The following is a 144,179-nucleotide window of genomic DNA, read 5'->3' on the forward strand; positions in this document are numbered from 1 at the left end:
TGTACTGTTTTGATAAGGCTAGCACAGGGCTTTTGACAGGGTAGGTCATGATCAGACCAAAAATTAGCCAACCAGGACCCTTTCCAGGGAATCAGCGCTGTTCTGTATTGTACAAAAGCCTTTGAGCTGTGAACTGAACACAGCAGCAGCTCCATGATACCAAACGAGGTGACTGGACAACAGTTCCCACCTGCTGGGCTTGGATAGTGTTAAGCTTTTTTATGTCTTGATACTCCATTGGAAAGAATTGTTAGAGACACACTAGTCCACAACGTCTGCTGAATCATTTGGATGTGCCGCAGATCTGACAGCTGTGCATGGTACTCAGACCAGGCCACAATGTACGGGAACCATTTGGAGAAACTGAAGCAACTGTAACGAGAAAGGGTATCACAGAAGTAGGAGTGGGCATTAGTTCCCTACTTTAGTCATCCAACCTGACTGATGGTGCATGTGGAATAGGAGGATGGGCTGCTCAGCCTTATGCTTGCAGAAGGACAGGTTTCTGAGTAAAGCATAGGCGTAGGAACCAAGCCATCTGGGTTCTAGTCACAGCTCTGCTCCAGTTAAAGTGGTGTGGCCTATGCCAAATCACTTAACCTTCCTGTGCCTCTATGCCCCACCCCCCTCCTCCCATGAAATAGGAACACTGATACTTCTGCTCAACCGTGCTGTGAAACTGTGTTCATTATAGCTTGTAAAACATTTTGCACTGCCAGGCCTGGAAAGTTAGCTGAGGCTCTGGCCAGTGCAATGGTGATTTCATAGAATCATAGAATATCAGGGTTGGAAGGGACCCCAGAAGGTCATCTAGTCCAACCCCCTGCTCAAAGCAGGACCAATTCCCAGTTAAATCATCCCAGCCAGGGCTTTGTCAAGCCTGACCTTAAAAACCTCTAAGGAAGGAGATTCTACCACCTCCCTAGGTAACGCATTCCAGTGTTTCACCACCCTCTTAGTGAAAAAGTTTTTCCTAATATCCAATCTAAACCTCCCCCACTGCAACTTGAGACTATTACTCCTCGTTCTGTCATCTGCTACCATTGAGAACAGTCTAGAGCCATCCTCTTTGGAACCCCCTTTCAGGTAGTTGAAAGCAGCTATCAAATCCCCCCTCATTCTTCTCTTCTGCAGGCTAAACAATCCCAGCTCCCTCAGCCTCTCCTCATAACTCATGTGTTCCAGTCCCCTAATCATTTTTGTTGCCCTTTGCTGGACTCTCTCCAATTTATCCACATCCTTCTTGAAGTGTGGGGCCCAAAACTGGACACAGTACTCCAGATGAGGCCTCACCAATGTCGAATAGAGGGGAACGATCACGTCCCTCGATCTGCTCGCTATGCCCCTACTTATACATCCCAAAATGCCATTGGCCTTCTTGGCAACAAGGGCACACTGCTGACTCATATCCAGCTTCTCGTCCACTGTCACCCCTAGGTCCTTTTCCGCAGAACTGCTGCCTAGCCATTCGGTCCCTAGTCTGTAGCTGTGCATTGGGTTCTTCCGTCCTAAGTGCAGGACCCTGCACTTATCCTTATTGAACCTCATCAGATTTCTTTTGGCCCAATCCTCCAATTTGTCTAGGTCTTTCTGTATCCTATCCCTCCCCTCCAGCGTATCTACCACTCCTCCCAGTTTAGTATCATCTGCAAATTTGCTGAGAGTGCAATCCACACCATCCTCCAGATCATTTATGAAGATATTGAACAAAACCGGCCCCAGGACCGACCCTTGGGGTACTCCACTTGATACCGGCTGCCAACTAGATATGGAGCCATTGATCACTACCCATTGAGCCCGACAATCTAGCCAGCTTTCTACCCACCTTGTAGTGCATTCATCCAGCCCATACTTCCTTAACTTGCTGACAAGAATACTGTGGGAGACCGTGTCAAAAGCTTTGCTAAAGTCAAGAAACAATACATCCACTGCTTTCCCTTCATCCACAGAACCAGTAATCTCATCATAAAAGGCAATTAGATTAGTCAGGCATGACCTTCCCTTGGTGAATCCATGCTGGCTGTTCCTGATCACTTTCCTCTCATGCAAGTGCTTCAGGATTGATTCTTTGAGGACCTGATTTCTATTTCTGATTTCTATTCAGAGATGTCATTGATTACTCTTCACTTCACAGCACAATACCCTGGAAACCACAGCTCAGGTCCAGTAAGGGACGGTTTGGTTTCTAGAGTGCCTTTTATATTGCAGGTATCCCACGGGGCAGGGACAATAACTATACCTAAACCGACTAGCCTTAACCGGCTCAGCAAAAGCTCATCCATGGCTGTGGAGTGTCTCCACACATCCATCCCCAGCCACGCTTATTTAAAATGGAAGTTTGTGTTATGGGGAGAGTGCAATAGGATCTATATCAGCTCCCTGGCAAGCCATCAGGGCCTGCCGTTTAACATCGCAGCTGAAGAACAGTGCTGCATTGGTGCTGGGCTCTCTTACACGCAGCCGGGACTTGCTGTAAGGAAGGCTGTGCTGGGTACAGGGTGAGGCAACAGAAGAAGGTGAAGGCACGTATGCCAAATAGAGTATGGGTTGCAGCCTCGTGGTAGTTGCTTTTTTCATTTTACTTTCCTCTCTTTTGACCCCAGCCTCTAACATGGTGCGTGTTAAACCAACATTCAGGATGTTACAGGGTCTATGTAACTCACGCTCCCTCCCATTACATGTTAGTAAGTGAATGTAAATCTTAGTAAGTGACGGGCATGCTACAGTTTACATTTTCTTATATTCACCTTTGCATTTGGGTCACAGAGTGCAGTCTGAGCCATGCTCCCATCACATGCATGTATTCTCTATGGTGCCAGACAACATGGGAATGTAACTTTTTGTGTCAGGGCCAGATCTGCTGCTGCTGTAAATGGGCACAGATGCATTGACTTCAACAGTGCTAGCCCCAGCTAAGGATCTGACCCTGTATATGCCATGTAGCATTTTTACAATTAAAGTGTTTTATAGGTCAGCTTTACTGACCGACCAACTACTCCTCATTTACACACATGCTAGATACTAACTAATAGGCTAAATTCTCTGAGTCCAGTGACTTCAGGGGAATTACACCAGGGATAAATTCAGCCTAGTTAGAGAAATTATTTTTTTCCTCTAAACTAACTGGCAGTTTAAGTTTTTTTGCACAAAGTCCAATAACTGGAAAAAACAAGGAGGAGGACTTGTGGCACCTTAGAGACAAACAAATTTATTTGAGCATAAGCTTCTGATCAAATAAATTGGTTAGTCTCTCAGGTGCCACATGGTCTCCTCGTTCTTTTTGCTGATACAGACTAACACGACTACCACTCTGAATCCAATAACTATGTTATTTGTCTGCAAAGCCAGTTTAAGACCATGTAATTCCAAGGAATCGCCAAGTACAGCTTGTCACACCCAAGTAAATAGAGCACTTACACGAGAATGCTCCATCTCACCACGTTGCACAAATGGTCTCTTCCTGTCTTCTTTTCCAAAGTTAATGTGCCAATATATGGCTGCTGTGGCCTTGCCTAGTCCATCTCTCCTGAAAGACAATGGACCCTGATGTCTTCAGGGCTGAGGCTGCAGAGAGCTTGAGCAAGGGCTCCCAGAAGCTCCCGCAGAGTAGTGCTCTGGGAAGGATTCCATCCACTGTAGCACGTATGCGCATTGTGTGGTCATCGGCTCCAGAACGATGAATGTCCACTACCTGTTGGGGCAGGTGGCGAAGTCTTTTCTCTGCTGCACCCTGCGGCTGTGCCTTTTGAAACGTTCACTTGCCGTGTGGCTTTGTACAGGGAGAGATTTGAGCCCTAACCATAAGGGACTTTGTACAATAGTTTGCATTGCCTCTTGTAACGTTTTTGTTTTTAGTGGTGCCTGTACCTAGTTCAGCATGGCCACCTGACCATGTTAATGTTTTAGGGTACACGATGATGTCCCCTGTGTGGCACAGGTTTAGGAATGTAAATGAAGCCAGTATTCATTCCATAACACTCCCTCTCAGCAGACGCCTTTCTGTCTCCCTTTTAGAAGCATATGGTGTATGGACAGAGACCCTTTAGGGGCATGCAGCTTTCAGAAGACGCTTACTCTGTCTCTTGCCTATGTGGGCCACATAGTTCACAGCTAAAGGGGGAGAGAGTGAACAATCCCCATGATCGCAAAACAGTTTCAAGATGGCGCAAGAGCCAAGTCTTTGACAATGTATTACATTGACAAGGTGTTACACTAGATTTCTGTTGTGCGCTGAAGGCTGAACTTGCAACTGAACTGGATAAATGGCTGTTAAACCTTAATGCAATCAGTGGGTGAACAGGGACAAGACATTTCCTTTACTTTAGACCTGCTCATGGGAACTGGCTATGAGGAATCGTTTGTCACTCAGTTGCCAGACAGTGTGATTTGGGGGGGGGGGGGGGGGAGGGAGTGGGAGAGAGGGAAGCATCAACCTGTAGAAGAGCTACTTTTTGAAAAATGGGCCAGTTTTTCCACTTCTTGACAGCACAGCCATGAAACTGGAATGCAGAATATCAGAGGCAAGTTTCTCAGACATGCCAGCGTAGGTGTTTTATAGTACCTCTATAAACTAGCCTGTCCATGTCAGCGTCTGGAAACAAGCCTAGAACGCATATTGAAGTTCAGAACATACAGGAAAGGAGGAAAAAAATCCTCTCTATGGCTCCTCGGATCAACACCACACAGTGAGTAGGACATGAAGCTTCATGGCAAGAAGCTAGACCCCATGAGGTTCTCTAACTCTCCATCTATGGCATGTTCTTCATGGTCTCCCTTTGGAAGTCGTAGGAAAGCAACACAGAAGGCATGGTAGGTGAAGGATTGGGATAGTTTCTGCAAATTGGGGTAAGATGCTGATGAGAAAGAGCCCTAATGTAGCCATTTTTTAACCTGAAGGATTCTTCCCCTTCTTTTTGGAAGCTCTACAGGATTGTCTCTAATTTTGTAGCATATGCTTTCAGGACTTTGGCCAACACCTTCTTGGCTGAGAGGTACACGATTGTCAATTGTCCCAACTCTTGCAAGAGCTGTCTGGCAACCGCCTGGCCAGGTGCAACTTAAGACGCTTCCCTCCCCTCCCCTGGAGCTCAGCATGCTACCTCTGCAGCAGATGGATAACTTGAGTCTCCCCTGCTGGGTGTCAGCTGCCATTTTGAATTCACACTCCAGCCCGAGTCTTTTAAAATAGAGAAGATGACAGCACTGCGGGGGGAAAAAGAGTGTTTATAAATTTTTATTAATTTTTTTAAAAATAACATTTTATTTCTTGGTGTGTGTACTTGTTTCCTTAGGTTAAGTAGTAGGCAGAGATAGACAATGTGAAACAGCTTTCCCTGGCGGCCTTGTGAAGCAGGACAGGAGTGTAACAGCTGGGAAAAGGGAGGCCCTAAGAACTGAAATGTTTGGCACGCTAGTGCCCATCAAATGCACACATACATTCTAACACTTGGTTTGGATTAACATCTAAAATTACTGAGCGATACAATTTCAGCACTTAAATATACAAACTGAAATCCAAGCACTTGAACACGATTCTTAACTCTAAGTTCAAAGTTATTGCACATAAGACATTTTAATATGTTTCAGGCTACACGCTGTTGCTCCTCTCTGAACTTTGTTAGTTTCTTTCATTAAGCATATAATTAAAAACAAAATGAACATGTTTTGAACACCTTCAAAATACTTATCTATTAGTGGTTTTAATATACATAGCTCTCGATTACCAGTGAGCTAATTGCCAGTTTGGAGGAGAAGAGAGAAAGAGGTGGATAAAAGGTTTAAAGCCATGGCGCTAGATTTTGTAGAGTCAGGGTAGTTCCATAGTAAAAGAGAAGTGTATGGGAAAGAGCCACAGGAAGCTTGAATGCAAAAACACAGAGAATGATCAGCCACACTTGAAAAGCCTACAGCTGAGACAGTGCCCTCTACATGCCTTAGGATTCCATCTGCCCACTTTGCATCTTCCTGGATCCCACCTCTCATTCTGTTCACCTTGACCAGAAGGCTAAGACTCCTTTCCATGTCCAGCTGCCCCACTCCTACTTTTCCAGGGGCAGGGGGTGTGTGCTACTGTGCAATGCAAGGCGCTTCCTCTGCTGCTCTGAGTCTGAGTCTGGTGCTTCCAGTGCCCTCCTAGCTCCTGCCATCTCTGGGGCTGAGAACCAGGAATGGAAGCTAGGTCTTCTGCACAGCAGTGAAGATCACTAGCCACCGGGTCAGAAGGCCAGTCATAGATATTGCAATGGCTTAGTTCACTCTTAAGAAAAAAAAAACTTTAACAAAACAAGTGTAGCTAGACATTTCCTCTCCTAACTCCCCTCCTGCCAATGACACATTGTGCTAGCACAACTGCTTATGATGTGGGCAGGTACGATGGCCGAGCTGCTTGCTAAGAAGATGGTGGTGATATCGCAGCTGATTCCTATGGGAATGGTGGTGGTGTCAATTAAACAAACAAGAATCCCAGCACATAGGTGTCGTATTTACAACCAGGAAAAATTAGAGTAGGGAGGGTATTCCTGTTGTTAAACTACCTTGTGTGCGTGTTGGCAGGGAGGTAGAGCTCTGGAAAGCAAAAGGCTGCAGATGATTTGTGTGTTTGTTCCTTTGTTTATATTTTGGCTTCTGCAGCTAAAGGAGGAGCTGACCTCTGCAGCAATATAGGCCTTGTTAGCAGAGGCAAACACCTCCAGTGGAGTCTTTCACTGCTGAACTGAATCCTAGCACAACCAGTGCAGCCTTGAGCCTGGTTGAGACCGAAGGACTCCAATGCCTTAATAACTAGCCCTAAACTCAGCGGCAAGCCCCACTGTCTCAGGGGAAGAAGGGGGCTCCACATAGCTAGAGTGCTTCGGGATTAGAAAATTGCTCCTTTGATTCAAAAACATATTTACAGGTTATTAAATGTGCACAACTGGAAGCAACTCCAGTACCAGAGATAAGCAGGCATAAAGCAAACAAAAGAGACTGGAACTGCCCCAAAAGGCAATGACAACGGGTGGGATGTAATAATGAGCTTTTAGGAATGAAAGGTCAAGCATGTGTTATGGTTTGTGAGGTGATGCTCATGGTGGAAGAAATCCAATACTAAACACAAACTCTAAGAAAAACAGAACATTTCAAGTAGCGCACTGACTGAGAAGGTCATCCCCTTCGGGAGTGGCACATTCAACTACAGTGTCCCCTCATCAGTCATGGTCAATTAGTCTTTCCTCAGAAGATCAGGAGAAATAGCTGAATAAGGGGGATAAGCGGTCTGTATTTATTAGAGAGAGATTGGGCGGAAAGGAACGTAAAGCGTTCCACACAGCAAGGTGCGTTTATTATCACAGCTGGCTACATAACAGTGTTCTCTGATGTGGTATCATTGCAAGCATATTATTTGGGTTTACTCGGACTGTAGCACATTGAGCTTCCGGTTCAGCCTTTTAGACTTAATGTCACATAAGATCTGGAATGCCCAATGTAAGCCAAGCTGGCTATCACTATTTTACCACACAGCCACACTCTCTCTCTCTGTACTGGGACACATGTTTACACTGTGCACACATGCACAGGCTTTCAAGTCACACACCCATATGCCAACAGGGCCTCACTTACAATATTAGCATCTGATGGCTGGGGGCCATTCCATCAAACTGAAATTAACATAGCTTGGTCAAATCCAGCTTCCAGTTAAGTCAGTGGCAAATCTTACATTGACGTAATGGGAATAGGATTAAGCCCGTGTGCGTGCGCGAACCAACCTTCTTAAGCCAAGAGCAGACACCCAGTTTACGGTCATGGAGGCTGCACTGAAGATAGGGGGTTGGTGGCTGTTCCGCAAGTGGGGAGATGTCTTTTCTTTCTCTGAAGGAATGTCATTTTCACATCTGTCTTCATCTTCTGTTGCACTGTGTCCCCATGCTCCTCACCAAGTTGCTTCCTATGCCTCACTAACCTAGACTTCCTGCCTTTAAATACGAGTTCTTGGGGAGCTGGTTCTTCTGTAGTAAAACCCATAGCATTGACTTTTCCAGCTCATCAGAGCTTCTCAATCGTCCAGTGACTAACAGAACATTCAAAAGTGACCAAAAATACCTCAGCCCAACCCCGATGGACACACAAACTGAACAGAAGGAAACCGTAGGTGCTTTCCAGAGAGAGCAATGACAAAAAACACTGGTACATGCATTGTTCATATTCAATAAATGCCTTGTCTCCTAGAGGGGAAGGAAAGTGCTCTACATCTTACAAAAAAACTGACCTTTCAGACTTTGTTTCCCCTTTTCTGACAGGGTGAAGGTGGCAGAATACTCCCACGAACAGGGAAAGATGCGACCTGGAGCTATGTTGTCACTAGTCCCTCATCTCATCATCTGCTACATGGAGGCTTTCTGGGACTGATAATGGAAATTGTGGCTGGAATTACACAATGGTTTCAAGAAGCTAAATGGGCAGCCTTATAGCCAGTTCTACTGGTCTAAGCAGCTCCCAGCTTTGCAAAGAGTAGAACACTGTAAGGAGTATTCTGAAGCCCACAGGACATCTCGCTTACACACACACAAAATTCTAATCAATGGACAAAACAAAGCTGCAGTCTACGTGATCACCCATTGTCATTGAACCTTCCTCTTCCCCTCCCCCACAATCCCTAATAAATGGACTGACACCACCAATACATTTCACCTGGCCCCACTAATGGGTATCATATAGCGACAGCTTTTGGGCACTACCAATCTGAGTCAGGTTCCAGCCAAGCTTTTGGGTTTTCATAGGACAGCATGTGCCTATCTGATCCTGTTAGTTCATGGCTTGTCCCGCCTGTACCAGCTGCAAGGTACGCTTTCTCCAAGATCATCAGTGGCTCTTAGCCAAGATGGTCAGGGATACACCCCATGCTCTTGAGTATCCCTAAACCTCTGACTGCCAGAAGCTGGCACTGGACAACAGCGGATGGATGGGAAGAAAGTGGGTACAGAACAGGTTTTCTTGGGCTCTTATTGTAATGAGTCTGACAATGCAGTTTGTTTTTTCATAATGCAAGGTCAAAAAGGTTATTAAAATCATTGATCAAAACTTTGCCCCATGATGAAAATGGTCTGCAAGACTAAGTGCCTGATCCTCTTTTCTGTGCCACTAGAAGATGCAGAATTAATTCACAATCAATCTGGCAAAAAACTTCAATACCCCTTTTGGTTTTAAGGTAGCTGAGCCAGCCACAGGTGCCTAAACAGTCACTGACCTACCACGAGAGCATTGCTTTCAACAGCAAGATGCAATATCCTCATAGGTTAATTTCCCCCAAGAAACAGGAATCTCAAACAGGCCCAAGGACAATTGGATCTCACCCACACTGGGTACAGCCCTGCATTTGGACCATGGCCATACAATTCTTCACCTAAACTTTAGGCAAGTGAAGGACTGCACACTAACATAGCCTGTCATTCATGGCAGTGCATGTGCTACAATGCAGACTGGGAAACGCTCCTGTGATTTTCTGAGGTGTCTGCATGTGGTGCTAAAGTCAGTGGTGAGCTAGCTCAGCAGCCAGATTCATATACCAAGGTGTTAATTACTGGTGGGTTTTTTTACTCAGTGGTTAACATGGCTGTGAATATGCATGTGGGTATTGGTATGTGTGAGCATGTGCACACTGGGGGGGGAGGGGTGCCCATGAGCTGAAATATTTATCAATACAGACCTAAAAGTGGAACAAAAACCCCCAACTGAATCAATACTGCAGACTGCTTTTTACTTTTGCTTTGCTACAGTGGTGCTTTCAGCTATATTGGGAGAATGCAGGGTGTCCCTGGGGCATTGTAAATAGCACTCCAAGCATCCACACACACATATATGCGCACACACACTTTTTCTACTATAGCAAGTTACATTCAACTGTGTTTCCTGATCATCTCATTAAGCTGCTCATCTCCTTCGAGTTTGACTGCTGTCACGCCTTGCTGCCAGCATCCCGACCAAACTGTGCTCTTCTCTGCTTCTACCATATGTAGCCTCCGTCGTCTGCCTCTCCCTCCTCTTCTTCAGCCTCTTCTCCAGCTTCCTCAGTCTCTTTCTCTTCCTCATCTTCCCATCCAACGCCACTCCCAAAATCCCCTGAGAACCCAACTATGTCATCTACAACAAGACGACAGTGCGAGTTAGGGAAATCACTTCGCTGGGAGCCCAGCGTACCTCACAACACTGCTGTAGGCTGAGAGAAGGAGCCAACTAGATTAAAACTAGCTTGGGGATGTCTACTCAAGTTGCCTGCAATGACAGTGTAGACATACCCACAGAGGAGGGTGCACAAACTCAGCCCTGCCCAGTTCTAACAATGCAACCATTCTTCCCCAGCAGTGGCCCTTCTATCCCAGCCCCAGGCCTTGACACAGGTCTCCCAGTGTACCTTTGTCCTTACCACATCCTTGCTATCCCAATCTGAGGTACTCCTCAAGCACCATCCTCTAGTCAGGGCAAACTGTGCCAAAGTGGGTAATGGTTTTACAATGTAAATGAACATCCATTAGGGACTAGGACAGGGGTGGGCAAACTTTTTGGCCTGAGGGCCACATCGCGGTTCCAAAACTGTACAGAGGGCTGGCTAGGGAAGACTGTGCCTCCCAAAACAGCCTGGCCCCCACCCCGTCTACCCCCTCCCACTTCCTGCCCCCTGACTGCCCCCTCAGAATCCCCCGCCCTATCCAACCCCCCGGCTCCCTGTCCCGACTGCCCCGACCCCTATCCACACCCCCACCCCCTGACAGGGCCCCCGGGACTCCCACGCCTATCCAACCCCCCCTGTTCCCCGTCCAGCCCCCGCCTGAACCTCCGCCCCATCCAACCACTCCCCTGCTCCCTGCCCCTTATCCAACTCCCCCGCCCCCTTACCATGCCACTCAGAGCAGCAGGACTGGCAATCACGCTGCCCGGCTGGAGCCAGCTATGCCGCTGCGCTGCCCGGCAGGAGCTCACAGACCCACCGCCCAGAGCACTGGTGGCACGGCGAGCTGAGGCTGCGGGGGAGACGGGACAGCAAGGGAGGGGCCAGGGGCTCGCCTCCGTGGCCAGGAGCTCAAGGGCCGGGCAGGATGGTCCTGCGGGCCGGATGTGGCCCCAGGCCGTAGTTTACCCACCTCTGGGCTAGGATGAGGTTTGTTTTCACTTGCTATGACTTAATCTCACATCTATTGGACTCAATGCAGGAATCAATGGAGGAGGCCCTATGGCCTGTGTTATGCAGGCCAGGCTAGGTGATCACAATGGGCCTTTGTGGCCTTAAAGATCTATGAATCTGAATCCAAATTTCCTGAGTCCTTAACATGCAGGCACAGGCTTTGGTGACCCTTTGGGTGCAGGCTTTGCAGGCATGCTTGCTCTACATGCCTCCTGTGATAGTCACTTGCCTCTTCTTGAAGCAACAGCACAGCCAGAGCTGCTCCTCTGTGATGCAATGCTCATTCATTGCCAAGTCAGGAGGACATGAATACTTCCCTCTCCTCCCTCCAGTGTCCTTACCACAGTCCGGGTTTCCACGTATCCGTGTTCCTGTCAGCTCCAGGCCAAGCTGGTCAACACACCAGCACTCCCCACTGCTCTGGTCACACTGCATCTTCCTGTAGTACCCATCCTCATCACAGCTTGGAATGAAAACACCTGGGGGAAAATGACAGGCGTCTCCAAAATTGGGTCCAGTGTGAGAACAGGAAATGTACAGTATAAAAGCTACTGCTGCATTTGAAACACGGAGATGCAATCAGCTGTTCTAAAAAGAGTTACTGAACAAACATCTCAGAAATCCAGCAACCTGCAGTGGACGCTGCCTCACAAGAAGGTGAAATACCAGGAGCATGCACAAAGGGGAAGGTCACAGACTGCATTTATCAGAAGTTCAGGGGACGAACTCATGAAGTAAGAATGTCACAGCTGCATACATCTTGTAACAAGGTCTCAGATGAGTCCAGCACTAACTCAGAGTAACACCTCATGCATCACAGTGAGAAATATCATACTGGTATTCTGAGATGAGTCACAGCTCAACTATAGGGAGGTGAAAGGGCAGAGGCAGATATCAACTCCGCTCAGAAGGAATGTGAAGGGCGAGAGAACTTCACAACCATGATTAACCAAGATTGTTAGCAATGTCAAGCCCAGAGGCCAGAAGCTGTGCCAGGACTAGATCCTGCTACAAGGGGAGAGAAGTCCATCCCATCCATCGTTAATGGGAAGTTCACATGGCTCATGACTCACCAGGTTTCTTTTTTGCTGCTTCTTGGATCTGGATCCTCTCCAGCTCCACAAGACAGGGGGGCTCTGTAATACCCAAAGCAAACAACTCTTAGAGCTAAGTGGGCATCTCAGCATACATGCCTGTTTCTATTTAGGGAGAACTCCTCCTTAAGAGGTGGCCAGGGGATTGGTGGTGAACAGGGGGTGAGGATCGCCTTAAATTGGTCAGAAGAACCAGGTTTGCTCAATCTCTGTCCTCATCCAACCCCACTCCTCCCAGCTTCCTTTATATGCTGATCAGGGAGCCTTCCCCCCTGCCCCCGGCTAGTGGAATCGAGAGCCTTGGACACAGTCAGGTTCTTAGTTAACTTCCTCTTGGTCTCACTCCCTGTTAGAATGACACAGTCTGAAACAGTGGCTCTTCTGTCAAGATCTTCCCATTCATAGAATCATAGAATATCAGGGTTGGAAGGGACCTCAGGTCATCTAGTCCAACCCCCTGCTCAAAGCAGGACCAATCTCCAATTTTTACCCCAGATCTCTAAATGGCCCCCTCAAAGATTGAACTTACAACCCTGGGTTTAGCAGACCAATACTCAAACCACTGAGCTATCCATTCATCATCAGTGCCTCAACCAGTACATTGTATAATGCGGGGCTGTCCTCATATTGGACTTCAATGGAAATGTTAGGTGGGGTGACTGTTTTCTAAGTGCATTCTGCTCTTTACTGCCCTTTATATTTATTTATAGCAGTATATATATTACTGTAGCCCCTTGTCTGACATCTGGCTGCCTCCCTGCTTTTTGACCAGAAAGTGGTCAAAAGACAAATGCTAGAGCAATGGCTACCATCACTGCCTGGGAATCACTGCATGCTGCCATCCTGAAATTCAGTTAATAGCCTGTCTGAACAGATATATTTTACACTGGGCCCTGAATGTGACCACAGCCTGGCTCTGGTGAACTGTCAGAGGAAGTGAGGAAGACAGTAAGAAAGGTAGGAGCCTTTTCTGAAAATACGCTAGAGATTTTTGTCCTGGGACCTGACAGCAGAGGCACCCCAGGTGACCTTTTCTGCTGCAATGGGACACAGTAGGAGGGGGTTTCTGTAATCTGACTTTTTAAGAAAGCCAAACCTGCTGGGGCTTTACAGAAGCAGGCAGACATTTGGTGAGGTTACTGACTATTCGATAGCCATATAGAATTGCTGACTGAGAAGCCCATACAAAACAGCGCTCTCTCTAAAGGAAATCTGGTGACGACGCACTTTCTCTCCAGAAGCAGAAGCACCATTCGGCGGTGGAGACGTGGCCATCCTTATAGGTGTCACAGGAGTTGAAGAAGGGCCGGATGCAAATCTCATACTTGTCTAGGTTGATTGCTGCGAGCTCTGTCTGGTCCAGGAAAAGGTCATTGTTTGTGTCTAGCTTGGAAAACATCCAGCCAATGGAATCCTTGCAACTGGCCACCAGGCTCTTGTCTAGTACTGTGAGCAAACCGAGGGAGTGCAGGAGAAAGACAGGGAACAGCAGAGAGAGAGGAATGAGTCAAATCAAAAGTGCTTTTATCCCCTCACCCACACCACCACCATGCACACAGGTACTGTCAGATGGCAGTGTCTCCTGGAATGGTGGGTTGTTGGCAATGGTCAAACTCACCGGCTGAATTGTGTGCATAACCACGGGATTCAGGACAGAAAATAAAAGGGAGAAAAATGAAGACTGGGGACTGTCCTGGGATAGCGGCTTTCCTTGTCAGATAGTCTGCAAAATCATTTAGGCGTTATCAGCTGAAGTGCATCTACTGCTTCTCACCCAAGAACAGCACCCCTTGCTGTGTCCTTTGTGTGTCAGAGTGAATGGCGAGCTGGCATGAGGTGCCAGACTGGGGCAAACAGGCTGCTACACACCCTTTATTTTCAGAGGCCAGGCCAATTTTGTCATGAATGCTTCCTTTTGAGGGCTGGTGAAATGCCCTGACATTGTGACAGTGCCATGACATGAGGCCATAATGCTGATGTGGCCTAAGGAACCATGACATTGGGATGGAATGGATCTCTGCTGCAGGACAAATTTATACAGGGTGAAGGAGGTCAGGAAGAACTACAGGGAGGATCACAGGGCATAAAAGTTGAGCACTGCAGCAGTGGGGAGTCTGAGTGAGTGCTTCACCCGATGAGTCCTGCCCTGTTGTGAACTGTAATCCCTGCCAGCTACACACAGATCCGCACAGCACAGAGGATTGTTAGGCTGAGTCTCTGGGCAACACTCTTCAAACCCTGCTTCCCTTTCCCTATTCACAGAGGGTACAAAGCAGCTGCCAGTTTGGCTCTCGATGGACTTCCTAGCAGCTGGAGAAAACAAACATAGCCCATGGCTCTGATAATCAGAGCTGAGGGGGGAAAGCTCACAGGAGGGAGTGGCAGAGAAGAGTCTGCCTCAAACACAGCTCCTACTGCTGATTTCATCAAACAAATTCCCCCCAGGGAGCAATCAGCTCAGAGATTTTTGTTCACTGGCATTTAAACTAACCAGATTCCTCCTGACTGAGCTCACTTCACACTCCACATGTGCTTCGGGACCAACCAGACCCCACTATGGGGACAGGGTGGGACTCCGGTTTAATAGTCACACTGAAGTGTTTGCCTTACTTGTGCTCACAGCAGTTGACAGAGCTGACTGGCCATGCAAAGACCTCTCTCATTATTCTGCCTGACCAGTGCGTATCTACCACAATAACGGCTACAACCCCAACCAGCCAGGTTTCTGCACGACCAACCTTTATTCACTCCTAAAAGTTACACAGTGGACACTTTCAGCCACTCAGAAAAGCTCTGTATGCATTAAAAACTATCATCTTTTTACCTGCATAGCAGGCCCTAGGATTGGCCATAACATGCCACTGGGATAGTCTCAAAGCCAACCAGAATGCAGCAGGTTAATAATGGCACATGCAGTAAGATTTACTCCACTGCACCAAAATCCATCAGATAAAATGGTCTGATCACCACGCATCACTGGAATCATAAAGACATTTCAACAGAACATTGTCACAGGAGATTTATATCATCATTTCATTCACTGCCGAGATGCGGCTGCCTTCAGAGTGGAATATGGGAGCTGTTTAGCAAAGCACAGCAGTACTACCCAACAGTTCAGCCTAGGATTTCAAGGATTTCAGTTCCCACTGAAACTAAAGGGAGTTCAGATAGGCAGAATGAAATTATCCAGGCTGGAATCTGACTGGGACTCCTGCACTGACATGCCTATTCCTACAAAAAGGATCTTTAATAACCACATGTGGTCAGGAACCTGCTTTGAGATCTTAAAAACAGCCACACAAGGAACCCGCTGTCCAACTAGCCCCGGGCTAGAACACTGGTCCTGCATTGACTCAAAAGGAAGGATATCAGCCCCACTTTCTGTAGCACCTAGATGTTCTATGGAGTTTTCCCTGCCAAATTCTGTCCTGATCCAACCCCGCTTACAGCGGTAGGTCTCGTAAGGTCACAGCACAAGGTTGTCCAACAACAAGGTATGGGTCCTATCTGAAAATGCACCAGCTTCATCTTGGTATTTACATAACACATTGTCCTTATCCTGGGACAACATTCTCTCCCCCTGAGATTATAAGGCAGATTCTCTGCCACCAAGTTCACTACGTGGTGAAAAGCGAATGTAAAACAGTTGGAGATTCCCCCGGATGTGTGTAGGGGGACTCTCCACCAGAATAAAGCTAGAGCAGTAAGCTCCACCATGTCTCTTGCACTGGAAACCTCTGCCCCAGTGTAAGGGGAAGGAGAAGAGTGTCAGGTAGGGAAGGGGAGTAGAGGAGTTAGGATCCATTTTGTCCAGTTCTCCATAGGTGGAAGGCCCCTGAGGGATCCTACCCCCTGCAGCTTTAACTAATGCTGGTGCAAAGCAACTGAAAATTAGGGAGCTGCAATTGGCTCCCTGATAGACTCTCTCTCCACTGTACCTAAGCAGAGCATGGGCACAGTGGAGAATCAAGCCACACACACACCTCTATGCATCTTGCACTGGAACTCATTCACCCAACCCTCCCTGCTGGATACGTCTCAGCCCTGTGGGTTTCATCAGCAGCCTGCAATCTCCCATCTTAGCGTGGCACATCTGTAGCCTCTGGGCTATCAGCTACGAGGCTCATGTCAGGGAAAGCAGCCCTGTTACTGCACCTCACTGTGCCCTGTTTCCCCATCTGCCCCCAGGACACTGACATCTACCACAAGCCCTGCCTGCCACCTCTGTCACGCAGGCCCCTCACCAAAATGCACATGACATCAGTAGGTCTAATTTGAGCTCGGCTGATCTAGATTAAGAGCATAGGTTGTGAAAAAGGTACCCAGCATGTCAAATATGTCTCATGCTGAGGGACATACGTGGCATGTCAGACAGCTGCCCTGAATGGAACGATCCACTGGAAACTCAGAACACTGTTGTCAGTGAGTGCGTCTTGCAGCACAGGACTTCCACAGCCCACCCGAAAGCCTTTTAGACACGTCAGCCAGCACACATGGGCCAGGCCTGCCCCAGATCTCATCCCCTTCTCAGTGGCAGGCCACTGGTAATTTTGCTCTTCCAGTCCAATAATCTATGCTCCCTTTGGGGAGGAGACACCACATCATTTGCATTAGACCCAATTTAGGAATAGAGGAATGGAGATCCAATACACAAGCCTTGGCCCAGCTCCTCAGCTGATGTAAATTGGAATAGCTCTGTTGAAGCCAACGGTACTACACTGATTTACACCAGCTAGGAATCTGGCCCCATGTCACCACTGGCAGCATCGGGGAATTCACCCACTGTGACTGTAGCCCTGATGCAGCTCCACTGTTGTCAGCACTGGCATAGACAAGTTGCTGGCAGACACAGGCATCGAAGCACTGGGCCATGTAGATGTGTTAGAAGCAAGGTTAGACCATGGGATGCTTCAAACACTGGGGCCGCCTGGAGTCCCATTGTCACTAGTACTCCCGCTGTCACTGTAACCAGGAGAGCTGGACTGGTGGAAGCAATGGTGGGAGATTTGGGGCAAAAAAGCCTAGTGCATGCATGCCACAGAGTGACTGGTTTAAGCCCCGAAGCAGGATGGTTAATGTCCCTTATATATTTTTATCCTGGCTAATCATAGAATATCAGGGTTGGAAGGGACCTCAGGAGGTCATCTAGTCCAACCCCCTGCTCAAAGCAGGACCAATCCCCAACTAAATCATCCCAGACAGGGCTTTGTCAAGTCTGACCTTAAACACCTCTAAGGAAGGCGATTCCACCACCTCCCTAGGTAACCCATTCCAGTGCTTCACCACCCTCCTAGTGAAAAAGTTTTTCCTAATATCCAACCTAAACCTCCCCCACAGCAATTTGAGACCATTACTCCTTGTTCTGTCTGTAATGAAACCATGGAGGAAATTCTGATTACATAGCTCAATGTCTATTCCTTGTTTGAGACCTACTAAGTTCTTCTCTTCAAAATACATTGTGGCAGTGAGTTCCACAGATTAATTAGGTGTTGTGTAAAAAAGGATGTATTTTTATCAGTTTTAAATTTGCTGCCTCCTCATTTAATTGAAGGCCTCCTTGTTCTTGAATTATGAGAAAGGTCAAAAAGTGGAGGGGAATGGGTCTAGTCTGAGAGTGGGGTTTGTTAGGATATAGATATTCAGGCCTGTCTGTAAAGGCCTGTACTTTAAGAATTTAGGCGTATTTTTATCACTTGGCTAGTTAGAGGTATAAAAGAAAGAATCAAAATCACTGTCTGCCAATGTAAGGTCCTTCTCTTACTGTGACAGTCTGGGGCCCTGTTCTTAGGCTAAGGCCTTTGGCTAAGCGACAGAGGCAGCCATAAACTGGGAAGCGACCGGTCACATCCTCACATTCCAAAGTAGTCACATGGAAAGAAGGTGCTATTGGGCTGTTAGGAATACAATCCTGTCCTGATAGTGCCTATCAGCTCCAGAGAAAGGGAAGTGCCTAGAAAATGTAAAAGAAAACTTAGTTTGATAGCATCCTGTCTGGCAAGAACTCACTTATCAATACTGGGATGTGAAATCCTCACTTCTGTATTGTCTTGCCATTATAGTTCCCACTTTGCTATTGTTTGTCTGTATAATCTCTGTCTGATTCTGTGATTGTTCCTGTCTGCTGTATAATTAATTTTGCTGGGTGTAAACTAATTAAGGTGGTGGGATATAATTGGTTACATAATCATGTTACAATATGTTAGGATTGGTTAGTTAAATTTTAGTAGAACGATTGGTTAAGGTATAGCTAAGAATATTACTGTATAAATTAGGGGCAAACAGGAAGTAAGTTGGGATTCGGAAATAAGGAAAAGGAACTTGTATTTAAGCTTGCTGGAAGTTCACCCCAATAAACATCGAATTGTTTGCACCTTCGGACTTCGGGTATTGTTGCTCTCTGTTCATGTGAGAAGGACCAGGGAAGTGGGAGAGTGAAGGAATAAGCTCTCTAACATCTTGGTGCTGGGACTTGGATACATCACATTGGATAGGTGAGTGGCAGCCTGTAAGTCCCCCTCCCCAACAGTCCACGCAGCTGCTTGGAGGGGGTATGGCGAACTCTCATGATGGTAGTTGCGGGTTCTGGCAAGCTGGGGTAACGGATTTTTTGAACAAATGGATAAGGAAGAATCAGGGCCCATACCAGGTGCAGGGGCTCACCTGGGATGAGATTGAGAAGGAGATGGGAGAGGTTTTGGGAGACCCCAAGGGAAAGGAGTGTAGGAAAAAGGGAATGGTATTACAAGGTTTGTGTGCTGGGATGGCATACTGGGTAAAAAGGGAAGCTGATCTCCTCCAACACATTAAGGATTTGGAGGGGATTGTGGATCAGCAACGGATTTTAACAGAAAAATCTGTGTTAGCAGTAGAGGTAGCAGATTTGAAGGCACGGGCTGCTGCACGGACAGAGGAGTCTTGTGAGGCAATCCGGAGAGAGAGGGATGAACTGCTGGGGAGAGTAGGAGACTTAGAGGAGGAATTGTATCATTGTAAACATGGGGGCAATGGACTTAGGGACCCCAAACCATCCGCCCCACTAATGGAACTGAAGGAGACATCTCCACCACCCTACCCTGAAAAAACACTGTACCCACCACTGCCGTTGGATGTTGTAAGCCGGCGATCCACAGTTACAGCCCCTGCGAGAGAGGCTACCCGGGAGGAACTGCAGGAGGCAGGAATAGTGGCCCCAGTTGCGGGGTGGGGGGACCATGCCCCACAAGTAGTAGAACAGGCAGAAATCCGCCCCTTGTCCCTGAAGGACCGGGAGGCAGTACTGGGCCGCTTGGGAAAGGTACCCCGGAATGATTGGGATCAGTTTGTGCTCTGGCTAGTGGAGGTGGGCAGGGAGATGGAGGGTCTAACTCGTGAGGACCAGGTGATCTTATGGCGTAGTCTTTTGGGACGAGGTACCTTGGGAATCGATGTGGCAGGAGTGGCACACCCATTTCTAATCCCCGGACAGGTGGCAAAACACTTGTTTGGGGTGTACTCTCGTACTGCAGGGATGAATAAGATGAAGCGAATCCCTGGGGAAACAGGGCGGGATACACTTAATCGCATACAGGCCTGGGCACGGTGCTGGGTGGATCCCCTGGATGGTCCATGGGTGCTGCCACAGGCAGGGGCACCGGGACCTGGTGGGGGTATGGAGCAGGGTAGGGGTGTGGAATTGCTGGAGAAATGGTTGGAGCTGAGCAATCCGCAGTTCGTGGGGCATTTAAGGTTGCAGCACCCTGAACTTGCTCCCAATCAGCTACCCCAGTTTCTGGAACAGGCAGATGTGTGGAGGCAGATGCATCAGGGGGAAGAGCCAGTCCATGCTATTACTGCAGGGGATCAATACAAGGTGGAAAGGAGTGGGTCAGCCTGGAGAGGAGGAGGTAGAGGGAGAGTTCATGGCTTTGGGGGGCTAGTCAGGGACGAGCGGGCAGCTATAGAGCAACAGATCCAGAGACTGCAGGCTAAACTGACTACCCACAATCTTACCAGATCAGGGGGAAAGTGGTCCCGGAGGCCAAGGGACTGGGACTGCCTGAAATGCCAGACACACAATTTTGCATGGAGACAGGAATGCGTTCGGTGCCAGGACCCCCGGTCCCCTCATGAACCAGTGGGAGGGACAGAGGTGGGTGCTGCAACTTAGGGGTGCCCTGGGAGGTGTCCTGTCCATGTTCTCAATTTAGGACGGGATGCGTTTGGTCGCCCTACGCTCCAGGGGGCAATCGAAGGGAGTCCCATGAGGGATTTTTTGATAGACACTGGAGCAGCCATCAGTTTAACCACATGGCGGCAGGGGAGACCCTCAGAAGGCACAGTGACAATTGTAGGGGCAACGGGAGGGGAGACACAGTTAACCCTGAGGCGGGGACAAATCAAAGGAATCTGGGGGGAAGGGGAGATTATGTGGGGTTGTAATGATATGCTTAATCTGTTGGGGGCAGGAGATTTACACAAACTGGGACTCGTACTGGATTTAGCCAATTGGGTGTGTTTACTGGGGCAAATGCAGGACGGTCAGGGCTATACCATTCCCATGGGGATAGCCACTATGACCATTAAGGCGGCACATGCCCTCCCACCCCCCCCGGCTGGGTGGGAACACATCCCTGTGTGGGCGAAGGATAACCTGGATTGTGGTAGGGGCCGCATGGAGGTACTGATGGACGGAGGGGACCCTCCCCCACAGAAACAGTACCCTATTCCTCGGGAGGCATTGGCAGAGGTGGGGGCAACTACTGGGGAGTTGGAACAGAGGGGACTGATTCGGGCAGTTGCATCCCCTTGTAATGCTGCTGTGTGGCCCGTGAAGAAGCCAAACGGTACCTGGCGTCTTACTGTGGATTACAGGGCACTAAATGCTCTGGCCAATTCACCAGCCTCAGTGGTGGCAGCATACCCTGAAATGTTGGCCCGTATTGGACCCCAATTCCGAATTTTCACTGTTTTGGACATAGCTAATGGGTTTTAGTCTCTGCCACTAGCTACCTCATGTCAGTATAAAACTGCTTTCACATGGGAGGGCAGACAGTTCTGCTGGACAGTCCTACCCCAGGGATATAGGGACTCCCCTGCAATTTTTCACAGATACATGAGACAGGCTCTGGAGGGGGTGGATTCAGCAAGGTGCATACAATATGTAGACGACCTGTTGCTAATGTCAGGGACAGAGGAAGAAGACAGGGAACTAACCGAGCAGGTCCTGCAAGCTTTGGCAAGAGCAGGATTGAAGGTCAATGGGAAAAAGGCTCAGATGGGACAGACAAGAGTGACCTACTTAGGAGTGGAAGTGTCTCAGATGGGAAGGGAAATCGATAAGGGACGGGTGCAACTGATCCAGTCCCTGCCACTGCCTACGGATGTTAAAAGCTTGCAAAGTTTTCTGGGTCTAACTGGATTTTGCAGGGATTTTGTGGCCAATTATGCAGAAATAGCCTAGCCTCTATTTGACCTAACCCGAGCCTCAACTTGGGAGTGGTCAGAAGAGTGTACTGAGGCAGTGAGAGTGCTAAAGGAAAACCTGGCCAGTGCTGGCCTCCCCAGATGGGGAGAAATTCTTTTATCTGTATCCTTTGGTATCAGACACTACCATTGGTTGTGCATTAACACAGGAGTATGGAGCAAAGGACCGACCTGTGGCCTTTGCCTCTCGACTTTTGAGTGCTGTGGAATTGAAGTATGGGTGGTGTGAAAAGGTGCTGTTGTGCTCCTACTGGGGGGTAGGGAAATTTAAATACCTTATGGGAATGCAGAAAGTCATAGTCCGATCTCATCATGACCCCCTGTGGCTGTTAAACATGCACACTATCTTACAGGGACAAGTGAGTGGGCAGCGTATTGCTAAATGGTTGCTGGCTCTACAGGCAGAAAACATTAAAGCAGAGGTGTTAAAGGAACCCATAGTCTGGGTAGCTGGATTACATCTGGCTGGCACCCCACACCAATGTGAAGCCAGCCCAGGTAAAACCCAACATCAGGTGTTTCGGGTGGCTAACCCCAATCAGGTAAAGGAGGGGACACTGGTATGGTTTTTGGATGGAAGTTGTATGTATCAAGGGGGACGGAAAACTGCAGGCTTAGCTGTTGTGGGAATCAGAGGCAATGAGTCAGTCAGCACCATTGGTTTCTCACTAGAAGCGAAGTCAGCTCAGGAGGCAGAACTGGCAGCCTTGCTAACAGCTTTAAATGAAGTGGATCCCAAATTTGAGGCAGAATGTTGGGTGGTGGTAGATTCAGATTATGTATTTCGTGGTGCCACATTAATGCTGAGATGGTGGGCAGATAATCATTTCAGGGCAACAGATGGCTCCACAATCAAGCATGCTACCTGGTGGAAGCGAGTGGAGGAGCTGAGTCACTGTTTTACACGGATCAATGTGGTAAAGGTAAAGGCACACAAGAAAACAGGACCCCTAAGCAAAGGGAATAATCTGGCCGATGTAGAGGCCAAGCGGGCTGCAACAGAGGCACCCCCATGGCCCTGGGAGCCAGAAGAGAGAGTGCCTGTCACAGTGTTAACAAGAAGCGGGGTGGATACAGATTGGGGAGGCGAATTCGAGAGTTACAGGAATCTGACCCAGGACTGGAAGGCATCATGAAACTTGGGGACAGGCATGTGCCAAAGGTGGAACTAATGGAAGGGATTTGGTGTGTCTTAACAACTGAGGGACCGGTAATGTTGTGCCCTCAGGGAAGTCAGACGGCTTTCTTAAGCTGGGTGCATGGGAGCTTGGCAGGGGGACACCCCGGGTTTGAGGAGGCACTGGGAACTTTAAAAAGGTTGTGCTGGTGGCCAGGAATGGCAGCTGATTTAAAATCACATCTGGAACGTTGTTTGGACTGTGCCAGGCACAGCCCACCTCACAAGGTGCTAAGGGGAGAATTAATGAGACAAGCCCCAAGGGGACCATGGGAAAGAATACAAATTGATTACACAGGACCCCTACCACCAGATCACAGGAAAAACCGATTCATGTTGGTGGTAGTGGATGCTTTCAGCCGGTGGGTGGAAGCTTTCCCCACAAAGTATCAAACTGCCCGGGTAACTGCTGCAATACTGGTAAATGAGGTATTCACTCGCTGGGGGGTTCCAAAGGTGATTGACTCAGACCAAGGAGCTGCTTTTCAGTCAGATCTGTTAGGGGAGCTATCAGCCCTCACTGGAATCACACAGTTGTTCCATATTGCTGACCACCCCCAGGCTGCGGGGCAGGGGGAACGCATGAACCGCACCGTTAAAAGTGAGCTAAGAAAGGGAGTGGAAGTCGGAGGAAAAAACTGGTCACAGTTACTGCCCTTTGTCTTAATGAGAATAAGGGCCCGAGACTCAAAGGGCACAGGATTTTCTCCATATGAAGCTCTCATGGGAAGGCCTATGGAACGGTGGGAAAATCTACTTACCGCAGTACCTGGGGAAGTCACTACACATGGCTTAACACAAGAATGGATTTTAACTTTAATTGACCATGTAAAACAAGTACAGCAGGCGGTGGCCTGGCGAGACGAGCAAGGAGCAGCAAGAGTTAAAGCATGGTATGACCTGCCTGGGGAGCGTAATCTACCCATGGTGGGAGATCTAGTGATGTACAAGATTCCAGGTCAACACCATCCATTCCCAGCTCCTAAATGGAAGGGCCCCTATCTTGTCCTTGACCAATTAGGGCCCAGTCTGCTATTACTGGGTACAGAGAATGGAGGACGGGAGTGGGTCCACTGCACGCAAATAAAAAGGTACAAACGGGACTGGGAAAGGGGACGTGTAAATTTTGTTATGTGTGTATTACAGGTTAATTCAAAAAGGAGAAAAGGATGAAAATTCCCTGGCCCTGGATGGAACAATTACTAGTGCTAATCACAATTGTCACATTTACAAATTCTATTCAGATCCCACTATGTGAAGTGTCAAAAGGAGGAAACACATGGACGGCTACACATGCAACCTGTGGTAATAAAGCTAATGAAGACTATGAGAATCTCCCCCTAGAAAGATGTACCACTAATACTCCAACAGGAATTTGGCAGTGTTGGTTTATGGATTAGATGGGGGAATCCCAACCATGTGGAGAATATCAAATTTATCAGGAAATATCGCATGGTAATCCCTGGGTGCTGCCATGATTAACGATAGTGGAAAACACAGTTACCCAGCTATGTGGTTTGTTACAGAGGGTCCAAAGAATATAACCCTCTGGTCTCCTGGAGCAAATGAACCCTCTTGGGAAAATAGGGCCCCACATTTAGGGTGTGATGTTACCATATGTAACCACAATGGTACTTCCATGGAAGATAATCCCCGAAGGTGTGATTGTTATGTACATATTACATTAGGCGTAAAATCCCCTTTGGGACCCTAGGTGTATGATGAGTTAACCATTTTACAGAATGTAACCCTACAGGTGATATGGATGCCAAGTTGGAAGAATCCAAATTTAAAGTGGCCACAGCCTGGAGCCAAGAATATTCCCCGACGAGCAAATGTATGGGAGCCATTGTGGGAGCAGGTGCAGCCAGCACTTTTTAACGTGTCCTTTCACTCTATTCCAGGGGTGGGACGCCCCAAGGAATGGTGGGTGGACCAAATCCATCCTAATTGTAGTATGTACATAAAAGGATTGAAACAACAATTCAATGCATGGGTGAGGGGACACACCTGGAATTGTCGTCGGAAAAGGGGACTGTGGGCAGCGGGGAACACTATGCTGGGTACATGGAATCTGGGGGACGAGTGGGTAACCAAACAATTAGTAAGCCAAAATGTGAAATTTCAACAACAAATTAATGAATTAATGGCACAGCAACTATCAGCAGTTGCCACAGGGTGGAGGACAGTAGTAGAGGTAAACTTGCAGTTAACTCATTGGGCAGGGGACCTGTTGACATGGGTAGAGGATGGCTTCAGAAGACTAACATGGGGAGAAGTGTGCGTAGGTATTCAAAATGCTCAGTTAATAATGTTAATGGATATTATGAGAGATGCTTGGTCAGAACAATGGCCTTCAGTATTAAATCAGGAGGCTAGCCCATATCTATCCACAATTGCAAAAACATACTCATCTACCTGGAAAATAACATCCCCGACCTGTGGGGACAGTTCTTGTGTAATTGTTACTATGATACCATGGGAAGGAAATGCAAATAAGGTGGTTCCCTTGAACCCTATGGGAGTTAGTAGGGAAGGGGGAGCACGTTGGGAGCCACTAGGGAATAGGTGGGGGGGCTGGAATGGTGTAAATTGGACTGTCATCACATTAAGCAGTTGTATATCCAGAGGAGGAATATGGATGTGCCCCTCTCCTATGACTATGGAGGAGCAGGATCAATGGCCTATTGCAAAGGGGGGGCATTTAGGGGTAATGTATATGGGGTACGGTGTATTCTGTTGGGAATGTATGCAATCCTGCAACATAACACTAGGAGGCAAAATCCTTCCAGTATATGACCAAAATTATAAACTTCTATACACTGCCACCTGGACTATGGTGCACCAATGGATCAGTGGACTTCATCGTTGTAAACAATCAAAGCGGCACCTACTACCCCATGCCGTACCAAGTAGTTGAATTGGTTTGGACGATACCAAATTTCACTGTGGATATTCAATAGACACACAATATGGACAAAAGTACACAAAGATTACAAGAGCAACTTGCTGCAAGCACCAACAGTTGGACACACTTACAATACATACTACAGGATGGCGCTGACAAAATTTTAACCTTATCAAAGGAGGAGAAGCAGTGTTTTTGGTGGTGGCCAGGATGTTGGACCATACTGCAGTGGTCAGGACGCTCGGTGTTGCTGTGGATTATCATAGCAGCTAGTGTATTGTTAACTATATGTGTGTTACATTGCATATGGAAACGATCAAGGGGGGCACAACCCCCTAGAGAACAGCCACTAATTATAACCTATAAGTAATGTAGTAAGCCCCCCCCCCCCCCACCTATGTGTACTAGACAACCCGGACCCAACCTTCTCGGGCCCACTATACTGGGAAGTCTGGAACACTAATTGGAATAGGTGTAGTATGCCCGTACAAGAGAAGGTGCAGGGCATGGTACTACACAAGGGGCAGTGGGACAGATGGAGCAGACACCTTCCACCTTGATGCCTGGCCCTATCAGGAAATGTGTCACCATATGTCCTATGCTTTTCCAGGGATACCTGGGCAGGAGGATCCCAAAAGAAAAAGAAAAAAAGGGGTGGAGTGTTAGGATATAGATATTCAGGCCTGTCTGTAAAGGCCTGTACTTTAAGAATTTAGGCGTATTTTTATCACTTGGCTAGTTAGAGGTATAAAAGAAAGAATCAAAATCACTGTCTGCCAGTGTAAGGTCCTTCTCTTACTGTGACAGTCTGGGGCCCTGTTCTTAGGCTAAGGCCTTTGGCTAAGCGACAGAGGCAGCCATAAGCTGGGAAGCGACCGGTCACATCCTCACATTCCAAAGTAGTCACATGGAAAGAAGGTGCTATTGGGCTGTTAGGAATACAATCCTGTCCTGATAGTGCCTATCAGCACCAGAGAAAGGGAAGTGACTAGAAAATGTAAAAGAAAACTTAGTTTGATAGCATCCTGTCTGGCAAGAACTCACTTATCAATACTGACAGGTTTCAGAGTAACAGCCGTGTTAGTCTGTATTGTCTTGCCATTATAGTTCCCACTTTGCTATTGTTTGTCTGTATAATCACTGTCTGATTCTGTGATTGTTCCTGTCTGCTGTATAATTAATTTTGCTGGGTGTAAACTAATTAAGGTGGTGGGATATAATTGGTTACATAATCATGTTACAATGTTAGGATTGGTTAGTTAAATTTTAGTTGAATGATTGGTTAAGGTATAGCTAAGAATATTACTGTATAAATTAGGGGCAAACAGGAAGTAAGTTGGGATTCAGAAATAAGGAAAAGGAACTTGTATTTAAGCTTGCTGGAAGTTCACCCCAATAAACATCGAATTGTTTGCACCTTCGGACTTCGGGTATTGTTGCTCTCTGTTCATGTGAGAAGGACCAGGGAAGTGGGAGAGTGAAGGAATAAGCTCTCTAACAGGGTTCAACTCCCAGTTCTGCCACAGACTTCCTGTGTGACCATGGGCAAGTCATTAGGCTTTCTGTGCCTCAATCCCCATCTGTAAAACAGGGTTAATAGCACTCACCTATTTCATAAAGGTGTTGCGAGGAGAAATATATCACAGACTGAGGTGCTCAGATAGTGCATGAATGGGGGCCATATACGTAGCTGAACACATGAATAAATAGTAGCACCTGATTCACCTTCTTTATACCACATTTACTGTTTGTTATTATATACCTCTAACAACAGCCTCTTTATCTGCCTTCTCTAAAGGAAATCATCTCAATCTACATACTTCCCTCCCCTTTATGGGGAGAAAAGTAATTATTTATATGGCCTTTCGCTGGACCTTCCTTTTTCTGCTGCGTTCTTTTTGAGATAGGGTGATACTGTATTAAAGATATGCCTGTGTCACCATTAAACTAGTGACAAGAGGCAAGAGAAGCAGGTGTCTGGATGCTTAGCAGTTATATGGTAGGATAGTGGCTATCCATATTGGATAAGGGGCAAAGGTTCAACTGCAGTGCCCCAATATGAGAAATCCTACACCATATTAATCATGGTCTGCATTTCAGCCCACTCTGCCACAGAGGCACCAAGAATGGAACTAATGGACACTGAAGTTAGCAAACTGAAATGCATGCACCAGACCTGACTGCACTGAGCAGAGTCTCCATCACTCTGCCGACCTTTGTTCCTGTTTCATCACAACCAGCATGAGGGAGGGGGTTAGTGTGTCCATAAATGACAGATCTGCAGTTTCCGTACCATTCACTGGATTGGCCCCTGGGTTTCCAGAACTGTTCTGCTTGGAATTCTCATGTAGGAGCTGGAACCAGTCCCGCAGACGGTCCCCCAGGTCTGCTAAGTCCTGCCCGGTACAAGTCTCTGGAAATTAAATGGCAAACTATTAAACAAGCATCCCAACCGCCAGCAAGGGCTGGGAGGATGGAAATGGATGCCATTACTGGATAGCTAGGGTAGTTACCTAGCATGGGGCCCAAACATGGCTTTGGGAGCATGGAAACAGAGGTACCCACCATTTCTGGGGATGGTGATAAAGGAGGCCTGTTGTCATAGTCTCTAGGGTGAAGAGAAGTAAAAGGAGAAAGATGGGTAGGCAGTCCCAAAAGGTCTCCCCTAACGAATGCACTCCTCCAGCTAGTGACCCCCACAACAACCAACACTCTCCCAATCTTCGCTGGCTCCACCACCCTCACACCTTCCCCAGGTTTCTGGGCTGGGCACTTAGCCTGTCCTTGGATGACTTCTCTCTCTCTCTCGGCTCCTTTTCTCCACAGCTGTTCTATGCTTAGTTGCGCCTAGATCTTCTGTCATATAAGAGATCACTCTGACGCAGGGTTAATGAACAAACTCTAGCTCTACTGGAGCTGCTTACAACTTGGCTTCTTCGACCTCCTGGCTTCTCAGACAGATCCCCAGGAGGTATCTCTTCCCAACAGTTCGCTCCAGGAAACAGTATGCTGCCTGAATGTGTCTGCTGGCACTTCCATATTGTTACAACATCGTCCATCTCACTGGACTCCTGTCCGTACTGTCCCTCATGCACTCATCTTTTCTCCTCTCTCATTCTCTCTTGTAACTCCTTTGATTTCTATTCTTTTCTCCTTCTTCCTGCTTTGTGCCTTCACCTCTTGCTCTCCCTTCTGTGTCTGTTAGACTCCCTCTCACTACTACAGGCTCTGCCTTTAGAGCCAAGACAGCTCCCACTGTAGTCAAAGGAAGTTTTGCCATTCATTGGAGCTGACCCTCCATTTGCCTTCTCCTCTCTTATCACTATTGATTATTTATTTAGCGTCCAAGGTACTGACGTGCAGAAGTAATATGGTACACAAAGCCCAATGGCTGAGGAGTCTTAGTGGCTACTGAACTGCCTTCTGCTTTACAGAATTGTCCCTGGAAAACATTTCAAATTATGCACACTGACTCTAGCAGAAGCAGCTAGGCTCCACTTCTCCCGCAGCAGGAGATGGGCTCTCTCACGTATTTTGTTTGGGAGATGGAGGGTAAGGAACTATCTCACTGACCTAGTCCACGAGCCCAAGACCAGCTCTGCTGGCACACTATGTTTTGTGTCCTGTCCTCCCCATCACAGGACACGCACTTTGCTTATTTATTTTATGTCCATGGGGAATAAAACAAACTAGATAGCAGCCTCTCTCTTACCTTGTTTGACATCTGTGGTTGAGGTGGGGCCATGCTCGGTCGGGCAGGGGCACTGGCCCTCACACTTCACTGCCAGCTGCTTGCTGGTCAGGCAGGCTTGCTGCTCCAGTTTACACTGAGAGAAGGAGCAGGAAGAGTCAGTGTAATACGCATGATCCCGTTCTGAGTACTCTGCAGCTCACACCACCCAAACCATGTTTGATTCTTGGATGACAAAGGAAACGCCAATCAATCCCCTGGGTAACAAGCATGATCCCACCTGAGTGCAAAGCCCCACCAGGTTACAGGTGTGAGAGCAGGGAGCCGACCCACCACCTCCAGAATATGCATAACTAAGCAGGGGCCCTATAGAAATGTGGTCTTCTGAGTTTTATGTTTCCACACTCCCCAGGGCTTGTTCCAAAAAGCAAGGCTCCATTAATAGAGTCAGTCCATTCCACTAATCTTGCGTTGACTTTTGTGTAACCTTTTCAAGCAAGCCCAAGTCCAGGAGCAGAAGAGGTCTCTGCAGGGACCACCTTCTACCCAATCAGCAATATTGTCTATGCAGAACCATACAGGCCAGAGCATTCCAATCAACCTTGCTTTCTGTTATTTCATCCCCACTCTAACTAGCAGGCTCTTGGTACTGAGCTCCCTGAGTAAGGTGGGTTTCTTGCAGCCCTGCTAAATCAGGGTGTAGGCTATACCCACTTAGAAATCTGTGAGGAAGTGCATGCACTTTTCTGGCAGCTCTGAAAGCGGAGGATAAAGGCTTAACTGATAGAGACTCCCATCTCCTAGTTACCAGATCTACAGGCAACAAAATGAGGTCAGCACAGCTTTCCCAAACGAGCTGTGATTCACTACTGGGCCATGCTGCCCTGTAAAGCTTTGATGTACTGTACACAATGCACAGTATACCCACTGCTAATGTTACCACCACACCACCATGCAGAATCCAGCACTGAGTGATACCACGTCCCCAGCATGAGCTCACATCACCCCGCCTGGTACTCCCCTCATGGACAACTGAGCCAAACTCCTCAGTCGTTCCTGTGCCTCCGTACCAAAGCCAGGGAGTGTGGCTAGGGAACTGTCGCAGATATAGCTGTGAACACCAATGCAGACCTGAGCCGCACTACTATAGCTGGCTCTTCACTGGAAGCCATGAAGCACAGCCGCTCCCCACAGCCAACCCTTTGACACCCACGCTCCTTATCCGTATATGAGCCTTTTCCACCCCACTCACCACAGAGCTGTAAGTGTGTCCATCAGTGCCGCAGACAGATGCGAGCTGGGTCATGTAACATGGTTTGCAAAAGCTTTCTTTGTTTCCATGGTGTTTCAGGGCAGGCTGCTTGATTCTATCCAAAGGGGGGCAGGGAGAGAGAGAGACACACACAGAGAGATGGATAGGTGCTAGGTAGGTTCTCCCACACCTCCTCGCTTCCCAACAGAACTTGCTCAAGGCTTCTGCTCTTTGGTTCCCCAAAGAAATCCGTTATTCTTATTATTCTGTGGTCAATTGTTCTCACTTTGCAGGCCTGCAGGCAGCTGTTCACCCACCTGTCAAACTGGGGAGAGAGAGGGGAGGAAGCGTGGGGGAGAAGTGATCTTTGAAGCAACAGATTTAGAACCGAAGCCCAAGTGATACTGGAATTGATTGTCTTACCTGGGTCTCAAGACTGCTAGGGAAGGCAGGTGGTACAAGAGCAGAGAGAACAAGGCGATTCTTAAAGGCCACAGAAAAACAAATGGGGGAGACACCAACATTGTAGGGTGCAATGGCAATGGGCTCAGGCAGGGCCAGTCTGCCTGAGGGGCCTGGTGGTAATCAGTGTCCCGTTAATGTAGTTCTGACTGCTGGAACTGGAACAAACCACCACCCCAAAGTACATGTGAGGCAGGGCTTTCTCCATTGAGGGCCACTGAGATAACTAGGCCTACAACTTTACCTAATTGGAAGCTCAACTGTAAAAAGTGAGTGCAAGTTCATAAATTGTCACAGTGACCAGTTATATAAAATGTTTAAGAAAAGATGTAAGAAGGAGCTGGAAAGACTTCATTAATTTAAACAGGAAAGGATTTACTGATACCACTTAAGGGCTGTGTTAAGATTATCACTGGTAAATAAGGAGAAGACGACCAGAAATCAGTGAACTAAAATTGGTGTAAGAAATTAGGCCTATTGGTGGACAAAATAATGAGGATGGACTATCCTACCTACTACTCCCCGTTTGGGGTCCTCAGAGAGAGACATTGGGGGGGGAAGGCGGGGTGTCAAACTGGCTACCGTAATGCTGGATGGCTGAAAGAAGAGATGGGGAAGGAATGAGTTTCACCATCATGTCTGCCAGCCTAACTGTCTCCTGGGACCCCAGACCTTCATCCTAATCCTGAAAACTGTCCTGACCAGAGGAACCCAGATGACATCGCCACTTCCACTGGCTTCAGCTAAACTCCAACCACCACCTGGGATGTGAGACTTTGTCACTCTCTACCCATGTGTGTTCTTTTCCTTCCCCACCATATTTCTTGTCTTCCCTATTTCTCTCCTTTATTCTTCTGTCTATAAGAGTCTGACTTAGATGGCCAAGGGGGAACATGTTGCAACACTGCTGTCAGTCTGTGACCAGAAACAGGCAGCTAAATGTAATGCCCTGAACAGCCAGATGCTGGTACAAATTTGCTAAGTCTCAGACTGGCTGATAAGACCATGTACTGGGCCTGTGTTTCTGCAGCAGAGACGTTGCAAGCAAGAGTCAACACCAGTGACAGAAACTGCATTTTCTATCCTTACTATTCTTTCTCTCCCTTTTTGTGTGCGTTTGGTTTGGTTTGTCTTGTAGGAAACGGGATCAGACTGTAACAATAACAAACAACAGCTCCAGACCATCTTAACTAACTTCTCTTTTCCCCAAAAAGGACAGTTATTACCATCTTTCATACTATCTCAAAGACTGTCAAACAAGGTTTTTCCTTCTAAAAATCTCTTCAGCTACAGAGAAAGGGAACAAGGAAAGTTGTTAAAATGAAAGCCTTAATGTCTACATTCCAAAGGTTTTAACTGTTTCTCCTTTTTTGTGTTTTTAATAAAGGGCTAACAGAATTTTTAATGGTTTGTTTGCCATGGAACCAATCAGGCTGAGGTCTTTGTGTACCAACCCCCGAACCTTGTTTAAAACTGTTTAATGTTGGGCAGTGACTGGTTTATGTTAACACCTTTGGGCCATATATTCCAATTCAATTGATACAATAGGGCATGCGACTCTGGGAACTCTCTTGGACCCTGCTTGCCAGCCTATGCCTGAAGTGTTATTCCAGGCAAGGCCCAACAACTTTTCGTTTCCTCTTTAGTTTGGAGGAGTAGGTTTCTATTCCACTTCATTTGCTTTGCTGGCTATGGGGATCTTCCAGACATAGCACAAACATGCCAGGCTATGTCTACACTTACTGCAGAGTGCAGACGCTGCTTACCCCCTAGCACAGACATAGACAGCAGTGTAAACGGTAAGGCCCTGCTTAGTGAGTAAAAACACACAAAAACCATAAGGTATATATCCTACATGGCTCACAACACGCACAAGCGGTGCTCCCCTGTCTACACTGCTATGTTTAACAGCATAGTGTCTCAATGACAGAGCCTTTCCCCACCACCGTGAAAAGCTCCAGCCGTGGGGAAAGGCTCTGGTGGGGGGAGGCATCAGGGAAAGATTCCGGCAGATCCCTCCTGCCAGAGCCTTTCTCCTCTGCCTCCCTCCTGCCAGAGCCTTTCACTGAGGCATGTAGCTACATATCACAGTGCGATCACAGCCTGCTTTTCGCTGTGGCATGTAGCCCTACATCAGGGGTCTCAAACTCAATTTACCTTAGGGCCAGTGCCAGTCCACAAGTCCTCCCAGCGGGCCAATAATGTCACTGAAGATGGTGTTCAGAAAAGAAAACATTTATATTGTATTTTTTATTTCAAATTTCTTAGAAATAATAAAACGGTCATACAACTTTATACAATTCTTCGCCTGCCAGAGAGTTTTTAGTGTTGGCCAGCCACCTGGCAACGCTTCAGTTCTGTCAGTTTGTTGCTGTTTGGCCTCAGTGACTGAGCAGTTGAAACCTTCAGGACAGCAGCAAGGCGTGCCTCAGATGGCTGTGTTCGCTATTTTGACTCATTTATATTCATTGTGGAAAAAAGTGATGCTGCCTCCATGGCTGACTCTGCCCGGCGACTAATGATGCTGCCTCCATGACTGACTCTGCCCGGCGACTAGTGATGGTATCTCTGTCCCTCTCCCCCCCAGCCAATGGGAGCTGTGGGGAGCAGTGCCTGAAGCAGACATTGCCAGCAGCGTGTCTGCACGCGTCTCTCCTCCTCCAGCCGCAGCAGGGAGGTTCTCGAACCGCAGATGGCCCATGGGCCGGGACTTTGAGACCCCTGCCCTACATGCTGCTGCCAGCGTAGACAAGGCTTTTGAGTCCTGTTGGTAACTATTTCCGTTATGGCGCTCAGGGCCCTTCAGGCATGCATTCATTGTTCTTAAGATCAAATCCTGGGGGAAGGGGAGATCACCTCTGAAGACACTAAGCGCCAAGATCACCTTTAATTATAACCTCCAGTCTGTGGAGCTGCCCCAAGCCCATCCATGGCATTGAAGAAAACAAGAGGGGTTCAGAGCAAATTACCTCCAAGTTCCATCCTCCTAGAAAGGGGGAGGGCTGGTTCACCTATGTTCCCACACCCTAATAGCCTGCCTAGGTCCCTCCAACTGGCATTGTTGTTTTGTCCCTTCTACTCATGATCATAGAATATCAGGGTTGGAAGGGACCTCAGGAGGTCATCTAGTCCAACCCCCTGCTCAAAGCAGGACCAATCCCCAATTTTTGCTCCAGATCCCTAAATGGCCCCCCATGGTCACATCCCTAGAGAGGTTTCTGTCTTTACCACTCAGAGCCCAAACCTGCAACAAGAACAGCCATACCCAGCATACACTGCCAGTTGTAAAAGACTCAGCCAGGAACTTTACAGTATGGGATACAGGAAGGTTCAGAAAAAAAATGATCCTCAGTCTTTGCTGTCCAATAAAGCCCAGTGCTCTTTGAGCATTCCTGCTCTGTCCCTGGTACTGCTGCTTGAGGTAAGAATCTACCTGGCCACAAGTGGATAGAAAAATCCACGCCAAGTTTCACCTCTGTTGATTAAGAAAGTCTTTGCTCATGCCAGATTGTGCGGGCTCCCCGGGTCTGCCTGTCATACAGGAATAAAGATGAGAATGTGACGTGGATTTCTGTGTCCACTAGGAGCTGACCATGTGGATTACAACAGCATCCAACCACCTGTCCATCACTCCCATTTAAGGCCTGGCTTAGCAATAATGTGGCCTATTGGTGTTTAGCACTGTTAAAAACATTGTCGTGGTCAAGTGGGCCAAACCACTTTCTCTTTCCCTCTCAGTCAGTTTGCAAAATATCTCTGTTATAGAGTTAGGGTTATTTGTTTTTTTAAAAGCTTTGATCCTGTTTTCTTATAAAACAAAGAAAACAGATCAAAAAACATTCCCAGCCACTCTGCATTTACAGTCAACCCCAGAATAATAAAACAGTGTGCGTTGGTGCAGCAGAGTAAAAAAAACACTGGTAAGAATTAGGAAACAAGAAAAAGTTCTCCCATAGGAGTCAAGAAGATTATTATAAAGAGCAGCGAATTCAAGAACTGATTTTAAATTAATGGATTAATACCATTTACAACATCTGTCCAAGTCTGATCCTGCCAAAAATGACCACTAGAGTACATCTCTCTGCATGACCTATTAACTATGACCTTACCCCTTTATAGCATTGTTTGCCAAGTGAGATTGTTCATGTCACTATTTTTCCGGACCATAGGAATTGGCACAATATGCAAGCATATCACTTGTCCTAATGGACATTTCTGGAATCAGTGTATTAAAAGGAGAGATGGTGGGGGAGGTGGGGAGGAGAATGCCTCTGTATTCTCCAGTGCAATAAATCGTAACAGAGACAATCCCATTTCAGAAATCTTGTACAGACCCAAGACTCTCTCTTACCTATGCTCTAACTTTTTGCGGCTAATACACATAGCCCTCTGGTAGCCCTGGGCAATGCAAACTTTGTGCCGGCTACACTTCACTTTCTGGCAGGGGTCCTTGGTTGTGTCCAAACCTGAAGACAGAAAAAGAAGGTGAATAGCTAGCATACCAAACAGCGCTTATCTCTCTTACCAGCTCCGCTACAGTTACTATCCGCCCTGAATGAGGCAGGAGAGTCTCAGTGATGACTGCCTCAACATAGGTCTTGTGTCTTAATATTCATTTTAGGAGGGCACACAACACAGGAGATGAACATCTGTAATAGTCAGTTTAAAGCTGGTACTTGTCATGGATTAGAATATGGACATTATATGTTGCTGACTATTGGCAGTGGGAAAGGACTAGAGTACAGTGAGAAACACCATGAACATTTCTCAAAAAGTTCAGCCATTTTTTTCCAATCAGAATTTGGACTTTTTCCACCAGCTCTATACCTGGTCAAAAAGCAGAATGAAATTTTTGCAAAATAATGTGTCCAGTTTTATGCACTGAAATTGCAATGAAACATTTTGTTGCAAAATCAAAATTTGTAAAATTTCAACCCGGTCTATACAGGATTTTGTGTTAAACAGATTCTATGGGGTTCTGTAAAAAGCCTGTTTCCCCAGAACACAGAATGTTCTAGAGCATAGGGTTGTCCCACATTCCTTTTTCAAAAGGGTAGCTCCTGCAAAACTGTATTATCTGACAACATGATGTTCTGCGGTTTAAGAAAAGTGTAGTCAAGTGGTTTGAGCATAGGACTGGGAGCCATGAACATCCAAGTTTCAAATCTAGCTCTACTGCAGACTCTCCAAATGATCCTTGTTAAGTCATTTCACATTTACTTTAGTGTCCTCCTTCAAATCCATCTTTAAAATTCTCCTTTGTTATGATGACAAAACCCTTGACAATAGTTAGACAGCTGTTCTCAGACCTCTGCCTATCATGCTGACCAATACTGTCTCATTGTTTTCTTGCATTCCCCCACCTGTCTGTGTCTCTGTATCCATCTGTTCTTTCTTGTCTTGTACTTGGATTGTAAATACTTTGTAGCAGGGACCTTCTTTTTGTTCTGTGTTTGTACAGTGCCTAGGGTGAGTTAACATTTAGAAGGTGCTAAGTATAACTAACAACATAGAGAGATAGTGTCAACAAAATGGCATGTATTTATTTGCTCACATTCTGAATTGTGAAAAATATCAGTTCACTGGGGTCCTATCTATAGGATAGCAAGAAGTCAGCTTGTCAAGAACAGATATTAATCACTGATGAGCTGCTTTATTGCTGGGGCAGCACTCAGAGGGATTCAGCTTGAGTCACTGCAGCCCCATACTCAGGCAGATTAAAGACCAGGAGCCCGACCTTTTCAAATCAGGACGTGATGGATAACACAATAAAAGCTAACTAAGCACAAAACTACAAATTCGTTAATGTCTGTTACAGACCAAATAAATCGAGTAGGGAACAGGATGACCAGCTCCTTATGCACCTAACTATAATGTGTAGGAAAAGGAGCTGCATGATTTCAACTGAGTGACATATGCTGGAGATCTCTTGTTGACAGTACCAAAACATCCTTGGTATTTTTCAATATTACAGATGACAATTTCCTAACTCAAAAAGTGTTGCATCCAACACAGCGAAATTCTATATTAGATCTCATCTTCACAGATAAAGAGGACCTGATCACAGAACTAAAATTAATGGTAGCTTAGATACAAGTGATCATGACTTGATCACATTTATAACGTACAAATAGAATAATGTCCAGACCAGAATTATATATACTTAGTGCTTTAAAGGGGCCAATCTTACAAAGCTGAAAATGATTATGCACCTAATCAGCCAGGGGAAAGAATTTAATCAGACAATGTGAATGATCATTGGGAATTGTTTAAGGATACTTTACTAGATGCCTAAAAATCCACTATCAAAGAAGAAGGCCATATTGGTTCAAAAACCAACTTGGTTTAGAGGGGAAGAGAAGGCAGACATAACAAATGGAAAAAAGAGGAATTTTGTAGCAATAAATATAAATCAAAAGCTAGGAGTTGTAGAACACTGATAAGGAAAGCAAAAGGACACAAAAAGAAATCTATGGCCAGCAGAGTTAAGGAGAATAAGGAGTTTATTTAAGCATACTAGGAACAAAAAAATGTTTAACAGTGGTCAGTTACTAGATGGAAATGGTAGAATTATCCATAATAATGCAGAAAAGGCAGAAGTGTTCAATAAATATTACTCTTCTGTATTTGGGAAAAAACAGATGACGCAGTCATATCAGATGATGATAACTCTCTTTCTATTCCACTAGCATCTTAGGAGAATGTTAAATAGCAGCTACTAAATTTAGACATTTTTAAATCCGCAGGTCCAGATAACTTGCATTCAAGAGTTTTAAAAGAGCTGGCTGAGGAGATCCCTGGATTATTAATGATGATTTTCAATAAGGTTTGTAACACTGGGGAATTCCAGAAGACTGGAAGAAAGCTAAAGGTGTGTCAATATTTTAAAAAGGGTAAATGGGATAACCTGGGTAATTATAGGCCTGTCAGTCTAACATCAATCCTGCGTAAGATAATGGAGTGGCTGATAGAGGACACAATTAGTAAAGAATTGAGGAAATGTAATATAATTAATGCCCTTAACCTGGGTGTATGGAAAACAGATCCTGTCAAACTAACTAGATATCTTTTTGATTAGATTACAAGTTTTGTTGATAAAGGTAATAGTTTTGATATAATATACTTGGACTTCTGTAAGGCATTTGACTTGATACTGCACAACATTTTGATTTTAGTTTTTTTAATCATATAAAATTAACACACATTAAATAGATTAAAAGCTGGCTAACTGATAGGTATTAAAATGTAACTGTAAACAGAGAATCATCATCAAGGGGGGTTGTTTTTAGTGCAGTCCTCCCCTGCCATCCCCACCCCCCACAAGGATCTGTTCTTAGACCTATGCTACTTTACATTTTTATCCATGACCTAGGACATAAAATCATCACTGATAGTTTGCAGATGACACAAAAATTGGGGGAGTGGTAAACAATGAAGAAGGTAGTTAACTGACAGAGCGATTGGAATTTCTTGATAAGCTGGGTGCAAATGATGTGTGTTTTAATACAGCTAAATGTAAATGTATATATCTAGGAAAAAAGAATGTAGGCCATACTTACAGGAGGGGGACTCTAACTTGGGAAGCAGTGACTCTTAAAAAGATCGGGGGTTGTAGTGGATAATCAGCTCAACATGAGCTCTCAGTGTGACCCTGTGACAAAAGGTACTAATGTGATCCTTGGATGCATAAACATCCAAACTGAGTAGGAGCAGAGAGGTTATTTTACCTCTGTATTTGGCACTCGTGCTAGCGCTGCTGGAATATTATATCTAGTTCTGGTGCCCGCAATCCCAGAAGGATGTTAATAAACTGGAGAGGGTTCAGAGAAGAGCCATGAGAATGATTAAAGAATTAGAACACATGTCTTACAGTGACAGACTCTAGGAGCTTTATTTATTTTAACAAAGAGAAGGGTAAGGGATGACTTGATGACAGTCTATAAGTACCTACATGGAGAACAAATATTTGATCATGGGCTCTTCAATCTAGCAGAGAAAGGTGTAACACAATCCAATGGCTGGAAGTTGAAGCTAGACAAATTCAAACTAGAAATAAGGTGTACATTTTTAACAGTGATGGTAATTAACCATTGGAACAATTTACCAAGGGTCATGGTGGATTCTCCATCACTGGCAATTTTTAAATCAACATTGTATGTTTTTCTAAAAGCTCTAGGAGTTCTTTTGGGGAAGTTCTGTGGCCTATACAGGAAGTACGACTAGAGGACCACAGCAGTGGCCTTGGAATTTATGCATCTATAAATGAGGTAGAACTAATTTCTGCCATGCTTCTGTCCCTCCAGTTTGAAAAACTGCACTTTGGGGGCCAATTCAAGCACTGCAAAGAAACAAACATAAGATTTTTTTAATGCGTCACATGCTGGGTCTCAGATGTTGTCCAATCCTCTGTGAACACAATCTCCCACTGCCTAGAACTTCCTCATGGACAGATGAACAGCTGCGGCAGGCAGCACTGGCTGCTAGCTAGAGTGCCTATCAAACTGCTTCTGACACCAGCAGATGCCTTGTATTTCACAGCCTTTCACAAGTGAGTGTAGATGGTGTTGCATAATAGCACACAGCAGACTAAGCCCTGGCTGAAGGGAAATCCAGCATTAGGCATAGCAATGGGGCAACAGCACACCTCCAGCAGGATGGGACAGTATCCTGAGCCAATGCAGGGATCATGCCCAAATGAGAACAACGTTCAGGTACCTGTTAGGAGTGCAGTAAAACTGTGCAGAGGGGTGGGGGACAGAAGGATCAACACTCAAAGAATATCATCATTTATTTAAAGGGAGGTGGATGCCTCATAGCAAATCCTGAAATACAACCTATTCTGATTCAGTTTAGCCTACTTGTCATATTTCTGGAGTGGGTTTCTTCATTCATTTGTATGATTAGTGCTAGCTTCATAAAGATAGGATCATTGCTTCTTCAAGTACATTCCCCCTGAACCTGAAACAAGAATCATCCAAGACTTCACAACCCTAGCCTGTTTCCAGAGCAATTCATTGTGGAGTCAAAATAAGGATCCTGACTTCCGCTGGAGAATCAGCAACAGGAGCAGATGAAAACAAAACAACAACGCCTAGCATTTATCTAGTGTCTTTACAAAAGTTGCCAAGGGGGATCATTTAACTCTACACTGAAGTATAGTAAACACAGGCTGGATTACAGCTGCTGCAGCATCCCTACCCAAACCTTCAGCATCTAAGTAAAGAATACTGTATCATGCTGAATCTGCAGGGAAAATGCAGGCGGAATTTACTCAAGCTAGAATTTAGCCACAACAGGAACTCTTACTAAAGTGGAATGAGATCTTTAATGACCACAGTGGTCAAGACCTCAGTTTAAATCTCATCCAACAGAGGGCACCTCCATTGTCCATTCACTGGCTGGTGGGGCTCAGAGGGAAGAGTGACACCCACTGAATCGGCAGCCCCACTTGCTGGGTTTCCTCGGGGGTACAAAGGTTCTGTTTCCACATAAGAATCAAGTAATTGGTGCAGAACACGTCTCAGAAAGAGCTTCAGTTCAGAGCCACAGGACTTCCTATTAGGACCTTTCCTGGAAAAGTCAGCAGCTCTTTAAAAAGTGAGCACAACCAAGAAATAAAGTTACCTTCATCAACTGGCTGATTATCTTCCCAGCTCTTGATATAGTCATCCTAGTGAAGGAAGAGAGAACAGCTTAGTCAACAGCACATGCCAAATATCAAAATCCAAATGCTCAGAATTACGAGCCTGATCAATGTTTAAGGTAACACTGGCCTGGGGATGTAACAATAATGCCTTCCTCACGGCTGGGACTCTAGCAGAGGGCTACACATGTGGTTACAAAGACATTGCAAAAATTCATATTGTGTTTGTTTATTCTTTGTGTTCTGCATTGCTGGTGATGGGAATTTGGTCCTCTTGGAAACAGTAAGGCCTAGTTCTCTCTCTCTCTCTCTCTCTCACACACACACACACAGCTCTGCTAACATTCCTGACCTCTATCACACAAAACCTTGTTTGCCTCACACACACAGAGCTCTGCAGATCCACCGCTCAACAGTGAGATTTTCATACATTCCAGTAACCAGCCTGCTCACACAACTGCGCAGATGGACAATGCAGAGGGATTGCAGGATGTGCATGCTTGTGCCCTCACACCAAAGTCCAGCTGCTAAATCTAATTCCAGGATTGTACTTGCCTTGGTCCTTGGTGTGTTCATTTAATGTCAAACCTCACAAATAGGAAAACTGAAGAACATAAATTCTTGCCTCATTGCAGAAAGGTGCAAATCTTGCTTCGGCACATGGGAGGCAGAAGCAGTCTGATGCCCTAACCTCAAACTGGGGTTAACGGTCTCTAAGGCACCTGTGAAGACCTACAGAGTATCTGTATTTTCCCAATTCACCTGGTGCATTTACACAAACATATTCAACAGGGGGAATCTACAGTTTAGAACGTCAGGGACTTACTGCCCTAACCTCCTTTGTGCAGGGACCTCCGTACACTCATAGTAGTACATTGCTTGCTGCCCCAGCATCATTGCACTGTAAGGGGCCATCAGGTCATGGCTTGTAAGTGGCAGGAAAAGTTATCTGCATCTCAGATGAAGCACAGCTGTTAGAGTGTCAGCATGCTGCTTGGCTAGATTCTATCCCGTTTCTTAAGGTGCTGAACGAGGTACAATTCTTGGGAAGAAAAAACACACATCCTTTGTCTCTGATTCCCTCATCCTGAAAAGTGATTGATCATTTGTGATGGCTCAGCACTGAGGTCCCTCACTGCTTCTCCACGCTCCCCAGCCCATCCATGACAGCAGCCTCTGTCCACACCAAGCAAAAGGGCAGTAGAATCTTTCCACAGATTTCCAGGGAAAAGCAACACTACTATTAAGGCAAGGAAATGGAGAATAAAGGATAAAAGTCAGATGTGCAATAAAAATAAGAAAATTAAAGGAATAATACCAGACCCAATAGGTCTAAAGTTCATGTTTTGTGGGGGGTGAAGCTGAGGTGCAGAGATTAAGCCACTTGCCTAGTGTCACACAGCAAGTCAGAAGATCTGGGAATAGAACCCAGGAGTCCTGACCAGGGGCACTACCTGGGTCTCAAGAGGGAGGGTGGGGATGGGCCTTACTGGATTTGATCCTGAGCCTCAAAGTTAAATTGCTGGGCAGGATGGATGTTTTTCTGTGCCAACCCCCTAATCAGCACCAGTGCCCTCTGGTGGCCTGATTTGGCCCTTCACTCTGGCCGGACACCTGTGACTGAGCCAGCCTGGCCCTGCCTTGCACTACCTCAGGCATTACTAGGAAGTTCCAGCAGAGTTCAGGCTTCTAGTGGGGCCTGAACAGTAAAAAAGGCCTGGCAGTGGCAACACTGTTGCCCAGGCCACCACCACCTCTCCCGGGACCAGCACCCCTTGAGCCAGCTCCTTGGTATCCCCCTCCCACACAGACAGTGTGTGGGGAGCCCTGGAGAGGCAGTGCCATTCCTGACTGCTGGCAGCGGTACCAGCCCAAGCTCCTGCGCCCTGCTGTTCTCTGTGGGCAGGGGGGCAAAGACCTGCTGGCTCAATACTGCGCTGCCTCTGAGGCCCCAGCAGTACTACCAGCGGGGGGACAACATTTTACCTCATGTGTCGGGCAAAGCCTTCCCAGTCCTCTCTCTATCCCCACCTTCTGGTGCCCCTCGTCCTGACTTGCAGTACCCTGCTCTAGCCACACTTCCTCCCCATGCTGTACAATGGTTAAATGTCAATCCTTCCCTTGTGTCTTGACAGTCTCCAGATTTGGAAAGTTACCAACAGTTAACAGCCCCATCACAATCACTGGAGCTGTTCTCCTTTAACAGGGGTAGTCAACAGGTGGACCGTGGGCCAAATCCAGACCCCCAGATGCTTTTGAACAGACTGCAAACATCTTTTTATTTATTTATTATCATTATTGTTATTATTTTCTCTGGAGTCTGGACCTTGGCTATACCTTGACCAAGAAATGTGGACCTTGACAAAAAATAATTGATTACCCCGGCCTTTAATATGTTATATACACAGAATCAAATGCAGAGAATACAAAAACATGAGGGAAGGGAGGGGTTTAATCTTTAAATGAATCCAGGCCCTGGAAGAGAGTACTGATGTGCATCTCATTTGTAATGTCAGCACTAGAATGGGTTTCTCCTTGCAGGTCTCTTACCTTTGCCATCCATGAACAAACATTCTTGAAAGACTCTCTGAAGTGCCCTGATGGCCTGTGTTAATTTACAGTAGATCATACACTCCACACCCTTTGAACAACTGTGTTGTTGACTGTCCCTTCCAGCAAGGAAATTCAGTCTCCGGTACTAGGAGTTCACTACCCTGTAGAATGCTCTTCTTTGAGAGGTCCGTCTTGAACTGTCTGGGCTTATTTAGATTATTAACTCTTTGAGGCAGGAACAGGGTCTTCCTAGACTTTTATACACTGCTGAGCATTGTCGATGCTTAATATGTAACAACAATCCTCTCTGATAGACGCTGTTTCAATTCCATCAGTAGTGCCCTCCATCTTGTGGTGATGATTACATATACAGTTTCTCAGGATGAAATTCACCCCTGCGCAGAGGGCCAGCAGCAGGCTTGTGCATCATTTCATTCCCACTTAAGTGGTCCTCTGCATGGGGGTCAATACAAATATGTGCATATGTATAGGCACACCCTCACATATACACCCACGCAACCACATACATAGAGCCCTGTGCAGATACAAAATTTGGATCCACATCCATCCATGATCCACAAAAATGGTCCACAGATATCCGCAGATTTGCAGGGCTCTACACAGACACACACTCAACCTGGCCATACTTTGTGCAACATGCAACTGTTCAAATCAACTCAAAATATTCTCCTGATATACTAAAACTAGAGGGAGGGAGCTGGGGTGGAGAACACAGGGAACATAACACAGATGCCCTGTAAAGATTAAATGAAACCAGATTCAAAAATCAATACTAACCTCCACTTCCTGAGAATTCAGCCCACAGCAGAAGAGGAGGTGAAAAAACAAAAGGAGAGAGAGAAGAGAACACACATGAAATATACTGACACTGCCAGAGCTCAAACTGCAAGAAAGGGCTGGGTTTATGATCACACAGACAGTATTTCTTTGTTTAAATTCCCTGAAAAGTCATAATTCATTTCCTCTAAGTGATGTGTTTTTATAAAGACTCCCCCAATGCATCTTTTCTTGCTTTCCTACTTTGCATTTATTAAATCGTACTTCTGTCACAATGGCAACAATGGAATTTGATTGCAAGGAACAAAAGTTAAGGCAAAGGCTGATAATTCAGGGCTTTGCGTAAGCTGCGGCACTGCTCCCAACACTTCATGGTTAGCCCTGGGACAGAAACAGTGATGTTTCAGCAGATGGATGTAATGTTTCACACAGCAGATTTCACAGTACTATAAGTACCTTTCTATTGTTCTGCAGTCTCTCTGAAATAAAATAACGTCAAACAAAAAAATTATGACGTATTTGCAGGCAATGAAATCCTGACTGCTCTCCTGTTATGCCAACTCCCTTCTCATACACCCAGGAAGGGACATTTTAGAATATAGGGGAGGGGGACGGTATCATTAGGAGGCTTGGCAGTGACCAATATTCTATTGCAAGAGACTTCTTTACTGATTTAAGCCAAATTACTGCTGTCACAGGATGTTACTTGGCTTCTAGTAAAATGGATGTCCCTGCCCCTTTGGTCACAGCTGTTCTCTTTAGCGCACCATCCACAGCTCCAGTGTTAATCTTCCATTCTGACATGTCCAAGAGCCCTGGGGGCTGATATCAGCCATACCACATGTCATATCAGCAGCTGCAGCTCAGCTCAGGAGAAGAGCTGGCTCCTATGTAGGCTTCACATTTATCCCAAATGGGAAGAAAGCCAAGAGAAATCCTATATTTCTACAAAATGGACTTGGGGGATGCCACCCTCTCGTAGAGCCTCTAAGCAAGGGGCTGATGCTAGAGAAGCTCTTGCTAGTGCACTTGGACAGGGCTGAGCAAAACAAGGCTGTGATAAGACATGGCATCCTACGCAACTCCAGCCTTTGAAGGTCACAGATTGGTAACAACATATTCTCTAGATGCAACTATCTGTCAGCAATTTGTAAGGGAGAGATTAGGTATAGGCCTTTAGCTCAGCCCATCTCTGGGACATCTACATCCCTAGTGAACCATGAACCCACCATACAGGTACATCACAAAAGGACTTCCTGAGCTGCCTTCAGGAATGATGATGCAGGAACTGTATGATGCAGTTGGGTCCTATAAGAATACTGCAGCTGTCAGGAGCATGCCGTCACCTGGGGCTTCTCATTACTGCTTCAAAGCCCAGATGCAGGGGTTCTGCCAGGCAAACTGGCAAATTTCTATCCCTGCCAACCCACAGTCATCTACACAGTCTCCAAGTGTTTCACTGCCCCATACATAGTGCTCCCTTAAATGACTAGTTGTCTGGTAGAGTCAGCCCTGCTATTTCCTCTGCCTCTTACAGAGACAAATATATTACAATAGAATCGTAGAATATCAAGGTTGGAAGGGACCTCAGGAGGTCATCTAGTCCAACCCCCTGCTCAAAGCAGGACCAATCCTCAATTTTTGTCCCAGTCCCTAAATGGCCCCCTCAGGGATTGAACTCGCAACCCTGAGTTTAGCAGGCCAATGCTCAAACCACTGACCTACCCCTCCCCTCCCTTGTAGTCAGACCTGGCAGAACCCAGTATCAAATTCAGGAGCTACACGAGTCAACTCTGTGCAGTGCAAGGCCATCAAATACCTTTAAAACTGCTTAAAAAAATTCCTCATTCCCTCCAGCCATTCTGCTAGTAGAATATTTGCATCTTTACACTGGCTTCATTTTCTCTCTCAATAGTTTAAATGAGACTACTAGAGTGACTTCTGTGTCTCTAACACACACACACACGTACGTTGCTATAATTGAACATGCACACACAGAGATGCAGACACTATCTGTCCCAGTTTCCTTTTCCTTGTCTTGCTAAAAAGACTCAGTCTGTTTGTTCTGATAGCTCAGACAATGCACAGTTTCTCAGTACAGAACCCCAACCTTTCTGGATAACAGAACTTTACTTTCTGAAAGGTTCAAAAACGAGCAAACAAAAAAGGACCCCTTTAAGGGAGATCAGCATGGGCAGTGTGGTCCCAGGTTGGGTCCTAAATCCATAAGGTTTCAAATAGCACTATATCTGTCTAGTGAGAATAGCAGCAGGCATACAATTATAGGACACCTCCTAACAGGAAACCTAACAGGAAACCTGCCCCTTTGTTCAGTCTCTAAAGGAACCATCCATCTCTACAGTTTCCTGCTTGGGGGACTCTCTTCCAAGCCTGCAAGCACCTCTTTAATGACTCCTCTTCTTACTTTCCCAGTATTATTTATCTCCCTCGCCAAGCCTCAAACCACTTCCTCCTCCTGATGCTGGCAGGTTTCCACACAGCTGGAATCTTGGACTAAGAGAGCTGGATTGACGCAGCCATGCTGCGATAGGCTCAAAGGCATTGTGTGTCCCATCTGCCAACGGCGCTCTTTGTGGGGATGGCAATACAGAGCAGAGGCAGGACAAAACCATTGTCTTTTCTACTGAACACACTAAGGACTTCCAGCCCTTTCCACTCCCACTGCGAGCATGTTCAATGACCCCAATCCGCCGAGCACACAAAGCATAACAAACAGTGCCCCTCTCACCAAAGGAAACGGCACATCATCAGACGTGGCACACTGCCACCCTGCAGGAGCTCTGCCAAGCGAGCAAATGGACTTCTTTGAGAAGCCGGTGGCTTGCTGCATTGTGGAGCCAGCTGCTCTCTCAGGGTCACTCGCTGAAGTGGGACTGGAAATGGCTCTCGGAAAGGCTGAATCAGCAGGAGCCTTTTTGGAAAGACAGTGTGTCTCTGAGCCAGTATTGAGCAGTGCCCTGCACTGATACAGGAAGGCAAAAGGATGCAGTCAAGGGCAGGCTGAGTGCCATCTGCATCACAGCGATGGCTGCAGTGCTGCCAGGGTGATATGCTGCAGAGGCCAGCTTCGCGGCTGCTGTGACAGTGCAGCATGTTATCATGGGGGAGACATGGGATAAGCCCTCTCAAAGCACCCTCTGTATCACCACCAACCATGAGAAGACACCACCAATGTAAGCTGAGCAGGGCACAGGCCCAGAAAGAATCCAACTGCTGCATGCAGCCTGACACAAACACTTTCCTATATTGGGGGAGGGAGCTTCACCATCCTCTGAAGCGTCAGGCATTGGTTTCTGCCAGAGAAAGGGGATGGGCCAGTAGTCAAAGCAGGTCTGTGTGCGCATGTGTAATAAATTAATCAATGGTGGTTCATTAATACCCCAAGCACACCTTCTTGTAATTGTTCTGTACCAGGCTTATTAGTAAATTGTCAGAAAGAGAAAATGGACAACTTCTGATTTAATAGCAGAGAAGGGAAAAGAGCCCTCACCCAGGTAGATGGGGTGAGCAGGAGAAAGGGAAGGGAGCACTCACTGTCAGCTGGATGGGATGGGGAAGGAATGCTCACTCTCTAATGCCTGAACAGGGAGGGGAGGGAGAGCCCACACTTTCCTGAATTATCCCTGAGGCTGGCACTGTCAGGGGGACAAGAACTTTTCCCTGTGAACATTAAACAACGAACACACAAGTGTCCAGTGCATCACACAGCTCCCTGCATTTAAATCCATTTTTCACAGGTGTAATTTCACACATGGATTTCAGTGGAGTAGGTCCCAATTTATTCCAACACACAAGAGAAGAATCTGGGCCCTTGACCACTTTCCTCTCCTCTCCCTCCATCTGTATAGCCTCCACCTTCTCTTGTCCCTCCATACAATCCGGGACAGTACTGGTGCCAGTGTCATCTTCTCCTCTGCAGCTCCAGATGTTGGGAGTGGCCTCCTGCAATTCCACCTGTCCTTGACTCTCCTTCTTCATCTGGATGTGAAATCCTGCATCTAATGTCTCTCTCCCCTACCTCAGAATTTCTCTCTCTTTTTGCTATTGGCAATTACACCTCTCTGCAGCTTTGTTATTTAACTCTGCACACAGCTTTAGGAAGCAGTTTTCATGGAAGATGCTATACCCAATAAAGTAGTAACATACTATGTGCACGTTGGAAAGTCCCCAAAACCAAGTCTCTTTCAAATGCCATCACTAAGCTCATGCTGCAGGGGATTTAATCAGTCCCTGCCTAGTTCTTGTGGAGGTTTATTTTCAGACTGTACAAGATTATTTAAATAAAACCTGTGAGCCAGCACTTTTGTTTGTGTCACATTCTATGGTTGGGAGGGGGAAGGATTGTTGACAGTGTAGGTCACTTGAGACAGCAGCTCCCTCAGGAGCTGAAAACACAGAAAAGAGACTGTGCCTGATCTCGTGCTATGGAAGGGAAGTCTGGAACCAGAACAAAGGCCATGGAGAGGATGCTGGGAATGCTCACTGCCTCCTCCAATCCAGAAGCCTCACATTCAGGACCTCAGAAGAGTTAAAAAAAAAAATTTCTCCACATGGCAAAGTTAAAAAGAAAACCCCTTGATTTGTTAATACATAGCAAAACATCAAATGCTTCTAATGCTCCCCTACTGTAAACAAAAAGAGTTTGAGAAAACAATGTCCTATTTCAGAGAATGGGGAGCAAAATACTCTATCACAATAAGAGCTAGAGGAGAAGAGAGGAAATAAAAACAGGAAAGTAAAGAAGATAAATGGTGAATGGGAGATCAGAAGAGAGGAGAGAAATAAGCAGAATAAGATATTCCCTCACTGGGTGTGGGCTCTCTCTTGCCAATGGATCTATCACATCCTAAGTCATGCCCAGAGCAACGCAGATATTGTTCCAGATGTATCAGCAATGACATCACATCCAGCTGTGCACATTTGGCACACCGCAGCTGCCATTTATGTGTGCTACCTTCCAGAGGCAGACAGACTTGTAGGGGCACAGGCCAATTATCTACATGTGTTAGACACAGAAAGATGGAAAGGAGACAGAAATCCACTCATTACCCCTCACTGCCCCATTATTTATCCTCACTCCACGAGTCGCAGGTGGAGGGGTATCCCTTCAGTAGCTGTTTTGCTGGGCATTTTCTTTGTGATACTGGTCAGAGTAGAAACAATAGCCACCTATCCAACTTGGGATAACTGATAAACTACAAGAGCCTGCTGAGCCTTTGAGAACGTGGGGCAAGTAGCCATTAGCTTCCTCTACTTGAATTTCCCTTTACGGGAATGTCAGAGAGCGAGCTCAGACAAGAAGCTCTGACCTTGAGTTTCTTGAGAGTGGAAGGTAATGGCCACAGCACAGACACTGTTGGGGGACCCCTTTTCTTAGGAGTGCAGCAGGCTTTTTTTTGGACAATCCCTACACCCCCTCAGGACAGAATGGCTGACTAATGCCACTACACTGTCCAGCATCACTGAGGAGCTGTCCAGCTAGGCACCTCCTGAAGAAGCACAGCACTCAGACAGAATGGGAGGAGATTCTGGAAGGGGAGTTTGGAGTCACTTTTCCCAACTCAGAAAGGTGCAGGGTGGGCAGCAAAAAGAGGGAATGTTTTCCAGCAGATACCAATAGATGTTGTTAATTGCAACAGCCCATATACTCCCCAGGGGTGTACTGTAGCATGCAGACCAGGTGACAGAGTGAGCCAGTGCTGCACTATCACATTGAAGCAGCTATTTGCTTGCATCCATTCCATTTTGTATTACTGATCTGAGATCAGCTCTATCCCTGCTGCTACTCCCAGCAGCTGAGCTGTTTAGTGCCATTGGTAAAGTGCATTCAGTAGTTCTGATAAATGCACACACAGCTCTGACCACAAGCCATCTCGTGCGGTGATGGATTCTGAATAGCATGATTATACTTCCTAAGGAGATTCCTGCATTTCCTTTCAAATGGTCTTAAAAGTTCTGCCACTTCGGTGCCAGAACATGCATTTATTACGCACTGCGTCCTCTTAACATCCAAACATGGCGCCACCACAGGAGGGAGCCAAGATCGATAATGGCATACGGAGCCTTTCACCCCCTAGTCACTGGTTCAAATCCACTCCAATTCAGTAGTGACCAGCTGCCAGATGATGTGTCCTTTGTGAAAAGACCATGTCGTTCCAGTGCAGTTCCTGATTCACAGTCCTCCATGTCTTAAAGTGATAGCCTCAGCTCAGAGATGGAAACTGAACTATCCTCTCACCCTCAGCAGTGGTGCCTGCCGCTCAGGGTTGAGGCACATTAGCAAGGCAGCATGTGGAAGGTTGCTCTGCTGCTCTCCCTGTTCCATGGAGGAACAGAAAATTTCAGTCGCCTGTGGCTGTCCAGCCAGCACCTTTCACCAGCATGTCTGTTCAACAGAGCTATGCTGGTTACAACACAGGGAAGGGACAGGGACCTGGGGGTTACCACCACCCTCCAATTTCATGTTCTTCCCATGATGGAAATAAAGGGTGAAAATCAAACCTATCAAATGTTTAAAAGAAGAAGCTTGCTGGGCCATGAGTCCTTTTTCCTGTCAGCTGCTCCTGTCCTGGAACGAGGCTCAGGCAATACTCACTCACCTGTCTTCATTCAACACACTCCTACCCGCTGGGCCTGGTTGAGGGAAGGGCAGTTTTTGTTTAGACTTTGGACAAAGTAACAATCCAGCTTGACTTGTGGGGCCCACCTGAAATAGCTCTCCCCCACCCCATCCCAGGAGGACCCTTTTCTAACCCCTCCCTTCATGCCTACAGACAGTGACTCGGGGCTTCCTTCCAGTTTCTGGTCTGCTGGATATTCCTTGACTGGGTGCAACGGAAATCACAGTGGGTTCTGCCACACACGCCTTGCCAGATCAAATCGCAGTTTCCATTATTACCTTTTTAAATTAAGTAAATGCCATCTTCTTGGGATTCTTTGCATTTCATAAGACACTTAACAGCAGCTTCCAAGAACAGCGAAGACTGACAGTTAGAGAAGAGACACACAGAAAAGAGGCTCCTTAGTACCTCATTTTTAATGCTGAAAAGATTTTTTTAGCAATTACTCAGACAGTAATTTAGCAATTACTCAGACAGTGATATCTGTAGATGCAAAGGAGACTGGCTTGCTGGCCCATATTGATTGGTCTAGGTGTGGACAAGTATATTGTTTTCCCAGCCCTCTTCTGCTTTATCTACACCCTTTTCAGTGGCTCTGACTATCAGGGGGACTACTTGGGGCTTCAAGGGGCCAGGGGTGGAGTGGGCTGCATCTAACTAAACAGCAATTCTGCAGCCAACAAAGAAGGGGGGCAGGGGTGGGCCTTACTATGAAGTTGAATTGCTGGGTGGGGTTGGTGCTTTTCTGTGCCAACCCCCTGGTGGCCAGGCTGGGTCCATCACTTCAGCCAGATGCCTGGGACTGAGCCTGCCTTGCCCATGAATTACTAGGAAGTGGTGGTGGAGTTTGGGCACCTGAGTGGGGCCTGCACAGGCTGTGCCATTTAAAAGGCCTAAGAGTGGCAATGCCGTTGCCAGGCTACCACCACCTCTCCCCAGAACCAGCACCCCGAGAGCCACTTCCTTGGTATCCCCGACTCATACACAGCCAGCTCCTCAGCACCCTCCTCCCCCGCAGGCAGCATGTGGGGAGCCCAGGAGAGGCAGCACTACCCCTGCCAGCCAGCAGCAGTTGCAGCCCCAGCTCCTCTGCCGCTGCCATTCTCTATGGACACGGGGAGAAGACCCGCTGGCTTGGCACTAAGCTGTCTCTGAGGCTGCTGCAGCAGCACTACCAGACGAGGGACAATGTCTTGGGAGCTGGGGGGAGTGGGCAGGGGGCTTTGCCCCTCTCTGCTCCCATGTTGTGGCACTCCTGCTACTGTATTTCTGCTCTTCCTCTCACTAACATTGCAGCCCCTCATCCAGGACAATTACCCCTTGATGTAGCCTAATATAGACAGACAAGGACACCATGCAACATTATTCGCCTCCCTGGAGCATCAGTAGCCTCTGGTTACATAACATCCTCAGGGGAGTGGGGGAGGAAGGCAATCCCTGGACTGCCAGAACTCACACATAGTAGCTGCTGCTACAGGCTTCCTTGCTGCCAAAATTCCCAAGATTGGTATGATGCTGGCAGTTCAACCTTTTCCCCCATTGCAGCTTACAAGCCAAAGCTGTGCCAGTGTAGATCACACCAAAATACATGCACTGTCGGTACCAAGCTGTCACATACAACACCTGACATTTCTACAGCACCTTTCATCCCAAAGGACCTTGAAGTGCTTCACAGATTCCATACAAAGAGATCACTTTACCCACCACTTAAATGCAGCCTCCACTCAGGTGGAAATTTGTCAGGCAGACTGCATCAGCAGCAATGCACAAGTGTTTATGATTTTGGCTGCTTCTCTTCTTAGACCAGGAGATTGGAGGAGCAGTGTGAAAAGGAAATAACAAAACCCCATTCAGTCTAGGCACTCTGCCCTACTGAGGGAGGACCCTAAGAACAGATTAGTGGAACCTACATTATAAAACCACCATTATTCTTTTTAAAAGGAAGGTTGGGCTCCTTTTTTTAAAAAAAAAAATCCCTTGTTTATTTGCAGTTCTAAGGAGGTGAAAAGGAATTATGCAGAAGAGCAGGAACCTCAACCCCATCCTGTCGGGATAAACAGTCTAGATCTAGAATGCAACATTTATGTTTAAGATGAAATCAAAGGTTTATTTATTGTGGTGCTGACTAGGACTGCAGAGAAATCAGCTGCTGTATTGTGCTGGTGAAGCATATCTCTGTATTGATAGACTGCTGCTCAGTCACAAGGAGAGACATGCCTTTGATGTACTCATTTATCAGGTTATCAACTCAAAACAAACATTTCAACATTCAACTATTGCTGGCATCCAGGAGATTAAGGAAAGGAAAACACCGCAGGGGAGACAAAGAAGGGTAGCTACAAAGCAAAATGCCATGGAGTTTGCTCAACTCCCTTCCGTCTCACCTTTGCAAGGGGAAAACTGCCCAGTTGTTGCTCTCAATTGTCAGCTAATTGCTGGACACTCAGAAATGCAATAAGAAATGTTTCACAAATAATTATGTAACTTACACAGACGAAGAGCCTATAAAGTCCAACCTGGTCAGTCTACACTTGGTCTGACAGGATGGGAGTCTTGGGGTACCCAAAAAGTCTTCAGTGGTGCTTAGCACTACAATAAGTGATGGATTCTACCACCTGGCTGCAGCAGGATGAGCACACACACCCCATACATCTCCTTTGCAGGTGTGCTTCCAGATGGACAGGGGGAGGCTGGCAGAGGAGGTGACTGAAAGATCTAGGGTGCTGTGTTATATTGAACACTCACTGTCTCTACACTGGAACAGTTAGCTTGGAAATCAGCTCTGCTGCTGGTTAGTCAGAAGGAAAATAGAGTTTGGCAGCCAATTGCTATCAATTAGTTATTAATCCACAAGCCTCTCAGAAGCAACCTAAAATTGGGTGCACAGTCGTATACCATAGTGCTCGCACATGCGGAGATCATAAGACTCCTGCAAATCTTTTACTTTTCCCTCCTCCTCACTAAATATATTATTTTAAAATAATAGGTACAGAAGCTCCCCAGCAAAAAAAAAAATAATGGAGCAGTTTGTAGACTGGATGGTTCAAGGATCAGTAACGAGAAACAGAGCCTTTCTCCTCTAGCTCAGCTGAGTTTCCAGTCATGGCCAGATCAGTAATGACTGAAAGTCATTAACAATAGAGGTCTGTTAGTGGCCTATTTAAAACTAGCTGGTAGCTCTCTCCAATTTCTGATGGACAATCATAGTCATTAGATAGATGAGATCACAACTAGTATCCCTGGGGCAGCCTTAACACAGATGCTATGGACTCAGTGGGCCTGAAGGCTGAAATACTGTCTCACTTTACAGGCACTCTCTCTAAAACAGGTCTGAGGCACGCTAGGAAGAGAGTAGTGTAGGGGAAGCCTGCACTCGAACTGCCCCCTGCATTATCCACTCTATGGATGAACAGGCCAGGGCTCCTCAACATTTTCAGGCAACTGTCCCAATGTATAGCACAAGTTTTGGACTGGTATCAGGCAATAACTGCTGGTGCCTCTCACCACTTGTGCACACGATAACCCTTCTTGAATGTTTGGCTGCTCCAAACCACAGACTCATGATGACAAGATGGGGGTTTGTACCAGTCCATTATGGTACATGACTCAATGGGTAGGAGCCAACAGCAGTACACCAGGTCCCAGCAGAGAAGTTCATCACAGAAGTAGGGGGCATAGGGTACCATTCACAAAAGCCTGAATTACCAGCTCTGCTGGTACACACCTAACAGAGGATTCAGGCCACCAAGGATATCAATCCAGCACCTTCAAACTAGCGCCAGGGTCACTTTAACACCGCCTCCCCCCGCCCCCCCCCCCACAGGGAACAAGCTATTGATTCTGTTGGTTGGCTGATCATCTGCATATGCTTTAAAATGAGAAGCAGATAAGCGCAGGACAGAGGTGAAAGTAGAGACTTTCATTTATTTCATTACAGTAGCTCAAAAAGCCCTGCACTGCATTAGATAATGATGCTGACATATCATGCAGTCTCAGCAGGGCACTTATTAGTCCTATTTTTTAAAAAAAAATCAGGTTTGTTCGGTCTCACTCCAAGGTTCCACACTTCTCTAATCAGTACAACAGGGTATCTGCAACCTCTCTGAATGGAAAGAGTCAACACAGCAGTGTCTTGCTGGGGAAAAGCAGATCTTCTTTCTCTGTGCTCTCCTGCGCTCAATTACTGCACGGCTGAGAAAGTGCTTGCTCATTCTGACCCCCTGAAAGAACTATGGGTTAGGAGCCCTGGCAACACAAAGATGGAGCAAGATCTAAACCTCCGAAGAATCACGAAACAACATTAACGGTAACAAAAGAGGACAGCAATGGACATTAACACACAGAGTGGCATAGGAGGGGCTCCAAGCATCCAGAGGACAAACCATTTTAAGTATTATTCATGCTGGCTTTTCAGGGAAAGACCTTTTAGAAGTTCTGTCAAGCTCTGTGTAAGAGGAAAGCCAACAGTTTATTAATTCTGACACACAGAGTGCCCTGAAACAGCACACTGCACTTGACTGAAAGGAGTACTTGGAAAGAGTGCGGGAAGGGGGAAGAGAGAGAGATTAAAGGAAAATAGAGTAAATAAAGAAAAGGAAGAAAGGAAGAGGCATGAAAGAGAAAGAGAGAAAAAGAAATTAAGTGACAGAAAAAAAAAAGTAAGAAGAGTGATGAATAATGCAAAGGACATGCTGGACAGAGATAAGAGTAAAAAACAAAACACATAACCCCCAAATATCCTGGAAGCCAAGTGCAAAGAAAGAGCAAAACCCAGGGCAGCACTGACTCACTGCATTAGCTTTCTTTGGCCAGATGCAATTCAGTGAAAGGAATTAATGCTGCCTGGTATGTGCTCCCAGCTCATGCACTCTGCTTGAGTGAGGTCACTCTCTCTGCATATCCATTACAGCAGCACTCAAGCACATCAGAGGAAACATGAAGACAGTGACTTTGAGAAGCAAGGTGCACTGCACTTCTCAGTGAGCCCCAGACAGATACTGAAAACTTCCTCATCCCCCCATTCATATGAATGAGGGGAGGCAAAAGAAAGGGAAACAGAAAAGATGAGCAGAAGTCTCAACCCAGCCACAGTGGTTGATAATCGCTGTAACATACAACAAATGTCAGTGCACTGCTTGAAAATAGGAGCTGTCTTCCCAAATGGAGAAGAGACGACAGCAATGGCTTTTAAAATGAGATTCTCAGCAGCGTAGTGGGCTGCATTGACAAGTCACGTGACTCCCGTTCCCTCTGGTGAAATACATTCACATTGGCAACAGTGGGCCCAATTTTCAGAGGTGCCGAGCAGCTGCAACTCTCAGGAAGCAGCTGGTCCCTTGCATTTCTGGTCAGAAATAATTCTACAATACAAACCATGGCGACGGACGGATGGGATGGAGGGATGGCCAGATCTGTATTTCTCATCCCTTTCATGTTATTAACATGGACGTTTGCATGAAAACTGTCTGTTTCTAAGGCCACTGCAACCCTCACACAACACCCCCCCTTAAGTCACTCTGTGCCTCGGTTTACCCATCTTCCCTTACGTGCAGGAAGTTCTTAGGAGAGCTGTGCAGGAACTAGATTGTCTGTTGCATGAAAGTTTAGAGATTTTGAAAAAGGTTTTATTCTGAACCAGAACAAAAACGACTCTAGACATTTTTATGGGAGGGAAAGGAAAGAAAATTTCCATTTTGGGAGACTCAAAATGGAATTTCTCTGCTTGCAGGCTCGTAGTCTGGACAGCAGGCGACCTGGCTCCCCAGTTGGCCAGCTTCCCAGGTTCCTGCTAGGGAAGCAGCCAGACAGGCTGGATGTTGGCATCCTGACAGCTCACCAGGTGGACTGCCAGGGATCCAGGGAGTATCTAGCAGCTAGCTGGGGAGCCAGGGATCCTGAGAGCTGGCCAGCTGCAAAGCCTGGTAGCCTAGAGAGCCCAGTAGCTGGGCAGGCTCCCCACCCAGCCTGCCTGTCAGATATACCACAGAGCCAGGCCACTTGCCTAGTGGGCAGGCAGAGAACTGTGCAGCACAGGGAGCCTATCTGCCAGTTATTGGTTGGTGGGATGGCAGGAAACCATGCAGGCAGGGAGATTTCAGCAAAAGTTGACATAACCATCAAGTTCCCTCGAAACATTTTGATTCCGTGGAATCAGCATTTTCGAATGGAAAACTGTTCCGTCCGAAAATTCTCGACCAGTTCTAGTTATTAGTGGAGCCCTGCAACTCTGCGGATATCCACTTTATATCTGCGGATATCCACATGTGGATATCCGCAGACCATGTTTGCGGATTGTGGATCAGATGCGAATACAAATTTTGTACCCACACAGGGATCTAGTTATTAGGTTTTATCATCATCTGTGAAGTGCTTTGAGAGCCTTGGATGAAAGATGCCATAACAGTGCAGAATATTATTTCGACAGTTTTGGTTTAGTACTTGTATAAGTTACTGTACTTGGTTCCCCTGCCCAGGTATGCAAGGCAGTCTGTACTTAACTGTACATTGTAGTTCGGAGAAACAGAAGCACATGAGCTTCTATTGTTAAATATGGATCAGTTAGATCTATTACCTTTCCTATATTAACATACCACAAATTTAAGTTAAAAAACAAAAGAACCCCTAATGCCCTTGTGTCCATGTCTTAAAAATACAAAGGGACTGAGAATGGATTTACTTCATCTCTCTGTGTCTCAGCTTTCCATATGTAAAATAGGGGTAAGAATAATCCCTTTCTCCCACCTTTTGTCTATTTTGTCTTTTTAGATTGCAAACTCTTTGGAACAGGAATGACCTTGTATCTGTATGTACAGTGCCTGGCACAATGGGACTCCAAGCGTGGAAGGGATCTCTAGGTTCTACTGTAACACAAATAAATAACAAGAAGTAAGAACTATTTATATGCAGAATGTTTGTTAATTTGCCTGGGGGGGCACCTGCTTTGAACAGCCTCACATTGTGATGCTTTTTCACAGCCCTGGGCAACCTCATGGTACAATGTCCCAAAGTTGGGGATGTCCCATGAGCCGCACAAGACGACAGAAGAATGGAGCGAATTTGAGCCCAAAACAAGCAATATCTTGTGCTAAGGCAGATTCAGGACAGAAGTTACCAATTCTCTACTAGCCAGCAGGCTAAATGAGTTATCAATAATCCCTTCATTTTTTCTTAATTAAGAGGTATTTTTAAAGACAATTCACTGATGGTTTAGTCTTTGTGGCTTCAAACTGTTGCTATGGAAATGAGTTAAGATATCTCAAACAGAGAATTACGGCTTCTCTGTAGTTATTAACAAAAAGAGGGACTAGATGGAGGAACTAATGAGTCTGTTGTGAGCAAACCTTAATACCCCAGTAATTAGAAAAAAAACTAGCTGAAAAGCTAAGGAACTAATAAACGGTTATAATTTGTGGGCTTTATGTCTTAGTCCCCCATCTGTAAAACAGGACTAACATTCCTTTGTCTGCCCTGTCTAGTCTGTAAGTTTGTTAACGGAGGTGTGTCTGTACAGTGCCTAGCACAATGGAGCCCTGATCTTGGTTGAAACCTCTAGGTGTCATAATAAAAATTAATAAAATAATCACCACCACCAACAGAACTGATAGTGAGAGCCTGACTAGTCTCTAGAAGCCATCAATGGGCTCACTGCTGAATATATGGCTGGGCCCAGTGCTGTCTGAGTTACAGGTGTGCTGCTCCCATGGGAGACCAGTTCTACGTGTGCTGCGGACGTATCTAACTCAGTCTCTGGATGGAGGGAGCACCTCACATTGGCCAAGGCATCTTTGCACTAACTAGTTTAGTCAGTGATACTGAGAGACTCAAGTAGAGTCCTGGATAGTCCTTCCTGGTGAAAAATATGGCAGCTGTGACGCAAGATCTCCAGAGCCAGAGGGACATAAAGCAGGGGAAAATAGGAGGTCACAGAAGACACATTCCTTGTGGTGGGAGGGGTGTATATAAGGCAATAACCTCAAACAGAATTCCCCAAACCCGGGGCCATTCCCAGGGGAAAGGAGTACAGTGAACACCACTGGATACACCAGACAGCACTGGATAAACCAGCCATAGGTTCTTATTAGAAACTCAGTCACATTAGCAGTATTTCCAAGCCGTTCTGTGTTTCACTACACTGAGGACTTGTTGTAGCTACAATTTACTAGGAAAGCACTTAAACCTCAATGGAATGAATCCTGGTAAAAATATCTCCATGAACTCTGGATCGCAGTGAAGTCTGAGGCAGGAGGGGCTAGAATGAGAGGTGGCAATGCTATGTTTTAGTACGGCACCTTAGCAGCCAAACACTCCTTCTGCTCTGGTAGCTACCCCATTAGTAAAGCATCTGCTAATCCACCCTTTTCATATCCTCCACATTGCTAAATCTGCAGTGGCCCAGTCGATTTTGGCTTGGAAATGAGCATGGGTACATGCCTGAAGGCTGCAAACAAAGGTTAATGATGACAAATGGCAATATATCAAGCTGTGGGAGGAATAGAGGGATGCCACAGGGGTCAGAGTTAGGTCTAATGATCTGGGAGAGGGGAGTGACAGAATGTTCATTACATGTGTAGACCACATTAAACTGGGAGGGGTTGAGAACACGGAGGACAGAGAACAGATTATTGCAGCTTCTTGGCCAAGATCAAGTATAACATCACATATACACACTGTTCGGGGATGGACTCAATGATCTAATCAGTCTCAGGAGTCTTTGACAGCTATTACCTAATAGCTCATATCTCATGGATCTAAGCCCATGAACCATCCAGTCTCTAAAATGTATCCCCATTAACATAAAGCTCAAGAGGCTTTCTCACAGATAAATCCCAGCTCTGGGTCTACATGGGATCCCCTTGCCCTCTCCATCACACCTAATTTTATACTCTTCCAGAAGCCCCTGAGAATCTGAACAGTAGAGTCAATGACGTATGAAATCCCTAGAAAATACCCCATGGGCACACTCCCCCCAATGTCCCTCCCAGCACATATAAGCCGTACAGACCCCAACGTACAAACAAAACACCCCAACATGCAATGAACACACAAACACTGAAGCACATAATTCTTTAGGTGGATGCAGAAGGCGTAAGGAATTAACTCTGCATGCTACATCATGTAGTTGGGGAATCCTGCTCCACAATCCCAACAGGGATAGAGCTTGTGCATGGCAGTGACCTCCTTTTGTCCCCACAGAGTTGGGGCTGGAATTTACTGCATTCTCTTTCTCCCCAGCATACCCCATCCTCTCTAACCCAGAGTCTCTGCAATGTCTACCTGTTCCTCAATAACTTGTAAAAGAAGGGACCACGACAATATGACACCATCAAGAGAGGAAGCTTTAAATGGAGGATGGCAAACCCAGAGTTAAAGGGGTGAGCTCCTCCCTCTAAACTAGGTTTTCACTTTGGGAAGGTGAGGGGAAGTGCAGGAGAGTCCTCAATCAGTTAGTGCCAGTGAGATTCCCCCTGTGCAAACAGAATGGGGGAACAGAGGAAGACATAGCCCTGAGGCCAAAGGGCTTTAAAACAAGAGCTATAAAAAAACCCACACAACCAAGCAAAAGCCTGGTTATTGACCAGGTCAAACCTGTCTTAGATCTTGCTTTGCTCACAAGAGGTGATCAGTTGACATCGAAATATGATATGGGTACAGATCACTTTGGTCTCCTTGAACTTGACCATAGAATAGAACGTAACTTCTGCCTTTGCTGTTCTACTATCCAGATTTGGAAACGAAGGTCTTTCTCAGAGGGCAGTGTGTAGGGAGACTGGTGCCTCCCATCCAGTGCCTAATGGGGCCACCAACCGGACTGGCAGTGGTATCCTCAAGTAATGAAAAATAGTAGAATCTCTTTAAATATGTGATAGTTGATCAAATATGGTGTTTGGGATGGTCTCTGGATCTGCTACAGCATACACTAGTGTCACCTAACACACATAACTGGACATGTCTCTCCACAGCTCTGAGCTGAGGGACTCTGATCCTCCCTCTTTCTTGTTGCCCATTCTTAACACAAAGCTCTCCACATGACTGACATGGCTTTTGGGTTTGTTCCAGCAAATTATTAAATATTTAGTTACTTCTTAACTAGGGCATAGAATAGGACTGGGAAACAATGATGTTGCTCTAGAGCAGAGTAAGGACACCGGGAGGAAAATGAAGAGAAAGGAAAAAAGAAAAAAAAACCTTTTCACTTCCCCAGAAAAATTTCACATTTTAGGCAGGAATGTGCTGATGAGGTGACTGGCACCATCAGTGGGGTATTTGTTTGCTTTTGTAAATTACGTAAATGTTGCCTTATCAGTGTAATTGGCTTCAGCCCCAGCCCAAATGTCCACACTGCAATTTTATAGCCCCAAAGTCTGACCCCCAAGAGCCCAAATCAGCTGCTACAGGCCAGCCAAGGGGGTTTATTGCAGTGTAGGCATACCCTGCCAGTTCTGATGGTATTTATTTATTACACCTTTCCCTGGGAACTAGACATAGGCCACCAGTTCATTTCACACAGCCTCCTAAACAGCTATTAACTGGTAACTTTCAGTCACTACAGACCTGGTGTGGATATTGGCCAGTGACCTAGATGGGAAGGGTTCTATATTTCATTGATACCCTGGGTACATCTACACTGGGGTTGGGGAGAAATAATTTCCAGCTTGAGCAGACATACCCATGCTAGCTCTGAGCAAGCTAGCATGCTAAAAACAGTACTGTAACCGTGGTGGCATGGGTGATAGGACAGGCTAGCCACTCCAAGTATGATCCTGTCCAAGACCCTAGGTATGTACTCAAAACAGCTACCCCATTGCAGCTACACTGCTATTCCAGGTGAGATGTGTGGCTTAATATATTACTCTTTGTGTCATGAAACAAATACCATAAAACATACCAGATGCATAATGTAGCCAAGTCAAAGCTGCTGTAGAAATCTTCATCTGCTGCCGAGCTGACTTTCTACGATTTCTAGCTGTGCACCCTCTATGCAGCATTAATGTTATTATATTGTGTACATTATTAAGACTATCAGAATAATACATTGTATAATAAGTTATAAGAACTGCGCCATTTAGTCATTGAACATTTTGACGGGTTAAAAAATGGTCATGATAGATTGTGCCATAACCCTCCTACGAAAGTAAAAGTGTAAACACAAAGAGCCATAGTCTGTGCCTGAGGTCACCATTGACAACTGACAGCTTTCCCCGGGCTGGCTAACTTCACAATTTCACCAAAACTCCCTCAGGAAGAATCAGCTGTCTTTCCCATTGTCTCCCACTGGGGACATGGTTTTGTGGCCTGACTGGGGGCTCACTTGAGCTCCCTTTTATGTGCTGACATTTTTATACACACAAATTGTGAGTTGGCACAGCTCCTCCGGCTTCAACAGCACTGAGCAGGTTTACATGATATCAGCTGAGGATCTGGCCCAAAGACTTCCCTAGACAGTTTTCTTTATAAAAGTCCATCTCATATATACTATAATTATAATAAAAGCAACATAACTAATTTTAATAGGATACTGTGACTGCAATGTCAGAAAATCCCACAAATTAAGGTTTCTCCTGTAAAATTATCCCAGACCGTGGACGGGATGATGTTGCAAGAGAGACCTTAACTTTTAGAATTTTCTGACTCTTCGAGGCTTAATTTTGAAAGTGTTAGGATGTTTTGCATTTAGTATAACTTTCTTTTTAGTATTGGGGAGAGGCAAACCAGTGCTGTTTAGCTTATTTTACAAGTTTCACAGGCTGCAACAGTGGAGACTTCAAAGCACAGTTATCTGGCTTGAGCAATTTACAGTCTCTGCAGACCTCATGTTTTTAACAGAGATTCACTGCAATGGTTACAATATCCTGACATCCACTCATAGAATCACAGAATCATGGACTTCAAGGTGCAGAGAACCTCCAGCAAGTGACCTGTGCCCTACGCTGCAGAGGAAGGCGAATAACCCCCAGGGCCTCTGCCAATCTGCCCTGGAGGAAAATTCCTTCCTGACCCCAAATATGGTGATCAGCTAAACCCTGAGCATATGGGCAAGACTCACCAGCCAGACACCCAGGAAAGAATTCTGTAGTAATTCAGATCCCACCCCATCTAACATCCCATCACAGGCCACTGGGCATATCTACCGCTAATAGTTGAAGATCAATTAATTGCCAAAATTAGGCTATCCCATCATACCATCCCCTCCATAAACTTATCAAGCTTAGTCTTGAAGCCAGATATGTCTTTTGCCCCCACTGCTTCCCTTGGAAGGCTGTTCTAGACCTTCACTCCCCTGATGGTTAGAAACCTTCGTCTAATTTCAAGTCCAAACTTCCTGATGGCGAGTTTATATCCATTTGTTCTTGTGTCCACATTGGTACTGAGCTTAAATAATTCTTCTCCTTCTGTGGTATTTATCCCTCTGATATATTTACTCTATATACTTACACACCCAGGTTTAAAGGGGAAGGGACGTTAGACCATAGGCAGAGCTATACATCTATGCTGGCCTCTGTGCTTACACACAAGTCTCTGTCCCTGTGTGTGCAGGCAGGAGTGTGACTTTCCAAGCTTAACTAAGGCAGACATGACTGATATGACCAACAGAACATTAAAATCTTCATTTAACCTAATCTTAATGAAGGGGTGGAGTGTCTGTATGGACATTTAATTGCCAGGACTAGGGAGTCCACATTCCTTTACACTGACATCCTGTCACAAGAGATAATAGGCTGTGAGTCCCTGGTAGAACTTCTGGGGCTCAGCCCTGGCATCATTGCAAAACTGCACTCGAGGTCACAGTTCAGCAGCGATATGGGCATCACTTGGGTTTTAAATTCCAATCAGAACAAACACCATGAAATAGAGTTTTAGAATCAGACCACCATGGCACAGTGATTTTTTTCTTCTCTAGCTCATATTCCCATGCAGAGAAAACATGTGTCCTGGTGCAGTGAAAATCAACACTGGTGAAGCATTCTCCCTCCTTAAAATCCAGAAGTAGAAAGAAATGAACAATGGTAAAGCAGTGAGAATGCTGATCTTGGGCAGTGGAATGGAATTCATCTTGGTCTGACAAAGCAGTATTTTTATCTCAATCAATAGCTTTCATTCTCATGTCATGATTAGTAATACTGCAGCGTTTGGCAGCTCCATGCAGGTGTGGCTTTCTGATGATGCATAGCCTCCGAGAACCAGCCTAGATCAGCACAGCCGCCCCAGAGAGAGAGAGAGAGAGAGAGAGAGCATGCGAGAGAGAGAGACTGCACAATAACAAATACCGCAAAACAATTTCCCAAACAACTGCAAGAACAATTGAGTTGTTCTAGCCATGCTGCGGGGAAAACAAGAGGAAGGATTTTTCACTGCCAGATAATTGTGTTTCCTTTCATTCTATATCTCATCTCCACTTTAGTTTGCATCTTACACTAGAGGACAAGAGCACAGTATACCAGCTAACTTAGTTAGAATTTCTCTGCCATTTAAATAGCTAATTGTGACTCATTGGGTACAGTATTTTTCAACAGAAATAAATTCCAAAGGGCTTGCTTATTAATCCAGGCTACCTACCAGGATTATTGAAAATTTTATCAGAGCTTCATTTAGGCCTTGGGCATAGCACAGTGTGATTTCAACTGCTGCCTAAGCAACTTTAAAAAGCAAAAATAGACACGTATGCACAGACACACAAAAACGAACACCTGTCCTCCCAAGTATGCAGACACACATATTCAATACATAGGCATCTACTCCTGTGCAACCATGTTTGCCAGTGCATACAAATGTCACCAGTTTAGCTTGCTTTCCCTGTACACATAGAAGCACAAAAATATTATGCTGGTAACAGGGGACTGCAACCACTGCTCTCAAAATGCATCCTCCTCCTCCCCAACAACCCTGAATTGGCCCTACTGCCCAGACTCTTGTTGTACAAATTAATATATTTTGCAAAGAAAAGGATGCTAAGGATATGCTCAGACTTCATCTCAGTGCATCCAAGCCCTAATGCATCAAGGGCTGTGAAGCGACTCCAGACTGCCCTTCTGATTTCCCTGAGGACCCCAAAGATATAAAATTGAATTGGGCACCTCTTCCCACATGCTACTTTCTCTGACAATACATGATAGATTATACTTCTGTCAACCAGATCCTGTAAATATATAAAACCTTACACAAGTTAACGAGTTATTGCAAGTGGGATTTACCAGTCCTGTATTGGACTGTATTCATATCAGGTCTCCACTGGGAAGCATTTAACAGGGAAACACCCCTTTCCTTTTATCCTCTCCCTTTATCTATTAAACTAATTGGTTTATTTAACGGGGAGTTACAACTCACCCCCAGCAGCTCACTTAGAGCTCTGATTCATACATATTCATGATCACACACACAGCTGCAGCTTGAAAGGGATGCTCTATGCACTGCTCTGCTGGCTTTTCTCATGGGCACAGAGCAGTGCTTAATTTGTGCCAGGGCTTGCCAGGCTGAGCCCTGAAATCTCTAGGATTGTCAGTCCATAGCCCAGCACCTCTGGACTTGCCGTATCAGTTACGAAAGTTAAAAAATTGCTTGAGCCCCGGCACCTCTTTCATTACCAATTAAGGACTCACGCAGAGTCCTTTTTTTGGTAAGGAGCATTTCTGGATTAATTTGGGTGCTCATGTTTAAATGAAAGACTAACAGCACTTATAGCTCCAAACACAGCAAGGGCAAACACTGTTCAAGCTTCCATTGCACACCTCTGATCTGCAATAGCCCAGCTGTTGCAGTCCTGTATGTCTCCTGAATACAGCCTCACCACTGCAATGAGTTATAACATCCTATATTGTAGTTTTGTGATATAGACAAACATCCATAGGGTACTAGGATAATTCACCCCGCCTGCTTTTACTTGTAACCTCTCTGGGATTTGAATCAGATATCAAGAGGGGAAGGCTAGTCCATTAACTCATAAATTATTCCACAAACATCCACACAAGTTATAGTGCAATTTTCTTCTAAATCTCTGTTATTTAACAGCTAATTCAGCCATCAGGGATCTTTTGCTATCTTTTACCTTTGTTAAACCACATTGGAGACCTTGATTCAAATACAGATCAGGTCACAAGTAAAATGACTATGGTGGTCACTCTAGTCTTAAATGGACATTTCTTTGTCAAGCATTTCTGGCGACCTTGATTCAAATACAGAACAGGTCACAAGTAAAATGACTATGGTGGTCACTCTAGTCTTAAATGGACATTTCTTTGTCAAGCATTTCAGGATATCTGAGCCTCTCAGGGAAGCAAGTATTGCAGATCAGAACGGAGGTGCACTGGCTGCACCATGTGAGGGAAGCCTTCACATATCTGCAGTATGCCCAGCTTTAAGGTCTGGCCAGGGCTATTAGTTCCTCATTTTCTTAAGCATTAAATGCATCAAGAATAGCAGCCTGTCAACATAAACCCACTAAAATGGGAGACCCAGTAAATCTACAAGCCTTCAATAAGAGATACAGAGCAGTATTCATCAGCAGACAGAATCACATATAACTAGCTAGTTACTTCTTGTACCCACAAAATTTCTAATTTGGTGATTATGAAAGTGAGGGGCCGATACCTTTATCGGACATAGCATGTGAGATGTGTGAGAGAGCTTCACCCACATAACTCTGCCAATTCACTAGAATCCTAATTTGCCAGGCCCCTGGCTATTCCAGTCCCAGGTCTTCACATAGCTCTGTCAAAGCACCCCAATCCTGACTTGTAACACACTCCTCTGCTCTAGTCTTGAGCAGAAATGGACAAGTATCCCATACCATATATTGGTTTTAAACATGAACATCCACTGGCATTTAAAAGGAGATCCACAATGTTCATTTCAGTGATAATCTACACCCGATTTATTTCACTCTTACAGAGTACTATAAGCTGAATTCCTTAGGCGGTAAGTTATTCTCAAATCAGTAACTACTGCATGAGTATAATCATTAAAAGGCAGTAAAAACTCCAACTTATCTCGGACAGTAGCAAAATAAAATTGAAGTCTGGGATTAAATACAGCAGCTTATTATTATTATTATTGACTACATTTAATTATGAAGGTTACTAGGTTAGCAGTGTCCTGAACTGAATGTGTTAGCAAGATTCAATTACATTAGTTGCAATGCTAGCATCCTCACACAAGCCTGACAAAAACCTCAGCTGGGACCCGCGGGACCACCTGTTTTTCTCCTTCCACAGCCGGAGGTAAACTCTGATAAACTGGGTATGACAGCTCTTTGAAGTGTTCTTCTGCCTTGCAGAGATGACTTGAGACCACCAAATTCATTACACTCAACAGTACATTTTGCAGTATAGGGCTTGAAGAACCATCAGGAAAAGTATTCAGATATTGAGCCACCTGCCTTCACTAAAAAATAATTTTACTAAACACATTTGTGGCTATTTATTTCTGGATCAAGTCATTATCAAACCTCAATTAGCATTAGCCATGGGGTTAGCCAATTTCCCCTCTGTTTCTGTCCACAAGGTCATAGAAATTAGGGCTGGAAAAGACCTGTTCAGTCTTCTAGTCCACCCATAACCTTCCTGAGAAGACCATCAATGAAAGCAGGATTGTATCTAGTTGTTCAATTCTACTGATAGCAGATGTTATTTAATATGTTCAGCATATAAGAATTTATTTAATTAGAAGATTGTATTGTGTTATATTTTGGACAAACTGGACTTTCAGAGCCAATATTTTGTAATGATACATAATGGTACGTAATAGACAAATTCATAATGGAAACCTTAACATATAGACTTGGCTCAGTCTTTATGTCAAACATGTAATAGCCAATTTGACTGGTTACATTTATGAAACATATACTCTTATCATATATATGAAACACTATAAATCACCATTCTTATCAGTTAGCTGAGAGCATATGCATATAGGTACACATACCCCAAAACTTCTAATATGTGTTATTTATTCAAAGGTTAAACTGCAAATATGCATAATCCTTTGCAAATATGGTATGTCTGGGCTGAGTCAATAATTTGAAAGAAATGAGGAACTCCATCCTTTAGTGTCTCTGATACTAAATGTTTCAGAAGATGTGAAAAATGGCATTTGAGAGCAAAGAAAAAGCTAAACAGGTGCCAAGAGAGCAAAAATCAACCCTTTTCTAACTTGTATTACTTAATCAAATTGCTTTTCCTCCTGATGTAACAGCCACTAAGTGAAACTATAGCTTCTCCCACCCCCACAGCTAAAGATCTGCCATCCTTACAACCTCTGAGCTTTTTAAACACAGAAAAAGATGTCATGTCTCTGTTGAAAAATACTCATGCATTTCCCCTGGTGATCTACAGGTGCTCCTAAACAGAGTACTGCATAAACACAAGTGAAAGGAAGTCCCTGATTCTGCCTCCTCCTCCTAATAACTAAGCACTGGCAAAGGTATGCAGGGGGCTCCCTCTTTTGTGACCCCAAAAAGCACTTTTAGAACAATTAACATTTACACTGCAATCCAGCTCAGACCTCAGAGAAGAAGTTATGATCCTTTCTTCTTAGTTAACCTTGATCAACATTAGCAAAAAGTAAGATAAAATAAAATAGTTTATAAGGAAAGCAAAGAAAGACACCCTCCTCTGTGCTGACAAATATATTTAGGAGCAGCTAGTGGTTTAACAAGCCAGGTTTCATACATCACCCAGCGTAGAATAAAGAAAGCATCAGCTGTATATTTAAGCAAATCCCTAAAACAGCGAGTTATTGAAGTCTAATGCATTTCCCTTCCAAGCATTTCCCTATGCTGTCTCCTCTGGAAACTTGCTTCGAACACAGTTTTATGTCTGTGATCAGGTTTTCAGTTCCCTGCATCCTCCACCCTGCAGAGAAATCTACACCTGTCCTCCTAAAAATGAAAAATGCATGCGAGGTAGTCCAAGCTATTATTTCCCCTCCTACCTCAATCGATCGCTTAGCACGTTTTATACACCTTTTATTTGAAGAAAAACAGCAGGAGAGAAAAAGCAATTTCCCATGTTTGGTTTTGTTTTGACACCTGGGTTTTGCTTCTTTCTTTGCACGCATAATTATTTCCATTCGCCTCCCTCCTACTTCTCTCTCTCTCTCTGCTCTTGCTTTTTTAATTATTTTGTCTGTCATTTTGCTGTCGGATCCCGCCATCCGGAAACCATTACTGTGGATCCAATAATATAATGAGAAGGAAGCAGCAGAATGTGGAGCCGCTAGGATCAGACAGCTCGGGTGTAATTATGGAGAGGCAGTAATTGAGCAGGGGGACACATGTCAATAAAAACGCCACCGTTTGTCTGCAGTATTTTCCACCTCACACATTCACACTTGCTCAGCTCATCTTAACGCACAGGTCTAGGCACCGTGAAGGTGCTTATTAACAACAGCCAACAGGAGCCACGTATAACCTTGCCAAACGCACCGTTGCAAACTCATTAGAGCACTTGGGAACGGCTTTGTTTTCACCAAACGATGCAGCGAGCTGCCCTCGCTGCAAAGCTGCTCCGTGCAACAAATGCCTCCCCTTCCCTCTAATGAAAGGCCAACGTTTGCAAAGGGAGTTACCACGTTCATCCCAGCTCGCCCTACCCCCGTGCAATCTAATGCAATCAGGTGCTGCTACTGCCTAGCTTGTGCACGCACTGCTCCGGCTTCCATCTCCCCGATGCCTGCTGGTTTCTAGCTAATACAAAATTAAACAGGTTTGCAAATGAAATCATTTAAATTTTTCCACAGGCAAATTGCGCTTAGTACTTGCTCAGCTCCCTGGGTTTTCGAAGCCTGCCCTGTTGTATTTAGATCTCTTCCCCCTCTTTCCCCGCCCCCCCCCCCCCATAATAACAACTAGGGAAGCCCCATATATTTTACAGATCCATTGAGAGTAGAGATTGCAGTGCTCTCAGCAGCAGCTCTTTCGCACAGGTTTCCCTGCAGCACCCCCTTTTTTGGTTTTCAACGGCCTCGCCTCCCCTCCCCTCCTCTAGGGCGGAACCCCAGGCTGCACGGTTTTAGGCTAGTTTTAGGCTGTAGACTCACGTCTCGAAAGCGGTTCCAGTGTTTGATCTTGCCGCTGTACTGCGAAATGGAAGACAGCCATTGCTCGTCCTCCATAAAATTGCCTGGATGGTCTCCGTCTTTCCCCCCTTTGCTGTCCCCTTCCGCCAAGGCGACAGCCAACAGCAACAGCGGCACCAGACAGCAGCCTGGGGCTCTCATCTCTGATCTCGGTCTTTTTTTCCCCTCCACCTCTCGCAAAGCGATTATTTGTCTCCTGCCCCCTCTGGTCTCCCGGTCTAGGGAGAGCTGGACGGCGGCTCCTCGATGGAATGTGACCGGATTATGAGATGCCCTCCCCTGAAACCCCGAGCTGGAAGCACAGCTAGGATGACGGAGTCTGCGCCAAAAGAGGCCGGCTCAGTCCCTGTAGCATCAGCATCACACTTGACATCATACCTGTTAAACAGGAACCCACCCAGAAGCTACGGGATAGGCTTTCAACGCGAGTCTCGGGAGCGGAGAAAGGCAGGGCAGCGCGGTCACGAGCCCCGCGCACAGGGCTGGGGCTGGGGCTGGGGCTGGGGCTGGGCGTGGGGGAGGGCGGCGGCGGCGGCGGCGGCAGGGCAGCGCGAGCCCCGTGAGCGGGCCAGCGGCCGGGCGCGACACAGACCCTGGGGAGGCGCCTCCAGCTGCCGCTGCAGCCCGGAGCAGGGGGGCGCGGACGGGCTGCGGCTCCCGCTAGCCCAGCGAACCGGGCTCAGAGCCTGATCCGGGCGGGGCCCCTGGGAAGAGCTGCGGGGCCGGGTGCGCGGTGCTGACAGCCCGGCGGGGGCACACCCCGGGCACCAAACCAGCCTCTGGCCGCGTCCCTTCCCCGGGCCGCCGGAGCGGAGCCGGCCCGGCCGCAGCAAGCCGAGCTGTTGCACGGATTTCCATGGAGCGGGTTTTCAGCGGGGGCAGCGCTGCCCCTGTCTCCTGCCCCGGAGCCCCAGGCACGTCCCCCGCGGCGGTGCCTGGATCATGCTGTAGGCAAAGGGCCCGCGGCAGAGCCCGTCCTCTGAAGCTGCAAGAGGCGAGCCTGGCTCTCTGCCCCCGGGCCAGGAGAAGAACGAGGCTCGCCGCTTCCTATGTAGCGATCGGTCGGTCCTTGGAACGTGCAAAGTGGCTGCCGAACAGGAACGTGAACAGCGGGGCTGGGCGCCCTAGACGGGGTGGGGCTCTGCGGGGGATTTGTTTTAAAAGTAAACTTTGGAAAGGGGAGGAAGCTCTGGAGGGGAGGAGTTGGGTTGTGCTGTTTCTAAAGGACACGGTCAACGGGGTTTTAAAAGCTGATTATCCGTATCAGTGATTTTCAACCCTTTTCAGTTGCAGACCCCTAACCATTTTAAATGGAGGTGCTGTGCGCTTTGGAAAGCTGGAGAGTCCAGGGACCACCACTGATCTATATCAATTCCCATTTCTGGCAGAACGCCCCCTTAAATCGTTCAGCCTGCTTAGGCACTATTGGAGTCTAAGTAGGGCCCAGATCCTGCAATCAGCTCTATGCCAGCAGCCCCTCACCCCCAGCTGCAGCCCAGAGCCCCGTTGAAGTCAGTAGGGTTTTGCAGAAGTTCACCAACCCAAACCTCACTGTAGAACTAGGGTCTGACGGACTGCGGAAAGTGCTGTCAAATGCACCAAGAAATCAATGGCTAAAAGAGAAAAAATGTTTTTAGTAACTTCATTTATAGTAATGGTAGGTGTTATTTGTCACAATACCAGCTACAACATGTTCAGACAAATGTGATTTTCAAGAGGACAGCATCCCTTTAAAGGGCTACACTCTTGGAATGTCTGCTGGGAATTGATTTTTCTTCCCCATAAGAGAGAGGAATAATAGATGTTTACATCAACTGTAAAGCAAATAGGAGCCAAAAATTCTGGAGGCACAAAACATGTTGATCACACAGGACCAGATTCAGATTTCAAAGAAATTCTTGGCTTTCAGTCTAGAAATTAACAATACTAAAGACAATCTGCAGAAGGGAAAACAGACTAACATTCTTTTAACTCTCCCTTGAATGTAAACCGAAACAGAACTAAAGGACCTGTACAAACACAGCCATTAATGGCCCTTCTACAGTTCTGCTCACTCACTTGATACAGTATTTGTGCACAAAGAACCATATCCTGCCACCCTTGCTCATGGAAAGTAGTACCTTACTATGTGCTAGTCCCACTGATTTCAATATGACAGGTTTCAGAGTAACAGCTGTGTTAGTCTTTATTTGCAAAAAGAAAAGGAGGACTTGTGGCACCTTAGAGACTAATTTATTGGAGCATAAGCTTTCGTGAGCTACAGCTCACTTCATCATGAGGAGAGGTAAATCACTGCAGGGCTGGGGACACCCCAGCCAGTGGCTCCTACCCTGAGCCGGGATCAGCTGCTAGTCCTGGCTGGGTTGGAGGCAGGAGAGAATGGGATTTCCTGTTCCCCTGCAAGGGGTGTCTGGGGCTGTGTCAGACCCACCCCCCAAACCTCCCCCAGCTGCAGGAAGCTCACCATCCTCCCCTGCTTCCTGGCCGCATCACTCCTCAACTGTGGGGGGAGGGGTCCCTGTATAGAGAGCTGCTCCCCCATCCGCCCAACTCCCATGTATCCAGACTTCCCATACCCAGACTCCCCCACCAAGCCTCACGCAGAACCCCTTTAGCCCTCCATACTCAAACCCCACCCCACTGAACCTCAACTCCTGCATCTGGAGCCCCCTGCACCCAGACCCCCACCACTGAGCTTCCTGCACTTAAAACCCCACCCAAATGAGCCCCATACCCCTGAACCATCCTGAGCCCCCACATCCAGACCCCCCATCCCAGCGACCCTCAACAAGTGGCACCCAGACCCCCACCCCACCAAGCCCCACTCCCCGAGTACCCAGACTCCTCTGCTGGCACCCTCACACCCAGACCCCTCCACTGAGCCCCAACCAGTCACTTGGAAGCCCCCGCAGAGTCCCATTGCCCCTGTACCTGGAACTCCCCACAATGAGCCTCTGTGCATTCAGATCCCCCCACACCAAACCCCCCCCCACTGAGCTGCCTGCACCCAGATTGTCCCACACCTGGATCCCCCCACAATAAGCCCCTCCATACTTGGATCCTGCCTGGTTGAGCCTACCTGCCCTGCACCTGGTGTGCCTGGCACCTGGTATTTCTAGGGCAGGCCCAGGCCTTGTGCTATGTCAGAGTTGGGTGCAGCCTCACCACTGAATCCATGTCCCATGGGTGGGGAGTGGGAGGCTGAAGGGTTCTCTCACCTTCGTACAGCCAGTGGCCTGTGCTCCCCACTGCCATGCTGGAGCCTCTGCATTTATTTATTGACAAATAAAACTTGCATAATTTTAAAATACTGTGCTCAGAATTTAATTTTTTTGGCACAGAATGCCCTCAGGAGTAATTAATGATGATCTCAATAAGGAAAAACAGCAAGAAAAAAAATATTAAAGGGCAAAACTAGTTGGAAAGAAAATTTTATAGTTAAGCTTCTAAGAGGGAATTGCATATAAAGAGGAATAAAAATAGTACTCAGTGTCCTTTAGAGCTTGAATATTTAGTTTGATGTGTATTGCTAAGTGCATAAACAGCTTCTTGGTTACAATGCTTCTTGGTTACAGATGTTAAAAAATAAAACATGCTAAGAAGCTTTTATATGTACATCTTTCTACCGCAAAAAGAAAATCTAGTCTGTACTTTTGGGTGGAAGACTAACAGCCTGATCCTGAGATCTATTTCTTGAGAGGTGCTGAAAGCTGAAACCAACAGGAGTGGAGAGCTCTCAGCATCTTACAGGTCCCAAATGTGTGTAAGCAGCATTGCTAAGCAGCATTAAGGGTGGTTTTCGAAAAGGCTCTTCCCACCAGAGAATAAGTGTGCAATGGCATTGGGCAGCATGGGAAGAGAGCTGGAGGGAAATAGCCTATTAAAATAGAGTACAGGATAGCTTCAGACTAATGCGTGAATATTAAAACTGATTTTCTGAGCAAAAGGAATGTTTTGGATACAAAATGAAGAAACCAGGATCATCCATTTTTAAACTTTCCTGGGGGTGGGGGGGCTGGGGGGGAGGACTATGTTGCCACTATTACTGAATTCGGAAAGATGATCCCCAGCTAACATGAAATAAAACCTTTACAACAGAGCAGCATTGTTTAAGCAAATTGTCTTAAGATATTGTCTCAAAGTATCGCCAACTGTAATAATTTTGCTCCTTTATCAGAAAATCATTTACAATAAACAGATTTTTGACAGTCTGAGGAATGACTGCTTAAAACAGTTCTCACTGCGTTTATTGCAAATGGTTTATTAATACAAGTGCAAAAAGTTTACAAAAAATAATTTATGATAGCTTTATTAATGCAACAGGAGTTAAACACTGTTTTTGAAAGGAATTTATTTGGTTATTAACATCACAAATGTTACAGAAACACTGTCAAACTGTTTGGGCCTCAAGTAATGACTTGCCTTAACATTGTTATCTTACAGTCTGGGGAAACTCTTCTGGATTTTAAACATTTATTTTGAGAGTTACAGTTGCTCATTTAAAAACAAAATTCTCAAGATTTGGTGCGACACCCAGAAAGCCGGGTGTGCACCCTCTGCGAGTCTACAACAAGCAGTTTAGTGACAAATGTAAACAGGAACATGCAACATTCCTGTTCATATAAGGCCTGATCCAAAGACCACTGATTTCAATACGAGTCTTTCCACTGACTTCACTGGGCTTTGAACTAGTGAAGTAAACAAAACGAAGACATGTCTTCTGCTCCATTACAAAGAAGGCTGAAGAGGGAGACTGGGATAGACAAATATTTGCTAGAGGGAAAAAAAACTGAAGAGAAATGCATGTTATTTCTGTAAACTTGTAAGATGGCACTAAACATCTGATAAAAATGAGAAAACTGCATATAAAAGGTTAGCTGACAATGACCCTTTATCCTAAAGATGCCAGCTAGCTTCCAAGCGGAAGAAACCTGTAAACTAGAAGTGTTAAGGGAAATGAAAAAGCTGTGTGAGGTGGAGGTATGAGACCAGAGCTTTTTGAGAGGATGGGGAGATGGGATATTTGTAGGAAGGACTGCAAGAGAGTTCCACCAAGAAAATGCAATGTCGCGGATTGTGCATGGTTCTTTGAAGACATAACATGGCATCCCAGTCTTTGTAGAATCCTTAGAAGAGATCTCTGTTCATATTTGAGGCTCCAAAATTAATGTAACCCCTTTACAATTCTGCAATTCTGGGGGCACAGCAGATCTGTTGGAGCAGCTGAGTTTTTATTTCAGGAGAAAGTGAGCTGCCCAGATGTAGCGTAGTAACCCGAGCTGTCTGTGGAGAACCTCTGAGAAAGATGGACTGAATTCAGCTGCAGTTCTCCAAAGTAGAAGTTCTCAAAGATCTGAAAGAGAGGAGTTAGAACCCATAAGGAATGTCCAAACAGAACAAACTGAGGCATGTTTTCAGACCTGCCTGTAAAAATCAACCTTGGAAAGTCTCTTCTGACATTTAGCTCTACTTCTGTATTTGTTTTGCATTTAGAATGATTCTTCAGAAGAGTGTGTTTTTTTTTAATAGAAAGTGAGATTAGCCTTTGTTGAGGATGCCAGATAAAGTTTAGGAAACTGAATTCCTGTAGTACAAACAGTTTAGTAGCAAGTTTTCACCACCCGACCTCATCATTTGTCTCAGCCATGAACTAGAGGGACCACACCATTAGATAGGAGAAATTAATTCAGCCTCCAGGCCTATTCCAATCCTTAGTGGAGATCACCAACAAGGGGGCCAGTCTGGGATAACTACAATTGGTTTTGCAATGTCCATAGGAAACTGGATTGAGACTAGATCATTCACATGAGTCAAACAGTCCTCAGAAGGCAATGTTTGTGGCCAGTCTGGTCCAAATTCAGATTTGTACACAAGGTGGAAGGCTCTTTATCCTAACATTAAACCCCAAATCACTGAGTCCCTCTTTATTCAAAGACTTTCAAGAGCAAAGGGGAAAAAAAGCCAACACAGTTCATGAGGGAGCCACTCCAGTAATTAATGCCATTTATGAGTCACGCACAAAAGTGACATCAGAATTAATTATTGGAAAGTTCAAGCAATACTGCTTGGAAATGCATCATGTTGAAGTATAAAGTGCTTTTCCCATTCCATTAAGATGTAGGAAATTACTCTACCTTAAAATACCAGTGATGCCTTAGGAAAGCTTTCCAATAAAAATCCTACTTTCAAACTCATTTTAATGTTCCAATGCTGAGGGTCATCAAGGGCCTGAATGGTATGGTCTCCCTACCCCGGGGGAACTTACAAACCCTCATTCCGTCTGTCCCCTATTGAATTTTATCTGTCCCTGTAAACACTGCCTCAAGACAGCCACACAGCTCTTCCTGCCATTATGGAACATGCAGACATTAATGGCTAGGAAACACTCTGTTCATTAAAGCCTGCCCTTCTAGGGCCAATGATGCATTGATTTTTCCATATGTAATCATCTTAAACCCAAGATCTAGTGCATCTACGAGGATGCACTTTCCCCTTTCCAAAATGCATGCAGGTCTCCCCAGCACTGATTTATACAATTTACTTCTATTACTGGCTTTGACAAATTGGTCTGACATTGCAAATACCCCTTTCTGTAAAAAACAAAAAACACTACTGGAAATGCTCATGAGACAAGTCTTGATTTTATTTTAAAGTGAATTTAGCTCTAGTGAAAGCTGCTCGATTACTAGCTTTGGAGATGGAAATTCCCTATTTATCCACAGGAGAACTAGTGAAAGCTCCCCCCCAATGCTGCACCAGCAGAGTGCTCGAGCTGTGGCCTGGATGCATCAGCTCCAGCAGTAGAAGACAGTTGAGTCATCATGGCTAATACATCTCTCTGCACCTCTGTATGAAAATACCAGTTTGTCTGGACACTCGTCCACTAGGAACTGGACTAAGACTAGCAATTTATTCATAGTCACCAAACTATTACATAGTAACTTTTTGCTTACTCTCACTACCAGCATGGGATAGATTCAAAACAGTGACCAACATGACAAAGGCTGTGTCCCCCATTACCAATCAGCCAGTTCATGGTGATCTTCATAACATTTGCCCATGACCTATTCTTTTAAATTAGTAACTGTTAAAACATTTTACCTCCATTTATTAATTCTGTTCTCTTCTTTTAGAATCTAGTATACATCTAATTAGAACCCACTGCCAATTTACTTCTAACAGGGATTTAGTGGTGGAATTACCAAATTCATCATTCATAATCCTATTGGGTTAGAGAAACTGGTTGTAAGTCACCAAAAGGTAATTACAAGAATGCACTTGGCATTGACAGAAACCAGTTGCCCTGCTGATGGGGATCTCTCAGATTTATTTCCTGGCAGGAGGCTCTCCCACAGTACTGGTCACTGCATTCTTGTAAACATGAGTAAGGAAGGGGGCAGATTTTGCTTCTAACTAAGGCAGAAATTCAAGTCAGTATAAGGAGATGGACTTTAGGATTGTCACCCATTTCTTCATACCTAGGTACTCTTTTTTTCTAATGAGTTCTGCCCTCCCCTCACTGCCCAATCCATTTGCATGGAAGAGAGCTGCTTTTCCAAGCAGTGCATTAGTCAAGTTTCCTCCATTATCTAGGAGGATCACTCCTGCGATGCTTCTAGCCCCCCTGAGAACTGGAATGAGAGGTCACTCCCAAAACCCAAATTTCCCAAGTGCTAAGTACTCTTCCTGTCTAGATCCTTGGGCAAGCTCAATTTCAGTTCTTTCACCTATTTATCCACCTCAGTGGAAGAATCTGCTGAGGTCTATTACTCGAGTTGAGGAGAAACGCTTTTCCTATTCATAATTTTTGTCATCTCCTCCTCTTGTGCTGTATGGAGTTTTGAGGACTGGGTGGATATAGCTCAGCTAGCAGGAATGTAATTGAAATGCAGCTGTAGCTCTAACGGAGCACACACCCCATTTAAAATGAGATATTTTAATAAAGTATCTAAACAGTAGGAGGCATGAAAGATGAGAAATGACTAAGAAAGCCCAAACCCCATTCTATACAATTATAAAGATTAAGTATCAGAGTAGCAGCCGTGTTAGTCTGTATCCGCAAAAAGAAAAGGAGTACTTGTGGCACCTTAGAGACTAACAAATTTGCTTGAGCTGTAGCTCACGAAAGCTTATGCTCAAATAAATTTGTTAATCTTTTGGCACCTTAGAAACTAAGTACGTTCCCAGAAGCTTCTGAAGTTCACATTAGAGCACAGAGGACCACAGTGTCTCAGACAAGCATTAGTGAAGGTAAAATGATTTTCTCTCTCTCTTTTTTTTTTGCTTTGATTGCTCTGAAGAATAATTTTCATTACATCTCCAGACCAGGCTCAGTGTCAACTGACCTGAAATCTACCAACCATAAGAAAACTTTAAAACTCTCAACTGTCAAGATGTTCATACAGTTTATTCCCCTCCTACTGGTCCTTATAACCCTCTTCCTTGGAAAAAGGGAACACAAATCTGCTTCCACAACAAAAATGATCGCCCTATCATTGCTTACACAACAGAGATTGCTGTAAGGTTCTTGTGAATCCAGACATGCTGTATATTTGTGGGAAAAATAATATACTCAGAATTCCATGAACTTTGCAAATAAATAATAAAGTTACATGTTGGGGCGGTCCAGTCCCAACAGCAATTCACTGAAATCAAATCCATACACAAAACAGTTTATAATAGCAATCCTTTCAAAATAATTACTTCTGCAATCTTTCAATATAGCAGTTTGGTTTTGTTTCTAAGTCTCAGAATAATAAGTGGCAGCATTAATTAAAAAAATTTCTTGAGTAACATCAGACATCTTGTCAGTAAGATCAGAGGCTTTCCATTCATACGATGTAAGAGGTGAAGAGCTTCTCCCTTGGCTTTTTTTTTTTTTTTTTTTTTTTAAGAAGAGACAGGTGTGTGGTGGGTGTGTTTTCCCCAGGGATAACACTGCTGAAACTCCTGAGTTTTAGGCCATGTCTACACTAGAGACCTTTCAGTGACACAGCTGTACTGATGCAACTGCACCACTGTAAGATCTCCTGTGCAGCTGCTTTATGCTGTAAGGAGAGAGCTCTCCATCAACATAATTAAACCACTCTCAACAAGCGGTGGTAGCTCTGTTGGCTGGAGAGCGTCTCCCACCAGCATAGTGCTGTCCACACTGGTGCTTCTGTCAGTGAAACTTATGTCGCTCAAGGGGGTGTTTTTTTCACACCCATGAGCAACTTAAGTTATACCGACAAAAGTGTTAGTGTAGACAGCCTTAGTAATAAAGCTGTACATTCTCAAAGTAAACATGCTGCAAGGACAACCATAGCCATTTTTCCTGCTTTATTTCAAGACTTCTACACTTTTACTGACACTTCCTCACTCCCTCAAGGTCCCAATGACAGAAGCCATTAGAGTCCACAAATACTAATCCTGAGTAGCATTGCCACCTGTCTATCCACACTGCACTGCTGCCGGAGATTGCAATCGACTGGTTGGCAACCACTGTTAGACGCTCCTGTTGGAAGTTTAAAAATAAACTATTCCTGTCCAGAGGTTCATTCCCCGCTACTATGCACAGATTACACTGCAGGGTGCCCCAGGAGTGCTGGCAGTCATTTTATAAACAAGGATGGAACACTGAAGTATTTGTTTTGGTAACCCCCCCCACACACAATTAAACACTGCAAATGTAAGCAAAAATGTTACGACAAACTTCAGTCCAAACCTCAAGAGTATCCTTTTTAAAGAGGCTGTAAGTTGAAGCAGGCCATCAAAAATAGGTGAATTTTTTTCTGCATTTTTAAAAACACACAATTACTTATTGCAAAAATACAATCAAACGAGTAACATTTCAAGATGAAATATAACTGTGCCCACATTACTTTTCAGTGCCTTATCTTACGCATTTGTAAAGCACTCATCACCATACTACTTATGTCCTGTGGTTTCCTCTCTAAACAACCTTCCCAGAATAAGTTGGTACCTCTGTTTTCAAGCCTTGGAACAGCAGTGGTAAATCACAGAGCAAAGCCACAAAGACAGCAGCAAAGCACTTCAGCTCCATTTATTCAGAGAGGGAATAAAAGCATCAGTTTGTGCTGGCAAATCATCTACCACAGGTGCAACAAATATGAGAAATATTAATGGATTTGTCTGAAGAGGCAATGGGCGGCAGAAGGACAAAAGGCGGACAAAAGGCAAGAGGAGGAAAGGAAGCAATGGTATTTAAAAACTTCCTTCATGTAATCTTTTAAGATTGCACTTTCAGCTGCTTAGCCTGGATTTTGCTGCTATTGTCAGGATTACCGATAAATCTGAAAGCTTTGCTTTGCCTCAAGTGGCATGACCAAAATCAGAGTGTCCAAGTAGTTCTCCTGAGAGTCTCAATACTCAAAATGCCAAACGAACAACTCACTGCAATGCCTTGCAATTAAAAACTACCATCAAAGAGCTGCATTATCACTGGATAAAATGCACACACATCATAGTCTGCAGGGAGATCAGTCTGCTGCAAACTCCAGCCACATCAGTACTGCCTTAGGGTAGGGCTATTGTAGATTAACCGTACAAAACTGTCCCTGGTGAATCAGCACTGCAGCATAGCGGAGGCATATTAGGTCACTAGCCTGTGACCGATTACCCTAAAAAAATAGCTTCCTTTTTCATGGATATGATAGGCTCAAGTGTTTCAACCTGAAGCAAGTACCAAAAATATGAACTCTCTCTTTTGGGAAGCAGAGGAGTAAGGGGTAGTGGCCAGTACATATAAAAAAATAATAAATCAAATGCCTACCTGGTAGATGGGAGGATAATACAGCAATCTCTTTTCTCTCCAGTATGCAGGTGCTGCACATTTGTTAAGATTGCTTAGTGAAATACATGTATGCAGTGTACTAGGATGACTTTGCTCTATCCCTGCTGGTGTGCAACTCTTTCAAAAATGAAATTCTGAAATGCAGCATGCAGTTAGCAAACCAGCACTTTGCACACATAAGGCACAGTGCTGGGAATCAGTGGACAGAAATGTCAGGTAACAGAGATGTGCAGAGACTGCTTATGCTAGGATATCAAATTCAAGCTCAAAAGGAGGGTTTACAGACAGAAAGGGTCAGCTGCTTTGCATACTGTGACAGCAGCCACCAACTTCCCCAACCACATCTGCTACTTGGCTGGTCCTGATCAGAAACTGCATTCGAGTATATGAAAGAATCATTGAAAACCAAAATAGAATTAAAAAGACAAGATCCAAGGTACTAACAGGTGTGATGCTGGCAAGCAGCAGAATAGACAGACATTCACCTGCATGGTAATCTGCTTGCCTGATTATAAACACACACAACTAGCCAAGCAGAATTCTGTGGCGGAAGTTCACCATCCTCAAGAGCTTTGGGGGTTGGTTGTGTGTGTGTTAGGGGAAGAGGTTGTTAGCAACCCCAGATTTCACCAAAGCATCTGGCTGGTCAGTGCAAAAGGTTCGGTCCCATATCAATTTTCAGAGAAGCTGGGAGAACAGAAATTGTGTTCGGAACTGTATACTCACCATACCTCTCTCTGGGGACACCTCAAGCAGTGCCAGGTAAGTGAGGTACAGGAGCCCAGTGATAGTGGCCTTTAAAACTAGAAAAATCTAAACTTAGATGAAATAAAATCTCTCCTATCTCTGAAAAATAGCAGTAGGTTAGGGAGGCACTTCCCTAAAAAAAAAAAAAAAAAAAAAAAAAAAAAAAAGAAAAGAAACATTATCCAGCCCACTAAATTGCAGAGAAGATCCAGTGGCATCTCTTAAAATGAATACAACCCCTCTAAAATCTGAGATAACAGCATAAAGCAACCTATTCATTAATTTTTAATCCACCCACAGCTGTTTCAAAGTCCACTCCAGGACAGAGGTCTACACACAAGGATGGATGGTTTCCTAGAAGAAAAAGGATGCTCCGCAAGTTAATTGAAGTAGAGCGATCAGAAGGCACTTTCTGGGGGTCTTTGGGCAAATCGGGGTCTCTCCATACTTCAGACCATCAGTCTGCCAAATGCTACTTGTCTGTCTCACAGGAGTACTGTATAATTTAATTAATGTTTGTATAGTATTTTTATAGCTTGTGCTGGAATATGCTAAAGAAGAGCAAAGTATCATCATTCATCACTCTGAAGAATTTGGCTAAACCAAAAGTCTGATACCAATATAGACTAGAGAGGATAGGACACTTAACTCGGTATGTCTCCCCACCAACCAAAGGATAAAATTCCGCAAAGGTAGTAAGGATACATTCTTCCCCTTGACACAACTGATACTGGTACCAAGAAAGAGCGGAAGGACAAGTAGATCAAAGTGACTGATGGCAAAATCACTCCGGACAAAAATGATTTATAAAAGTGGAGGTCAATTTTAGAGTTCATGAATGTGTGCATCAGACAGCTCTAAATGCAGTACACCTTTGCAAAGCACCTGGCTTCTACTTTGCCATCTGTCCCCACACAGCTCTGCTAGTGAACCTCAAGTGTTTTATGTAAACACCCTGCTATTCCAGTTCTGGGCCCTCATTGAGCTGTCTAATGCACCTCAATCCTAATTTGCCTCACCTTTTCCACTTGGAACACCCAAAACAGATTTGCCAATGCTTCTTACTTCTGTGTTGTGCCCCTGCTGTTCCTAGCAAAGGTTTGTCTAGAGAAGAATTTGCCAATAGTAATTAATTTTGGGCAAATGCCCCTTAAAGACTATGCTGAGAGAAAGCCAAATTCATTTCATCTGTGACCAAAACTAAATTTCAACACCTCTAGAATAGGTGTGGCCAAACTCTGGCTCGTGAGCCGCATGTGGCTCTTTTACAGTTAAGTGCAGCTTGCTGAGCCCACTATGTACCCCTCCACTCTCCACCTACCAGACTGGGGGAGGGGGGGCCAGAGTTTGGGGCTTCTGCCCTGTGGCGGGGGGGTGGGGGTAGGGGATTCTTCCCTGCAGGGAGCGGAGCAGGGGAAGGGCATTGTCAAAGAGCTTTAGCCCCATGCCCCAGTAGCACTGCTCTCCGCAGGGCAGGTTGTGAATGTCTCAAGGCTCTTGAACTTCTCAAGATTATTGTACACAGCTCGGAGGGTCAGTAAGTTTGGCCACTCCTGCTCTAGAAGTTAAAAATTCTCTATTAGCACATGGAAGATACAAACTTGCAACCAAACATACAACCTGGCAACATGTCAAATTCTCGGAAGTTTGTTCAATTAACAGCTTTCTATTTTCACATTCAAAATATGTTTTCTGAAGCATTTCAGAGCCAAAAATGATTTTACTCTGGTTATTATTCACTCCGGGCTCTGTTACCCCCATGATTATCTGACAGAGGTTTAATGATATTTGGAAGCTTTCCAGCAATAATGTAGAAGGACTGCAGAAAGAGGAGGCAGACAGGTGCTGATCCAGAGAGGCAGCTCCTTATAATGCACACCACCTTCTGTCAAAACTCGAAAGCTGCTCCCTTTTAATGGCTTAAGGCATTCCAGCCAGATGATGAACAAAACATTTAATTATTGCACAGGTGTTTTATGATTAAGATGTGCTTCAGAGGAGTTCCACAGCAAGCACAGAAAAAAAATTACTGGGAGTGGAAAAGAGGGAAGCATTTTACCGTCACAAGCACACACCCCACACCAGGGATTCAAAATCAGAAAGACAAAGAACATGTCAGATAGATATCTGGATCATTGGTTTTGTTCTGCAAGCACACATATCTGGCTGTACCCCACTCTCTCTGCCCCACTGACGTGCAGTGTAACCCTTATGCTCTTGATAAGGTGATGAACAACCCTTAAATGTTATTTCTTGCATCCTAGATTTCTGAAGGGGCTGTAGAAGATATGCCTGTACATATTTTATCACAGATACAATGAAGCAATATGGACTTCTCTGTGGTAGAATGTCTAGGACAGGGGTTCTCAAACTGGGGGTCAGTACTCCTCAGGGTGTCGCGAGGTTATATATATATATATATGGGGGGTCATGAGCTGTCAGCCTCCACCCCAAACCCTGTTTTGCCTCCAGCATTTATAATGGTGTTAAATATATTAAAAAGTGGTTTTAATTTATTGGGGGGGGGGGAAAATCACACTCAGAGGCTTGCTATGTGAAAGGGGTCACCAGCACAAAAGTTTGAGAACCACTGGTCTAGCATCATAAAAATTCAAATGATCCATTCTCGATTTTCTCAATTAATATACAATGCAAAATACAAATACCATAATTTACCAAAAATTCATCATTCATTTTTCTCTCAATTCTGTTAACTGGTTTTGCAACAAAGCAAATAAACATGAAATTATTACAATTGAGTTTTTAAAAAAGTCTCAGTGTAAACCACAATGCAAAACAAAACTACTTATATATTTTCTTAAATAAGGAAACAAAATTAAAATCAACCTCTTAAGTCAGCTATGCTTTGGCTTTTAAAGCACTAAACATGTAATCAGTTCTTACTGGAAAGTTATCATTACTTATTATGAAGGGGGGGGGGTTGAATTTGTGGACTGCATGTGATTTTTTTTAAAGTTTTCTTTTATTGAATCAAAGTAAAGCAAATACAAAAACAAAAATAAATATTTGCTATAAAATAAGAACGAACTATATAACATTGGGTGTTTTGCACAAATTTCATGCAACAATCCCAAAATACATAAACACACTGTAGGTACAGATAATATAGTAGCCAACATTTTCAATGCAGGCGCAAAGCCAATGTTTAGATACATGAACGAATGAGTTTTCGAAAACGTTCAGCACCAACAGCACCCGCTGAAGTCTACGGGACCTGCGGCATGCTCTGCACTTTTGAAAAACAAGCCATTTATTTAGGTGTCTAAATACAGCTTTAAGATTGAGATTTTTTTCAAAGCTATGCAGAGGATCTGCCACCTAACACTTAAATTAATGCCACCTCCCTTCCCGCCCCAGCTTGAGGAGGATGTGGTTGTAGTACTCCAGGACTTCAGTGATCCCCAGCTTGCATGCAGGGGATTTAGGGCTGTTACAGGGGCTGATATAGCTTAAAGCAGTCAGCACAGAACCATCTCCAGAACTGGAGGCCTGTAAACAACTCTTTTGCTGCTTCCACCACAACCATTACTAGAACAGCTGAGGACAGTCTGGTTCACAGGGAGGCCAAAGATTACTGACAGCAATTTAGGACCTTCTTCTTACCATTTACTTTTTTTAAAAAAACAAAACAAAAACCTACTTCAGGCTCTATTTATCTCCCAGTTATGTTTTGGTATCTGGTAGATGTGAAAAATTCACAGGTTGGTTGGAAATATAACAGATGGTTCCTTCTCCTCAACTGCTGTTCTATGAAATCACAGTTCATTGTGAAATTGTGGGATGACTACATCAACAATGAGCATGTGATACATAAGCTAAGGGCAATGGGAAGGTAGTCAGGAAGACATACTCCATCATGACAGTTCAATTAATCTGGTAGGTGCTTGCTGTTGTTTCTTAAGGCAAGACTTTTTGGGGCTAGCTGACAGGCTCTCTCAGTGGAGGCCTTTCCCTTGGGAATTCACTCTCCTTCACAGCACAAATCTTGTAGTGTTAAGGGAACAATGCAAGATATTTGTTTTAGCTTCCAGTTCTCTCTCTTCTCCCTCAGTTTATAAAATAAATGCACTTCAGCTTTATAAATAAGGCCTAGCTGCTATGGTGAAAAGAACTTTGCAAACCAACAAATAAATACAAGTATGTATCAGAATTAACTGAATTACTAGTTATTTTGGAAAACACCAAACTTTTGCACATTTACAGGTTGCTAACTTTCTAAAGTCTACTATACAAAAAACTGGTGGATACAGGGTTGAACATGTCTTTGGAAAAAGTTTCACAACTCCTGAATTAACTTATTAATTTCCAAAGCGTGTCCCACCTATGACCAACAGAGGTCACCTGCAGCCCACCTCTCCTCCTAATCAAGAACTGTGCAACATCCTTGTGGCCCCATGCAGTACATACTACAGCAAATGCTTATATGCAGCTAGGCTGACTAATTTCCAGCAGCTTCCATAATTGTTTATGTTTATTTTTGCAATGAAGAGGCTGGATGCCCGTAGAAGCAACTGGAAACAAGGAGTAGCTGCCACCAGCATATGATCAAGCCAGCTCTACTCAGACCATGAGTGGTCCAGAGTACAGCTTAGGAACCACTGAGTTAATTCATACACACTCAGGAAATTATAATACAAATGGACCCAGCTGCTTTTTGGATAAACCACCTCCCTTCCCTAATCCACTTGTTCTTTCTCATGTACTTCAACACTATGTCTCTGTATTCTATAAAGGAACCATTTTAATTCAACTCTTGACAGTTACTGGTGAAAACCATCTTCTGAACCAAAGAGGTGAAGTTGGTGATTGCTGTCTATGGCAGAATAGTGATTTCAGGGAAACTAGAAGATGGGACGTCCACTGGAGTAACAAGGAGGAAATGGGCAAGGAGAAGAAGAAACAGGAAGGAGAGCTACTGAATTCCTAGAGCTTGATTTTCAGAATTGCGGCGCATTCTCAACTCCAACGAATGTCAACAGAAGTAGAGGGTGCTCAGCAACTCTGAAAGTCAGGTACCTAGTCTACTGACACACGGTCATCAAATCACATAGCAAAGCTAAAAAAGACCACTCAGGCTAGCTACTACAACCTTCATCCATTATAGTTTCCCCTCACGTGACTTGTCTCTGCTTTTCTGAATACTTCCAGTGACGACTTCTTTGTTCTACTTTAATGACTGAGAACTCTAACAAATGAAATTTTTTCTGAATGCCTAGTATGAATTCTCATTTCCCACTCCTTGTTTTGCCATACTCAGATGATGTGTATAAGCCTCTTTCTTCACGGATGTTATTTCAATGAAAGTATTTATACAGTGATGTCCATTTAATCTCTTTTCCCAGATAGTACAAAAGTTGATCTTCAGTCTCATCTTCAAAACGGTCCTCCAATCATAGTGTCATTCTAATTGCCCTTTTCAAATCTAGTATAGCATTTCAGTATCCTTTAAATAATGCAAGGATCAGAACTGAATGCAATATTCTGTATTCCGCAAAGTGGAATTACCATCTTTGAAATTTTGCTTTTGAGTCTTCTTTAAACATACTTGAGAAAGCACTAGCTCCCCCCCCCCCCTTACAATAATGCTGCATTACAGGTTTCTGTTCAGTTTCCCTCTTATCCTGTCTTTTTATGATTCAAAACTTTCTAAATAGTTCTCTCTTATTTTATACTGGTTATCATTTTCCCCCAAATGTATTACTTTGGATTTATTTATATAGTGTATCACCTTGCTGATTGCAATGAAAAATCTCTAATCTTTTCTGACTGTTCCGCAGTTTTGATGACTCCTTATGTATATTTCCTATCCCTTTGATTTTGTATTGTCTGTAAATTTAACTTGAGACAGAGTCTATTTCCTCAAGATCATTAATAAAACAGCTAAACAGTATAGGTCCAAACACTGATTGCTGTGGAACACCATGAAAAACATTCCCTATCTGGAGGTGGTACTATTAATGATTATTCTATTCACAGTCAGTCAGGGAGCTGTTAATCCATGTTATTGTATTTTTATCTAGGCAGTTATTTTTCCTCTCATAATAATTTGTTTTTATTTTTTAAATGTGGATACTATATTCAATGCCTTAATGAAATCCAAATACTCCATATTATGTCCACTGCACATTCTTGGCCACCAACATAAAATTATAACAGAGAATACGGTCACATTCACTTTGCAAGATTTGTTTTTCATTAGTTCTTGTTTATCACTCAATAAACATCTTTTTTTCCCCCATCAAGTGTAGGCAGATGCAGCCCCTTAACATACTATTTAATCAGCTGTATAACAGCAGAACCTACAGGCCCCAACTGAGATCAGGGCCTCCCCGCACTTGGTACTGTATAAACAATAAGAGAGTGTCCTTGCCCAGAAGACCTTACAATTAGGGCTGTTGATTAATCGCAGTTAACTCAAAAAAAGTAACTGCGATTAAAAAAAATAAATTGCAATTAATCACACCGTAAACAGTAGAATGCCAACTGAAATGTATTAAAATATTTTTGGATGTTTTTCTACATTTTCAAATATATCAATTTCTACTATAACAGAATACAAAATGTACAGTGCTCACTATATTTTTTATTACAAATATTTACACTGTAAAAACAATAAGAGAAACAGTATTTTTCAATTCACCTTATATGAGTACTGTAGTGTAATCTTTACGGTGAAAGTGTAACTACACTCAAAAACAAAACAATGTAAAACTTTAGAGCCTATAAGTCCACTCAGTCCTACTTCTTGTTCAGCCAATCACTAAGAGAAACAAGTTTGTTTACATTTACAGGAGATAATGATGCCTGCTTCTTATTTACAATGTCACCTGAAAGTTAGAACAGGCGTTCGCATGGCACTTTTGTAGCCAGCGTTGCAAGGTATTTATGTGTCAGATACGCTAAACAATTGTATGCCCCTTCATGCTTCGGCCACCATTCCAGAGGACATGCTTCAATGCTGATGATGCCCATTAAAAAAATAACGTGTTAATCAAGTTTGTGACTGAACTCCTTGAGGGAGAATAGTATGTCTCCTTCTCTGTTTTACCCGCATTCTGCCATATATTTCATGTTATAGCAGTCTTGGCTGATGACCCAGCACATGTTCGTTTTAAGAACTTTCACAGCAGATTTGAAAAATGCAAAGAAGGTACCAATGTGAGATTTCTAAAAACAGCTACAGCACTCCACCCAAGGTTTAAGAATCTGAAGTGCCTTCCAAAATCTGAGAGGGTCAAGGTGTGAAGCCTGTTATCAGAAGTCTTAAAAGAGCAACACTCACATGCAGAAACTACAGAACCCGAACCACCAAAAAAGAAAATCAACTTTCTGCTGGTGGCATCTGATTCAGATGATGAAAATGAACATGGGTCGGACTGCTCTGCTTTGGATTGTTATCGAGCACAATCCATCATCAGCATAGCTGCATGTCCTCTGGAATGGTGGTTGAAGCATGAAGGGACATATGAATCTTTAGCGCATCTGGCACATAAATACCTTGCGACACTGGCTACAACAGTGCCATGCAAACGCCTGTTCTCACTTTCAGGTGACATTGTAAACAAGAAGCGGGGAGTATTATCTCCTGCAAATTGTAACCAAACTTGTTTGTCTAAGCGATTGGCTGACGTAGGACTTAGTACACTTGTGGGCTATAAAATTTTTAGATTGTTTTATTTTTGAATGCAGTTATTTTTTGTACATAATTCTACATTTGTAAGTTCAACTTTATCATGAAAGGATTGCATTACAGTATTTGTATTAGGTGAATTGAAAAATACTATTTCTTTTGTTTTTTTAAAGTGCAAATATTTGTAATAAACATATAAAGTGAGCACCGTACACTTTGTATTCTGTGTTATTGAAATCAATATATCTGAAAATGTAGAAAACATCCAAAAATATTTAAAAATTGTATTCTATTATTAACAGCCCAATTAATCACAATTAATTTTTTTAATCACTGGACAGCCCTACTTACAATCCATGACTGACTCCTGGCCACTTTGGTAATACAAATAATAAACAGAGAAGACAATCAGTGTGAGAAAAGGGAGGATTATTACACTCTTTACAGATATTAAATCTCTCATTTCCTGACTTGCCCAACGTCACATAGGAAGTCTGTGGCAGGAACTGAACCTATTCCTGTTGAATCCCAGCTGGTGCCTCAACCACAAGGCTAACCTTCTTTATCATAACTTCAAATATGTTACCCATGACAGAGATTAACCATTAAACTAATTGGTTAGTAGTTTCCAATATCTATTTATTTTCTTTTACTCTTTTTAGAGATTAATTTTTCTGATGAGGTTCAGCTGATTTTTCACAGCTGCATCCCAACTGTCCCTTTGATTTTTCGCCTATGTACCTATTAATACGCAACAGAAATATAATGTATATGTCAAGGTTAATCTATTTACTTAACCAAAGTTAGTTTCCATCTTCTTTAAAGATAACTACAATTACTCCTTTATCCGATGAAGTGAGCTGTAGCTCACGAAAGCTCATGCTCAAATAAATTGGTTAGTCTCTAAGGTGCCACAAGTACTCCTTTTCTTTTTCCTTTATTACCACTACCCCAACCAACAAAACAAAAAACCACTCAATTCTCATCCAACAAGAATCCGGATGTTTTTCCATCCTATCTTGGACCTTCTTTATTTCAGATGTACTAGCAAATTATACCCATTATATATTTGCATGTTTGATCTTCTTAAACTACGTTATGGTCTGCTTTCTGACCAGATTTATGCCACCAAAGACCAACACGGTCTTTGCATGTTTACTGACTTTGAACAATTTCAGCACTTTAGTGCTTGGACCTTGTGTGTGTTGCTTGCTGAACATGTCTGGCCAAAAATCCCATTTTTATTTAGAATTTAGTATTTATCTCAGCATCATTCTCCCAATCAAAAAGGGCTGAACTTAACTCCTTCCAGAGCTGTCAACCACAAGGAGCTGCTGAAGGTTTTCTCTATGAGGTAATGCAAGGTATTCCATATGAAACCATCTACTACCTTTAAGCGTAACAGACTGAACAGGAATAAAGCCTGGGTATCTAGCATGTCAGTACAGGGCATTAAACACTAGGCTATTGGGCAGACCAATGTTTTTCAAACTGGGCTCTTGGCATCAATTAGAGTGGGGAGCCTTTTTCATTAAAATGTTTTTCAAAATGGAAGTAACTGTTTTCCAAATGACAGGTTTCAGAGTAACAGCCGTGTTAGTCTGTATTCGCAAAAAGAAAAAAAGAGTACTTGTGGCACCTTAGAGACTAACCAATTTATTTGAGCATAAGCTTTCATGAGCTACAGCTCCCTTCATCGGATTCATACTGTGGAAAATACAGAAGATGTTTTTATACACACAAACCATGAAAAAATGGGTGTTTATCACTCATTCTAAGAGATCTATTCTCTGTTTAGGGTAGGATGGTACTGATTCTGCTAATCCTTATTAATGCTAAGAGTGATATGTTTAACCCTCTAAAAACTGGTGGGAAAACAATGTTTTAAATTATTACTATCATGACATGCCCAGGGTACAATCTAGACTGATGAACAGCTGCGTCACCTCAACCCTTTAATGTGGTGTGCCCTTTACACTGCTTTGCTGCTGAAGTCACCACTCCTGGTCTGTTCACACACAGCTTCCCGCATGTACGTCACTCCCAGCTATCTTGTAGGAGTGCTGCAGCCAGACACTCTTGAACTACACTGCAGTGTGACACCAACACATTCCCAGTCCTAGATATCCCCCTCCCTCCCTCTCCCCCCCGAAATGTGCGTCTTGTACTGCTCTGCTTTCTCCTGGACAATAAAAGTTCACATAAAGTCCATCATTTTGTTAACAAACGATATGCACAAATACTGTATCCCAAATGGATTTTCCCAAACACTTCAATTCAAGCACACTGGATTAGATAAAAACAAACAAAACAAGTTTTTAGTAACTACAAAGAGACAGATTTTAAGTGAACACACGTAACGAGGCATAAAAGTCAGAACTGGTTACAAGGAAAATAAAAGTAAAATGCAACTAATGCCTAACAGAACTAGTGTAAATTCCAAGCAGTTTCTCTCACCACATGTTTCAATAGTTCTACTGACTGAACTACATTCAGTCAGGATCCCTTTCCTACTCCAATGCTGCTTCCTTTGTCTTCAGGTGTCATGAATGCTGTGGGCAGAGAGAAAGGGAGGGACCTTTTGGGTTGTCTCCCCTTTCTTTTTATAGCCCTCTCCCTCCTTTGAGAAGCTTCTCCAGCTGGGAGCAGTGTGCCAGGCAGTCTCCCTGGACAGGAGCCCTATGCTGTTTCTTTGCTAAGGTCTGGTCAACACTATAGACCTATATCGGTATAACTACATCACTCAGGGGTTTGAAAAATCCACACCTTTGAGCAACGTATTTATACTGATCTAACCCTCTCCCTGTGTAGACAGCACTATGTCAGCAGGAGAACATCTTGGGGAGGTGGTTTTACCATGTTGATGGGGGAACTCTCTCGTCAGCTTAGAGCATCTACATAAGAGTCCTGCAGCAACACAGCTGCATCGGTGCAGCTGCGCCGATACAGCTTTTAAGTGTCGAAGTGCCCTAAGATGTAGATTTTTTTGCCCATATCCCCTTTCCTGCCAATAAATAGCCACTTAACAGGTGATGGCCCATTTGACCTTGTTTACACCTGTCAGCTTGCCCTCTGTCTCTGACGAGCTGGTCTGGACACTCCCCAGACTTGAAACAAGTTTTAGTAACACCATACAGTGGAATCTTATAACTTTACATATGCTGCCACACATTTTATCAGGACACTACTGACCAGCAAATTCTGAGTTTTCAAAAGACACCTTACAAGGCATACTTTGTACAAAGATTATTTACAATAGTGTGCCGGGGTGAATACAGGGGTACAGACCGTCAAATATTTCCTCAGGAAGTAAGATTAAATACACTAGCTAGAGGTAGGTAAGTTCTTTGCAAGCACACACATCAACCTTGACTTGCATCACCCCTGCCATTCATGTCCTAAGTCTCCATATGACTGTGACAATGAACCACAATCCAGAGCTGCAGTATCCCTTGACACTCCAGTCTTTGGCTTCTACCAAACAAAGTCTGTCATTTATGATGAACAGTGCTGTGGTATTGTTTGCACAATGAGAACTAGGATGGGTAGAATAAAACTCAGTTTTCCAATGTGATGATTTAGCTCATGTCTATAGTATTATTTCCCCACTCTGCTTACCAACTTCCTTTATGAAAACAATGCTATCAAAACCAAATAATTTCAGAGAATGCTTGAGGATTAAGTTTAGGGTGTATGGAAAAGAGAAAGTTTGTACAGCACACTGCACTTGGACAACAGAACAGCCCTGGAATACCAGCATGAGCAGTGGCAGTATATTAATCATTAGCCTATCATTCAGATCCTATTTCAGAAGTTAATGAAGCCACTTTGCAAAAGGGCAACCTCCTGAGGAGAAGAGTGTAAATAATGTATATGAAATGAGGGAAGTGGGGATGTGGGAAGAAAATCAGCACATCCCTGCAAGGTCGAGTTGGAATGCATCACTAGATCGATGGCTGGTTCTGGCAGGGCTCTATCGAAAAGCCTCCAGCCCATTACGAGTCATATGATGAATTAGTGCCAACAGAAGTTGCTACGGGCACGTGGCTGACAAAAGGGAAATATTAAGTGACCAAGTTCAGGAATGTGATGGAGGTAGAGGAGAATGAGAACACTTCTTACAACAAGGCTTGCTTTGAAGTAGTTATCAGCAGTCTTTTCATGCTCCAACAGCCAGTAGCTCTTTTGGCTAAAACAGTACAAATCAATTGGGAGTTTTAAAAAGACACTGTCTCATATTTCAGAGTGCAGTAGAATGAGAAATAGACATTTGTGGTAGATCAGATGGATTTCCCTGCTTTTACATACCATACATCACTAGAGCAGACAGTCCCTAAGACACAGTGGTGCAGCAATCTATAAATTGTGGGGCCAGCAGAAGGAGCATCTTTTATTCCTTAAAAAGCACTGAGGTTTTTTGGATAAAATGTAAAAAAAAAAAAGGATAGTTTGATTCTCTCTCTCATAAAAATCTGAGGACAAATTTAATGTTTATGTAATGAAGGACTGGGAATAGTGGTTTGAGCTAGGCATAATGTGGCCTCGTACCTTGGAAGTTTCCCCCTTGGACATGCCAGTACACCTCACTTCCGACATGCAGAAGCCTCTGTTTTTAGATCCAGCTTTAGGATTTTGGGAGTCCACCTCAATCTTAGATCACATTAAGAGCAGTGCAATGATTGTGTTCTTATTGCCTCAATGTATGCCACTTCAATATAAGGCAACGCTGAGTCATGATGCAATATTCACAACAACATTTTTGGACGGATGGTAGCTTTACTTCATTTACTGTCCCTTTTTCCTCAGCCATCTGGGATGAAGATACATGAGAGGACAACTCCCCTCCTGGTCTTTAAGCCACCACTCATTAAACCAACAATTTAACACCAACATCTATGAAATTATACACTGATCCTGCAAAACAAAAACACTGCTATGATTTCCCAGTAGCTCTTCCTCCTCATATGCCCGCAAGTCCCTTGATGTGTCTTGATGCCTACCTAAAACCTAAGGCCACAGCGTCGTCCCGCTGTTGCAGGTTTCATTGGATAAAATCTGCATTGTCTGGTATGCCAGTCCTGGACTCTCTCAGATTACTGCCAATGCTCTCAATCCTGATTTAAGACCTCCCCCAGCTATTCCAATCTTGGATGTTTATTTTTTTAAGCAAAAAATCATGATAAAAATGTATGATGTGACTACTGGTTTAATTGATGGGAGTATTAACTAGTGACTACAACAAGAGCAACAAAGTCATTTTTTATTCTGACCTATGGAAAAATATGGTGCAAGTCTCTAGGGGTAAACATTGTTACTGTAAACCACAACACTGATGCCTATTAAGTATCTTTTCCACATGCATGCTTCTTTGTTCTAAAATCTCACTGGCCTTAAGAAGGCGTGTATAAATACCATAATACTTCCAATTCTTAGTTACCTAGATTTGTTTATTTTTAAAACAGATTTTTCCCCTGGAGATCAAGGGCACAACACACACACACACAGTTTAAGTGACGTTTCACCTTATTTTGGATATACAATACCACAACCCAGCTAAGTCACAATGACCATTTAACACTGACCTTCAGTATATTTCGGCCATCAAATGTCTCCCGTTCCTTCAAAGATGATTTGCCTGTAGTTGCATTATTTTTCTCTTCAACTGTGGAAAAAGTCACAAGCGAGAACTTCAGATGGGATGATACTTTTCACTGTCTTTTCCCCCCTAAAGTCTATGTATTCAGTTAATAAAACATTTAGTACACAAGTCTCACTGCATTTTTATGTGAGCAAAACTTGCAATTTAATTTGAAAAGGAAACACCCCAAATCACAAATATTGTTGTGAGGATTTTGTATGGCTGACAGCACAATGTAATAGAATCAGTCAGGGAAAGCAGATTCCAATTTCTCTGGTCTGTCAGAAATTCAGCAATGACAAACTCATGCATCTCCTGGGATACCAAAGAGTACCTTACTGAGTATATGATCGTAATGCAAAGCACATTCTTGACAGCATCTAGAAAATCTGGATTGGTCTCTGAGAAATTTCCCTGCACTTTTTACATTTTTTTTTTAAATATATCACACACAATATACTCTCTCTCTCTCTCGCGCGCACACACCTATACATATAAAAATAAAACACACAAAACAAAACATTAAAGTTGTAGTCATGTCCAGAAAAGTTAGGAACTACAACCTTGTGTGTATGCACAATAATACAGTCTTTAAGTACGTGATCACGTGCTATTTTTTCCATAAGACCTCTCTGCCTCATTCAGTGAAAGGACAGTTATTCAATATCTCTTTTTATCCACAACATTCAATGTATGTTCCAAGGTCTCACCTAAGAGACCATCCAAACCCCGCTGCAATTTTGAATACAAAATTATTCGTTTCCTCAAAGGCATTTCTGTGGTGCTTCTACCACAGTATCTGAGTACTTCACAAACATTAATGAATTTATCATCAAAACACCTGTCTGAGAACAGGTGGTATTACTATCCTCATTTTACAGCTGGTGAACTCAGGCACAGGAAGATTAAGGCCAAAACTGTCCAAAAAAAAAAAACACTCCACTAATTTTCAATGCCCAATTGACACCCCTATGGTCTGATTTTACTACATAGCATCTTCCATATGCAAACCATCTTAGAGAGCTTTATAAAATAATGAGTTAGATAAGAAATACATTACAGACTGCCAGTGCAGATACTGTTTTGGCAGAAATAGCAGACATTAGGCACTCAGAAATAGCTCATATTCAGCCTTGGACAGCAGAACTTCATTTAACAAGAAAGAGAATATTGATGAAAACAACAGAACTATTTTCAAAAGTTATATGAAATCTTTAACGTCTCCTCCAGAGATGATTATATAGGGCCATGGTTTAACTTCTCATCGAAGGTCAACACCTCTAATAATGCAGCACACCTACTATTAATGCACTTGAATGCAACGGTGAGCGTAGGACTTGAACCAATTATCTTTTGGCCCAGAGCCAATGAGTGCTATGAAGTGAACCGCAGCAATATCTAGACACACAATACCAGGGAACACAGCACTTCCTGTTCAGTGGTACTACTGTAGTTCAGATTTTCCAGAAGGGTTCTAAAGATACTCACCATTTGGGTCTTTCCTGAAGAGAGTGTTCATTATGGTAGCATGCAGTTTCACCCTATCCCACTCCTTCATCATCAGCCCAGAGGTCACAAATTGCTCCATGAGTCTATCAGCTATTAGCTGTAATCTAGGAAGGTTGGGGGGGGGGGAGGGAGGGAGGAGAAATAGGACATTACAAAGCCAAGAGAAAAAAAAAGCGCTTTTTTGTCCACTTTTACTCTCTTGTCCAGAAGTGGGTAGAGTATATGTAAAATGAAGTCTCAATATGCAAAAAGGAAAAACTGAGTGAAACTCTATTGGAAAGATAACAGACTAATCAGAATCATGCCAGGCAAGACTGCGTCCTTGTTTTTGTGTTTACTCAATTGCTTTTGTATTTAGAGACAGGATGGTTTTTTGTTAATATCTGAGGGGACAGGGAAAAAAGAAAGAGAGCTCATGCAAATAAGGAAACAAATATAAAAGTTTGGCTGTTTGCAAAGGCTCCTGAGTAGTAACTTCTGTTTCAAATATTTCAATAAAAGAGGACATTAGCATAATAGGACATTTGATGTGGTAGATTATATTGGTTTGATAATTTGATGTGGCAGATTACATTGGAACTTGAAGGATGTATTTTTCTAAGTATCTGCAGGTTTTTCATACTGTACTCCCTTTACAACATAAGTAATGCCTCATCACACTAGAGGCAGTGAGCGTTCAATACAACCCAAAGTTCCTATCCATTAAAATAAGATATAAGCATACTAAATGGAACTGATTTTTTACAGCCTGGTTACCAACCATGTCCATGAATACAATTCACTCAATAGTTTCCCATTTCGCCACAAGATGCCACAACCTGGATGTCTCAATTCAAATCAAGAAGATGGACATAGAGCAGTATTAGGACCAACTCCAAATATCATTTGTTGAGCCTTCAGAAGTTAACTATACAGCCTACTTACTGGCTTTGTGCTGCCTCTTATAGGCTTCCACAGGTCATATGATAATTTCAACACTCTCAAACCAATTGTTATGGGTTTTAGTCACTGACTTTCTGGCTTTACATCAGTGATTTTTAAAATTAGCAATGACAAAGATTAAATGAATATCATTACAGACGATACTAAAACAAATTAACAGGGAATAGCTCAAGTAAAACTGGTGCTTTATTATGTTATAAAGTTAATCAAGGAAATAAAATGAATTAGAATGAATTATAGTGGAAGTTTTTGCCATGTGGGAAACATCAGAGCATGATCTCTCTTAGGTTGAGCCAGTATATATGAAGAAGGGCTCTCCAGTATCTAATACCACTATGGTTATGCAAGCTAAGATAGGGAAATCAAATCTGCTTTATAGCATAAGCTGATCAAGAATATGCAAAGATCAGGCAGGAACTCCTCTCTTGACATTGCCACGCACAGCATAGTACAGTTAGCTAGATGCCTTATGTGAATGGGAGGAAATAGCAAGATAAACTTTCCTCTATGGTTCACTTACTGACTATTATGAGAAGCAAGATACCAAACTTGGACCACGGTTCTGATCTGGCATAACAAACCATGTGGACACCCTTATCCTCATTAAATCTCTTCCAGCACTAGCCTTGTAGCTGATACGCAGTACTCTGTACCGCCACGTATTTCTCATTTCTCTGGGCAAAAAGTAATACCACTGAATCAGCATTACTAGCTCTTAGTGGAGAAGGAGGCGCTTGGCATTATTTAACAGCAGTCTCTCCAATCAGAGCAAAATTGAGGGATTTGGATAGTTCTTAGAGGTTACCAACTGGCCAACAGAGCATCCTTTGAAGTTTCAGGATGAAAAAGGAAGTGGGCAATTTTCAGGGATCTTCTGTAAAAGTAAATGTCTTCCCTTCCTTTTCTATCTGCAGAACAGACTTCAAATCTGAAGGGGGAGGGGTATATGTGAAAGCCTAGTGACACTGTAAAAGGCCAGCTCGTTCCTTTCCCTCAGGGCTAGCTGCCTGGCTTCCTCCATAACAGCTAATTTCTCCTGATAAGTCAGGTTTCTTGTCATCTCCTCCCAGTGCCATCCCATGAGCATCATCATCTCCGCCCTGCTTGTCATAGTGTCCCTTACCCAGCACGGGGGAGCATGAGCTCAGACTTGCTTGACTCCATTATTCAACTATTAAGACTGCTAAAAACAAATGACACCTCTCTGCCACACTACCAACAATCAATCTAACCCACAAACACATCACAGCTTTAATTCCAAGGGGCTAGAAAGTAGTACCACCTCATCTTCTGGATTGCTAGTGTGATTCTCTCCAGCACTGCCCATCAGCTCAGAGAACAATAAGTTTGCTTTTGTTGCATTATTTCTGCCTCCTCAGGTACTGTCTGCATACCCCTGTGGAATGAAAGAGGGAAAGCACAGAGAACTCACTTGTCTGATCCATCCTTCATGTGAACCTTTGCATAAAGAACATCGATCATGGCAGGGTCATCATTCATGTATTCTATCCCTGCCACCTCCACAGTCAGGGATTGGCCTCCAACAGTTTTGCTAAAAAACAAATAGTTCCAAGATATTAAAAAAAAAAGTATCCATTTTGAATACAAAAGTAGGTGAATGCATGTTTTACTGTTTAAGCTACATTTATCCTCATTCAAGTTTACTAGCAGCTCCCACAACTACTACAGAAGTCAAGCAGCAATGCTTGTAAAAATGCTAGCCAGAGTCAAATCACTAATACAATTACAGGCCAAATCACGAATACAGTTTCCCACATCATTATGCTGAGAGGAACGCAACAGTTCCAAGAACATAACATCCAACTTCCATTCCAGAACCTAGCCAGTGCTGGTGAGCAGAGAGTTTCTTTCACAGCTGTGCCTGCTGTATCCAGAATGAAAGCCTTGCCCTCTGACTCTGCAGGCCCCATGCATGGACTTCCTCTCTCATGACGACAATTCAGCATGGCTCAGTTGCCAAGCACTCACTTCTGGGACAGAAAGTCATGAACTAAAGCACCAAAAGGTCTTGGATTTATATCCCATTATATTCGGTCCAGTAATAAAATGGCAGGTGCTTCATTACTAAACCTGCTGTCATTTCAAGGATGCCCTGAACTATGGTCTCTTCCATATTTATCTTGAAGTATTTTGGAGAGAGTAGGAGTTAACAGGGCCCTGACCAACATTCTCTAACAAGCCAGGCTCTAGTGTGTCCCTGGCTATGTGTAGATTATTGCTCAATGCAGAATGGTGGTTCCATTTGCTTGCATGCTAACAGACATATACTCAGAGGAAAAGTTTACAAAGCATTGAGAATCCTCAGAACACATGAAAATGCCATTGGAGAGCTGAAATGGAGACCTATACTGTACACTGGATATCTGATGTTATAATTAAAAGAGATCAACAAACAGACAAACCCATACTCTATCATCAACCCACAAACAGAACTCTAAGTTGGGGAAGTTTTGCATATGGACTGATGGTAGAAAGAAAAAGCTTCTTGTTTTAAGAAAATAAAATCTCAGACTGTCTAATATTTCTGGGTTGTAGTCAGATTATCTCAGTACAACACCCATTAGACCAGTGGTCCCCAACCTTTCTTGTGGGAACAGCATATTGCTATTCCCAGAAGACTGGCGGGTGCCGGACACCCCACTGCCGAAATGCTGCCACAAAAAGTGGCAGTGGGAAGAAGCATCACCGCCAAAATGCCACCGAGAAACAGCAATGCTTCTCAGTGGCATTTCGGCGGTGGGGAGTCCTGCAGGCGCACAAAAATGCCCTGGCGGGCGCCATGGCACCCACAGGCACCACGCTGAGGACTCCTGCATTAGACCAAGCTTTCAGCTAGTTCTAAACCTCAAATATTATGGCTTTATCCTGGAAATTATGACAGTCTTAGTGCCATAGCAGCTTGAGCTAATATTTCAGACTGATTACTTATACAGTTCATCCTGTCTTTAAGGTTTTCTGCACAGAGCTACTTGCCTCAAGAAATGCATTTCAGGGGTATATTAGCATCTGTTCTTAGGCAGAAGGGAGGCAACTTGCCTGAGACTGTTGCAGACAAAAAAAGTGTTAAGACAATGGAGTTCTTCCTGCTCTTGTGACCAGCAGAGGAAAAAATAATCTGTGTTCATAGTAAAATAATGGGGACTGCTGGGATATAAAGAAATAACTCCTGAAGATTTCTGGCAAACAGAGAAAGTCCTCAGTTATCAAGGCAAAATACAATTATGTCCTTGTCTTTCTTCTGGGTGGTTTCGTTTGAAATGTTTCAGTATTTTACAAATTTTCAAACAATGATTCAAAACTGTTGAATTACACCAAACAGGTGAACCACTTTCTCCTGCATTAGTTACCAATGTTCTAAAACGAGTTTGGTTCTCCAAATATCTGCACTCAGTGACCATGCCCCTCCCCCAGCCCCATCATGCCTTTATTTCACTTACTTAATAAAGTCCTCTTTACTTCTCTGCAGGAGTTCACATGCCTTCTGGATCTCCTGCTCATTCAGGAGCACTAGCGTCCCAATAGTAAGATGGAGCTTTGCTGGGTTCTGGAATAGACCGCTACTGACTCCATGGTCCTATTGAAAAGGTAACAAAAAAGATTTAGTGGGCAACTATATGACACAGATTATTTTAGAATTATTTCTACTTGGGTCACAATTTCTAGCACCAAGTTAAAAAGCCCATCCGATAGCCCCAAAAGAGCACACAATAATACTTACCACACCGCTGAAGAGGCAAATATATTTCCCTGGCTCAAAATAAAGTTCATTATCTGAGATGAAGCCTTTACAGTTTCTACACAAGATTCAGAGCTATATTTCAAAACTCCTCTTTAAAATGTTTAAATGGTATCCTGTCTCAAGTTGTAAGGGTGTTATGGACTGGGATGTGCGCAGCTGTGCCTAGCGGTCAGGGCAGGAGTCAGGAACCAGGAGCTGGAGCCCAGGGTCAGAGGCTAGCTGTCAGAGCCAGAGCCCAGGGTCTGAGTCAGGTTACCTGGAGTGAGGCGAGGCAAGGCAGGAGCAGGGCTGCATCCAAGGTAGGAGGAAGACTGGAACAGGGTGGGAGCAAGGCTGGGATGGCAGCCAGGGCTGTCCCTACTCATATGCAAAGTACGCAGCTGCGTAGGGCCAAATTTCCTAGTGCCCTACGCAACTGCGTGCTGCTCCAGCCCCACCTCTTCCCACACCTGCTCTGCCCCAGCCTCACCCCCACCCTACCCCTTCCCCAAAGCCCTGCCCCGTTCCGCCCCCTTCCTGCCCCCCCAAAGGCTGCAGCAGGGGCCAGGCCTGCAGTCATCAGTGGCAGGAAGTGCAACGATCCAGACCCAGCCACGCCACCTCTGAGTGCTGGGGGGCAGCTCTCCCCTGTCCCCCAGCCAGCCCCCACCCATGGATGCCTGCCCCCCCATAGGGGGCGGGGAGGCTGCGTAGGGCCCCAGAATGTCTAGGGACGGTCCTAATCGCAGCCACAGGCATACGCTTTGAGAAATCCATGTCCTACTGCTGCTGGTGATCTTAAGAGTAGATCTGCAAATCCCTCAGTCAATCAGGCAGCTCAGTCAATCAGGTGGCTGCCCGGCTTTGCTGATGAGGCTGCCTGGGGTTAAAGCAGCAGGTAAGCAGACTAGCAGCAGGTCCTTACTCCTGACACAGGATTTAAAGCCTCACATTTCACCCAGCATTTTTCATACCTAACATCCACACAGGTTTTTTCATATTTATACTTATAGGCCAGTCCAGTGACCTGTGAGATCACATGATCTCATGCAGGAGCTTGCTCTCAGTCACAAGTTGGCAAAGCCTGGTAGCACTTTGGAGGCAGCACTCTCAGGTCCCGGGAGGGGGGGAAGGAGCACTTTGTGCCGCTGTTAATTAATTCACTGCTGAATTAATGCCAAAATCCTGAAACAGTGGTGTCAAAACCATCTGCATATTTCAATCCAATGAAGTAGCTTTTCAACAAAAGGAAATTACCTTGATAAGCAATCTCAAAAGCACAAGTAAGGACGGATTTCCTGTTTGAGAGTACACTTGATTTCAATTCTCTAGCTTTTCTATGTTCTGCCTGGGACCAAAATGAAACTGAAAAAGGCTCTTTGCTCCCTCTGCTTTAAGACATATTTAGGATGCAGTGCAAGAGATTTGTTTCTTTGGTTTTTTGGTTTTTAACTCAGGTCTGTAGTCAGAGGATATTTAGCCCATCAGTGGATGGAGTGGGAGACAGAATCTGGAGGTAGACTTGATTTATTCCAGTTGTTGGCAACAATTCATTTTAATTTCTGCAATGCATACAGATGATGATGATGAACAGAATACAAATTAACACAATAAATAAGTAGCTTGCAAGAGAGAAGAACTACCCTAATCTCATGAAGCAGATGGTGAAGGGTGAAAAGATAATGCAAACTGTGCTGTCTAACCTACTATTGGCCTGAGGAGCTGTCCCTTCTGCAGCTTTCAAACATCAGTTGAAGATATCTGAATATGGATTGATAAGTGCAGAGTCAGTGGTTGCACATCACCTGGGTGTGCCATGTCTTCTGTACTGGAAAGAAGGAGGACCCCAACGAACAGCCCAAGATTCACAGTATCTTTCCTGTGTAGTCCCAAAGATCTCAGGCCTACCCCAGAAATCCTTGTCACACCCTTCCTGTGTTGCAGAACCACAGATCCTAAATCTTCCATGAAAAGATGCTGTATCTGAGCTGAGTCTTCTTGAAAAACAAAAGTTTCAAAAGCTGCCTCCAAATGTCATAGGACTGAGTGGCTGGAAGCTGTATACTTAGATGCAGATAGGTTTTAACCCTCTTGTTCAAATCCCCAGCTTATGATTTATCATTAGCAATCACTACCATACCACTGTACTTCATTGATTTTTCTTTTAAAACTGCACTCAGTAATGGCATCAATCATGTCTCTGTACTGGTCTTCCAGCAGAGACAATTAACAGGAAACCAAAGCCCAGCACACATTCAGTACAAGGGTTAAGGAAAGTCAAATGGACATCAAGGGAGAAAGAGCCCATAAGATATGGGCCATATCAATATTCATCACTATGGTGCCCTATGGACATCATCCAAATATCCAACAAAACGTCCTAGCTCAAATGCCCACTATGTATATATAGAAGGGAGTGTGGTATAGTGTTCAGAGCAAGGGATAGGGATCCAGGAGCCCTGAATTCTATTTCCAACACTGACGATTAATCGAACTGGACAACTCATTTGAGTGCCTGTTTCTCCACCTGCAAAATGAATACAGCAGCTCCCTATGTCACAGGCATGAGCTAAAGTGAGAGGCAAGCAGAAGGGAGTGCAGATCCCTCTCTTCCTCTTAGCCTGGTTTTGGGTAAATTCTGTACTACAGATCTTTCCTCCTCTTGCCCAGTTTAAGTCTGTTTCATGAAGTGTAGACTCACTAGGCATGGTAATCTGAAATCAGAAGAGCTAGTGCCTGGCTGAAGTTCGTGAGCAGCAGGTGGAGAGCTACATCAGCATCTGGACGTGCACAAGTCCATGGGGCCGGATGAGTTGCATCCGAGAGTGCTAAAGGAACTGGCGGCTGTGATTGCAGAGCCATTGGCCATTATCTTTGAAAACTCGTGGCGAACGGGGGAAGTCCTGGATGACTGGAAAAAGGCTAATGTAGTGCCAATCTTTAAAAAAGGGAAGAAGGAGGATCCTGGGAACTACAGGCCAGTAAGCCTCACTTCAGTCCCCGGAAAAATCATGGAGCAGGTCCTCAAAGAATCAATCCTGAAGCACTTACATGAGAGGAAAGTGATCAGGAACAGTCAGCATGGATTCACCAAGGGAAGGTCATGCCTGACTAATCTAATCGCCTTCTATGATAAGATTACTGGTTCTGTGGATGAAGGGAAAGCAGTGGATGTATTATTTCTTGACTTTAGCAAAGCTTCTGACACGGTCTCCCACAGTATTCTTGTCAGCAAGTTAAGGAAGTATGGGCTGGATGAATGCACTATAAGGTGGGTAGAAAGCTGGCTAGATTGTTGGGCTCAACGGGTAGTGATCAATGGCTCCATGTCTAGTTGGAAGCTGGTGTCAAGTGGAGTGCCCCAGGGGTCGGTCCTGGGGCCGGTTTTGTTCAATATCTTCATAAATGATCTGGAGGATGGTGTGGATTGCACTCTCAGCAAATTTGCAGATGATACTAAACTGGGAGGAGTGGTAGATACGCTGGAGGGGAGGGATAGGATACAGAGGGACCTAGACAAATTGGAGGATTGGGCCAAAAGAAATCTGATGAGGTTCAATAAGGATAAGTGCAGGGTCCTGCACTTAGGACGGAAGAACCCAATGCACAGCTACAGACTAGGGACCGAATGGCTAGGCAGCAGTTCTGCGGAAAAGGACCTAGGAGTGACAGTGGATGAGAAGCTGGATATGAGCCAGCAGTGTGCCCTTGTTGCCAAGAAGGCCAATGGCATTTTGGGATGTATAAGTAGGGGCATAGCGAGCAGATCGAGGGAAGTGATCGTCCCCCTCTATTCGATATTGGTGAGGCCTCATCTGGAGTACCGTGTCCAGTTTTGGGCCCCACACTACAAGAAGGATGTGGAAAAATTGGAGAGAGTCCAGCGAAGGGCAACAAAAATGATTAGGGATCTGGAACACATGAGTTATGAGGAGAGGCTGAGGGAACTGGGATTGTTTAGTCTGCAGAAGAGAAGAATGAGGGGGGATTTGATAGCTGCTTTCAACTACCTGAGAGGTGGTTCCAGAGAGGACGGTTCTAGACTATTCTCAGTGGTGGAAGAGGACAGGACAAGGAGTAATGGTCTCAAGTTGCAGTGGGGGAGGTTTAGGTTGGATATTAGGAAAAACTTTTTCACTAGGAGGGTGGTGAAACACTGGAATGTGTTGCCTAGGGAGGTGGTGGAATCTCCTTAGAAGTTTTTAAGGTCAGGCTTGACAAAGCCCTGGCTGGGATGATTTAATTGGGTATGGGTCCTGCTTTTGAGCAGGGGGTTGGACTAGATGACCTCCTGAGGTCCCTTCCAATCCTGATATTCTATGATTCTATGATAATGCAAGAAAAGGTGTCCTAGCTAAGAACAAGGAGTCCTTGTGGCACCTTAGAGACTAACAAACATATCTGGGCATAAGCTTTTGTGGGCTAAAACCCACTTCATCAGATGCATGGAGTGCATCTAGCCATCACCTACAACCCCCAACTAAAACGTCTCCACTGCATCATCAAGGATCTACAATCCCTCACTCTCACAGACCTTGGGAGACAGGCCAGTCCTCACTTACAGACAGCCCCCCAACCTGAAGCAAATACTCACCAGCAACTACACACCACACAACAAAATCACTAACCCAGGAACCAATCCCTGCCACAAACCCTGTCCGCATATCTATTCAAGGGACACCACCATAGGACCTAACCACATCAGCCACACCATCAGGGGCTCGTTCACCTGCACATCTACCAATGTGATATATGCCATCATGTGCCAGCAACGCCGCTCTGCCATGTACATTGGCCAAACCGGACAGTCCCTACGCAAAAGCATAAATGGACACAAATCTGACATCAAGAATTATAACATTCAAAAACCAGTAGAACACTTCAAATCTCCCTGGACACTCAGACTTAAAGGTGGCAATTCTTCAACAAAAAAAAGTCAATAACAGACTCCAACGAGAAACTACAGAACTGGAATTAATTTGCAAATCAGACACCATCAAATTAGGCCTGAATAAAGACTGGGAGTGGATGGGACACTACAAAAACCTATTTCCCTCTGTTGATACTCTCACCTTCTCGTCAATTGTTTGAAATGGGCCACCTTGATTGCATTGGCCTCATTAGCACTACAAAAGCAATTTTCCCTCCCTTGGTATTCACCCCTTCTTGTCAACTGTTAAGAATAGGCCATTTCCACCTTAACTGAATTAGCTCATTAGCACTGAACCCGCCCCCCCCGCCATCTTTTCATATGCTGTGTATTTATACTGCCTACTGTATTTTCCACTCCGTGCATCTGATGAAGTGGGTTTTAGCCCACAAAAGCTTATGCCCAAATACATTTGTTAGTCTCTGGTGCCACAAGGACTCCTACTTGTTTTTGCTGATACACACTAACACGGCCACCACTCTGAAACCTAGCTAAGAATGAATCTCTTATTTGCCTTCTCTCCTTTAAAGGAGTATCTGTCCCAAGCTTCCCATATCCCATTAGGAAGAGAGAATAGTGGACACCTCTTCTTTGCCTTCTCTGCCCTACAGAGGCAGCAGGAAAAGGGAGAAAACCACCACTGCTGCTTCTCCTCCCTAAAAGAGGAAGAAGGGAAGGAAGAAATACCAGTTTCCTGCCAGCTACCTCTCCCTTCTAGGGGAAGGCACATTATGTATAAAAATCTATCTTCTAAAACACAGGAATTTTCCTAGGGTGTCACATTTTGTTTTACATCAATACGGAGACTTCATCCTGGTAGAAACTGAAGTTAAGAGCATTAGGGATATGGTCTGTATGCAGCTCCACACACTGCAGAGACAGCATTATTTTTGTTTAGGTGACTATGTTACTGCCTGGGAATATGAACCCCTTTTAAAAATACATTTCTTCTTATCCACAAGGTGTTATAAAACCACTTCACTCATTCATACCTCTGATGACAAGGGAAAAGAATAGGTGAATACCCCCTCCTACTGTGATCTACTTTGACCATTGCTCACATGGATGCCATGAGGCATAATAAAATTTGTTAAATGTTTCAAGATCCTTGCACGTAAGGTGCTAAGTAAGTGCAAAGTGGTAGCTGTTAACCTTTGATTTATGCCTACTGTTCCTTAAAATGTACTGGCAGCCAAATAAAAATATAAAAGGATTTTAAAAATAAAGGAAATCACTGCCTCTCTTAAAAAAATCCACTGCTCATAAACTTGGAAACTTCAGTATGTCTTTCAGGATTTCATTTAAAATATTCCCTTTAACATCTACATAACATCCCTATGATTTTGGCATATTCCTGCCTTCCAAACACTGCCCTCTGCTGGATGGAAAGCCATTGTCAGCTCTCATGTTAGCAGCTCCAGTGTAGAGGGAACATAATAAGCCCTAAAGAAGGGAAGGGGAACAGATTACAGGGTTGTGATTTTCCCCAACCTCTGGAGGAAAGAAACTTTTTTCTGAAAAAAGTAGTAAGCCAATATTTGAAGGTTTTATGAAATTAAACAAAACACACTGAATGCTAGCTAACTTTATACACATATTTATTCCCCAAAGAGTCATATATGTTGTCTATACTGAAAAGCTATTGCAATTCTATACATGGAACAAAATAATTGTGTTCCCAATCTAGGCTTACCACTTTTTTGCATCTATATTTAAATACACACACATGCACATACACACCATGCTCAACTGATGCAGAGCTGTCTGAAAAAGGAAGCAGGTCTTCCATAAAAATTGATAAAATTCTAAATTCAACTGTTCTACCTTCCATGATTGTCATATTTTTGTTGTATCACAATCTTATTCACAAATATATATTTAGGGTAGAAGGGAAATGACTAACCATTTCTACTTCCAGAAAGTGATGGGGACAATTAACCACCCCATGGTAACTTTTAGGATCCAAATTCTTCCCCATTAAATATTTGACTCCTTTCCCACTGCTGAGGCTGTCTGTCCTAGATATCATCATTTTGATAGAATGCCAGACAAAATTTTCTTTGAAGCACTTGCTTTTTCCTCCCAGAGCCCAAGCACTGTGTGTATGCAGTACTCCCAACCCATTACATCAGGGATTGAGAGACCAAGTTCCAGAATAAAACTCTTTTTGGCAAGGTGCATGAATAAACTACTAGATACTGAGCTTCCTCCTTCCCAGTTTTATCTTTTCTGCTACCCGAGGATCTAAAACATAGATAGGCAAATTACGGCCCGCGGGACAGTCCTGCCCGGCCCTTGAGCTCCCGGCCGGGGAGGCTAGTCCCCAGCCCCTCCCCTGCTGTCCCCCCTGCCCTGCAGTTACGCCGCCGCCCGGGCAGCGAGGCTGCGAGCTCCTGCCACTCTGAGCAGCACGGTAAGGGGGTGGTGGCGGCACGCGTGTGGCAGTGAAAAGACTGGGTAGTGGGACCCTGGGGGCAGTCAGTGGACAGGGAGCGGTTGGATGGATTGGAGGTTCTGGGGCGGGGCGGTGAGGGGTTAGGGAACTGGGGGGGTTGGATAGGGCGTGGAAGTCCTAGGGGGCCTGTCGGGGGGTAGTCAGGGGAAGAGAGTGGGATCTCGGGGGCGGGGGGGGCGTGGTTTGGAGCAGGGGGTCCTGGGACGGGGCAGTCAGAGGACAAGGAGCAGGGGGGATTGGATGGGTCGGGGGTTCTGAGGGGGGGCAGTAAGTGGGAGGGGGTTGATAGGGGGCAGGGGCCAGGCTGTTTGGGCAGGCACAGCCTTCCTTACTTGGCACTTCATACAGTTTCACACCCCAATGTGGCCCTTGGGCCAAAAAGTTTGCCCACTCCTGATCTAATATTTACATGAGAGTTTAAGAGCATTTTTATTTCTTATCCCCCCTCCCCCAATTATATGCCTCTCCAATCCTGATGTATGCACCTACAAGGAATGAGCAGGGTAACTCACAATTAGAATAACAGAATATCAGGGTTGGGAAGGGACCTCAGGGAGTCATCTCGTCCAACCCCCTGCTCAAAGCAGGGCCAATCCCCAATTTTTGCCCCAGATCCCAAAATGGCCCCCTCAAGGATTGAACTCACAACCCTGGGTTTAGCAGGCCAATGCTCAAACCACGAGCTATCCCTCCCCCACACGACCTAAGGAATCACAGATACACTAGAAACTGGAGTGGAGGGTGAAAAGCATCAGACACACACACACACACTCCCTTTTCACTCTAGGATACCTTCCTTTCATCCCATGTAATTATCTACATTCGATATCTATAAACTGTGAAACACCAAATTGTATTTTCCCTTCCACATTACAGCTGCAGCCTGCTATACATAAAGGCGGCACTTTCAGAGATTGCCAAGAAAAATCTTGTATAGTTCTTTCAATGTTGCTCCATAACCAGCCATTAACGGATGGTGGAAACTGCAATGCATACTTCCTCTTCCACCCCCAGGATCAGCTATAAACATTTCAGTCCTCCCCTTTCCTCGATTGTCCATGATGCAAGCCTCTCAAAATCACCCAGAAACTTGTCTCCCATACCACAACAGTACCATCCCCCTAGTCAGAGACAGATGGCATACATGGAAATATTGGCCCTAGCATTCTATTTTGCCACTTCATTGTCTGGCTGCCTAACCAACATAACTGGCTTTGATAATGCTTAAGATTTTTGACATTTTAATGCAACTGTGAACTTACAAAGTATATACTGTCATGCAAGACATCATTACAAAATATGGATGAATGGTTGTCATGGTAACAGTTTTAGAGAGCAAAGAATCCTGCACAAATGCTCAACAACCAGAAGAAATGCTAACTTACACACCTGGACTTTTCCCTATTTACTATCATTAGTAAGCTTCTTTTGAGTACTGGAGTCATTAACTGACTCTGCATTGTTTTGAATCTGCAGCAGGAACAAAGTTACACAGTTTCTATACCTGAAATCTATTCAAGTTTCTCTAAGCATCCTGAGAAATCCCTTATTATTTTGGACAGCTCTATTAGCTCTCTTATGGCACTGTAAAGCACAGTTTTGAATTACTGGTTTTCATTACTGCTATGCTTTCTAGCAGACCCGGCTGTGCGATACAGTGGCATTACTGGCTGTGGAATGATTGAAAGACATATGGAGTTGCAATATACGGTGTATCCATGATAATGCTCAAAAGGAAGAAGGGTGAAAAGTTAAGCACCACAATCCCCAAATCTCACATACATAAAAACACGAATATTTGCCACTGACTAAATTCAATATAGGAAAGTTAAAAATAATAAAAATTGAGGATCTGAATCCTGATAAAGGGAGTGGCAAAAGAATATTTCTAGACCTAAGGCCAAAATGTCAAGGAAGCTATTTACAAGAGTCTGAAGGGGCAATGCTGAGAGAAAAATCTGTATTTCTGTTCACTGATGGAACAGGAACAACATTAGCAGAGAAAGAAACGGTGAAAAGGAGGAGGAATAAAGAGAGGGAACTTATTTAAACCATTTTATAACCTATAACAAAACATACAGAGGTATTGAAAAGTGATACTGCAAACCAATTTTCTAGTTTAAAGAGTATAAAGTAGTTCATCATCAAATTTTTGGCATACTTAAAATGATCAAGACAGACATGTCCTAAGAATTGTACAGTATACATTAAATTTACCCAACTACATTCACTAAGGAAGTAAAACAAAACACCAATCCCCACCATTTTAGGAAGGCCCTAAAAACGCGTAATTTCTACCTGTTGATTACGCAGTTAACAAACATATCTCACTGGTAAGTTTTATACATTCTCAGCGACATCATCCATACTACTGATAAGGGCTTTTAATTCTGGGTGCCTGGTCTGAATGCAACCTGAGTCCTTAGTGACCAAAAGCCATAACCAATTGACAGATGATGAAATAAGTTGTGTATTTATATTACCACGGTGTTTAAGAGCCCTAATTCTGGACCAGGACCGCACTGTGCGAGGTACCTTTCAATCAGAACAAAAAGACAAAAAGGCTTACCCCAAAGAGCATACAATCTAAGCATAGGACAAGAGACAACAGATGGGGGAGTATAAGCAAACAATGAGAAAATATTGGTCAGTGTGATAGGCAGTGGTCTCAGCACACAAGCAACCTAACTGTTGTGAAGTTTTTTGTAGGCAGCACAGCAAAGGAGAGTTTTAAGGAGGGATTTGAATGAGGAATGCCTCCCAAGCATATGAGGCAACATGAGAGAAAGCACAAAAGTGCTTGTTTGAAAATTTAACTAGTGGGCAATGCAAGCTGGTGTCATGGGTCACTCAGAGGTGAGAACTAAAATTTCATTAGCAAATGAGCAATGATAGGTAGAGTTGGGGTAGGCCGTGAAGGGCCTTGAAAACAAAGACAAGTGGCTTATGTGTTTGATGTAATAGAGAACAGGGAGCCAAGGCTAACAAAATGTTCTTTGCAGCAGCATTCTGAATGGATATGAGAGGGGCAAGGACAGAGAAAAGAATGTTGCAGTAACTGAGATGCGAGATGATGTGGGGATGAAAAGTATGAATTTTAGAGATGTTACACAGAAAGAAATGGTAAGATTCAGACATATCCTGGATGTTAGGACAGAGGTCGGAGTTGAAAATGATATCCAGGTCACAAGGACCCGAGTGACAGGAAGGAAGGTGGTGTTGTCAACAGTGATCATTAAAGGAAGGGGTCGGGGAAGATTAAGAACTCTGTTTTAGCTATATTGAACTTGAGCTAATGGCTAGACATCCACGAAAAGATGTCAGAGAGACAGGCAGAGATTTTAGATTGGACAGAAAGAGACAAGTCTGGAGAAGAGGGATAGATATGTGAGTCATCAGCATAGACATAGTAGCTGAACTTTTGTTTGTAGATGAGATAACCCAGAGATAAGGTGTAAAGAAAAAAGAAACAATGATCCTCCAAAGGACACACTGAAGGAGCAAATAGCAATGAAGAAGAACAACCAGGTGAGGACAGTCACAGAAGCCAAGGAGGATGAGATTTCAAGAAGAAGAACATGGTTGACTGTGTAAAAGATGGCTTACAGGTCAAGGAGGAGGAGAATGGAGTACTGTTTCTGAGCTTTGGCTATGAAGAGGTGAAGATTTTGATGAAAAAACAGTTCCAGTGATTTGCAAGAGGTGGAAAACTGCCTGGAGAGGATTCTGAAAGGAACTGGAGAAGAGGAACTCCAGACAGCGAACAGTGATGTCGGTATGTATGGTGCTTATTCCAGAAAACTCACATCAAGAGCTCTGCTCAGAGTGCGCCTATGACATGAAGGACCATCTCTTTCCACTACAGTTTTGTTCCACTGGAAAAATGGAACTGTAAACCAACAGAGGAAGCCAGGCCAAGATCATGGTACTCTCCGCTAGATAAAATGAGCGCTAATTTTGCTGCACAGAGATGAATGCAAAACCTAACTCTCTGTCTAGGCTTCCTTCAATGGTACTCTTACACCAACACTCCTGATCTTCTATATTCAGTTTTAAAAAAGCTAAGCCTGCCTCTTGCTCACAGCAAAAGAGTTATTGTTCTTATTCTTCAGAAGTGCTCAGGTACTAGGATGATGAGCACCAGTATCAGACCCTAGATAAATGAAATGATTGTCACATGCACACAATCTAGCACTCTCATTGTCAGCCTCAGCAAAGAGACCAATGAATGAATGGGCATGAAAACTGAATTAGCCCCTCCTCCCGAAAAGGTAGGCCTCCCAGCTTAGTGTTGAAATACATCAGCAGATGGCAGTTTAACACTGCTTTCTCTTCTGAACCTGTTCTGAGAAGACTCCATGGCTAACAAGTTGCAAACTTTCACCAGCACTAAACTCCCTAACAAATTAATCACTTTAAAAAAAACAAACAAACAAACAAACAAAAATACAGAGCATTCACTGAATTCTGTTCTCAATTCTGTTCCTAATTATTTCCTGCTGCTATCAGTTTAAGATTTGAAAACAAGCAAGAGGTAATAACAGCACAGTCTTGGGGGACGAAAGAAAATGTTGCTAAGTGATTAAGTTTGCACCGTGTCAAATGCTACCGAGTCATTTCTGGCTAAGTTAAGGTAATGATTCCCACATTTGTTCAATGTCAGGGGCCAAAGGGATAGTGAAAAAAGCAGCAGCAAACTTATTAAAAATCCTTGTCACATGCTGGTTATTTATAGTAGAAACCATGTAAAATGCAGCCAAAGGTTATGTACACTAATTAATAGTTTTCAAATTTTAAAAACCAAAACTTTTGAATCGCAGAGTTTCCTCCAGATCTGTGGAAAATATTTTACTGTCAATTTATTACAAAAATAATTCCATGTTCAAAAAGCCTCCATTAGAGTGCTCTCAACATCTTCAGTAGATCTAGCATTCAATGTCTACTTTTAAGGCCTCAAATTATTACTGTACTTACGCATTCCACAATCACAAGTGACAATTTCTCCCCTAACAGCATATATTTTAATTTGCCTTTAACAATATCAATAAAATAAAATAGCATCTTGGGGAAGAGCATCCATTTTTACATCAGTTACTTCCAAGTATCATGGTTCCCTACCTTGGAGCATTTCTCCAATACTTCCTCCTTGAACTGTAGAAATTTTTTCTGAATAGCAGGCTGGTTGAGAGCAAAGGACAGGAAGTGTGTGAATGGCTGCTTCTTGCGGAAGCTCTCAGCAAGAACATCAATCCGTGTTCGGGCTGAAATGACACCACTACGCTGCTGTCCAGTAATCACTAAAAGCAAACAAAGTAACACTAATTGTAACTATATGAAATCCACACAAGATTGGTGACATTTTGCTATGATGTCCACAAGAGCTAAGAACTAATTAAAAAGATACTGATTTTCCACTGTACTTATTAATGCATTTAACAATCTATATTGTAGAATATTGACAAGTTAAGTAAAAATATGAATTAAGTTCTAAAAGACTCAGGACAGAAGACAATCAAACAGAATTCCAATAATAATTTAATTCACTATAGCCAATATTATGAAGCATTTATATTGCAGTAGCACCTAGAGGCCTCAGGTAGCTTGGGGCACACTGTGCCAGACACTGTAAAAAAACAGTCACTACCCCAAAGAGCGTACAAGCTAAAAAAAAATAAACTTAGATCCTATTGGATAGTTATTTATCTACAGTACTATTAGCCTTGTTTATCTGCATCACTATTTCCCTTTAATTTCTTATTTGATATATAGCAGTATTAATGACAGAGAAATGTCTGGAGCTGCAATACTCTTTTTAATTACCTGGCAGCACTGTATCTTCTTATCCTCATTCCAGGTCTTAAAGGAGGAAAGGAAGAAATATAAGATATCCTAAACCCCTTAAACATAGCCAGAGAAGTCTTGCTAGACTCTTAATTTTACTTCAATGCCTTACATTTTTGCTTCTCTATAAAATGAGGATGATATCATTCAAAAGGTTGCTTCTCCTTAGCAGCCTAAAGAAAGGTAGTAACTAAAGTGTTTACAGAGCTGTGATGCCAAACAAAGTGATAAGATTCTCTCAGTTCAGTTGCTCTTGAAATGTCTACATAACTGTCTCAACTCTTCAGGTAGGCAAACCGTTATTTAAAGTCAAACATTTGCATGACCCCCTTACATTTACAACAAAAGAAAAAGTAAAAGACGTATCCATAACAATGGCAATCATATACCATTTGGTTGTGCTTTGAGAGGCTGATAGAGAATATGTGACCTTGAAAGGAAAGGGCTTGTGGAGACTGAGGATTGCTTTAAATTAATTTTTCAAGGCCTCACAATCCTCCTAATTGCCTTTCATGACCCCCTAGAAGGTCACAACCCACTGATTGAGAAACACTGGTCTAGAGGTTCACTTCTGAACGGTATTGACAGGCATGAAATTTTAAATACTATGAAAGACCTTTTTTTAACATTTATGTATATAATTACTGGGACATGTGGCACTAATATTATCCTGATGCCCATAACATGCTGCAGTGTGTGTCTGCTTCAGATATTCCATTCTTTTTGTAGAAGCCACAAAATGCAGCATATTATGGGCATTATGATGCTCTTTGTTATTATAAAACTAAGTGTAACAGGAGCATACATTACAAACCCACTCATTTTCATTGTGAAGTTCTAGTAACAAGAAAAAAAGATGCAACAGTTTTATTAGAATACCTCTCTTTTTTTAAAAAAAGATAGCTTTATAACAACCTATGGTGCATTTAAAGAAAGTTTATTACACGTCTACATACACATTGAGAGAAGATGCCTTGCTATGTATGTACAACTCCCCATTAATATGGCTGTTAATATAAAAATAATTATTCAGGAACTTACACCCTAAATCCTGCAGAAACTTACACATATGCTTAACTTTAGACTACTGCTAGGTTTGACTTCAACGGAACTACCCAAAGGCTTAAAGTAATGAATATGCTTGTGTTAGGAGGATTAGGGTCTTAAATAATACTTTTCATCTACAGATATTACAGCACTTTACAAAGGTGAGTAAAACAGAGCAAATAAGGTAAAAAGAAAAGTTAAGTGACTTGCACAAGATCACAGAGTCACTGATGTGTCAGAGCTGAGAACAGACGAGCCATCTCCTGATTCCCAGTCCCGTGCACAAAACACACACCAAAGGGGGAGTAGACAAGAGAGCATTCATTCATCTTGTGCACATTAAATCTTACCGATTTGTCCTTCCATTCCAGGCTTGGGAATGCTGATGGAAGTTCGAGTCTCTGTTTCCAGTCTCTTCCTGGTTTCCCCTTTTTTTCCAATTATATACCTATAGACATATAAATGCTATACTGTCATGCACAAAATGTCACTATTTTCTTTTTCTAGGCAGGGTTTGGTTGCTTTATTCTTTTCTTTCTTGGGGATAGAAGGGGGAGGATTCCCCTGGGGAGTCTTCTGAAACTACCATATCATTCAACCACCAAAGCGAACACGGAGCAGAAACCTACAAAACGCGGAGCAAAGAAACAATTCAGCACAGTCATTTTAACCACCCATACATACTGAAATAAAAAATTGTGTATGTAATTGTAATATAACCATTCCTAAAAAACTGGCAAATATTACTAGACAAAGCTGTCATATCAGCAAGATACTTCCAAGCGCATGTCTATACTTCTAGCTGGGGGCGCAGTTACCAGGTTGAGGAGGCATATCTGCACTAACTCTGAGCAAGCTAGTGTACTAAAAATGGAGTGCAGCCACAGCAGTGTGAATCCCTCCTACTGTTCACACCATTTCTGCCTACACTCCATTTTCAGCATGCTAGGTCTAATCGAGCTAGGATGCGTATGTCTCCTCCAGCTGTGAATCACACCTCCAGTTCAAAGTATGGACATATCCTTAGTGAACATTAAATTATTTCACTTCAAATATTCAATTAGCAAAACACTGCAATCTTGAGTGTGCTTTCTCACAAAGTGTTCACAGCTTCCCCTGGCCTGGCTGCTTACCTCAGTCTCTCCCCACATTCTTCCATCTTCCCGGCTTGCTTTCATGTCCTGAAGAGCAGATGCTCAAAAAACTGCTACCAGCAAGAAAGCACAAGATGCACTTGCCACCATGGTGAGAGCCAGGTGCCAAATGTGAAACAGATACATTGGAAATGGATCCACACCCCTTTCCCCCACACAAATACAGAGCTCTCCACAAAACAGAAAATATTTGAGAGATCTAGAATCTACAGCTGCCTCTGAGAATCCAACCTCCCTGACAGATTCATCTGTAAAAGAGGATTAAAATAAAACAACATGTAGGCTCACTTGTATAGTGAGCTGGGAACCTCCACTGCACACTGGAAACCTCTCTCAGTCTCTTCCACCAGGAAGGCATCACAAGGCTCATCTGTAGGATCCCCAGGGCCTACAAAGTAAAAAAATCAGACTGTTCTATAAAGGTTGATAGTGTTTTATGTGATGGAACACTCTCACCAGCTTTCTTCTCCCAAGGTTAAATAAAAGAACAAGGTGGCTCCTTCTGTCAGAGCCAACTGGCTTTTATTTAATCTTACGACCTGCTCAGAAAAACATCATGACACTACTTTTAAATCTTCCATTCTTGGAGGGTTAAAAAAGTAGCAGTTTCAGCCCGCTACAGAATAGTTTTTCTCTTGGCTGCAATTTGCAAAATAGCCCAATAGGATTTTTTTAAAGAACTGTTCTGCCTGTTATTGAGCGGTAGCCCACTGGCTTAAGCATCAGAGGATATAAAGACACACTCTCACCCACAGACCACTTAGTCATATTTGTTTTTCAACCAAACCTGGTTAGCTCAATGTGAGCAGGGGTGGGTTTGAGTGGCAAGAAGCATATTAGAGTTTGCCCAGTTCTTTCAATCTTTTCTACTTGAATCAAATGGTGGATGTTTACCAGATATTCTTGGGCTTTTCTATATTTAGAAGGACCCACACAAACATTACCTAATATGGTACTCATACAGGTGAGTACACCAAGATAGAAAAGGAACCGTTAGCCATGTAAATAGGTGATACCTTTCAAAATCCACATTAGATGGCCACAAGAAGACACCCATTTAAGGGCCAATATCAAAAGGTCCTGAGCACTTCCAAGGAGGTGCTAAGTGACCTCAACTCCTATTAACACCGAGATTAAATTCACTGTGGAAAATACCAAGGACAATGCACGAATAGGGAAAAAATATTATCTACAAAGTCTTAACATTTTTACTGATCATTTTAAATTAAAAAAAATCTTTTAACCTAGATAACATTGTTTTGCTGAATTTTTCAGTCAACAAATTAATTGATAGCCAGCAACCCACGTCAACTTCACAATCACTTAAGCCAACATTTTGTAACTAGAATTTACTCTGCTCCTCAGCCAGGACTGCTAGAGAACAATGCAAAGTATTTCTTCACTCAAAAGACTATGTCCCCAGTCCTGCAATAAGGGCAGACCCCTGTGCCCACAAGGAGCTCCTCACAGGCTCAGAGCCTGAGTTTGCTAACTCCCTGTGAGTCTTGAATGCGGATTCCCCACTTTGCAATATATTATATTTAATACCAGACTGGGCCCCTGCATATTAGGTTTTACCTGCATAGAAATCATCCTCTTCTTCATTTGGATACGACTGTTGTTGAATAATATTTTTCCTATAAATGCGCCCTCCAATCCTTACAAGTGTTGGACGCAGAACTTCCATTGTGCTCTTCCCGCCAATGATGGCGCCCTACTGAAATAAAAATAATTCTGCTGACATCTCCCTAGAAATTGTAAATTCCCTGGTTTCCTATATGTACTTTCTAAGAGGTTATCATGGAGGCATCAGTAGAGACTCTGTAGTTAAGGCTGAGTTTTACACTTAAAACAAGGGATTCATCCTTTTTGTTACATATGAATAATACAGCAACAAAGTTTCTTCTCCAATATTACAGCACTTAGTCCAGGAGTGGCCCCAGAGCCACATGCGGCTCTTCAGAAGTTAATATGCGGCTCTTTGTACAGGCACCAACTCCAGGGCTGGAGCTACAGGCGCCAACTTTCCAATGTGCTGGGGGGTGCTCACTGCTCAACCCCAGGCTCTGCCACAGACCCTGCCCCCACTCCACCCCTTCCCGCCCCCTCCCCAGCCATGCCCTCGCTCCTCCTCTCCCCCCCCCAAGCCTCCTGCACCCCACGAAACAGCTGATCAGGAGGGGAGGGGAGGCGCTGATCGGAGGGGCTGCTGGTGGGCAGGAAGCACTAGGAGCCAGGGGGGAGCTAATGATGTATTACTGTGGCTCTTTGGCAACAAATACTGGTAAATTCTGGCTCCTTCTCATGCTCAGGTTGGCCACTCCTGACTTTAGCCTTTCAGTAAGAAATTAATTTTCTGAGAATTTACAAGTAGTCTTAATTAGAAACTGAGAAATTTAAACAAACTAAGAAACATAAGTGTAAGAGATTTAGCTCCCAGCACCAGCCTTTTTTTTGGGGGGGGGGGGAGGAGGGGAGGCCTAATGGTCAACCACCAACTCTTTGAAATTCCCGTGTTATAATTAAAAACTCTCAGAAAGTTGTGAATATACTACACATTTTAAATTATTTTTTAGGATTAGCAATCAATTTTCCCACATCATTTTTCATAATTGAAATTTTCTCCTGCAGAGGCTGAAAAATACAATGGTTACTACAGAGAATTCCACACAGAACTGCCTTTTTTCAAAAACCACTGTCATTTCCTATTGCTCCCAAAAGGAGCAAAGCCACAGAAGTCTCTCTCTTGCTGCTGTCAGTGGGCCTGCCTCTGCCTCCTCACAGCACAGGAAGCCTCCATCTTCCCTGATGGCCTCTGTGGCTTCAGGATGATTGAGAGCAGTGGGAGATGATGGTCATTTTAAAAGAGGACAATTCTTCCTGACAGATAAACTTTGGTTATGAAAAACAACAAAAATGACCTTTCATCCTAAATATCTTTTCAAAAGCAACCCACTGCACCAGATCTACTCAACAGATAGGCCAGGAGATAGGGGGAGACTAAGTTCCATGTGCGTGAGAGAAAGAGGGAGAGGGAGTTTTGGAGGGCATGAGGAAGAAAGTGCTGTGTACATTTTCAGCCGTTTTGCACTACACTGGCAAAACAAAGCAGCTGCAAACCCAGGCTAATTATGCAAAATACTTTTAGCTGTTCTGTGCTGCTCCAGAGTGAGATACAGCAGCCACTGTGTACCTATATCTTGTAAAAGTTCAAAATTTAAAAAAAATGTGTGTGTGAGAAACTGCATATCTTCAAATCATTAGAAACATTACATGGTAACATACTCTTTGAGTATCTTGCTTAGAATCCATACAGGAAATTTTTAATTTAAAAAAAGAAAAAGAAAAAGGAAATTCCCTGACAAAAATCTATATTAAAACAGAGTTAAGATTGAAATACAAATCAGAAATTTTGGGAAAGCTATATTTTAGGTATATTGTAATTCTGCAAAAGCCAGCCATTATACACCTAGGAAATTCAGTTAAACTTAAAAATAAAACCTAAATATATTAAGGTATATAAACAAACAGTTGAGGCACCCAAACTTTAACTTTGGCCTGTCACAGTCTTCAAACTCCCATATAATTAGAACTTACTGAAAACTTGTGAAAAGTATAGGCAAAGACTGAATTTTAAGGGTTAATGTTCATTCCCGCCTCCCATTAATCTTCATAACTGAGAGTTTCTCCTTTGTCAGAAACCTTACTCTGCATTATGATGACATTATGAAGGGAAAAAACCTGCCTCTGTAAAAGAAACAAAACTTTTTTTTAAAATCCATTTTATCTAATCTAGGTCCACAAATATTTTGTTGGCAGTCTCACAACCTACAATGCTTTCCTTAAAGCTCCAGGGTTCTAGAAGTAATTATGTAAGAATCTCAGCTTTTATCTAAATAAAAAAGTAAGTTCCTTCCTAGCTCTTGTGGTTGTAGGGTAAAAGCTTGAAAATGTTAACCAAGGGCACCCTGAAAGCCCAAAAATCAGAAGACAAAAAAAGAACAAAGCATTTCTTTTTACTTTGATGGGTGGGTTTGTTTTTCAGTCTCATGACTTTAAAGCCAAATTTGTTAATTTTTGAGTGGAGTTGTGATTCTTTGAATATGCAAGGTTGACAAAATTGCATTAGGGCAGGAATCTGTGCTCGCAAAACCGGATGCAGGGCTGAGGCCTAGATCACACACCACAAAGAAGCAGTAGCAAAACAATAACGGGGTGGCGGGGACCTAGCAGCGAAAAAACAGTGGGCTGCGGGGACAGTCACACAAGCTCACAGAGCAAGACCCAGGTCCCGCAAGGTGCGGCGCGTGGAATGACGGGCGCAACGCCACAGCAGGGCACGGCTACCCCTCTGACACAAGTCTGGTGCCTGGGAGTCACTGGCCCAAACCCTCCAGTGACTCCCCCTCCCCCCCCGGTGTCAGACCCCCTTAGTCCGGCACACACTGACCAACGCGCGGGCAGCCGCCGGGCCACCCCCGCACGCAGCTACGCGGGGCCCGAGCAGCAGCTCTGCGTTCGTCGGTTTTGCGGAGAGAAGCGGGGAAGCCAAGCGCCGCTCCTGCGTGTGGCTTTTGAAGCCTCATCGTGACGCTGCGGGCGGGCGGGCCGGCCTACCGGCGGCCCTGCACCCGCTGCACGCCGCACTCACCTGGGGCGGCAGGGGGACGGCCCCGTTTGCCCCGGGAGAGGCGCAGCGGCCCTGCCCGGGGGGCCGAAGGGCGGGCGGGTCCCCGCCACTTAACCGAGACAGGCGCCAACCTGCCCCAGGGCGCTGCGCTCCCGGGGCCGGCCTAGTCCTACCCCGCCCCGCCCCGGCTCACGCTCCAGGCCCCACCAGCCGCTCCAGGCCCCGCCCGCTCCTTCGCGGACCCCGCCCCGCAGGGGGCGGGGCCGTGCGTGCTCGCGCCCGCCCAACATGTAGCGCGAGCACGCACGCACGCACTCAGGCCGCCTTCGCCACGCCAAGCCGGTCGGGCACCAGGTGAGGCAGCGGGGTGAGGGCGGCCGGAGCGGGTGAGGGGGCGATCTGGGCCCGGTCCTAGCCACCTCGCTCACCGGGGCGCCGTTGGGTAGGGAGGGGTAAGTGGTAGCTTTAGCGGGAGAGCGCTGCCCCACCCGAGAGCAGCGAGTTGCTGCTCCGCGCATGCGCTGTGTTGCTCGAGCCGTCCGTGCGCGTGCGCAGTAGCCATGTAGAAACGGCCGCCGCCGCCGTTATTCTTCCGGTATGGGCGGGGTGAGCTCCCCTGGGACACCTCCCCCTCTCAGACGCTCCTTGCGCCATATGATTGGGCCCAGACCCTCAAAATATTTACTCTTCTAGCTTCCTAAATGGCTTTCAGATACCTGTGAGGACCGCGGCTTAGATCCATGCAACCATGAACAGTTTCTCTTTGCAGCCAGCTTTGTGATCAAAACCTGGAACTGCTGATGAATCCGCATCTAGTCCCAAAAAGCTGAGCTAAAATGTAACTTTAAATTGGTACGCAGAGTGGATGAATATATTGCTCCTGCCTTGAGCTTGACATCCAGCTTTCCTGGGTTTCAAGAGGGAAGTTCTGAATTGGTAATGAATCGGGAAGTGAGTGAAGGTGACAGAGAATGAAGATGGTATAGGCCCTATAAGGATAATGGGCTGGACAAGCAAGGAGTCAGTAGCCTTAGGGAAAGAGAGAGAAGACAGTTATAACCCAACAGTGTTCATCTTGGGTTCTGTAGCTGATCTGTAGTTCCCATAGTGTAGACATCACCAAAGAAAAATTTAGAGGATAGATGAGAAATTATAGTGGGTAATAAAAACAAAAGACACTTCAGTGCCCAAATGGAAAGGGATAAAGGTCAAATGCCCTATCAAAATATATTTAAGCAGTTCTGTTATGCTGAAAGAATAAGGAAGGTGAGTGTTAAAGGCAGGGTGGGAGGTGTATGTGTGAGGAGTTAAAGTGATCAGGTGGCAGACTGCTAAACTGCCAAAAGAATTCCCAACCATTATTATTGTCAAATGCAATTTAAAAACACAGAGATAAAACACAAAACGCACATTTAGGAGCAAAGTGCAGCAGAGGAGTCAAGACCCTTTTAAAGACCATAGCATTTCTTCACACAGGGAGTGATGTGAGGAGGGTACAGTCTTGTGGCTCTCTAGATTTTATAGCAGAATGTTTTGTGGGATTTTTGCACAACTGGTGAGTGAGACTTACTTTTTTCCACCACCCACAAACATGAAGAGAATCTTCAGAAGGTGAATCGAGTTTAATGCTCGGTACTGAATTAGAAAAGGAGTACTTGTGGCACCTTAGAGACTAACAAATTTATTTGAGCATAAGCTTTTGTGAACTACAGCTCACTTCATGTAGCTCACGAAAGCTTATGCTCAAATACATTTGTTCGTCTCTAAGGTGCCACAAGTACTCCTTTTCTTTTTGTGGATACAGACTAACAGGGCTGCTACTCTGAAATCTGTACTGAATTAGTTATGCATACTCTGATCCTACTCATATTTCCATTTTGCCAAGGCATTTGAGCATAATTTTCTTTTATTTTTGTGTGCCACCAAGTGGTAAAATTGTGAACTGCATTTTGTACTAAAATACATGCAAGAAATCTGCTGTAGTTTGAACATAGCCACATTATGGCCCTCAAATATCAGTTCTTCCTAGGGTGCAGAGCTCCACTTGGAAAATATTTACTTTTTCAGTGAAAAAGATAGCTAATAGAGGCCAGGTTTCAGAGTAACAGCCGTGTTAGTCTGTATTCGCAAAAAGAAAAGGAGTACTTGTGGCACCTTAGAGACTAACCAATTTATTTGAGCATAAGCTTTCGTGAGCTACAGCTCACTTCATCGGATGCATACTGTGGAAAATACAGAAGATGTTTTTATACACACAGACCATGAAAAAATGGGTGTTTATCACTACAAAAGGTTTTCTCTCCCTCCACCCCACTCTCCTGCTGGTAATAGCTTATCTAAAGTGATCACTCTCCTTACAATGTGTATGATAATCAAGGTGGGCCATATCCAGCACAAATTCAGGGTTTAACAAGAACGTCTGAGGAACAGTGGGGGTGGGAAAGGAATAAACAAGGGGAAATAGGTTACTTTTATAATGAATCAACCATTCCCAGTCTCTATTCAAGCCTAAGTTAATTGTATCCAATTTGCAAATTAATTCCAATTCAGCAGTCTCTCGTTGGAGTCTGTTTTTGAAGTTTTTTTGTTGAAGGATAGTCACTTTGAGATCAGAAATCGAGTGACCAGAGAGATTGAAGTGTTCTCCGACTGGTTTATGAATATTATAATTCTTGACATATGATTTGTGTCCATTTATTCTTTTACGTAGAGACTGTCCAGTTTGCCCAGTGTACATTGCAGAGGGGCATTGCTGGCACATGATGGCATATATCACATTGGTGGATGTGCAGGTGAACGAGCCTCTGATAGTGTGGCTGATATTATTAGGCCCCGTGATGGTGTCCCCTGAATAGATATGTGGGCACAGTTGGCAGTGGGCTTTGTTGCAAAGATAGGTTCCTGGGTTACTGGTGTGAGGAGAGAAAACCTTTTGTAATGATAAACACCCATTTTTTCATGGTCTGTGTGTATAAAAACATCTTCTGTATTTTCCACAGTATGCATCCGATGAAGTGAGCTGTAGCTCACGAAAGCTTATGCTCAGATAAATTGGTTAGTCCCTAAGGTGCCACAAGTCCTCCTTTTCTTTTTGCTAATACAGGCCAGTAGTTCTCAGCCATGCAGTTACTTGTTTTATAATGCCAAGGTCTAGAACCTTAGCCACTGAACTTGCTCCCTGTGGACCTTACTTGTGATCTATAACACCCTGCAATCAGACAACCAATGATGCCAAGTACTGTGGTGGACTTGAGATGTGGAAGACTAAGATAGGAATCGCCAAACAAATTTTCACCTATGAATGTGAGTTAATTTGAACCCAGGTCTCTGTAGGCAAAAAGATGTGTTGAATTAGCAAAAATTAAGTTAGAGAAGGAAAAGGTAACATTTTCTCTGTTGCCTTCAGGTTAAAGGGAGAAATGGCAGCCTCCTCTTCATCCTCTTCAGCTGGCGGAGTCAGTGGAAGCTCTGTAACTGGATCTGGGTTCAGTGTTTCGGAACTTGCCCCACCACGGAAAGCCCTCTTTACGTACCCCAAAGGAGCTGGAGAAATGTTAGAAGGTGATTGCTCTGTTTCACATTTTGCTGTCAATAAACAACTGTTGATACAGTTTACAGACTATATAAAAAGTTAGGATCCTTAATGTCATTTTAGACACAAAGCAGCCAAAGGATCTAATTGTAAAGGGAGGGAGATCTGAGTAGGCAGATGCTAGGTTTATCTCTGCTTTCAGTATATCCATGCCACCATCTTCTTTCCTTTATTCCTAAAATTATGATAAATTATCTACCCCTATTTATCTCAAACTTTAAGATGGCGTAGGATTGTTTTTCCTTCATATGTTCAAAAAAATTATTTAAACAGTCTGATATTTTAGACCCATAAAAACAAAAATCTCAGACTTCACAGAAAGCAAGGCAGCAGTTGGGACAGGAAAGACTGAGTACATGACTCTGTCAGCTTCTTTTTGCTAGCTACTTCTTTGGTTTCATAACTGAAAATTACTATAGAGATGTCTGATGGGGTTGTATTATTCTTTGGCAAATCCTCTTCTATTTAGGTTCATAGGGTCAGATTCGTGGCCGTGCCAGCGCAGAAACAGAAGGCAAGGCAGCTTGTGCCTCCAGTACTCAGGGACCAAGATGGCCTGTTTAGGCCGCAGCATAGACTAGGGTAGCACTGAGGATAACTTGCACTCCTACTTCAGTGGGCCACTGCAGTTGTGATGGTTGCTTCCACCATCCTGTGCCTTCCTGGGCCCATGCAGGGGAAAGGGGACTTGCAGAGGTGGCACAAAGCTGGCAGAGCCATGCACAATGGTAGGGGCATATGCGTGCCATATGGGCATTTTGCACCAGCTTACCTTATGCAACGGGGCTGTAGCACAAAGATGGATCGGGCCTATGGGACTCTTTTCAGATTGAATTTGCCCATTATTCAGCATCCCTGCTGTTACTCCATTGAAGTCAGTGGAGTTAGAGCAGGGATGAACTTGGCCTTACATGTTTCATTTGAGTATCTGAAATGCCATTGCATTTGTCTAAAATCTAATCATAAATTAGATCTAATCTCCAATTAGATATGAGCGTGTGCTCTTATGATATATGCAGGTTAGAAAACTGCTTCCATTTTCCTAGTGTTGGGCATTTGACTGGTTCAAAAATAATTGGTCAGTTGACTGGTCAAATATTTTAAGGCACTAATTTATTAGAGCAATAACAAAAAAAAGTAAAATTTTTATGCTCTCCGATAGGCCTAGCCTGAGATAAATACATATGCCTAATTACAAAAAAGTTACTTATCTGAGTTATTTTAACTCAGAAAAATGCAAAACACAATTAAAGTTCTAAAAAAAGAATAATTACTATTACCTTTTTAGCAATGTTATGTTAACATTTAAATGTGAATATTATTCAAGACTGAACAGTTACAAAATAAAAGAAAAATGAAATTAAGCAGAAATAAACATATAACAACTATAAAAGAAAAAAAGTCATTTTAAAATGCACTTATGCTAGGTAGGCAGCAGGCCAACTCTTCAAGCAGCTTAATGGCTATGAATCTATTCTCTTTGTGTTGGGTGAGGCAGTTCAATGACTGTGAATCTTCCTTTCCCTCCCCACTCCCTTATGAGTTAATTTCTGTATGTTTGTCTAGTCAGTTTAGATTGTAAGCTCTTTGGGGCAGGGACTGTGTTTTTTAACCTGCTTAATGTCCTTTGTAAGCTGCTATGTAAATTAATGGCCTAGTATACAAATTAAAATCAACACTGTATGTATATCTTTAAGATTTGAGCCAACCAGGATGCTCAGCTTTCAGTTAGTTCACCTTCTTCCCCAACAGTGATGAAGACATTTAAGTAGACTTGCTAACAGATGGCACCATGATACAATCCAAAATATAGGCCACCCCCTATATCAGATCATCCTTGCTGGAATATTTTACAATATTTGACAATGGTGAATAATTTGTGATGTGCTCAGATGAAACGAAGTTAATGTTCATTATGTTTTAATACATAAAACTGCTCAATTGACCAGCCCTCTACTTGCCCTGTTGTTTTTTCTATTTGCCTTCTGCCTTTTTCCCCTTACTTTTTAGCTGTAGAATGGAGGAGTGCCAGGGCAGGCAAAAGGGTCCTTCAGTTGATTATGGGAAACACAACTTGCCTGTGATTGAAATTCATAGCTTTTAGTTCTGTAGCGCTGGGGGGTTTGTATAGCACAGTATGTTATGTTCATTAGAATACAGGGGTCTCCTGCTGCTCCCATTTAAGTCCATTCCCTATATTTGTACAGCAGCATTAATATTGTCAGTTATGGCACTGACGTGATCTGCTCTTTCAGTGTAGTTTGGAGGAGCAGTGGTTTGGGTGATCTAAGCATCAGTATCACCTAAACTCTGTGGAACTACAGGTTAAAATCCAAACAGGATCAACTCTGGCTTTTGTTCTCTGGGGTAAGTAAACCGATTCCATGCAGTTTACTTAAGGGAGAAGAGGGTCTTTGAGATCTGTCTGCTCTTATTGGACACCATGTAAGAATAGGGGCCAGGACTGTGTAAGCCCAGGTGTTTGCCTCAATATCATGGCCTGAATTTCCCCTCCCTTTGCTGTTGTGCAGTGAGCTATGTGTCGGTTACAATCCTCTACCTTGGAAGTGACTGCTTTTCAGTGGAGCTGTATGTATAATTGTGAATGAAAGGCACTAGATAAAAGTAAATCATCACCTAATACTACTTAGGTTAGTTGATGTGCTAGGTACTGATAGCACTGTAGTTAATTACATATTATGCCATATCACTAATTAAGATTTGTAGACATTAGTCTATATGCCAGACTTGAAATAATTCTGACTAAAGACTTGTTCACAGAACTTAATGAGCCCTCAAAACAAATTAAAATTATGAAATACTTCAAGTTACTAACTTGATGGGTGACTCTGCTTCAGAACAACAGGTTTCAGAGTAACAGCCGTGTTAGTGTGTATTCGCAAAAAGAAAAGGAGTACTTGTGGCACCTCAGAGACTACCCAATTTATTTGCGCATAAGCTTTCGTGAGCTACAACTCACTTCATTGGATATGAAGTGAGTTGTAGCTCACGAAAGCTTATGCTCAAATAAATTGGTTAGTCTCTAAGGTGTCACAAGTCCTCCTTTTCTTTCTGCTTCAGAAGGTTCAGCTAGGAGAATAGAATTTTTGGTATGTAGGCTTAAAGGGCCTAGGTAGGCTGGTAATACCAGTGTTTCATTTGAAAGACATGGTGGGATGCATATGTATTAAAATAAAACATAATGAACATTAATGTCCTTTTATTTGAGCACATCACTAATACAGTAGAGGGCATTTTAATTGCAAAGGAGGCTTGGAAGATGAGCCAGTATGACAATGGTATTCTGATAATGGTAAACAGTAGATCAGCCTCTGATTCATCCCTTTTAAATAGAAGTGGATCCTGGGATGGGATTTTCCAGGACTGGTGGCAAGGTTCTCAAAAGGCCCCAACCTTTAAAATTTTCTCCCCTTGTTTAGTTTAGGAGCCTTTTAGGATGTGAGGTAAGGTACATTTATTTGATTTAGCTTTCGGTTGATCTGTTCCTGATAACATGGTGACTAATCTATTTTGAGTGGCAACAGCAGTTTAATGCTATCCTCATTACAGGACGCTTCATTTAATTTAGGCTTTTAATTTCGTAGATAACATCCCACACCGTTCTTTCTTCAAATGGATGCAGTTGTTAGTGTGCTGGCTGCATAATGTGGTGGCCTTTTTTTCAAAGAAAGCAGTTAAAATATTCATAAACGTCGCCCAATTGTACATCTTTTTCAGGTAGTTTTAGAATTTTTTTAAATAATGTACCCTTGGATTCTCTAAGGGATTTTGGATTTACTGGTAGTACTACCAAGAGCAGATTTAAATAATGTTATTTGTCATATGTTATTGACAATATTGTGAACTCCCTTATTTCTAAGATGCTTGTAAGATACATGAGTAATTTTAATCTGCATGGGGTTATTATTATTCTTGTGGAAATTGCAAGGTATAGAGGGAAGTTAATATATTTGATTGTTTAAACTCTGAGTGAGCCAGGGATTGCCAGAAGATTAGCTAACTTCTGCTTAGCTTGCTTCCAGTTTAATATTTGCTTAAAATCAATTGAAAAAGGAGTGATGTCATGTTTATGGATTTGTAGCATTTCTGTAAGTACAGTCTAGTTGCTTAAGTGATAGGCTCTGTACAAATGATTAAAAATAAATAAAAGATGTAATGCAGAATAATCACATTCTGCCATATCAGATAAATCAGGTAAAGTCTAAGGATTGTATATACATTAGCCTATGTTCGGTTTCTATTCAGTCTGTAGGAAATTCATTTTCCTTGAGCCCTATTGTTAAGCCTTTATTCAGGCAAAGTTCCCAATAGTGACAGTGGGCAAGGCTTAAAAACTCCACTCATCTTCTGTTGACCAGAGTGAAAGATACTGTCAGGGCCGGCCTTTGGGGTGGGCGGCCAGGGCAGCCACCCAGGGTGGCCTGCCAAAGAGGACGCCATGCGCTGGCTCGGCACTCCACTTATGCGCTGTGGACAAGCAGCCACAGCGGTGGTTCCTCTCCACCCAGCACAGCATTCCCACCCCACTCCTCTCTGCTGGCAGGCCCAGGACTGCCTTCTCCCTGCCCCCTCCCTCTTCTCAGCCAGCTGGCCGCCAGCTGAGGGCTCATGAGGGGGCAGAGAGGACCCCGCAGCCGCTGGGGCTCTACTCTGCCCTTCCCCCCCCTCCCTCCCAGGCTCATACCACTTGGTGGAGCGAGCAAAGGGGGAGGGAGACTCGGTGGCAGACCCGGGGGGTTTCTGGCTACCATGTGCCATGGACTGCTGGGGTCCCCCATGGCACAGCCCCCGCCTCCTCCCTAGGCTCTCGGGGCCCCTGCCAGGCTTGGGGCAGCGCTGGTGGGAGGGTGCTGCGCATGGGGCTCCCGCCCCATGCCCCAGCCCCACGCCCACTATTATTCAAATGCAGAGGCTGGGAAACATGAGGGTCCTGGACCCTGCTGGGCAGGAAGCAGCACCGGCACCCAGTGGATGGACACCCCGACCAGTGGGTGCCCCTTGCTCCAGATAAGCCCTCTCAGCCCAGGCCCCACAGAACAACTGGAGTCCCTTCACCCCATCCCCCACTAGCACCCCTGGGGGAGATCCAGCACCGTCTGACCCATCCCCCTACCAGTGCCCGTGGGGGAGATTGGACCTCCCCCAGTTGCCCCTGATCCATCCCCCCACCAGCGCTACTGTTCTAGGGAGGGATGTGGGTCTGGTCCAGTTCAGGGGGTTCAGTCTGGAGAGGGATGTCTTTTGCAGGCACAGCTGGTCCTGATCCGAGTCTCCATGCCTCCGACTTGGGGAAAAGACTAGCAAAACTAGTATGAATAATGACACTAAAATGTATTTTAAAAAATTTCATATTTTTTATTTTTAAAATGTTTTAAATAGTTTTTAAATTTGCCCCCAATTTCATATAAAAATTTAATTCAAGCCCTGGTTGTTCATATGAGAAATGTGAAGGATGAGATAGTGTGATGGTTCCCTTTTAGTGGGAGCAGCACATGGCTGGTGTTTTGGCCAGCTTTGGCTTTTGTTAGCTGTTTTTACCCACACACACACTCTTACACACACACACAGTCTCCCTTATACAGTCCCCCCCAGCACATACACCAGGGGTCCCTCCCTGCATCCAGATCACTTTCCTCACCTGTGCTGTGCGGCATCAGGAGCTGCTGCTCTCAGGCCCTCTCCTGAGGCAGCCCAGGCGGGGAAAATGACATGGATGCCGGGAGCCCTGATGTTGCTCCTCGCTCGGTCCCTCCCTCCCTCACAGCCCCTTAGGGGTGTGTGGGACAGAGGAGCAGCAGTCTGGGGGTGGGGGAGCGAGCAGCGATGCCAGCTGCTTTCGTGCATCCAGGTCAGTTTCCCCACATGTGTGTAGGAGGGGGATGCAGGGGTTGGGAATGAAGGGGGTGCAGGGATTGGGGCACAGGATGGGGAGCAGGTCTTTGGGGTGAAGGGAGGGAGGAGAGCCCGGGGAACCCATGGGGGCCAGGGGCACCAAAATGCAAATTCGCCCAAGGTGCCATTTTCCCTAAGGCCGGCCATGGATACTGTACTACCACTAACCCTGCAATTTAAAAGATTAAGATAGTGTACTCATCTGACTTTCTATTAATAAACTTAGCACATGTCTTCAGTGTCCATTTCTTTGTCTTGTTTCACCATATTGTGTTTTCTCTTTCTCCCCCCCCCATATTGCTGGTCAGCTCTCTCTCTGTGCTTATTCAATCAATCTTTCCGGCCTGCTCCACTTATGTCCACTCACTTCTATCCAATCACACACAAAGCTAGAAAAGACACCTAGTAAACAGGACTAAACCACTAGCCAAAGCTTGGTATGAAAGATGAGGGGCCCTACTGTCTAGGGGCAAGGCCCAGGTAAGAAGCCAACTTCTCTCCACTACTGTGCTGCTCAGATCCTGGGACTTCTACAGTGGTGCTGCCCCTGCAATTTGATTAAAGCTTTAGTATCATCCAGTAGCTTGTAGGTGTCTAATAAATTGGATCCTTTCCTTTTCCCCCCTCCACCTCTGGTTTCTGGAAGGGAGGAGCATTTTATTTCTGTTCCATCCGAGTGACCTGAATACTATGAAGGTGGATGGATCTTTACCAGCCTATTCTTCCCTGACCTCCTGGCTGCTGCCGTGGGGAGCTACAGTACTCTATGCCAGTGTTCTCCATAACCGGTCCATGGACTAGCACCGGTCCCTGAGATCTACCTGACATGGTTTAGGAAGACAGCAAGCCAGTCCCTAGTATCAAAAAGGTTGAGAAACACTGCTCTATGCCACCTTGAGGTTGGTTTTTAGTTCTTACTCACTGCGTTGCTTTGTCGTCTGTCTCTGCTGTTGCCCAGTTTCTCAAGCAACAGCAAAGTGAAATGAACTGCCAATCTGTTTTACTGCCACCCACTGGGTTCTGAATAGCTGCAGTGAGGCCGAAAAGACTTAGTTTTCATTGTGCTGCAGCTTGACAATGCTTCATGCAGAGGCACTTGAGTCATCCGCAGACAAGACATCTGGCTTTCTGCTGTCCCTGGGCAAGTGGATTTTTCAGGCCGTGGGAGAGGGAGTTTTGCATTAAAAGGGAAGGGGGAAAATAGGATGTCTGAATATTAAGTGACATGCAAAATTGAAGACTATTATTAAGCTTTGTTAGAGGTTTTGCTAGAAATCTGCATACAGCAACTGCTGACTCTTCTCCTTGTGGGATGAACTGAAAGAAATAAAATGAAGGTCACACCCAGAATTATGTATTTGATAGGTATGATGCCTTTGAAAGTATCTCCTGTCATGTTCACACAACTAAATAAGAAAAGGAGTACTTGTGGCACCTTAGAGACTAACCAATTTATTTGAGCATGAGCTTTCGTGAGCTACAGAGCTGTAGCTCACGAAAGCTCATGCTCAAATAAATTGGTTAGTCTCTAAGGTGCCACAAGTACTCCTTTTCTTTTTGCGAATACAGACTAACACGGCTGTTACTCTGAAACAACTAAATAAGTTAGTTAAAATTAACTGTAGACTTTGTCTGGTGACGTAGACAACCCCTCATCAATATTTAAGAACAAGGATAAAATGCTTTTTCTTAACATGTCTTTATTATTAGCTCCCATTGTCAGAAGAGACTCTTCTAGAATTATTACATACTTATTAGGTTGAGGACTAAGTTCAACCTGGCTTTTCCATCTGGTAATGTATAAGTGACTTCCTGTTTGGAGCATCTCCATCCTTTTTAAGAGGATCAGATTTAACATTAGTTTATTGTGAAGAGTTTGCTAAATGTGATATGGAAAGTTCCAGCCTATTCATGTCCTCGAGACTCTAGACTTAGGAGAACTCAGTACAGACAATTCTGTGATAATACAAGTATTATAGATTGCAATAAGGTTTCTGATATTTGTGGTGTCACATTCTGGGATTTCTTCAGTGACCCATGAAGTACCAAGTAGGCCTGGGGGGGGGGAAATAATTGCAAAAGGTCAATGAAAGCTGATTTCTGAGCTGAATGCTTCCTGCAGCCTGGCTAGTAGGGATATTTCAGAATGGAAATCTGTACTTAACTTGTCAGATTTAGTTAGCCGCTCATTTTTAAAACTGGTACTGAAGTACTACATTACAAGCAATAAGACATGACAAGATAGTGAAGGACGTTGTTAATAAATTGATATATTTTAATGCTTGGCCATCTTAGTTGATGCACAAGAACATAGCCTGGCAGAAGAAAGATGTGTTTTCTTTGGACAGTTCTGTCCTTTGGTTTTAAAGTTCATTTAGCAAAGAATGTGTATAAATGTCTTAACTGTATTATTTATCCTAATAGCCACACATATTAGCAATCAGTATTTATGAGAGCTTCTCTCTTTGTGTGGATGGAGAGCTGGAGTGATCCATAGAATTGTAACTCCTTTTCCTTTAGTTTTTTAGAGTGACATTTTGCACACACAAAATGGAATTATTTTAAATGGGTTGCATATAGAATAATAAATGCTGGAAGTATCACTTAACCATGAAATTGTAATCCACTGTAAGGTTATCTGTTGTTCCACATATTCAGTAATCTGTCTGTGGCACCAGATGTACTCTTTTCTACCTCAGAACTTGAAGATAATTAGATTTTATCATCCTTAGGGAAGTGGCTATGTATTATAGCCCTTTCAGTTGCTGAACAAAATATTTTAAAGTGGTGTAAACTGGAAGCCCTGCCTACAGGTGTAGAATCAGTTAATGGAAGAATAAACCATGATGTTGATAGAGCAAGGCTTACATACAAATGAGGCAATAACTATTGTTTTCTTTGAGAAGACCTTTTATATTAGGCAATAATGCACAGTCAGGGTTGAGATAAGGTGGTACTAAAGAGCTTAAGACACTCTTATGAGTTGTGTACTCTAAACTCTAGTTGACAGCGGTGGGACTCTGTACTTTGCAGGATTAGGCCCAGTTTTTTTTCCTCCAGTGTAGGTATCCCTTTTCTGATTTATTGAATCTATATTTGCATTTAGCAAAGACAATATGGTCTATATGTAATGGATAGGCTGATGGACCATGGCTTGCTTTAAGGTTTGTATTTTTATATTTATATTTAATATTTTTATATGTTTGTATATATATATATATATATATTTTTTTTAAGTACAGATTGTGTCAAGTACTACGTCTCTCTAGAGCCTGGTCTCCTTTCATTGTGCTTTCTATATGATAAAAGTGCACATGACTGGCTGAGATGTGGCATGCTGTAGTGCTAATATGAATTATCAGCTAGAAAGGGAGACGGCGGCCTCTTTCCTTTTCATTCAGGCAGAGATGGTGAATTGAGACACCTTCTACAAACCATTTGTGCTAAACATTTATTTTTATACTGCACTGCACTGCCCTCAGCCGAGGAGTAATTCTCAATTATGAACACATGTCAGTCACCCTACAATTTTCCAAAAAGCCATCCACAGCTGAGTTTCTACAGTGTCTTCAATTATGATTCTCCTACCATTTTTCAGGGCACTTTCTGGCACTGACACAGTATTTGGTCCTGTAATTGCACTGCAGAACACTCAAATCTTAACTGAAATCGCAGTGCTTCTGTTACACTTTCAATAAACCAACGTAGTTTAAAGGATGAAATTTTATGTCATTTTGTATTTGGACAGGCAAATTGTCATTTGTCATACAAAGGCTACTCAACTAATTTTTACCTATATTTTCAGAAATATAGGGAAAACTTGAGCTTTATGGAGCACCTTTCGAACTATCTCTTAAAAGACTGCCTAAAGATGAGAGTTAGATCTTAAGAGCCATTACTGTGTGGGCAAATGCAACAACTTTTATGAACTCAGCAACAGTTCTCAGGCTGTAGATTATTCACGTTTGTTTTATTAAGGAAAAGACTGTTGGCACAGAGACCAAGATTTTCTTTTAATCAAAATGCCATAGCATCTTTCACATCCCTCTTGACAGCAACCATGAGAAGCAGGCAAAAGGGGTACCAAGATACCAAACAGTGCAGCAGCACACCCACTCTGTGCTCCATTTCCGTGTCAGCACTGGGTATAAGTCAAAGCCCTGGTGTGGGACTTCAACCCACGGCTTCCTGACCCACAGACCAGAGTGCTGCACATTAGACACTGTCCTATTCTGGTAAAGTAGGTGAGCAGAGGAAAAGCACATTCTGAACATAAAAATTATAGAAAGCTTCTCAGTCATAAAACACTTAGGAAAGACTAAATCACTCTCTCTTCTGTTTACAGATGGCTCAGAAAGATTCCTTTGTGAATCCGTTTTCAGCTATCAGGTTGCCTCTACATTAAAGCAAGTGAAACATGGTAAGCACTCAAGTGTTGTACGTTTTGTGAGCGTGTTTATAAGTTTACTGTAGAAGCTGCAGGAGGATATAGCAAAGGCCAGCAACATACTGTGCCATGAACCACAGAAAGCAGAATGGCTATTTAAATTAACTTCCTGAATTAGCACTAAGCGAGGCCATTGTTAGGTCCTTTTTCAAATGTGATGCAAATATTGAATTAAATTCACATGGTGGGGGTGGGAGCAGATAAGCGTTTCTAACCTCATTTTTCCATTGCTCTATGCTGTACTGTACACACAAGTGGTGAGGTCTGAACAGAGAGCAGAAACCTTACAAATTGGCTGTAATACAGACTTACTTTCTGGCCTTAAGCATGTCTACCCTGCAGTTAAACACCTATGGCTGGCCTGTGTCAGCTGAATCAGGTTTTCAGGGCTTGGGCTGAGGGGCTGTAAAATTGTGGTGTAAATGTTCAGGCTCGGGCTGGAGCCCAAGCTCCTGGACCCCTTGAGGGGGAAGGTCCCAGGCTCCAGCCGAAGCATTTACACTGCAACGCCTTTCCCCATACCAGGCTCCCCTGATCTCTCCCCCCTCCCAGAGGTTTTGTGTGTTCCTTATTCCCCATCCCCACGTCAGGGACTTTGTGTGTACCTCCATACTCCCCATTATTATTGGTGTGGGAGATAAGTCATTCACGCTGTCAACATGGTAAAGTCTACTGGGAGCATGAGCAGAGATGAGATGGGATACTATTATGCCATCTAGCAATTGTTTGTTCTATAGAAGAGGTACTTGAATCTGTGGCTGTACTAATCAGATGGCAGGGTCTCCAGGTATCCCCCAATTTCTCCCCTTTAAGTTTTCCAGTTTTCCCCCAGATCAGTAGGGTTCTGGCCATTGATGCCTAGAACATTCTCTGGAATTGATTGGCTGCAACATTCAAACGTTATGTTATATACATACAGAGAAATACCAGTGAGTTGCATTTAAGGCCTCCAGTTATTTATGCTAAAGAAAATAGCCCCACATTGTTTTCGGCTTCTTACACTAATAAGTTTGTGTTTCCCTCTTGCAGTTTTTGATCCACATTAGCGCCTCAGTATGTTCAGAGAGTTACAGATAGACCTCCTGTCCCACGCTGGACATATATATTTTTAGTCCTTGAAGAAGGTTAATGAAGTCTGTTCTCTTGTATGATCTGATGAAGTCTTTGCTTCTATAGGGAAAATATCAATACATATTTTTTTTAAATGTTCAGACTAGTCTGACACAGTGGAGCAAAACTGTTTTGCAGTGCCTGGATTATTAGGGAAGGACATCCCTGCTGCAAAGGATAATACATCTAATTAAAAGATTTAAGTGAAATGCTGTTGCAAACAATGTTTATCTTTGGACTTCTTGTAGATCAACAAGTTGCTCGAATGGAAAAACTAGCTGGTTTAGTAGAAGAACTGGAAGCAGATGAGTGGAGGTACAAGCCAATAGAGCAGCTGCTGGGGTTCACTCCATCCTCAGGCTGAAAGCTTTGGGATCACTGGTGTTGAAAGACAACACAAATATACAACACTCAGGATTGATTTTTAAATACGCTGCCATTTATCAGTGTGTTCCCAGCTGCATCATGTTTTTTAAATCCACACCAGGTGGCTCTGTAATAGTATCCAGTAAGTTGCAACCACAAAATTGCAAATCCTTTTAGTCTTCTGCAGTGTAGACATTTGGTAGTAATTCAGCTGGGCCTGATTTCTGTAACTTATGAAATACCATAAGTTTTAAAGACTTGGAGAATAACTTGTTTGTTTAACGGGGAAGGGAAGGTTATTTTAAAAAACCCAATCATTTCTACTCACAATGGAGTGTACATGCCTGAATTGGCCAGGTAATATCAATCATTCAGGACCTGGATACCTTTGCTGTTTTGAGTCCAAATCCTGGAGGGCAAAGGCACTGAATGGAAGAAGATTCTTTTTGAAGAAGAATGTGATAACGAACTGTGCGGGGCCAACTGAAGGGGAAAATGTTAACTGATTTCTATATTTAGATCTCCTTGTTTTTGCTGAGTCTTTTCTCTCTGCTGGCATGTTTTTTTTGACTGTACGCAGAATATTAGGAGAAGGGAGCTGCTGTTTAATGCAGAGGCGGTGACTCAAGACACCGAAATCTGCTCTTACTTTACCATAATGTATACAACTGTTTGTTCTATGGCCAATAAATTTCAAGAGTTTGAAGTCTGTTTCTTTAACTTTTCTAAGGCTTGGGGATGTGAGGAAACGAAATCAACTGTTTTGTGGACAAGACCCAAGCAATATACCCAGCTCCATAGTTATAATGGCAATATACCTCCAAACTTAAGTCCAATTAAAAAGAAAATCTCCCCAAAAAAACCAAATCCCCCTTGCCTTACTCTGGCCATCCCTTTAAAATATCTCAAAAGTGCAAAGCAATATTACTAGGGTTATAAAATTCCATCTCCTATTCAAAGAATCCATTTCTAATATAGGTTTCAGAGTAACAGCCATGTTAGTTTGTATTTGCAAAAAGAAAAGGAGTACTTGTGGCACCTTAGAGACTAACCAATTTGTTTGAGCATAAGCTGTAGCTCACGAAAGCTTATGCTCAAATAAATTGGTTAGTCTAAGGTGCCACAAGTACTCCTTTTCTTATTTCTAATATAGTGTAACAGTAGTATACAATATTACGTGTCTCACAGTATAGTTAACACACAATTTCTACATACTCAGAAAACCTACATCATGTCATATGCTGATAGATTTCATATCAAACAGATTATGAATATCATATCTAAGTACTTACATTTCCCCCAGAAAAATGTATCATATGTATCTGAATAGCTCACAACATCCCTGGAAAGAAGGATAGTAATATCTGTCACAGTTCAAGGCAACTACACCTGTATCCTCCTCTATGGGACAGCAAGGGAACCCATTCTCAAGCTTCCAGCTCCCCGGCCATCACCTCTCGAGTGGAGACACACATCTCACTTCCTTCTGACCCAGGTATTTCCAGGCTGCACATTCCCCTGCCTATACTGTGATTGCAGCAAGAGACTCTGCCAAAGCAGGCCTGCTTGCTTTCTCTTCAGAGACTGATAGAGTAATTGTCAACAAGTTATAAGTTACCATATAGTAGTTCCTATACAAGCCCATTTTATTCTTAAAATAAAAGCATAGCACTACAGAGTAAATATGTTAAAACAATAAAAGAACCTACATGCATGCTAATAAGCTTATGAGAGATCCCTTCAACATGGGCTCCAGCAGGTGAGTCCTTCAAACCCCTCGCAAAGGGGACACAAGTTCATAGCAACCTCACCTCTGAACTAGCACCTAGCCTTATGGGCCACATAGGTTAAGTCCTTCCAACTCTTCCCTAAGGACTGGGGTCTTCCATGGACCAGTGGTCCTGTCCGTTTCCTGGATCAGGAAGAAGGTCCTGAGCTTGTTTAAAACCAGGCTATTTGTCCAAAAATCCTTTCTCTATCTGTTGGTCCATGGAGAATCCAGTTTAAACTAGTCTATGTGAGTCTCTCCAGGAAGGTGGCTTCAAAGGGCTAGTAACCAGAGGAATATTAACATACCCCAAGTTACATACAAATCGCCCAATAATGCAAACAACTGCATTTTAATACAATGGTTCCCAAAGGCATTGATCTTAATTCAGTAATGATTATCTTAATTCCATGAGGTTTGTCCAGGATATTGCAGAGTAGTTTTATATCCCCTCACAGTATCGTCTCCATTTTATAGATGGGGAACTGAGGCACAGAGAAATTAAGCCTCAGCTCCACATGGGAAGCCTGTGGCAGATCAGAGAGCTGAACCCAGGTGTCCCAAGTCCTAAACTGACCTGCTAATCACTGGATCATTTTTCCTCAGCACATCACACCACTAGAACTTACAAAACTCTGACATAAGTGTATGGTAACCTGAGTCTATTGCTTTTGAAATATGTATTACACTTTGATTCAGCACTATAAAAAATTATCCTGTTCACCTACCAACATTTCAATTACAGAACAAAAACAAGTACAAACTTGGTAGTGACAGATGAAGTATTAAATTGTGCCATCAAATCTCTGGCTGCAACCTAATGCTGATTGGATTCAATCCCTAATCCTAAACCTACAAGCTCCCAGCACCAACTCCTTTGTCTATCTAATTACTACCTATCCAACATGTACATTACCTGTTTCAAAAGATGTTTGTTATGCTTTGTGTTATGTTTGCAATTTAATTTTAAGTTAGTAGTTGACTCTTAAATGAGGGTATATAATCTAATATTTGGTCTAGAGAGCTCAAAGCACTTTAACAACATTCATTATTAAGCCTCACAACAAACCTATTAGGTAACTGTTATACCTGTTTTACAGATAAGTAAGATGAGGCACAAAGGGGTTACAGCCAACATTTTCAGAAATGGTCGCTGAGTGCTTCCTTTGTGGGTGGCAAACTGGACACACCTTGTCCCTGATCATCAAATATGTTGAATGCCAGTAGCTCCTATTGACTCCAGTAAGAGTTGTAGGGGGTTCTGCCTTTCTAAAAAGCAGGTCCCAGGCATTTCAAGTTGAGCACCCAAAATCTGTGGTTGCTTTTAAAAACTTTGGCCTAAGTGACTAGCCCAAAGTTGCACAGCAACTCAACATCACTTAGAAATAGAACCTAGAAATCCTGAATCTGAGTTGCCTGTTTTAACCATAAGACTTCACCCCACTCCTTCTATAAGGAAGAGATGATTTGTTTGTTTGTTTTTTAAGTCATATGCAAGTGGTATTCAAACCAATGCTGACAGTCTTGTTACTGCAACCAGCAAAACAAGGAAACAAATAAAGCTCTGTATTGTACATGGGTTGTTTGTATGTGTGTATAATACCAAAATAGACATGTCTTTCTGTGCTGCTGAGAGGAAGTGAAAAGTTCACGTTGTACTGTATTACAAATGGAACAACATGTTTTTTCTTCCAGTGAACACTTTATATAAAACAGCAAATACTGTAGGCTTCTTGAAAATAAAAGTTGGAAATAGAAAATAGTATTTTATCTACTGTACTCTAAATGCAGCTTATTCTTTATAGATTTAAACCCCCCAAGTTGCTTTCTTGTGGGGTATGGTTCTACAGGGCACTTGCCTTTGTGGAATCTAATGCAGGTGGATATAGAGGTGGCAGCTGTGGATATAATTAACTATTCCTCATTAATCAGACGAGCTCATTTAGACTGATTTACTTCTGTCCCACACAAACTTGGAGTTCTCTCACATTTATCATTAAAAAAATGGCCATCACACATACTGAATCAGGAAACTGGTCAAAAAATTAATCCCCATAGCACAGTGATCACTTTGTGCTATTTTACATCTTGTGTGAACTACAGAACAACATTATAAAGAGGTGGGGAAAAGGCTTTGAAGTGCAATAAAAAGTTTGCAGGGGAGAAAAAACCTCAAATGTCCTCGTTCAGAGATGTTCTTGGGGTTTCCTGTGGCTGCTACAAGAACATTTTGTCTTGACTCAGGCAAGCTAAATATTTCTGTACTCCTTTTTCACCTAGGTCCTAGTGCTGCTGCCTGGACACCAAAACTAAATGATTGAACCCCAGATCCATAGCCACACACCGAAAGAAGAATGAAAAAAATGCAGGGTCTGAGAAGTTCTTATATAAATTCAAGAAAATATTCTAACAAATATTCTCAATCAAATCTCAAACTAAGAGGATATGTGCCAGTATGGAATGTCTGCACTTTTCTCTGTCATGCTGTCCCACTCCATCTTCACGTACACTGAAACTAATACGATTTCTGAAATGCTGGCAGTAGACCACTGTGCTGATTTACAGCATATAATCATGTATTTTCCTGGTGGTTGGCCCCAGTGAGAAGAGACATCTTATTTCAGACAGCCAACTGTATTACTCCTTCAGCTCAAGTGGCAGGGGCTTGTGCTTGTGTTGCTGAGGGTACCAGGGTTAGTCACTGCTGATAACCCTGCCCCATGATTTAATACTGCAGCATTCTAGAAATAGGAAATGTTATAAATGTCACCTTGCTCTTAGTACTTGGAGCAGGTAGAGAAGGAAAGGCTCTGTCTGTATGATAAATACAACCAGATCTGGGAGGGACTAGATTATAGTATGGCCGTTCCCCCAACACAGTAAAAGTACAGTTGTTATGTAAAGTAGGTGGCCCCTAATCATACCCATGAAGCGTGCTAATGCCTTAGATAGTCCTCTACACTAATGAGCAGAACCATGCTAGTCCTCCAACGTGACTGGATTTGTAGTGTAGATGAGGCTTTAGAGCATTCAGTGTGGAAGGAGTAAGAACAGGGTGAGGAAGAGAAGCAACAAAGAACAGGAGGTGGGGGGAAAGGAGGGAAATAGAAGACTGTGAATACTGAGGTGTAGGGGGGGGAATACACAACAAGAAGGGGAAGAGTACAACAGAACCTATGGAGAGAGACGAAAGCATAAAAATTTGAGTAGGAACAGTGCCAACACAGAAGGAAGGGGAAGGCAAGACAATACAGATAAGCCTACTTCTCAGAGAGACAGATACTTTCCAGATGGATTTCATCTCTAATAAAAGGGGAACAAACCCACGCAAATGAATGTGGGGGCAAAAAATCATAGATGAATAGACAAATAAGTGCTTTAATTCATGGGTGGCCTGCCTCGGAGATCTCCTGGCAGAGTTCTGCACTTCCATCCAGCAAACCCATATTCTTGCTCCTAAAACAGGAAAGGTTGAGGGGGGGGAGAACTCCAAAGACAGCTTTGGGGTGAAGAAGAGGTTGTGCTATGCACTGAGTGACTTCAGGCAATTCCTTTTAGCCTGATCAAAGAGTAGCATTAGTGGTCTCCAAAGGGAAACCCCTCCATTTGTTTGGAAGGATGGTTGCTACAATCCAGGGCCTTAGCAATGGGAATTGGTTTGAAAGGACAGGAGAAGATGTGTTCCTTAGGACTCAAAGCAAGAACAAGGAGGACATTCCAGGGAAGTAAGAGCCTGGCCTTATCTAGTACAGTACTAATGAAGGGCATTATAATTACACTTTATCTCAGTCACTGAAACAGAACTAGGGAGGAGACAGAGACAGGGGCTAGACGACAAGTTAGACAACTTTCAGTGAAATCCCTTTTAACTGATAAGAGTCATGCCACAATCTACAGAGGGATCTATACAGATTGCAAAGTTCTGCAAATACTAACTTAAGCAATGTGCAGGGGGAATATAGAGAGAGAGAGATGTCCAGATCTCTGATTATTTTTACATCAGACCAATTTTACAAGGCTCTCTTTTTGCAATAGCTTGAGGAGTCCACTGTTAACTGTGGACAATTACCCCATGACTACAGAAAAGCGATATGAACCACAATCTAACTGTCACTACGGGAGAAGTGGAGAAAAGTCAGTGCAGCAAGTATCACCTCTGTCCACACTTTCAACACATACTCTTTAACCCCTTTCCTAAGTCACAACGATCCTAGTGCACTAACATTTGTAACAGGTAACTCGCCAGAAGACAGATAAATTCCAGAAGACAGCGTGTCTTCACCTTCAAGATGTGACCTTTGTGGTCAAAAGTTTCCATCCTGAATTTTTTTTCCCTATAATCATAAATGATTGCTATATTTCTCTTCACTGTTTCAGCATCAACAGAGTAAAAGATTCAGGTACAGAAATGATGCATATAGGAAAATAACTGGGTCTTGTTGCTTTATTTCACCCACTTTGCTGACACTAGTTTATACTCAGACACAAGAGGGTCAAACAAACAAGAGAGACCAGTTCCAACAAGAAGGGTAAAAGGCATATTCTACTCCTCTGATGGGAGCGTGGAAGCCAGCGCTGCAGTCTCTGAACAAAGTTTGGGGTACAGACAGCAGTGGCGGCAGCAGCAGCTCTATAAACTCCCTCTCAGCTGCAGTCCCATCAAGGGCTGAACCTCCTGGCTGCTTAAAGGCTCAATTATGTTTCTATTTAAGTCCGTGGGAGTTTTTCTGTTGACTTCAATGGGAGCAGGATCAAGCCCCTCATTTGTTCATTACTTGCAGCAGCTCTGGAACTAGTTGTATTAAAGTCAGAGGATTCCACTGTGAGGAAGAACTTCTGCTGCACACACGGCCTGCTGGCTGGGGTAACAGCAGGATCTCATAGACTTTAAGGCCATAAGGGACCATCATGATCATCTAGTCTGACCGGCACATTGCAGGCCACAGAACCTCACCATCCTACACCAGTAAAAGATCCATAACCTCTGGCTGAGTTTCTTAAGTTCTCAAATCTTGATTGAAAGACTTCAAGTTACAGATAATCCACCATTTACACTAGTTCAAATGGGCATGTGACATGTGCCCCATGCTGCAGAGGAAGGTAAAAATCACTCAGGGGCTCTGCCAATCTGACTTGGGGGGAAATTCCTTCCCAACCCCAAATATGGTAATCAGTTAGATCAGCAGCTCCCAAAGGGGTTGTGCCATCAGCGGATAGGTTCGCAGCAATCCCTAATGCGCAGAGCATGTCATTTTATTCGGCACAGCATGGCCTCGCATGTATGATGTGCACGAGGTCACGATGCATGGAAGACACCAAATGTCATCCTGCACACAGCATGACCTCACATGCAATATATGTGTGAGCTCATGCTGTGCGAAGGATGATGCCTTTTGTAGAACAAAATGGCAACCTCCATGAGGCATTATCTCACATGTATGGTGTCTGCGAGGTCATGCTGTGTGGAGGATGCCATTTTGCTCTTCAAAATGGTGCACTCCATGTTGTCTGAAGTCCTGACAGGAAACACTTTATTAAAATGGGGTTGTGCCAGCAGAAAGTTTGGGAACCCCTGAGTTAAATCCCAAGCATGTCAGTGAAACTCACCAGCCAGACACCTGGGAAAGAATTCACTGTAGTAACTCACAGCCCTCCCCATCTAGTGTCCCATCTCTGGCTGCTGGAGATATTTGCTACTAGCAGTCACAGATGGGCCACATGCCAATCTCATCATACCACCTCTCCATAATTTTATCAAGCTCAAGTCTTGAAACCAGTTAGGTTTTTTACCCCCCACTGCTCCCCTTGGAAGGCTGTTCTAGAACTTCACTCCTCTGATGGTTAGAAACCTTAATGCTCATCAGCTATAAACTGATCTGGTGAGTCCCAAACTTCCCCACTACTCAAGCCTTATATGTGTTAGTCTCCAGGATCCTGCTGTACACAAGGCCAGATTAAGACAATATGGATCTCTCTTGACCGCCCCCTCCCCACACCAAAT

General features: G+C 44.0%; 3 protein-coding genes across 8 annotated transcripts; 1 reads left to right on the forward strand and 2 right to left on the reverse strand.

The window, feature by feature from the left end:
* Positions 1-5,217: 5,217 nt before the first annotated feature.
* Positions 5,218-70,368, reverse strand: SPOCK2 (SPARC (osteonectin), cwcv and kazal like domains proteoglycan 2). The gene is made up of 11 exons (XM_073353609.2): positions 69,866-70,368; positions 44,196-44,204; positions 40,826-40,871; positions 35,553-35,667; positions 30,740-30,854; positions 29,509-29,623; positions 28,090-28,209; positions 13,477-13,695; positions 12,229-12,291; positions 11,497-11,634; positions 5,218-10,116 (listed from the first exon to the last, which is right to left on the reverse strand). Exons 1-11 carry the CDS (start codon positions 70,043-70,045, stop codon positions 9,980-9,982), a joined length of 1,257 nt encoding a protein of 418 aa, XP_073209710.1. The 5' UTR covers positions 70,046-70,368; the 3' UTR covers positions 5,218-9,979.
* A 3,870-nt stretch (positions 70,369-74,238) lies between these two features.
* ASCC1 (activating signal cointegrator 1 complex subunit 1) lies at positions 74,239-121,223 on the reverse strand. 4 transcript variants are annotated; one of them, XM_078853817.1, is made up of 10 exons: positions 121,004-121,223; positions 117,931-118,069; positions 116,641-116,740; positions 115,549-115,646; positions 113,429-113,607; positions 100,645-100,781; positions 98,619-98,738; positions 96,224-96,348; positions 94,680-94,759; positions 74,239-75,257 (listed from the first exon to the last, which is right to left on the reverse strand). In XM_078853817.1, the coding sequence occupies exons 2-10, from the start codon at positions 118,037-118,039 to the stop codon at positions 75,141-75,143; spliced, it is 1,065 nt and encodes a 354-aa protein (XP_078709943.1). In that variant the 5' UTR covers positions 118,040-118,069; positions 121,004-121,223; the 3' UTR covers positions 74,239-75,140. The 4 variants fall into 4 exon arrangements, with proteins under 4 accessions (XP_078709943.1, XP_073209711.2, XP_078709945.1 ...); XM_073353610.2 differs by having other exon boundaries at positions 117,931-118,066; positions 121,004-121,179; XM_078853819.1 differs by lacking the exon at positions 121,004-121,223 and adding an exon at positions 120,803-120,996 and having other exon boundaries at positions 117,931-118,066.
* An 18-nt stretch (positions 121,224-121,241) lies between these two features.
* ANAPC16 (anaphase promoting complex subunit 16) lies at positions 121,242-142,901 on the forward strand. Of its 3 annotated transcripts, none has more exons than XM_073353612.2 (4): positions 121,242-121,336; positions 124,389-124,543; positions 134,833-134,907; positions 136,293-139,752. In XM_073353612.2, exons 2-4 carry the CDS (start codon positions 124,402-124,404, stop codon positions 136,406-136,408), a joined length of 333 nt encoding a protein of 110 aa, XP_073209713.1. In that variant the 5' UTR covers positions 121,242-121,336; positions 124,389-124,401; the 3' UTR covers positions 136,409-139,752. The 3 variants fall into 3 exon arrangements, with proteins under 3 accessions (XP_073209713.1, XP_073209714.1, XP_073209712.1); XM_073353613.2 differs by lacking the exons at positions 121,242-121,336; positions 136,293-139,752 and adding exons at positions 124,079-124,285; positions 140,459-142,901; XM_073353611.2 differs by lacking the exon at positions 121,242-121,336 and adding an exon at positions 124,093-124,285.
* The last annotated feature ends 1,278 nt before the right edge of the window (positions 142,902-144,179 follow it).

Source organism: Lepidochelys kempii, chromosome 7, assembly GCF_965140285.1.
Source record: "Lepidochelys kempii isolate rLepKem1 chromosome 7, rLepKem1.hap1, whole genome shotgun sequence".
Taxonomy (NCBI): domain Eukaryota; kingdom Metazoa; phylum Chordata; order Testudines; family Cheloniidae; genus Lepidochelys; species Lepidochelys kempii.

What these genes read in the sequence shown, in the direction of transcription:
- SPOCK2 (XM_073353609.2), bottom strand. Translation starts at nt 70,045, where the DNA reads ATGAGAGCCCCAGGCTGCTGTCTGGTGCCGCTGTTGCTGTTGGCTGTC. An exon ending in TAATCAGCCAGTTGATGAAG is followed by an intron (nt 35,668 to 40,825) that starts GTAACTTTATTT and finishes TTCTGTCTTCAG; the next exon opens with GTTTGGACACAACCAAGGAC. An exon ending in GACACACTTACAGCTCTGTG is followed by an intron (nt 29,624 to 30,739) that starts GTGAGTGGGGTG and finishes TCCTTCTCTCAG; the next exon opens with TGTAAACTGGAGCAGCAAGC.
- ASCC1 (XM_078853817.1), bottom strand. Translation starts at nt 118,039, where the DNA reads ATGGAAGTTCTGCGTCCAACACTTGTAAGGATTGGAGGGCGCATTTAT. An exon ending in GTTCCCAGCTCACTATACAA is followed by an intron (nt 115,647 to 116,640) that starts GTGAGCCTACAT and finishes ATATGTCTATAG; the next exon opens with GTATATAATTGGAAAAAAAG. An exon ending in ATGAAGGATGGATCAGACAA is followed by an intron (nt 96,349 to 98,618) that starts GTGAGTTCTCTG and finishes CAACCTTCCTAG; the next exon opens with ATTACAGCTAATAGCTGATA.
- ANAPC16 (XM_073353611.2), top strand. An exon ending in AGCTGGAGAAATGTTAGAAG is followed by an intron (nt 124,544 to 134,832) that starts GTGATTGCTCTG and finishes TTCTGTTTACAG; the next exon opens with ATGGCTCAGAAAGATTCCTT. An exon ending in ATTAAAGCAAGTGAAACATG is followed by an intron (nt 134,908 to 136,292) that starts GTAAGCACTCAA and finishes GACTTCTTGTAG; the next exon opens with ATCAACAAGTTGCTCGAATG.